At 42.7% G+C, this 122,435-nt stretch overlaps 2 protein-coding genes across 6 annotated transcripts; one reads left to right on the forward strand and one right to left on the reverse strand.

Moving 5' to 3' along the window:
• The first annotated feature begins 2,279 nt into the window (after positions 1-2,279).
• On the forward strand, positions 2,280-4,211 carry SIVA1 (SIVA1 apoptosis inducing factor). Of its 2 annotated transcripts, none has more exons than XM_076345569.1 (4): positions 2,280-2,425; positions 2,636-2,842; positions 3,314-3,473; positions 3,982-4,211. In XM_076345569.1, the coding sequence occupies exons 1-4, from the start codon at positions 2,308-2,310 to the stop codon at positions 4,037-4,039; spliced, it is 543 nt and encodes a 180-aa protein (XP_076201684.1). In that variant the 5' UTR covers positions 2,280-2,307; the 3' UTR covers positions 4,040-4,211. The 2 variants fall into 2 exon arrangements, with proteins under 2 accessions (XP_076201684.1, XP_076201685.1); XM_076345570.1 differs by having other exon boundaries at positions 3,317-3,473.
• Positions 4,212-22,405: 18,194 nt separating this feature from the next.
• Positions 22,406-98,161, reverse strand: AKT1 (AKT serine/threonine kinase 1). 4 transcript variants are annotated; one of them, XM_076345574.1, is made up of 14 exons: positions 98,122-98,161; positions 90,848-91,024; positions 58,458-58,586; positions 51,701-51,812; positions 48,747-48,894; positions 46,254-46,385; positions 46,021-46,086; positions 44,285-44,353; positions 43,437-43,562; positions 41,991-42,119; positions 37,520-37,734; positions 29,324-29,411; positions 24,401-24,503; positions 22,406-23,714 (listed from the first exon to the last, which is right to left on the reverse strand). In XM_076345574.1, exons 2-14 carry the CDS (start codon positions 90,891-90,893, stop codon positions 23,635-23,637), a joined length of 1,443 nt encoding a protein of 480 aa, XP_076201689.1. In that variant the 5' UTR covers positions 90,894-91,024; positions 98,122-98,161; the 3' UTR covers positions 22,406-23,634. The 4 variants fall into 4 exon arrangements, with proteins under 4 accessions (XP_076201689.1, XP_076201686.1, XP_076201688.1 ...); XM_076345571.1 differs by lacking the exon at positions 98,122-98,161 and adding an exon at positions 97,648-98,063; XM_076345573.1 differs by lacking the exon at positions 98,122-98,161 and adding an exon at positions 96,469-96,855.
• Positions 98,162-122,435: the final 24,274 nt, after the last annotated feature.

Here is a 122,435-nt window from a genome sequence, read left to right on the forward strand (position 1 = left end):
CAAAATCACCATATTTCACAATTACCATTAGTGGTTTGGGATTTTGTTTGGGTTGCTTTTTCATATTCAGAAGCTGCATAACGTAACATACAGTCTCATTAACTAACCTAGGAAATTGTCAGCATTAATTTTCATGAATGCTCAATGCCAGCAAGCTTTGCCAGATCAGATCTCAGCCTTTCTTCTGCTTCCAAATCACCAGTGGATCTTCCTCAAGGCTTACTGCTATGAAACTAAGAAAACACTCAGAACCATTCTGTCGGGTAACAAGTCAACAGACTGGCAGATGAACCCATTCCCTCCCTGTAGGATGCTAAGGTGCGTTGATACAGACCAAGCAGAATTACTTTGCCTTCGCAGCACCCAAAGAGGAAATAACTGATCAGTAACAGATGTTGTTAAGGTTGAGGCTTGCAAAGCAATTAAGAGATGTCACCACCTGAGGCTGACTCAGATAGCTGCAACAGAAGATTTCTACATCTGCCCTGCAGTGGGGTGGCGGTGGCATGTGTCAAATGTAATCAGCCCTCAGGGAAAGTGCCCTTAAATTCACCCTTTAGTGACAGCACCAGCAGCACTGCTGCAGCACACGCCGCTCGCTTTCAAATCTACTTCCCATTCTGAGGTCAGAGTTTCAGAGCACTCCTTCTTCACAAGCGGAACAGCACTTTTAACTGTTTTTCTTTGTATTTCGCCCAGTTCTCAGACAGCCGAGTTCCATTCACACTTGCCCTATGCCATCTTAATGAAACACGTGTGATCTGCTGCCCTCTATCCTGACGGGGCTCCATATTCCCCAGAGAGCTTCAGGGACATCAGAGTGTATATCTAATGAATATTTACAAAGAAGTTTCCTTAGAGAGAAAGAAAAGACCACGAGTTTTCGGTGTGTGGTGGAAAATTGTCTGCTGACCATCTTAGAGCACACAGAAAAAGCCAAAGTAGAAATCTTCACAGCTAAAGAAAGCATGGCAGGTTCCTTCCAGCTCAGAAGGGATTTTTGTGAATTACTGTGCATTACAACCGTAGCTTCCACTCCACAGACCGCAAGGCTGGGCTGATCAGCTCTACAGGAAAAAAAAAAAAAAATTGCATTAACCTGCATGAAATCAGTGTGGTTGTACCTGCAACCTAATAGCAGGTCAGCAGGCAGTGGAAGCATGGTTTTGGTGTTCACTGATGGAAAAACCACCCCTGTACTTGGTTGTGATTTTGTCCAGAATCCTAGCGCACACAGGTGAAGGTTTGAATTCAGAAACCTCTCTGGAAGAAATACAACTGTTGTGACTGATTAGGTTCTTCAAATGACACAAAACATCGTGCCAGGAACACCAACACCCGTTTTAAAGGTCTTGTTTGCCCTGAGGAAAACAATGTCTTTTCAAAATATACATAGTAACCAGACTGACCGCTGCTTGGAATTGAACGTGATGCTTTTAATCCATTAAATTATACCTAGACTGCTATAGGCAGCTTACCTATAAATAGGAAATTAATTGCAGTAATTCCCTGTCACACAATGACGGCAGAAAGTCTCAGGGAGCTCCGCGAGTTAAGTGACACCGAGGGTCAGTCCCTGAAACCCCACTGACTGCCACGGGGGGTGAATCCGCTCTTGCGGTTAGCGGGTGCTGGGGAGCACCCCGGCCAGCCGGCGGTCCTCCAGCCTCCTTCTTGGTTTCAGAAAGAGTCAATTCTTGCACTTGTGCACATTTTCGTTGGTTCTACAGCATTTAGCTAAAACTTTGGCAGGCGGTTTAAGTTTTAGGAAGAACGACTTGAGCCCGAACACAAACGTAGCCCGCAGGACTTGCAGAAAGGAAGACGAGTCCGAAAGCGCTAACGGGGAAAGAGGGTTTATTGACAGTCCCGAGTTTCAAAGCCTTGCTTTGCTTTGTCCTGCCGGGTCCTTTACACCAAGGACCGGAGGAGACGACTTCCAGCCGCCGAGAGGCGTGAGGAGCGGCGGCGGGTGGAGCGGCAGGGCCGGCCGGACGCCGCAGGCAAACCCCGGCCGGCGGCAGCGGGCCCTCGGGACGCGGCGGAAAGCGAGATTTTCCCGCAGGCGAAGCGATCGGTTCCCTGCGGCACGAACCGAGCGGTCCCGGCTGCGACAGGCCTCAGGCTGCGGAGGGGAGGGAGGGCCGGGTCCCCCGGGGCCGGGCCTGAGGCGACGCCGCCGCCACCGCCCGCCCCGCCCATCCCCTCGCGCTTCCCCCTGCCGCCCCGCCATTGGCCGGGCGCGGCGCCGAGGCCGCGGCGAAGGGGCCTCCGTCGGGGGCGGCGCCTGGCCTGGCCGGGCCCGCCATGCCGAAGCGCTCCTGCCCCTTCGGGGTGGGGGCCCCGCTCCAGCTGAAAACGCGCGTGGGGCTGCGCGAGCTGAGCCGCGGCGTGCGGGGCGAGGAGTACCGCCGGGAGGTCTTCGGTGAGGTGGGGGGCGGAGGGGAGGGGGAAGCGCCGGAGCCGCCGCCCGGCCTGTGCCCGCAGGCCTCCCCAGCCGCCTCTGCCTCCCAACGGCCGCTCCGGCGAGGCGGCGCCTCGGCTCCCCCCCCCCCCCCCCCGCCGCCCCAGGCCTGGCGGCGGGGGGCGAGGTGGGGAAGCTGTCCCTAACTCTCCTCTCCTCTCCCGCCGGCAGAGAGGACCCGGCGGCTGCTCTTCAGGGGCGCCCAGGCGTACATGGAGGGCGCCTGGCCCGCCAGCCCCGCCGCCACCTGCGCGGTCACCCGCTCGCCGGAGCCGGGCGGGGAGGCCCAGGACGGCAGCGCGGGGCGCCGCTGGAGCGGGCAGCTGCTCATCGGCCACGACGGGAAACTGCTGAGGCGCCCCGCCGCCACGGAGAAGGGTGAGCGGCCCCGCCGTGGGCAGGCGTCCGGCGCCGCCCCGCGCTGTTGCGTGAGCCGGGCTGCGGGCGCTGCTCTCCGTCCCCCGGGCCTCCTGGCACACGTGGAGGGGTGTGGGGGGCTCTGTGTGTGTGTGTGTGTGTGTGTGTGTGTGTGTGTCCCTCCGTAGTTCTTTTTATTTTATTTTTTTTAAAGGAAGGGTTAGATTTGTGCTTCCCTGGCGGATTTAGAAACGGTTGCATGTATGGCCTGCTTGACGGGCTCTTAGCGGTCTTGCCATTGAATAAAAAAGAACCAACAAAGCTGTAAGCAGTGGGCCCTGTGCTGGTGCCCGCAAGTGTGTTCTGCGAAGTGCCGCCACCTGTAGCTGTAATGCTGAGTGGAGACAGCACGCTCTGCAGTTCTCGGAACTTCCAGGTGCTTTCTCTGTTTTGTCGTAAAGTACATTTCTGCTTAATTGCATCTTTTCCTAGCAGTTCCACCCGTGGGAGTTTCCAAAGCCTGTTCATCGTGTGTAAGAACTGCTGATGTCAAGGAAGCATGTACGCAGTGTGACCAGTTCGTCTGCCAGAACTGCAGCAGGCTCTGCAGCTGCTGTAACACAGTTACCTGTTCTTTGTGCTCCACTATTGAGTAAGTGCCTTTTGAATTTTTAACCTTATTTTAATCATACATGCCCTGAAAATTGGCTGTAGCACATGAAGACCCAACAAGATATCTAGCTCATCCACATGATGGACTTGGAACTCTTCTCACGTTGCTTTAGCAGCAGTAAAACTTGTCTGAAACATGGAGAATAAAATGCCTGTGTGAAGTAGTCTGATCAGTCTTAGTGCAAGTCTAGTTTAGCTTCTCATTTAAATGTTCCAGGAGGCAAAAAATCCTCTTGCTTTCCTGGCAGCAATATAGTATGCTGGCCAGTGACGAATGAATACGCTCCCAAGGAGTAATCTTAAGTTTTTGCTATCATTGTTAACAGTTCTATGATACAAAGAAATGTTGAGTGTGCTGTGTGGGAGTCCCGTGGTTACAGTTGATAATAGAATAGGATGGCGTTCTTTGTTATGTTCCAGAAACAGTAGACACACTGACTTTGTTTCTTTTGGTTTTCTTTTTTTTTTTTTTTTTTTTTTCCCCCTAGTTATGGTGATGTGGGAGAGCAAGTTCTCTGCAATGGTTGTTCAATATTTCAAGTCTGAAACTTGATGAAATAGCCTTTATGGCTGAAACGTCCGTAAATTTCATGAAGTCTCCTTACGGCTGGTCAATTAATCCTTTTAGCATGTGAATTGATCATGGAATTTCTATGTTTTATATCTTTATATTGTACTTTTTAATATTGTAGCTAAATAAACTTTTATATTTTGAGAATTTCTAGATTATTTCGAGTCAACTTTCTCCTTTTCCCTAGCTGTGATATGCCTACCTGGAAGGGTCAACTTTGTGCTCTTAGCTGGTGTTCCTTATGTGATATAGAATTCAGAATATTCATTCAGTGTCTCTCCACTTGTTGCTCATGTTAGGACACACTTTTGTGGGATCAGAATAGAAATCAGTTGCTCCTTGTGTGCTTTCAGGTGAGTGTAAATCTATTCTGGACATGCAACATTTTCTTTGTGAGCTAACTAGAAAAATCAGCCAGGCCTGAAGGCTTTTCCAAATAGAGAATTTGCTGATTTCTGGTTAAATTTTTTTAAACTGTCACAAACATCTTATGATTACTCACAGCTTGAGTGGTTTTAATTGCTCTTTCCATGGTAACTTTGCTAGAAAGAACAATGGTACACCAGGCTTGGAGCAAAAAAACCTTTTCTCAATAGTTAAGTGTCAAAGACTAATTTTCCTGTACTGTCCTTGCAAGATCTTTCTTGGAAAGCGGCTTGTTTGTATAAATTGCCATCTACGCTGTAAACTTCATATTGCCCTGAATACCCACTCAAAAATAGCTCACGAAGTGGTCTGAAAAATGGTCGGCACTCAAGTGTACGTCTCCATAAACTAGTTCATTCCTCATTTTCCTTTCATATTGCTGCAGAGACTGATTTGATTAAGTATTGTTTGTGCTGTAGGAGTGAGACTCTCATTAAGTACTACTGGAAAGCCCCTCAAAATAATTTCCTTTTGCTATGTTTTCAAAAATAAAAACACCAGACTCTTCATCTTGCAAACCAACCATACGTAAGGCAAAACTACAGTGGTCTTTACTTCAGGAAAATGGTGACTTAAGTGTTTGATTTCAGACTGTAGGAAAAAAGGAACAGATTTGATAGGAAAAAAAGAAATTCTCATGGCACTCATAGCTAATGCTGTGTTTCCCAAATTATTTGCCCTGAATTCCCAAAGCAAAGTCTGCCACTCATGCTTCCTAGTCTTCTCAACCATGGTTAGTATATTTTGTGTGGAGTAACTTTTTTTTAACCTCTTCCCCCTCCTCTCTAGCCATTTCTATTTGAAGAAATTGAAAGGCCCTTGCAGTGCAAGTTGAGAGACTTACTTCTCTTGTGGGGACATCTTTATTTGACATGCTGTTGAAAGCCTACTGGGTATTATTACATTTCAGAATCCTGCAACTAACCAAACAGAACAGTAAATGCTTTAGCAAAGGGTGGGGTGATAGCTGTTGCTGAATATCACCACTGTTTCATAGCTGCACGTTGCATGGCTTTGGATATATCGGCCACAATGAGGTGCAAGATGACATTCTTTCTAGCCCCAGTCTAACACCCTGTGTAACTATGCAGAGACAGTTTAAAAGCATTTGTGCCCTTTAGGGTATCCTGAGGTGTGGGGGGGTGTCACTTCACTACTAGGTCGACCATCTGTGTGCTAGCATAGTCTGGCTGATGGCTCGCATTTGTTTCCCTGTTCTGCATGCTTTGTAGCTGGTTAAAATGGGAGAGTTTACTAGTTCTTACTCCAGTCTTGATTCTGAGCAACTGTAAAATATATCTTGTCCCCACCCCCAAAACAAACAAACAAACAAAAGTCTGTGTCAGTCAGGTGAGCTAGTAGTAAAAGTATTAGTCAGGGTGTGCAGTAATTCCACAGTATTATCTATCTTTTCAAAACTGTAATAGATTAAGTCAGGATGATGGCAGATCTCTGGTGCAGTTCCCAGCTGTCAGGTATCATAGGGCAGATAAAAATGTTGTTCCTGTGGTAAGCACCTTAAAACACAAAGCTGAGTTTTATGAATGGGAAGAATCTGTGGGTTAGTGCATTTAAATGTTAGTTTTAGGAATGAATTTTAAAACTTGGCTTTGTTTCATTTGAAGCTCTAAGCAGTGAACAAAGATGTTTTTCAGTCAAGCGTATTTTTCAAACCGAAACCTTTAAGTACGTATCTGCTTTTTCTCATTCTCTCCCGAGGGTGAGAGACTGAAAATACTGTTTTGCTTCTAGGCTCCCGGAGAGATGAGACATGTTGTTTACAAATTATTTATGTTTCAAAGTAGTTGATAGATACAGGTTTTTTGGCTCATTTAGTCACTGCTGTATTTCATAGAAAGCTGTCCTCTGTAAACAATGACATGGATTTCATAGCTTAAAGTTCTTATCTGTTATCCTCGAGCCTGCTCCTTGAAAGATGGTTGTTCATTAGGACAGATACCGATGCAGAGTGAAGACCTGGGAGAAGAAAAAAGCAGGAGGGCTGGAAGAGAACGGTTAGAGGCTGGGAGGAGCAGGGCAGGAGAAGCACAGAACAGTGTGGTCAACTCTTGCATCGGGGTGGTGCATCATACATGTAAGAATTTTTTTGGTTTTTTGGTGGTTACCAGCTCATTTGCTTCTCTGGCTTCAGAAGGTGTGAAAAACTGCTTCTCATGTGCTTGTATCTCCCAAAAGACTCAGATCTCGTTATTGAGGAAAGCTCCTGCTCTAGCCCTGCAGTTCTTAGATGAACAACGGGAGGTAAAACTGCGGACTGTTTTTAAATCTTTATATTGCCTACAGAGAAAACCCATGGGAAGGGAAGAATCATTGGGTGAGAGGTCCAAAGATTTTTCTCTTTGTCTAATTAACTCCTACGCACAAGGCCTTGTCTGTTGCCACTGATCACAGAGCTGTACGTTGGGTACTCCTAGGACTGCATAGGGAGAGTCAGAGAAATTGTCTGGTTTATTAATTGAGCAGGAGATTGTTTTTTATACTGTGCTTTATTGTTATCATATGTTCTTCCCTTCCTATTCAGTGCAAAGTGTCAAAAATCGAAGTTTGCCTGGTGTTCAGAGGGAAGGACATCCTCTGGGGAGCCAGCGTATTGACGGGTGAAATACCCTACGGTAATGATTTTGCAGAGGGATGGGAAACTTCTTCTGAGGCCTGTATATCATCACTGGTGAAATACATCTCAAAGAGCACAGTTTTATGTCTAAAAGGAAGTCAACTGATCTGATCAGGATAAAACAATTTCCTTAAGCCTAGTATGTGAGTAAATACTAGAAATGTATGGTTGCGAAGATACCAGATGTTTCTTTAGGGACAATCTAGGGTGGTAAATTACTTCAGTAGTCTTCAGTATCTACAATCTGCATTAGAACAAAACCACACAATATTATGAAGAACTTCAGTAAAAAGATCAAATACACTTGAGTTATCTCCTTCAATAGCATTTATCCATTACACGCATCCCTCATAGTAGTGTTGTGTTCTTGGCGGGTAGACCAGATTTGGTGGTTACACAAACGACCTTAGTCCTGTGTGCGCAGTGAGTAATTCCTGTATGTTGTGTAGATCAGGTCAGAAGCCTGTTTGCTTTCCAAGAGAAGAGTGAGCCATTACACAGATGATCCAGACACCCTAAAAAAAAATAAAATCTTCGCTCAGGACACAAACCTAACCAGTGCGATTGTGTGACTGGTACCTCTTGTTTAATACAGACAGCACCTAAGCCTCTTCCCCTCCTTTTGTTTTAGTGTCCTACCCATTTGGACCCTGACTTGTAGCCAATTCACAGCCTTCCTCCCCCCCCCGCTTCTTTCTGGGCAGGTGATAACTAGATGCAGCTGTATTTTTATCTCAGGACAGGGCACAAAACCCAAGTTATTTAGGTGTAAGTGAAAGATGATGTCCTTTTTTTCTTTATGAATATGGGTAAGACATTTATGCTTTGCTTCTGTGCTATATTTGCTACCATCAGCTGTGAGATACTAAAAAGTGGCAGCAATCCACAAATGGTTGAAATCTTCTGAATCTTTTCTGAAGAGGCACAACCAATAAGTAGAATGGAAACAGTATCTTTGTCCCTAGGTTTGTTAAGTCTGATTCTTTTGAGAACGCACAACTAGCCTCCAGGTGAATTGGTTAGACAACAGCAAATGCCAGCACTATGTGAATAATACATACTTCTCTCTTTCACCATGCAGGACCCTACTAGTAGCTGCATGATGTTTTTGTGTTTTGAGAAGATCAGACTGGATTAAAAAATTGAATCCTAGCAAAACTTAACCAATATTAAACTCCCACCTATGCTGTATCTGTACAAGCTTAGATATACTGCTCCCTTGTAACTTTTGGTTAGTTGTGATACTGTTTCATCATGGCAGGATGATGCAACTGTTAGCTATTTGTGCCGCCTTTACCTTCCAGCTAGATTCCTGCAGTGCTGACTACTTAGGCATGAAGTCCTCAGTGCTTGGGGAAACTACAGATAGTATAGAGTGTGGCAGTCTATCTCCACAGTTTATTCTGTACATGTCAAGCTTGTCCTCTGTTCTGTGCAGTCATTTACCATCAACTGTCAGACTAAGCTTAGATCCCAAGCTATTGTAGAAATGTGTGGGGTTGTCTGAGCAGAGGGAGGAAAACCTCAAACCATCCAACAGAAGCACTCTGCCAACGGGCAGAACAAAACTGCTACAGCAGCACAAAGATCATATAGCCAAAGTTTGTCGCATAACATTGGGTATTACAGCTTTGCAAATGTGAAATGAGAGGGTTGGTGGGAGGCTCTTCCAAGAGAGCATCTTTCTTCCAGCAGGCTTTTGCACGAGGACAGATAAGGCTAAGAAAGACCATGAATGTCGAGTTTCCTTGTGCCTTGTGTTTCTTCCACTCTTTAGGGTTTTTCATTACTGAATCTTACAGGGGAAGGTAGCAAAGCTTTGAACATTGTGTTTTGTTTGTATTGAAGCAAATTGGTTAACCTATTAAAAGTAGCCAAGAGGCTTCAGAAAATGTTAATGCTTCTTTAAAAAGCATTTTTTTAAAGCATTAAAAAGCTTTAAAAAGCAAAAAAATAAATAGGAGCTGTGTAATTCAAAGACCAACATTGCTTGTGGATAGCAAATTGGAAGAAAATTATTCTAAATCTTACTATTTTACATTAACAAAATTGCAATAGAGTGAAAGTGGACACCGTATATTTTACAATATTTTAATGAGTATCACAGTAATATACATAACTTCTATCTTTTTCTTTTGTATAGGTACTTTATTTCTAAAGAAATTGAAGTATCATACTTTTTACAGTAGATTGCATTTTGAGCTGCTACCATTGTAATACAAGTTTTAATGATATTTGCTAGTGTTGTGTATTCTGGGCTTTTGTTATTTTGTTTTTTCCTTAAGGAAATGCCTCAGCTGGAACCAAATTATTATAGCTTACACTTTTATGACAAGTTTTTTAGTTCTCGTGGTTGCGATTTCCATTAAAACCTAATGATAGATGTTATATTACTTATCTCTTGCAGAGGTTATTATTGCTTAAACATTTTGTGGTTGTAGGATTTACTTTAAACTTTAGGATTTGTTTAATTGTATTTTCTTACATTGTTTTACTCAAATGTAGTAGTTGAAATCATGATCCCCTTCTTGTTTGTTCTGTTGTCACTTACTCTGCAAGATACGGATGTTTTTCTGTTTCTTTCCCTGACAAATACAGTTGTAAGTAGTGGGTCCACTTGATAACCTGCACAGCGATGTCAAAATCAACATAGTTTCACCAGGTACTATCTTGATCTGTTCTACATACATATGCTCTTAAACTTGCACTGAAGTTCCGAAAACTGTCAGTGGCTCCTTGTGCAGAAGTCCACTTTAATCTGATTAGAGACTTAAGATCAAACGTAACCATTCATCCTACCTTTTCAGTAGAAGTTTCATGTTATAGCCACAGGGTGGCATCACTATGTTAGTTTTGTGTCGATTGTTACCCAAGTTCTTAGTTTTTTCTCAAGTCCTCACGGCTTGGTTGATACTGTTATAATTGGACTGCTAGGTTGGGGGGGGTGTGTGTTTTAAAATATCCCCCTCATAAATCTGTAGGTCCAAAACAAATGCTTCCAAAACAGAATTTTTTTTATCCAAAAATACTTTGTACCATTCATAAAATATAGCCTGAAATTCAAAATGGACCGTTTTGCTGTCTTCAAAGACAAAAGCAAAATGTAAATCATGTGCACAAACACAAATTGATCGCATTATTTTTTCTTTGAATTTTAAGGTATCAGTATCATAAACAAGGGTATTTATATGCCAGACAATATGTAATTATATCACTCTTTTCTTAAAAAAAACCCAAAAAACCCCAAAGAAACAAAAAACCACCCCAACTACCTTATGCCTCATTTCACATTTTGTTGCATTAAATTAACATATTGCATACATGTTGCTTCTCATAAAGACGTGAAAGAGTACAGTCATTGCTATGCTGGTAGTAGGACTGTAAAGCTGGATTTTGAAATGGATGGTGCTGAGCGAGCAGGCTAACATCACTAGAAGGCTGCTGCCCATCACCTTTGCATGGCAGTGGCAATGGGGGGATGGTCCTGATGATTGAGAAAGGGTGAGGGTTGTTATGCCATTCTTTGAGGAGAACAATTTGAGGAATTACGGGCTGGTCAGTCTCACCTCAGTCCACAGGAAGATTATAGTGTGAATCCTCACAAAAGCTGTGACCAGCACTACATCCAGGCACGTGAAGGGCAAGAACATAATTGGGAACGGTCAACGTGGATTTATCAAGGGCAAATGATGTCTGACCAAGCTAACTGAGCATCACCAGATGAAAGAAGTGGATGTCATTCACCTTGACGTTAGCAAGGGTTTCAACACAGTCCCCCAAAGTACTGCTGTAGAAGCCGCGCTGGAGAGGTATGGTTTGGACAGGTGAACCATAAGGTGGGTAGAAGCTTTGCTGGACTGTCAAAGGGCTGTGACAGGCAGGGCAAACCCAACCAGCAGCCGATGACCAGTAGCATTCCTCGGGGGTTGTTACTGGCACTGATGCTATTGGATGTCTTTGCTGATGACCTGAGCGATGGGACAGAGCAGACCCTTAGCCAGTCCCTGGATGATGCTGGGTTGGGGGCAGTGGGCCGTACCTGAAGGGGGGCAGCACAGGAGCCTCAGCAAGCCATGGAAGTGGGCTGGCAGGGGCCTCCTGGATTCGGTGAGGGTAGGTGCGAAGTCCTGCCCTGGGGACAGAGTCACGCCATCCATAGCCCAGGCTGGGTGCTGACTGACTAGAAAGCAGCTTTGCAGAAAAGGACCTGGGTGTGCTGGGGGGCGCGTTGCACCTGAGTGACAGCGTGTCCTTGCCATGGTAAAGGGAAGCCATGTCGGGCTGCATTAGCAAGAGTAGGGGCAGCATGGGTCCCCCTGTGCAGGAGATCCAGAGGTGTTACCGTTGCACACAGAGGCTTTAGTTGTCCTGAAGACCCTACAGTGCAGAGAGACACCCCTAACAGACAGGAAGCCTGGCTGCTTCCAGCTCACAGACAGGGCATGTCTGTGGCCTTCAGAGTCTATCAGAAGCACAGGTATTGCACGATTTTTCTTGGGATTCCAAGGCTGTGTATTCATGTATGGTGCTTTTGAATACACTTAGGAATTTACAGTACTGTTGAACCTCTTCAGCACTCTTAGACCTGCTGCATTCTTCCTCTCTTCTCCTAAGCATTGAATACTGGTAGCTGTCAGAAATGAGGAACTGGTAAAAAGATATGTGGTCTGACTATGTCCACTCTTACATCCTGTTTACTCTGCTAGAACTACTGATATGATGAAACTTACTCATATCCTTAAGTGCTTTGGTGGGCTGTGCTGTAGAGTGCAGCGCTTTGCAGAATATAGATTCCTGAGCCTAAAGAAATAATTAAATTTTCAACCAAGTAGCTTACATACAAAAATTAATGCACTTCTATGTATCTCAGTCCCAGCAAGTTTCATTTTAGGAGCTTGATTCTCCCACGCTTTCTTGCACTGAGTAATAACTCGCTAAATGAGTAATCTGATTGTTCTGATTTCTCTTTCCATGATAGCAAGATTATTTACTGCCCTAAACTAGATTTTAAAATATTTTTAAACCCAGTAAAAACAAGCTTAGAAACCTGGGACTGTAGTCATTTTGGATGAACAGTATAAGGAATTAAAGTGTAGTAAAATGTAAGGCTGAAAATACATAGTCAATGTGCAAATTTTCATGGTCTCCTCACAGAAATGTTAAAAGAAGCAAGCCAGCTCAAATACTTCCTTCATATTCTGCTGAGTGGCTTAACTCCATGTTGTTCTGGATGTCCTCACTTGTCTGAAAATGGGAGAACTTGGTCTCAGTTGGGTGTAGTCACATGTATTGCTACTTACAGAGCTGGTTTAAGATACCTGTGTATTCAGATGGGTCAGATTTTCACATGAATGCAAGAGCTTTCTTACTCAGCCATCGTGTGGAGTAAAGAAGTTCTATAGAAAACTGCTTCATTCATGTGAGCTCATATCAGCACTGTTCAACACAAGCATCTGTAAGTCCTGAAAATATCTTTTGTTCCTTACCTATCCAAAATTGGAATGCACTGTCTTAGTGAGACCAAGAACTAGAAGTTGTTGTAAACCCAGTTAGAGGGACTTTCCCTCTTCACTGGTACAAGTCTTCCGTTCTTCGTTTACTCCATGTGCTTCCATATATCCACGTGTTCGTGTTTAGGATCATTGCTATAACCTTTTCTTCTTACATCTTGTACCGACTTTGTCCCTTCTGTGCTGATGCTACCGATGGATACAGCAAGAGCTTGTGCACTTCTGTTCACCGTAACGCTAATAAGTTTTCCATTTGTGGAAGTGTAGTGCTGTCCCTGCTCTGCTGAAGAGATCGTCAAAGCTCGCGGTGCTGTCCCTTCATTGCTGCTGGTGCTTGTAATCTGCAAAATGATGTGATTTGGGGTTCTTCCATCTTTTCCTTAGTGCCAGATACTCTCTTCGGTTGTGTTTTACAGTGCAAGTATAGCTTAATACGCAAGAGTTGTGGCTCTGAAATGCCTGTAATATTAATTTCACAGGTAGTGTCTTCTGCCCAAGTTAAATGAAAACTTTCATAATAATGAGTGCTTCAGAAACACTGTCAGGAATGAGACTACCCTTTAATGTTTAGTGGCGTACATCACTTGGACATGAAAACTAGCTCAAACCTCAACACTTGTTCTCTATTTTCTCGAGAATTTCAGTTCTTGTGAGGCTTTTAACTTTATTTCTCCACTCAGAATATTTTCTCAGTTTGCTTAACTCATGCTACCATCTGTTGTTCAGTAACTACTCAGAGCCAAGACGGCTGATGGAGATCTGAGTCCTCTTAGATCAGCACTTGGCACCGTGAGCTTTTTCACAACCCAACAAGCAGTTCCAACAGCTGCATGCATGAATCACTTAAGTTATAGTACCCTGCAGCACCCTGTTAAGAATGGGTTTTGACAATCTGGTCAGATGCCACACAAGCAAAAGTGCTATGAACTGAGCTCCTTGGAAGGTGTGACGTAAATTTAAGATCATTATTGTGATACTCATTTTAATGTAATGTGCTCTAAAGTTTCATTGCTGTTCAGAAAGCTTTGGGAATACCTAGATTGTACGTAAGAATTTACCATTAATTACAAAAAAATTTCAGTAGGCTGGGGGGTGTGTGCATGTGTGTTTATTTGTTACAGCAAACTATTCTGACACATTCTCTATGGCATTTCATATTACTGAGAGACAGTTTGCCCCAGCAGTAGAACTGCTCTTCACATGCTTTTGAGTCAGTCTATATTTAAACCTGTCTCCAGCAGTATTTTATTTCAGTTGTTTTAGTCTGGTTTGCTTAGCTGTGGACACATTCTTGATTATGCTGTATGTTTATTGAAAGATTTGCTATCATGTACTGTTCTTCTGCAAACACTACAAAACATCGTTTCATTCAGAGTTTAGCAAGCTGCAAGAGCACTCCTTTAAGGTTTGCAAGAGGATAGCGTGGATTCCTTGTTGGTTTTGTAGCAGTTAGCTGATGGCACTAACATCAAGCCCAAAGGACTGGTGTGAATCAGCCTAGTGTCATTGGGCAAACTGAGCTACACAGCCGAGGATCTTGTCCTGCATATAATTTGTGTTACGCTCTAGTGTTGTCATTATTTGTTTAATGATAACCATTGCTTTGGCTGAGTATGTAACACAAGGCCATTCACAAAAGAATTTATGGAGTCTGTCTGTTTGTATTTCACTTAGCTGCCTAAATAAGGGGGGGAGGGAGCAATATGGAGGTTATATTGTCTTGATTTTATTTTGAAGCTGCATCTGCAGACTAGCTGGAGCCAAGCAGGGTTAACTATAGGATGGGACAGTATCATCCAGGAATAGGGTGTTGAAACTTCCTGGGCAACTTCCACAGAGCCGCCTGGCAGGACTTCCCCCCAGTTCCTCTTAGAAAATGAGACCAGTGGGTTCCCAGGGGATAATGAGGGATGGGTGCCAGAGGTGAGCCATGGAAAGCCTCAGTGGTTCTGCAGAAGTAGGATGGGAAAGGACATGATTAAGTCTTGTGTCTAAGAGTTTAACCAATTTTGTTGAGTCAGACTGCAAGCCTTTCACACCACTAGAAAGGTGGATTAAATAGGCCTCAGGATGTACAGGCTGCAGGCTGCGGCAGCGAACTTGAGGATGCTGAAGAAGGTTGGTGTTGGTTTCCCAGAGTTAGTTTCTAAGAGTTTTAAAGAGTTAAAGAAAATATGTAAATGTCTTCCATCAGCAATTTTCAGTAAATATCTTCCATCAGCAATTTTCAGTTAATGTCTTATCAGGGATTTAACTGTATTTTTACAGAGAACTCTGGATAGGTTAAACTTGATAGTTCATACCACAATGAAAAGATAAGTTAGATAAAGGGCAGAGAAATGGTTTGTTTTGCTTTCCCCAGGTTTCTTACATTTACCAGCTGGAAAATCATACAAATTTAGGGGTGCCCTGGAACAGAAATGGATGCCGGACAGTGAGGGATGACCAGATTTTTTTTGTTGAAAGCAACTGACTTCCTTCTAACTCTACTAAAGAAATAAGAGTGAATGATGAAAGGTGCTGGGTAGTTATCTCCTCTTCTTACCCTAGTGATTTCTAGTTGTGCTTCCGCAGCAGAAAGGATGTTAAAAATATCAACAGGAATAGGAAATCGCTTTAAAACTCAATGGGAGACATGCTCTTTTCTTTGATAAGCTCAGTATTTCATGCCATAACACATCAGTCAAGACTCTACAGGAAACCCGGAGGATGCAGGTTTATATAGACAATGTAAAGTGGTCCTATAGGTTTGGGTCAGGTGACAAAATTAACTCACCCAGCTTTGCTACATTAAAGAACTGTAGTATTCAAAATAAGGTTTCATTGATAGAGTACAGCTAATACGTCCATCCCTGAAGTCAAGTACTTGGTTGTCTTCAGCATTTTGTATCATCTTCTAGGAAAGCCACCACACGCAGACCAGCGGCAGGCACAGTCCTGACCCACGCTGGAGGCTATGGCCAGGACTTTCTCCCAGTTCGTGTGCCACACCAGATAGTGCTGGTGGGAGAAGGAAGGACTACACTATAACTATGCTTTAACTACCCTACCTCCTTTTGCTCATTAAATCTGCACTTGTCCGAGAGACCAGGGAAAGAGGGTCCTGCAGCTTCCTTTTACCATTTCAAAGGGAGCTTAGCTGTATATTGGCTCTCTGATGTCTCCACAGCAACCCAAGGAGCATCCAGCATCAGGACACTGCCCAAGAGAAAATAATTTAAAGAAATATTATGTCACTTCATAACACACCCTCTAGAAGGGACTGCAGAAGAAGATCTGAAATAGGCTAAGGAGACATAAAAAAGAATGAGAGAAGGTAGGGGAGGAGGAAGAAATCCATTGTTTCTTGTCTGCTGGGAAGAGACGGGGGAAGGAAAAAGGTGTCGTAAGGAAAAAGTCAAAAGGCAAAATAAAGAGAACTGGAGTTCAGACAAAACTGACTAAAAAAGGGGAGAGGGGGCAGAACAGAGCAGCCTGGTCTCTACAGGTAACACCGAGCAATCTGCATCCAACCTCCGTGCAGCAGGGAAGTGAAAGCGCACCTCCATGTGCCAGCTTTTTTCCTGCTCCCAGGAGAGGAGATCCGCTCTGCAGCAGACAGACAGATGGCGTTACCATTGCCTGTGCTCCTGTGGGGGATTTTTCCAGATGGGGAGTTGGAAGCGTCTTTGTGCTGCTACAGCCTTCCTCTCCAGCAGCCCTGAAGTGCTCGGGGCCTCCACCAGCCTGTGCACCCGTTATCGTATGCTACTTAGACATGTGCACACATGCAGCTCGGTGCTGTGAAAATTTCAGCTGAACCTGTTAGAAAAAGAGGTGTATTTATATCAAGGGTTTTCTCCATGTTTGAAAGTTTCTGTGTTGACTTTTCCTTTCTTGTAACATGGGCCTGTGTTTTTTCATTATCGAGAGATTGCTAATAAAAACTGGGCCCCCAGCACTGATCTGAAAAGAAAGTTGACACGACTGTTTTGCACAGAGGAACCCCAGACGACATTGCATCACTCACACGCTGACTTCATCAGTCAATCTCGGTGCTTTCCTACAGTGTTAGGATACCTCTCCTACCTCCAGCAAAGCACAGATGTGACAAGTAAGTTTCTCAGTTACCTGGAAAACTCTGGGCAGCCCAGGAAGCATCATCCTCATCACGACTCAGTTTGCTGCTTACTAGAATTAGAAAAAAAATCCATTTTAAGTAACAGGCAGGCAGTCACCTTTGATCTCCACTTCCGTAACAGCTGAGCAAATGAGCACAGAAAGTAAAACTTTGGAAAGGTAACGTGATTTCAAGTTTTACAATCATCAAGTAAAGGGAGATACTAAGTTTAATCCCTTTATCTTAGTTACACATTAAATTTATGACAACCTCACCTGTCTAAGTAAGTACATTTTGTTCTGCTTTCTTATACTTCCCTTCCCCTGCACCTTTCCAGTCTGCAGCTACACATGTGACCTTGCTCTTTCCACTTCATTTTTATTCAGTTTCACTTTATACTCATTCCTGGACTGTCAGCAGGTATTCCTGTCTTCCTGTTTAGTTTCATTTCCCTCAATAATATCAGAATAAGGAACAATTGCAGCAGCTGAACACACCGTATGGAAAGCTTACTATATATGCTGCAACCATCTTAAGAATAGTATCACTCCATTTGCATTATTAAAGTTCATTAAAGGGCTTACGTTTTGATCTTTCTGCACATCCATAAAGCCTTTAAAATCATTGGAGCAATTTATCAAATACATTAGAAAAGTTCATTACTATTAAAAAAAAAAAAAAATCACTCAAATGCTGTATTGTCCCCATGTGCCAGGCCTGTGCGTGGGAAAAGGTGTTGCAGTTGTTCTTGCATAGTCAGATTTGCACTTCACTGAATTAAAAATAAAAAGCCAATTATTTCAGGCTGAGGAGCCTCTACAGCGCAGACCTTGCCCTCAGCCATTCTGGGACACCTGACCGAGGCACTGCTGACATGTGGTGAGCTGCTGGATTCAATTCTGTCAGGAGACCTAAGTCAAACTGGCATTTTCAACAGCAGTCGGCAAACTGGAAGCATATGCAAATCCACGGGGTACAGCTGCAAAGCTCCAGGTGCCAGCCACCTTAAGGGAGCTGCAGCTCCAGCCTGCACTAGAAACAATTTCTGAGTGACCTGTGTCAGACAGGTGAAAAGACCATTAAGGAATCTATTTTGGGCACGACACTGTGGAAAGGGAAAGCTGCAACCACCAAAACCAAGCAGAGATGAAAGTGCCTGGTGGTGATGCTGTTTGTTTGTTAATGCAGCCTTTCAGAAGCGGCCAAAGGAGCCTGTTAGAGTGCAAATCCTAATGCAACGCAGACATCATCCTTCACCTGAAAAAGTAAATGCCGCTCAGGGTTTTCCCTCCTAGTCATGCCAGGAGTAGCGTATCCAGCCTGCCTGCACCCGTCGTAAGCGATGCAAGGGCAAGTGTCGGTGTTCCTGCTTTAGAGGAATGCGCTGACAACCTCCACTTCAGTAAGTGACAATACGCTAGAATACAATGTACTCTTCATATCCCTGAGAAAATTACTTACAAAACTATAATGCAATAAAACATGTACTAATTCAACAAAGATACACACTTTGCTTAAAACAGTAAGTGCAGTGAACTGGGGATGACCAGGGCCAATGACATGAAAGAAAATGAGAAAAATGCAGGATTTGTACTACTGGAAGCATCTCAAAGCAAGGCTGGTGCCAAGTCCCATAGATTGTATGAAAGTAGTAGACAGGTCGTGTCAGTCTGGAAGTATAAATACATACCAGAGGTGACTGATAGGAAAAAAAACCCATAAAGAACCTCCTTCACTAAAGCACACGCTCTCAAATCCAGGACCTAAATCATTAAATAGACTCACAGACTAGTTGAGGATTTCTGGAGATTGTCTGGCCCAGTGCCCCTGCTCCAAGCATGGTCAGCAAGACTGCCCTAAAGGAGTCCAATTTGTTCCAATCACTGTACTTTTCAGTAAGCTGAAGGAAGAACAGTATTACTGGTTTTGCTTTCCTTCCAAAAGAATATAATGTTTAAGCACGTATTTTCTGATCATTTTCATCCAATTTCGATGAATTCCCAGGCACTGTGCTGAAGATGACAGTCACTGTTTTTTGTTCTGATACAGGTTTTCTCAGTACTACACAACAGTTTTCTGGCTAACAGCATCAGTGCTGTAAGAACATAATAGTGCAAGGAAATAGCTATGGTAGAATTCACAGATAACTAAAGATCAAAACATTTGGGGTAGGGATTGTGTCTCCTCTGTTTCTGTGAAGAATTTTCACTCTTGTATTCAAAATAATTATAGTATCTTCTGTGGGGTGAAAGTTATGTATTATTTAAAAAATGTGCAGAACTTGAGAGACCCTCAGAATTCAAAAAACACAGCAACCACTGTCGGTGCGGTCATTATCTTCTCAAAACAAATGCAAAGACCTGATAAAGATGCAAAATACAAGCGGTTATGGTAGTATGACAGAAGACATGAAGAAACAGTGTGGAAAAATTCATAAAAATGGAATCTTAGCATAGACCGGGGTTACATTTAACACAGGAAGAAGTTCATAAAGTCCATCTCTAGAGAAACAGGTAGTGAGCAGTACCAGGCAGCCAGCCACGTGAAGCAGTGCGTCGGCGAAGGAGAAACTGAGAACCGAGCTACAAGCACACTGAAGAACCACAGAGGGAAGCAGCATTTTCACATACAAAGTCCTTGGTCTGGTCCTCAAGAAAGAAGCCACGATGCTCACAAAACCAGGATGGTGACCAGCAGTTACAGAAGTTAAAATTAAGGAGGAAAAAAAAAAAGGAAAAAAAAAAAGTGGCATGCAGGGACTACGGTAACAAAATGGTTTTGTTTAAAATGTTTTCAGACACAGAGCAAGTAGTCATCACCTGATTAGAATGCAACATATGTTCCATTAGACAGAGCTACTACACGTCTGTACACTCAGCTGCACTGGGGATAATAAGCTCCCATTTGCTATAGGCACTGTGTGTTCTTTTCGTTTTACTTCTGGTGGCAATTAACCTCCCTGTTATTAAGAAAATTGAGCTAAAAGTGGAAGACAAACACACTCATTTGCAACACTGAAGAAACAAGATCCTTTTACGTTCGCCCATTTCTTCAAATGTGTTTTTACCTCTGAAGCTTTTAGAAACAGTGAAATAAATCAAACCTTCCTCCTAAATTATCATTTCCCAAACTTCTCAGGCAGAAACCCCATGCAACTCTTACGGGCGCTTCACGTGTGTGGGCTTCTCTTCTGCAGCTCTGTCTCCTTGGAGTTTGCATTCCCACTATAGGTCGTGACCTCTAATTTGGGACCACCATCCTAAATCCTGCTACTGGAGATAAAAATCTGACTTAGCATATGCTCTCTAAAAAGCAAAGGGTATTTTCTCTGACAAAGATTTAAAAAAACCCACAAACACTTTAAGAGTATGAAGAATACAGTACTCTTGTACTGAGCATTTAAATGCACGTAAGCAATCCGAAGTAGCAGAGAAGAAAATTCACCCCCAGTTAAAGCAAAGATCATCCAATTCAAACAATCAAGGAAAGTTTTTACCCTCAAACCTCCAAAAACTATCGTAATTTGTTTCTCAGTTGGGAATGCTATAAACCACGGTGATCTTCGCCCAGTTTAAACGGAGAACAGCCTGCCATATCCTAATGGGATTGTACTGGATGTTTTAGTTACACAAGAGAATATAAAACAGAATTTGCAGAATTACCTGGCTTCTGCCAACGTCTCTTAACCCCAAATAGCACAAGCAGCGGTGCATCTCTCTTTCAACCAGTGCTCAGCTGACCTCGTCTTCCGACCGTAGTCAGTGGCACACAGAGAACTGCATTATTTGCTCTTGCATAGGTTTTTCTTTCCCTGTTTTTCTCCCAGCCTGAGTTTACAACCAAATTCCTGGGCTGTGACATACTGTGAGTGTTCTGCGCTTGGGATGCACCATCTTTGCTGCAATGTACACCACCAGAGCAAGATGACATTTGTCAATGCCAGAAGGAAGAATGAGGAGGTTCTGGCTGTACAGATAGTTAGAAAAGTTTTGGGTTTTCAAATAAAAGAGCTAAAGGAACGTGCAAGATTTACACGGTCTCTGCATTTACGGTACAAAAGCAATCCGAGGTGAACGGCACTCAGGTCACAGACTTTTGTGATAGGTAGGGAAGGACAACAGGATACTAACAGTGATGGCTATGCTACTCCTTATTTTCTGTGCTAAATCAAAATTTGAAGAACACACTTGACATTTGCAGGTAGACAGCTGTAATGCTGGTAATCATTCCATTATAGACGACAGGCAAGGCGTTTTGAATAATCACAGGCAAAATGAGGGAGGGTATCCAGAAGACCCTGCGTTCAGGTGTGGCCCTCAGAGCTCACAGTTGCCAACAATACAAAGATTCCCAGACTTTTTGGCAGCTTTTTTTTTTTTTTTTTTAAGTTCCATTTTATATATGGGAATTAAAACAAAAATCCATTAGCAACAACTGGCAGAAAAATACTGTTCTGAGACATAATCAGCCTCAACAGAACAACCCGATCCATGTCTGTTCCTGCATTTGGAAGACCAGATTTTCCTGGGGCAGACGACGGTAACCTTTGCTCATTCGTGCTGCCTATATTTGGATGCACGGAGTGTGTTAGTTCAGAACTTGTCGGGGCTTGTAGACTTGCAGAAGAGTTCTTTGGACTTCATCCCCGGGCTGGCTGCAAACTTAGATGAAGGCTTGGAATCGAAGGAAGGAGAGCAGTTAGGAGATCAGACTTGCAGAAGGGGACAGGCTGTCCAGCATCAGTGCAAGGTATCCTCTACAGAGACACAGATCCCTCCTTTCACCTTCCCTCCTTGCATAAAGTGTGCAGTAAATTCTCCTGGGAATTATACCCTATTCCTTGAACCAAAAAATGTTTTGGATGTTTAATGGCTTACAAGTTGCAACTTCTGTGCTTAGTTTGAAGCACACTGCAGTTGTCCTTGGACGTTCTTGTACTTTTCTCTGTATTCTTGTTTGAAAAAGGACATTCCAGCCTCATATAATTACCTCCTCGAAGCGATTAGTATTAGTCCCTAGAAAGGAAACGTGGTATTATATATTGTACACTGGCCCAAGTGACTGGAATAGAAACACCTTTGAAGATTAGGGCCTCAGTAACACAATCGCACTGGCATCAGGAGGACAGCAAAATGAGGCCTGTCCTTGTTCACCTCAAGACAAACTATTTCTGGCACTATTTCTTTTAACAAACATTTTCCAAAATTATCTTTGCGTAATGATCAGCACAGAGATGAAACAACTGAGGAGGGGCAGAAAAGCCTAAATCCCTCAGTGATGTGCACAGGAGACTCAAGAAACTGGAGCAGTTGTTGCATCTCTACAAATTCAGAAGGCTCCTACCACAAGAAATAAGAACCTAACTTGTTAAAGCAATTTTTATTTAAGTATTTGGAGGGAAACTTTCATATCATGAGTAAAAATACTAGAGTTGAACGCTGTTTAAAAAAAAAAAAAGTCAAGATGATGGGCTCTCTGTGCAAACACAGCAGTTTCTGACGGAAAGGGGAAGCGAGGGCTTTCATAACATACTCCCTTTCAAATAAAAAAATTAAATGCTAGTTAACTGCAGTACATGTCATCATTTTTTATACAGTCAAGAGAATAAAAAACAAAAAAAAGCAATTTAAGAGAACGCAACCTACAATGGAATAAATTCATTCGCAGCAGAGACAGAATAAGACTGCTTTTATGAAAATTACAAAGAAACATGATACAACAAAAATAGGGTGTGGGGAATTTTCCACTAAGATTAAAAATGTAAAACAAAACGTGAATTTTTAACACCATTATTATTCAAACACATATGAAGTTTCAACCTAGTTTTTTTTCTTACACATGGGAAACACTGTTAAAGTGAATCTTCAAGAGTGAGAAGGCACCATGAACTGTTGGCCGATACCTTTAATGCACACTCAAGAAAGAAGAAATGATCTGGCATGATGCAAAAAATCATTAAGTGTTTATATATATTCATATATCTTTTCATTAAAAAAAAGCGGCAACAAGTCATTACTTCAGTGCCAAAATGTACTTTTGTCTGGTTGACTCACTCATTAAGATGATTTCTCACTTAGACCTGTATGGTATTTTTACACAGTGGTGAAAGTGGGTGATTTTGTGTTGTTGCATTTCATATTAGATTGGTAAATCAAGCGTTTTCTAGGTTCTGAGAAGCCAATCCTATGAAGTATTCCTAAACTCTACGCAAATGGAATAATTAAATGCACTGTCTAGAATGGAATACTCATCTGTACGACGTGGCAATTCCACTGGATTCAGTTTGATACGTAATGTCTTGTAGCAGATGTTATAACAAAAATAACTTTTGCTTTTTGATTTACCTCACTGAGGCCATTAATGCTGTTCCTATAGTTGGTTTTCTGGAGTTGGATGACACTTCGCTGCTGTCCAAAATGAGTTTGAACCTGAACCCTCCAGAGTTTGTTCACTTTGTTGCTTATATTATTGCACTAGCTACTAAAGTCTTATATCTTCCTATATAAATCTAATTGTTCAGAGTGCAGATTCTATATTTAGATAATGAACTGTATGAAATAAATAAAATAAGGGGATTTTCTGGTCAGAGTTGCTGATATGTTGAATACCTTAATTATTTCTAAAGTAAACAGTTTTGGTGTATATTCTTAAAAACCTATGGTCATTCAGCATAAAAGCCTTGACGTAATACTTTAAGAATGGATTTGTTTTCCTTCTCAAAAATGCATCAAAGAATTGTTTTAAATACAGAATCTGTGAGGCTTCCTACAAATTCATCTAAATCGTAATACAAACACAGTTTGTAATTCAGATAATATAGAAAGTTCTCTAGTGTCCATTGAAGTAAGGTCCCCAAAATGCAGTCTGTTTTGTTGCTGAATGGGAAAATGTTGCAAAACATTAAGCGGTTCCACTGGCTGAATAGGAGAACTGAGGAAAATGAGGTCTTCTCTCGTTATCTACACAATCCATGCTGTCATCTGAAAAATGAAAAAAAAAAACAGTAGACCACATTTGCTACCTTTTAAGTAAACAAACAACAAAATAATGCATGGTAAAGTTATTTCAGAAAATTTCGCTGTCGCCTTTTTCTTCCACGACTTGAAAGGACAAAGAAACAGGAAGTCTTAAATGTCACCCCATTAAACGGGCATCACAGGAGATCCTGACTGTTGTATGTAAACAGTTGTTCGGATGTCCATTTAAAATTGCTAGGAGCTGCATTGCTAAAATCCATATTCAGTGTTCTGAATTTCTGGCAATTGCTATTTCAGAGCATCAAACATGCTCAGTTACCATGAAAATAAAATACAATTTGATTGAATACGGACGTTAGGCCATACTCAATTGACTGCTGGCATATACACAGTGTGTGTGCAGATGTACACATGCAAAACTCATGAGCAGAATTATTTTCCAGTGGGAATGTGCGGATTTGGAAAAGACAACAGTACAAATAATTTCACTATCTTCTAAAACAGGTTTTTCATTTCCCAAACTGGAAAGTTTCACGTCAGTTTACCAGCTTCTTGGTCAAATACGTATATGGAAAACCAGCAAGTTTAAACTGATGCTTTTTCAAATGGTCTAAAGAGACCAGGTAACGTTACAGCAAATTATTTCTGGTCGTCTGGAGAACAGAGGGCAACATTTGGGAAAACTTTACCTTGGTCAGGAGGAGTGATTGTTATCATCTGTGCTGTAAATTCTTCATCAAAGTATCTTGTATCTGTTTCAGATGTAACTTGTGGCTTAAACGGAGGCACGAGCTATGAAAACCAAAAAAATACTGTCCATTTACAGGTTCTTGCAGGTAGAATTTGAAACAGGTAGAATTTGAAATAGAGTTATAAGCTACAGTGCCTTTTCCTACATTCCTAAAGTAAGTTTAAAAACCATCAGTTCATAAAGAAGGTACCATAGACAGTAAAAAGCATTTATTTAGGTGTGCGCTTCCTATTTATGGGGCATTTAAGGCATTTTGTCTCTAGGATTTAATTGCACAAAGAAAAACCTAGAATCCTAACATTTCTTCAAGTAATAAATAACATGCTTACAAATTTTAAAAATAATAGCATATACTGGTTCCCCACCTAATTATATGGAAATTGTCAACTGCATCTAGTCAGATTTATGCTTGAGGAGGATGAAAATGAGTAAGAAAGATGCTCAGTGATACCAAACTGATCAGCTAGACTTGCATATCGCCACAAGGGTTGTAATGTTCACAAAAAAAATTTCAGCTACAGAGCTACTGTGCCCACGCAGCTCTGACTGCAACTGTGCTGTAGGTCGGACCAACCCGGGAGAATTTAGGACAAGGCAGCAGCACTTATACTCCCGGTCCCCAAAAGCAGTTTGGTATCAACTCTGAACTCAGAAAATCTGGAGCGCTTACAAAAAAATTGAGCATGCTTAGCGGTGAACATTCTCCTCTTGTTACACCATGAGTTGCACTATTTGGGTTTTATTCTTGACACTCGCTTGGGCAGGCAGGCTGGAAATCATTCATGTGTACCTAGGCAAGCTCTGGCAAGAGGAACTCCAGATGGAGCGGAGCTGCTTGACGGGGGCTGGAGGAGGAGCGCGCCTGGGAAGCGGGGTGGCGGGGCTGGTTGCATACAGATGCACAGAGTTGGAACACGTACAATTTCGGAGGGCAACGGAGCTGGGATTCAGACCTCACTCACCTCCCCGCTGCACGATGGGTAGAAACAGAATGTAAACACTGTTCTTAGCCCTCCCACAGAGGACATGTAATAGCTCTCAGTGCTGGGCTTCAGTTCGCCCACCACTGGGGTTAAGCATGGCCATCTTTTAATAGCACAGAGCTACAGCAGGCAACAATTTAGGAGCGTGATTGAGGAAGTATATGGCTTCCAATCTGAAACCGCAGGGAAAGGTTTATCAAGGCAAATGGTAAATTGCTCCAACTGGAACTAAGCAGTGACCCCGAGAGTTGCACTTCTGCTCTTACAGAAATAAGAACGCCGCCGACAGAAATCGCTACCTGGAAAACACTGGCAATCTTGAGTGTACAGAACACCTCTTCCCCACCCCCAACTTTTCCTCCAGCTTAGATCTGAAGAATCATTTGCTTGGCAAGTCAGTTAATAAGAAAAGCACTAGCTTCAAGCTCCCTATCGCCAGGATCATCTTTCTGATCTGTTTTGAAAGCACCTAAGAGTGTTGTCCTGTCTTACAAACAACAATCCAATGAAGCTCCTTCACTTTCCATGTAAAGACTTTAAGAAGTATAATCTATACATAAGGTGATACTTCCAAATACAAAGAAACATTCTGCAGTTTAAAACCAATCTTAAAAAATTAAGGGACCTAAAAATTCTGTTTATTGTAAGAGAGCACAATTACAGTATATATTCTTCATCATTTTTTTGAATTATTAATGATCCTCTGTGCCCAAGGATGGCTTACAGGAGCCTGGCAAATGTTCCTGTGAAAAAAATTAGGTCCTTAGAAGTGGTCTTTACATCCTGAATTTAAAAAGGAAAAGGAAACAGGATATCCCAAAGCCACAAGTCACTCTGAGCCTTACAGTCCTCCTGAAGCTATTGAAGAGGGAATGCTTCGCATTGTAATGTTAATAATGCTATTCTCAGTCAAGTCAAACCAGCATATTATGTATAAAAACCCTGTTGAGGATGAGCATTCTTTCTTTCACATTTTAACTCTATTCTCTTTCTCCTTATAGCAGTTGTCTGCCTATTCCTTAAAGCGAACCTTGGTTTGTTTTTGACAAGCTGTGCGTGCATGCGTGTGTGAAGTTCTGTCTGTCCTTTTAAGCTAATGGTGGTTTTGGCACTCGCAATGCTCCCAGTTGCTCTAGCTTGCTGTGCGCAGCACAGAGTGATTTAGGACTTGGGCACTGCAGCAGACACCTGAACTATGCACATCAGAATGACTCAGAGCAGCAATCCTAAGTCAGAACACACGTGTAACGGGCTAGCGCTGCCTGTGTCATTTTCCCTTTTATTTTAGTATCTGTTAAAAGTGATTTGAGACAGATTATGATGCACCCACAAGACAATTTTTTTTTTTTTCCCCCTAGCTGTCAAATTCAGAACATTAAGCTGGAAACAGAGGGGAAGCCGCAGAAAGCTCTAACACTGGCTTTACCAAGCAAATATGTTGCTTTACTGAGAAGCTGTGACTGCAATAGCTCTGCAGTTCAACTGGCAGAGATGCCACCTGTAGCTTCCCACTGCTGCAGACCAGCATGATACCCACAGGCTTATGTTGGTTTAAGAGATAAAAAAGACCAGAAAAAAAAAAGGTGATCAAAATCTCACTGCGTATGTTTCGCTAGTAGGTGGGCAAAATATTGCAAATTAAATCGCACCTTTCCTTGCACCAGAGACAAATAACAACACTCTTTCAGGAGAGTCTAATACTTTAGTATTTTAAATATTTCATTTAAAATTCTTGGGACAACCCCAGTTATTCAAAACTCCTTATAATTCAAAGCAAAGCTATGTTTCCAAAAAGCTTAATTACAAAGTAAGTGTTCTCGATTACCCCAAGCCTATATTCATAAACATATCCACCATTACCTGGAGATAGTGGGTAACCAAGCTTAGCACATAAACACCTCTAGGCAGCTGACAAAATTCAGCTTTTATCTGTGAGACTGCATTTCAGGTAAACGCTGCAAGATTCTCTTTGGACCACCCAGAACGTAGGTAGCAATTACTCACAGGCTTTTTGAAATCTCTTCATTTGCACAGCATGGCTATTTCTACAGCAGGTAATGGTTTACATCCAATTTCAGATGCACATGCTAATGGGACAGGAGTAAAACCAGAATCCAGCCTCTTTGGATATGCCAAGGTCAGAAATAGTCTCAATTAGCACACTGTCTTCTCCAAAATATGTAACATCTGGAATTTCCTGGTAGTTTCCACAATAATCTGAGTCAGTACTACTGTGGGACAATTTATGAAGGCCTTCTCAGTCCTATGGATAAATAAATTGCCTCCAGCTGGTGTGATTTCTCCTCCATTCAGGGAAGCAAGACTACCATCAAATAACAAATAACTTCACTGAAGACTTTTGAGCCCAGTTATCAACTTCTTACCTTAAACTGCAAACCCCAAGTATTCAGCTTGTCAGCTGGGTGAAAATGGGGATAACCTCCTGTTTAGAACAGTAATTCAGATATACTTTGTACATCATACTGAATAAACTCCATGCAACTCCCTCCTGTCCTCATGACTGCACACAGCTCTCTCTCAAGGGATGCTTTGAAAGGACAGAGGTCTAAACTCTAGCTACACTTTCAAGGCACAAAAACTTATTTTATGATTTTTCAGTTCCCTTTAGCCACACAAATCTGTGAGGAAGTGAAAGAAGAGAAGGAAACAGAGCACTCTGTAATTGTATACAGGCACTGGACAATTCTCCCGCTACGGTATGGAAACCAGCGGTATTATGCTCTATTTTTTTAAGAATACAAATGTTGCTAGTAGATCACTGTGTTAGTTTTACCGAAAGAATCCAAAGAATTACAACTCAGTTTCTGCTAAGTTTCTTACCTGCTCCCACCAACTGGAGGGACAACTAAACTGTATTTAGAGATCAAATGAGATCTGGTATCATGAGGGGCTGCAGGGGGAAGGCAGGAAATTGGGAAAGGCTGGGATTGAGTGAGATCATGTGGCGCCAGTAGATGGGAACCTTGAATGACCAGACCCATGTTTTAGTTAGCTGCATTTCACATGAGAGTTACGGAAAATGTAGCTGGTGAGAATCAAATGGGAGAGGACAACAGCAGATTGCCCCGAGAACACGAAGCAGAGTGGAGTAAGTTATCTGTGAACAAAGGGACAGTGAGGCATAGACAACTGATGAAACACACTCATACGGAAAGGGCTGGGCTCTTTGACTTCAGTGGCTCCCATTGGAAAGCCTACAAACTCAGTGGGTCTCAAGGAAAACCAATGAGACACACCATGAAGTGCAGACACTTCACATCAGACCTCTGTCACAAAAAAAAAAAAAAAAAAAAAAAAAAAAAAAAAAAAAAAAAAAAAAAAAAAAATTAGGCTTGGACTGATGTAAAAGCCTGCACTTCTCTGCACTTGCCTACTCAGTCTAATTTCATCATTCAAGACAGGAAAAATTCAAAGGGAACAAACAGCCCATCTTGCACTACTGCTTCTAGGAAGTTTTGCTTCCAGATGCTCAGGAACCAACAATAACTCCTGGGCTTGCAAGGGATACATCAGTTGACAGCAAGAAATGGCAACAAGAATTCACAGGAAAAGCCATTTTAAAAGTTTATATACTGTCTAAATTTGGAAGCAATTTTGGTTACATCCTATTTATTCAGTCACAGAAACATGTATCTCATTGAGAGATACTCCTCTCATTGCAAAAAAAAAAAAGCTTTGGTTCAGAAGTAATCTGATTACAGTATTTTAAGAAACATGAAGCAATTTAGCCTTGTTAAAAACAATTACAAACCTCTTCCGTGGAGGGCTTCTGTGTACCTTACAGAGGGCAACAAAATTTGAAACATTCAGTATATCTACAGCTACAATTCACCTTGGGAGAACAGTTGTGTAAGTACCTTTTTCTCGTATACATCTTGCCAAACAATACCAGCAAAGAATTTGTGCTGCATAATCTCCTTGGCATCATCAGGACCGCCACCTAACCTGTTTGGGGCAAAATAAGTAATTATATGTTTGAGTACAGTTATTTTTCTCATGCAATTTTTATTAAACAGTAGTAAAGAAATTCTGAGTTTATATAATACATTTGGGAGCAGTTCTAGCATTTGCTTCATATTTGTTTTTTGTGCAAGGGCTGCAGGATAGTCTTATTTTAGTCTTCAACACAGTTCCACTAAAAGATTTGAAAACATGCTAACAAATAGAATTAGAATAAAGGTCTCTCCTGAACAAACAAACAAAGGAAAAAAATAATAATCACAATTCAAAAGACCTGCCCTTCAGGAAAGATGCTGTCCTAGGGACCACAGCAGATCCTGCAAGTAAAAGGTCTGAGCCACACACCCTTCTCTCCTAAATTAATAAGTGCCTACCCCTTACAATTTTCTAGAGCAGCGTGATGCCAGCAGTTAAACTGAATTTGATTTTGAAGTGTAAGAGGCACAAGGATTTTTAAGACAAACTGATTTATGCAACCTGATTTAAATTTCCATTAAAGAAAACAGTTGACAACTGCAGTGATAATATCGCGTTGCATGCAAATCTTTCCTCCTCCTTGGCTTCATGAAAGCACAAAGGGTGTTTTATTGACTTAAGGTATATCAAAGATAAAGCACTTCTATTCCAAAATAAAACTGTCCACACAGCTTACAGATGCAATCAGTTTAGTCGCAGTCTTGAGCTAACATGCTTAAATTTTGCTGTGGAGGTTAAAATGTTCTCTAAAAGATTGAACCACATCTGCAAGCAAAGGCATGCACTGAGAAAACAAAACACATACTGAGTAATCAGCGGGAGACTTACTTTCAGGTAACAAGGTTAAGAAGACGCTCAGGATTTTAAGTACAAGAGGTGTCACCATGTTCATCCAGGCTGACCTCTAGTATCTGCCTGTTCTCCGATTCTTGGTGCCACTGGCAAACTGAGATATTATCCCTATTTTAAGAGCTTGGAACAACAGCTCTACATGACCAAGCGGTATAGCTAGAGCTATACCACTACAGAAAAATGTGCCAAGGACTGTTCTTTGAACCTGAAGCCACGCTGCCCACCCAGGCTTCATTCTTGCTGCACAGCAGTTGGCCCTGAATCTCCTCCAGGCCACGTGCGGTAACCCTGTGGCCCTAATACATGATTATTTGGGGGTGGAGGGAAGGGTTACGGTTCAGAATATCAGAGAGAATGTGAAGGCTGTGCTACAGCCCACTGAAGTGGTATTTTGACAGCTTGAGACTGTACTGCATGCTCTGGGACATAGTTTGAAGGCACAATGCTACTGGGACAGTGCTGGACAATTGTTTAGCGAGGAGGAGTCAAATATGGTGACACTTTGTCCATACTGCTGACTGGGAATGGATCTTGGTGCATGCAACCCTCTCAGCCATGCCCTAGCACTGTCTTAGAGCGCGCAAGCTGGCAGAGACAACAGCTGTACCAGAGACACCAAGCAGCAGAGGTGCCTGGCAGTTCATGCTTGCTTTCCCAGCCCTCTTTCACTTAGTGGCACAGCAACCTAAGGGGTTTGCTCCTTCATGTTCCTTCAGGAAACGTGCAGTGGAACAGGGAACGGATCCTCAGTCTTCGAGTCGCAAAGCGTTGGGTGATGCTCTTCTTCCCCATACCTGGGGAAGCTCTAAGACCAAGCCTAAGTTCACCCTAGAGCCCCACAGGCCAAATCAAGCCAGATGATGGCTCTCCCATCTGCCTGGCAGCACGTTATATAGCTGCAGAGCAGCCTGGGAACAGAGACAAACTCTGTGAGTAATCATCTCTCAGCTGGTTCCCCTCAGGTCTAGAGGCTTTGCCAAGTCTCTACCAGGCTCCTTGTTGCTTCTCCAGCGCAGATGACAATGACCAGTGAAGAAGAGGGTGGAGTCGATCCTCTTTATCCACAGATGTCAACAGACTGCACTTCTGCACAGAAGTTCAGGAGTGACTATGAGCTAAGAACCCAAATCGTGTTTTGCAGAAGCATGCAGGAAGGCTGGCTGGCTGCAGCCATGTACGAGTGCTTTGGAGAATACGTTATCTAATACGAGCTTTTGTTCCGTGAAGGGCAAATACATACTCAGGGAAATGCCAAGAAAAACCCCAGATGTTTTACTTACCTTTTAAAGATCTATACTATTAAACAAATCCATTCAAAGTGAATGGGGAAACGCTAGAAACCTCATATTTTGGATATGGAATTATTCCAAAATACACTCTTGTTTTTCAGAATTATTATGAAAGGACCCTCTCAAGGAGAACAAAATTAAATCAGCACCTAATGCAAAAATCATGGTGAAGCACCACTGAGAATGAAGAGCAGCAGGTTCATCTTTTGTAAGGACATGCAACAACTGAAGAAAAAATATAGCAGGAATAAAAGTCTTGAAAAGATTCTTGGACAATAAAGGTAAATTCTGTGCATTTAAGTCTTCAGACAGAACCAAAACCAGTATAAATAGGGCTTAAAAAGAAAAAGCTACTGAGATTTACAGTATACAAGGAAATATAACAGAAAGTGTAGAGGCCAAAAAGCAATTAAAAAACCCCCCAAAAACCGTCAAACCCCAAACTTCTGTCTAAATCGGTCTCCTTAAAAAAAAACAGAATTGTTTGGCAGGTAATCCATTTAACTTCCATCTATATTTGAGAGCCTTCATTTCTATGTTTCAGCTAAATCCCAAGGAGGAAATTATTAATAAAGTGCAACATCAATATTAAACCAAAACCATTTCCACATTTTTAATTTTTATGAAACTCTGTATTGCTTGCAAGTTCCTTTAATCATTTAATGACAAATATCTGTGCTCCACAAGTCAAGGGCAATCAGCTATCATTCCACAGAGAAATCATATGCAAATATTTTTAAAAAGGTGTACACCATAACTTTTTTTTATATATATATATATATATATATATATAAAAATACAGTGTATAAACACACAGTCAACAGTGAAAGTAGTATTATCACAGGCCAGAAGACTGCAATTAGTGGATCACGGGAAAAATACTGTTTCTCTACTTGTCCATGTAAAAGTAAACAGTGCTCAGCACGCAGGTGCATTCCCAGCTCTTTAAGAAGAAACCCACAAACTTCTAGTTTTATGTTAAAAAGTTTCTACAGTAAGGACAGCCAGGCTCCAACACAGGAAAGCGGGCAGCAACTGCCTTCACTCTGCTCTGTCAAATAATCCCATTCATGAGCTCGTGCTTCACCGTATTAAGAGCCACAATACAGATTCTGATTGTGGGCGAATCCTCATCTGAAGAGACTGTCATACTTTGAGGTGACAGATTTCTGTTGTTTACAGATTTGCACGTGCACCATCCTCATCTCAGAAGACGGCCACAGTTTTAGGCACCATTTCTGTTGCCGTTCTGTCTTCACATGATTTCTCTGACTCCCCCCCGCCCCCAAACCTGGTTCTACAACAATGCAAATATAGCCACCGGGCTCAAGAAAATCAGCTCAGCAAAAGCTACTGGTGTTCACCAGCTCAGAGCACACAGATGCGTATTTCTCCTTCTCTGATACAGTCAGGATGGAGACTAGTAACTTCTTCTACTACGGCCCGCACCTTTGTAGGTCTCTAACAGCCACAGGGAAGGATTTAGGAACTGCACCTACATTGCCTTCCTGTGACCGGCACCAGCAGCACGGAGAAGCTCTGGCTGGCTTTGGGAACAGCATGATTTGATGACTCCAGATTTGGAGGGAAAAAGCCATATTCTTCCCAAAGCCCTGTACACAGAGTCTTTGGGGGCTTTCCTGCTCAGAGATTAAGACTTTTGGAAAGCCTAATGCACCTCCCAGCTCAGTGCCGAGCTTTACTTCCCCACTTCTTCATTAACCACATGCATGCAACACAAACGTAGTGGATCCAGTAACACTGGAAAAGCTCCCACCCCCCAACATTAGTAACCACAAAGGAGTCGTGTTTGAAGATGCTGAAGCTTGGGAAGTCTCTAAACCACTGATTTCTAGAAAGCTGGGAAAAAAATCTCTTTAAATTTGCCTTTCATGTTTTCCTCAGCTTCAATTTAGATTTCTTATGGGTTAACTGTTTGAGTTTGTCCAAACTCGTTCTGAATAGCTTTGGACTGAACCAGTTTAGACTAAAATTATCATACACAACAGCTAAATCTCAGTCTACCTCAATGAACCTGGTGAAACATGTATGAAGACTTGATGAGCACTCTGCATTTCAAGTGGTACCCAGGACACAGTTGTTGTCTGGAGGTAGAAACACTTTTGTACTCAAGACACACACATTTCAGAAAAAACACAAGACACTTGTCACGCGTGGTTTCAAAACTCTGGATGCCCACAAGGCATGAAGTCTGCAGCCTAAGAGGACCAGCTATTCAAGGTTACCTCCTCCTGCCTGCCACCAGCTAGCTGGGACCACCTCTAGGCCACTGCAGTCCCCATGACTGTCACCTCTACCTTTCTACTCCAGCAGCGGCTGCACGGGCTGCAGACCTAGCTGTGTCTAAGAGCAAGTTTGCTCCAGCCATCTACCCTTCCCTTCCCTTAGCAGAGCACCACAAACAGAGGACACAGACATACACCTTAACTACAAATCGCCTCCTTTCACTCCAGGAAAAAACCAAGGAGTTTGGTTTTCATGCAGGTAAAGGCTTGATTGACCCTGATCTTCCTGAGCATCTGCAGCCAAAGTTGTACTCTGGATGTGGAAGGAACCACAATCACTATAAAGAATGAAGTGCCAGATCTCTGTGTGGCTGCAAGGACTGATCACCAGTTCCCAGCAACCAGCTTCAGCGCTCCAAAGCCACAACTACAACTCTGTGAAGTCACTAAATCTTTTAACAGGCGTTTGTGAAATGCTGCATCTTCTTCCTCTCATTCTGCCTGAATGGCAAGGTCCAACAGCACCAAAGAAGACAGAAGTAGATGAAGCAGATTGTGACAAACCTCACCTGAAAGGGGCTGAACAACTCTGACAGGGAGCACTAAGGCATGTAGTGAAAACACATGATCAAAATTCAGAGGAAACCATCCTGAAGTTCTCCCAAGTTTAAAACCTGCCAAAATTCAGAGCTTGTGAGACACTCTGCTGATTACAAATCCACCCACCCATCTAAACTCAGCCCGTTTACATGGAGCGCTCTGATCCATGCCCACTTTCACAGGGTGCAGTCTCCACAGCCAGAGAAAGAATAATAAAAGTTAAAAACTTTGCTGTTTTATGTGTGAAAAAAAAAATGCTCTGATTACCTCCTTCCACTTGATACATGTCACAAAGCAGCAAAGGAGAATTTCAGGTCGCATTAAAAGGAAACATTTACAGAATAGATTTTTTCCTTCTTAGGAAAATTAGGGCTCACATTACAAGATTAATAAACTTATATCAATCCCAAAAGAAGCTTCAAAATTCCTTTTCTCTTACGAAACGGATTTTATATGACCAAATTTAGAAAACAGCCATGATTAAAAGCAGAATGCAATTTATTGTTCTTCACATTTTCCCATATGCCTGTAAGTTTGAAACTGAAATGGTATTACTGAACGCAGAGTGCTAAGACTGCTTCTATATATCCAGCTCAGGTACAACAGGTAATTTTTAAGATTTAATTCACTGGCACAGGTCACAATTCCCTAGCTCCTTGATATTTAACTTAAAATACCCTCGTCACTGAGCTTCATTATATCAACCTTTTTTGTTGTTGGGGGTTTTTTTGAGGATTTTACGGGAAGGGACAACATCTCCCAGTTTCATTTTTCTCATGGTTTTGGCTGTCTCCTCCGTCTCACTCTGAAGTTCATCAGGAGTTACTAAATGCTGCCAATTCTAATGTTTTTTGCCACAGACAACATTACCATGACACCAACTTCTGTCCACCACTGGGCTTTGTGGAAGACGGGATTTCTGTTGAATTAAATAGTGGTTCCCCAAAGCATCATCAACGGGCTAATGTCAACCAGACTATCACATGTTATTTAACTTTTCACTGAATTTATTTTCGTAGTTATCTGGCTGTTTTTCTTCAATATGGCTCCATGAACTCAGTATGAGTCAACTACCAAGTATCCCAGGCACCCACGCCAGCACACAGACCACACAGTAAAAAGAAAATAAAACTACAAGGCCAGAACTCAGGACTTCTACCCCTACTGCTTCCAGCTCAGCTCTCTGTACTGCCCAAACCACCACCAAGCGCAGTGGATTTGCAGAATCACAACTTCAGTTAATAAGTTGGGTGAAGGGTGACTGGTGAGAAACTAGTATTTAAGAATGGTCCATGATCAAAAAGCTTGGGAAGCACCAGTGTAATTAGCAAGCTGTGGGCATGTGTGCAGGCTTGTCTAGTCTATAGTTATTTCTATCAGCAGCATGAAAATCATCTGTCCAACAGATCAGAGCATCATTGGTTCCAAGCCTGCAGAAGATACATGTGAAGAAGTGGCTATTTGTATAAAATGAGCATATTGTGGAGTAATTATTGGCATTGGGAAAACCTTGTAATTAGAAACAAGTAGGCGTTCTTTGTTTGTAAACAAATTGCATTTTGGTTCATCAGAGATGCTCCTTTAAGAACAAATTACAGCAGATGCTGCTTATGTTTCCAGTGATTGAAAGGCCCCACCTGAATAAGCTACAAAAGGGTCACAATTGTATTTAACCCAGCCCTTTCCTGGACAGGAATCCTGTTGGCAGGGGCTGCAACCATGCTCACAGAGCACAGTGCCTGGGGGCGCTGCTAATCAACTACAGAACCTTCTCCTGGAGGTCCCCTTGCAGGCACCAGGTTCAGGAGGGGTGTGCAGCTGTTGTCACCTAGTACAGGGCTGGCCATGTTCCTGACTACAACTGTTCCCGGTTCCCCATGTCACCGCTAAGTTGAATCCTCTGATAGTACAAATTGTGGATTTGCATTACAAGACCTCTCAACAGGATTTTCCATCAAAAATAGTGATGGAAATAGCCTACGGTGATGACAAAAATCCTTGCTGCAAGTATCCATGTACTGGCAAAAACCATTTTCCTGCTATGTGCATGCACACACACAGACTAAAGAAACACCAGAAAGCAAACCGGAATACTCTGCTTGCACCTCACATGAAAGATTTCCTATTTGGGGCCTGTTTAGGGTGGAAGGTTCATGACGGGAGATCAGGGGCAGAGTCACAATATTATTAGCTTTAAAAACGTCTGGGTTGACAAGATGGCAGGTTTTTAAACTGATGTTTATCTTTGTGTGAAGGTCAACATCCTTTTTGGCTCTTGTTCTATTTTCTGTTCGTTAGACATTAAGGGCTTGGGTTTTTTGTTTTGTTTTTTCTGCTTTTAAATCAAGGGTTACTTTTTAAATAACACAGCATGGCAAAAAAAACCAAAAGGAGGAAATAGGAAAAGTAGATTAAGCATGGTATAAACTCCACCACAAACATGGTACAAACACCACCACCTACTGTCCAAAGCAGGATGCTAAATCTCCGGCACAGATTTAACTGAAAATTCAGAAAACGGACAGCAGCCTGAACTGGGACAGAAGGTTGAAAGCATTCAGTGCAGAGCAGCTTATAACCCATTGGATTCATTACGACCGAAGGCAGGGTTAACTTGCTTTGTCCCAGGCTATAGTTTTGTGTTAATGGCAGCCATCGTATTCTGAAGTTCAGCCTTCTGATCACCAAAGCTGCTTCATGTCACGATTTGCAGTGATAGCTCATGCCAAAAGTTAAAACAAAAATGAGTAGGTCCACTTGCTGCATCTTGGTGGGTGATCATCTTGAATGGATTAGAAACAAAACTACAATTTCATCTTAAATACCTTCCTCAACTTTAAATAAACAAAAACAACTGGCATGCATGCATTCAGTAGCCCTTTGTGCAGTACCATTTTCAATTGTTTTTCAGTTATGGCAACATGGGCCTTTCAGACAGCGGCACAGGAACAGTCACTTTAAAGTCACTTGTCTTCTTGAAGATAGTTCCCTTTCATAGACATGCCTCTGCATAGCACAACTATTAACTTCTTTGTGAAGCCTTTAACAGAATTTTTTTCCTTTTTTTTTTCTTTTGGTATTTCTGAGGGCACGAGTGCATAAAAGTGCAACTATTAAGCAACAGTCTCACCTTTGCTTAGGATCTTTCTTCAGTAAACCTGACAAGAGAGATTTTGCTTCAGGTGACAAAGTGCGCGGAAATCTAATCTCCTCCATTAGGATGAGTTCAAAGAGCTTTTCATGGTCCTGATTGTAGAAGGGGAGCCGGCCACACATCATTTCATACATCACGACTCCTAAACCCCACCAGTCCACTGCACGACCATAGTCATTATCTTCCAGCACCTGCAGAAATGTAAGGAAGAGGCTTTAGAAGACATTCCCAAACCAGGCATGAACACAAAACTCAAGGCAAAATTTACCCCAGCAAGTTCATCTTTTCACATGTCACAGCTGTATCTACTAGTGGAGTATTTGCAGAAGATCCATTTGAATAGAACTGGCATTCACGTTCATCGCGCTAGGTGAGCAGGAGGGGGGAAAGGAGGCAGCGGGTACGTTATGGCAGCTTCCTTTTCTTCCTCCCACCCTCCCTCCCATACAGTCATGATAAGCACAACCTTCGAAAGCCCAAAGGCTGAGAACTGTTCTCATGTTACAGAGCCAGCTGTTAAATTCTCACTTATTCATCACAAACTGTTCCAAATGGGATCCAATTTTTTAGAAAAACCCCAAACCACCAAGGAGCCAGTATGGGGAGAAGAGAGAAGGCCGTCAACCTGTTACTTCACAAGCGACAAGCCAAACATCCCTATCATCTTCATATCAACCTGCACCGCCCAAAGGGTGGCTCTGCACATCCTGAAAGACCACCCGCAAATACTAAATGACTAATCTACATTAAACACTAAGAGCCAGAACACCACTCCTAACATTTGACTGGCTGTAAGGCCGTAAAATGGCAGCCAAATTGTTTGGAAATGTTTTCCCTCCAAAAGCACTTGCTCACTAGCTCTAACACTCCTGCCTCTGCTTAGAAGGCTGCAAACCCAGGAATTGTCAGTGGGGTGGACTTCTGCCAGGTCTCACGGCGGAAGGAGTTCAGCACAGTTCATTTTTCCCTTCCCCTGGGCACTTCTACCTAACAAAGCCCCGACTGGTGCAGGGACTCGGGACCCCAGCAGTGCCCTCCATCTCTCCTGCTTGCTCCGGAGAAGCCCTGTCATGGCGCATTTCTGATCTTCCGCACTGAAGGTTGCTGAAGGGAGTGGGGAGTGTTTTGTGGCTTGTGGAGTGGATGTTACGAGGTCTTCTCTAGACTTTGTGTCTCCTACGCAGTTGTCTGTAGCTGACACTAACAGTCTCATGTTCCAGACCCTGTCCTCAGATTTTAGTTGTCATCTTTACTCTTTCCACAGGTCTGCACTGAACTGCTTACTCTTGCTAAAAGCACAAACCACGACCGCACCACCATCGTGTTTTGTTGTCGCATGGTGCCTGTGTGAGCTTTACGTTGCTACAATTCAGAATACTTTTACACTCAAAATTAAAAGGGTGAAAGAGCCAAACAAAGTCGACGCAAGTCTAACAAAAGCAGGATCCAAACCTCTTACAAACCTTGATAAAGGTTTTGCACACAAAAAAGAAGCATCGAGACACTCCATGTAACAAATGTATGCACTCTGCCTCTCTTTATTCACTAATTATTCCCCTTAATTCTCTGAATGAGAGAAAGGGCCCGCAGTAAAAATCAAAAGGCTGCCAGGTATTAGATTACCCCACATTGGTCTATTTACAGCATCCCTTGCCATATGATTCACACCAAACGACAGCTGGCTCTGCAGCTGCCCTGTATATGTATACGGCCGACACAGCTGCCGGCCGGACAGGATTCCAGGAGCCGGCCCCGTCCTTCCCGAGGCATCACGGCCCTTCAGCTCACAGGAGATATTGTGTGACAACGCAGTTCCCGCTCTCTGAGTCACCCTGTTCAATAAGCGCTTCCTGTTCGTACTCCTTTACACTTGGGTTACCTAAAATAAAACAGTCATGGGGCCTCCGATTTTTGTTTTTTAAACTGCTGCAAGAGATGCAGTAGGAGAGGACTGAAAGAAAAACAAAACCAGAGGCCTTTGTTGTGTATATAATAAATGCTACAGGTGCTTTCAAAACGCAGCAAATACTTCAAATGTTACGTTAGTAAGCGTATTAATACTCTGTATTATAATCTAGATTACTAACTACAACTCTTTCCTTCATCTCCATTAATTCTAAACAGAATATAAAATGCTTATTTCTTCAAAGTTCCTTACCACAACGAGCATACGCTCATATTGGCGATTGCACAAAACAGAGCAATGGCGTGAGTATCAAAAATACACCATAACAAAAAAAGGTATTGCACGCATCCATGATTTATTGCAACGCACAGGATAGCTGGGGAACAGTAAAGTAACACGGTCATTTCACTTAAATTAAAGGATCATCATTTCCTAACAAGCAGCTCTAGACTGTCGTGAGATGGAATTTGAAAGAGAAGGCGAAACAGCTGTAAACATCACAGCAATCGATGCATCTGACACATCAAAGTTGACATGGTTCAGTCACTGTCATCCATGCACCGGATTCCAGTATGAACCTAAAAACAACGATGCAACAACTGTACAAACACGCCGCTATGCCGGATTCAAGTTACAAATGCAGACAAGAAGATTGAGACCCCTGCTTTTAAGGATGTATGACCTTAAATACACAGAATATCACTCGCGCACAATTTCCAGATTTTTTGCATGCTACTGACCAGATGACAAAAGCCTCCAGAATTTAACACTCCAACTCACAGATAGGATTTGCAAGTAAGGGAGAGAGCTGGGTTAATCAAAAGGATTTGTCCTTCAGGGTTTTGGATGAGCCAATTCATCATAAATTTTAAAAAGAAAAATAATAGCAAATAATATAACAGAAAGAACAACATAACACCTGCACAGGGAATCCCCACATTCAAAGTTAGGAAAAAACAAAACCGAAACAATAAATATTTTTAGTCTCCTCATAAAATCCTTGATGAGAAACTGAAGTTCAGCAATTGATTTTAAGAGGGAAGCTAAAATAAAAGCCGTATTTATGAATAATAAACACTCTGTCATGCTGCTAATTACTCCCTGCATCAGTAAATCTCAAATTGTTGTGCATGGACCCCAATTTAGATTCACTGAAGACTTCTGGTGATCCATGGAGAGCTGGCAGCTATCATGAGACTGGCTCCACCTCCTTGCTGCAAGCTACTTTGACAGGTGCCCACGTTCTTCATTATTATGAAGACACTGGAGGCCCCTGAAAGCAGCTGGGAGTTAAAAAAAAAACCAAAACAAACAAAAACCAAGAGTATGCTGCCATGGCTATGCTAGCAGAGAGCACAAAAGCGCTGATCAGCAAAGACATCAGCTCTCAGTAGAAATATTCCTCCTCCACTTTGGTTCTCCATACTTTGTACTTCTGCATACTTCAACTCAAGAAAGGTTTGCAATGCCCAAGTCTCCCACCTCAGAGAAAGGCTACATCCTGGCTGTGCCAACAATATATAATCTGCCGGCAGCCCAAGCCTTGCTTCTGCCTGTGCTCCAAGCTGGATGGAAGCCTGAACACCATGGGTAGCAAAGCTCCCACTGCAAGGCAGCGAGCCCTTCTGTGAAGCACACCGCGTTAGCTCAGGCTTGGTGCCCTACTAATACAGCGAGTCTGCTTCCAGACAGCTCAGAGCGTGGGCAGAGAAAACTAGCATCTGCCTGCAAAATACCATGTATACATATATCCTCTATCACGCAATTTCACTTTTGATCTGCCTGTAGCTAAGTCACGGCTATACCACCACCTGTGTTGCACAACTCTCAGAAGGAGTATTTCCAGGATGAAAGTTGCAAGCACACATTTGCGTTTTAAACTTTAAAAAAAAAAATTAGTACAAAAAAAATCCCTAAAACATACAGTTTGGGGACTGAGATCCCCTGCTTGGATTTACTTCCTCTGAAACCGAAAAGTTCAAATTAACATTGAGAAACATCTCGTGCTCTTACAGTCACAAAACAGTCGGCACTTTTAATGCATACCATGCTAAATATTGCAGAAAAAGCTTGGTCTGTCCTGTTTCTGAACACATGTTGCCTTATACTGTCTTCAAAGAGTAAAAGAAATGGACAATGCTTTTACTTCTTAAGCAAAGTCCTGTTGATAGCTTTCAAATACGCCAACGCACAGCAAACAAATTGCAAAACAGTCACCAATCCATCAAGTAGTATTTGCAGTGATTTAAAAGGGTTCTTTTTAAATTAGATTTCTGACACACGAAGCCAGCACTGTTCCAGTAAAATGTAAATATTCCCCAAAGTGGAAGGAAGATACTACCCTCCCCCAAAAGTATCACATTTCGTTATGCTAAAGATATGTCCCGGAACATCATGAATAAAAGATTCTCAGTATGTGTTGTTATATAACAGTAGTTACTGTATGAACACATTATGGCACAGGAATTATTCTGTATCGGTACTGCTATCACGGATGGCATTTAAGAAGATAATTTAGTACAACAGCAGACATAAACATACCTCTGGTGCAAGATACTCTGGAGTGCCACAGAAAGTCTTCATCGTTGCTCCATCCTTGATGCCTTCTTTACATAGTCCAAAGTCTGTTATTTTTATGTGTCCATCTTTATCCAGCATAAGATTTTCCAGCTGAGAAGAAAATCCAAATGAAAGACATTATTACGTATAACATTCACTGACTTGCTCAGGAGCAGTGCAAGACATGAATTTCTGCAGATCAGTTTTCAACCTCCTTCTCACTGGGGTCGGAACCATAGTAGCTGCCAAAGCACGCATGATGTAAATACACATTTATGTCGCTTTCCTTAGTTCTTTAGGGAATGTTAGGTAACTAATTTGCAGACTTTGGGTAACCGATCATATATACAGAAAGAACGCAGAATGCAGACATTGTATTTATGCTTCTACAATATTATTACCAACAGAACGCCAGTTCTTTTAAAAATATATTAAGTATTCCCCCTCACAAAACTTCATCCCTGCTTTTACTCTAAGTGATTTTATGAAATATTCTGTACCAGTAAAGGAGAGCAAATGAAACAAAAATCAAATGCAAGGCCACTTCCAAAGAGACCCTTTACATGAGAATCACTTTATACGTTTACTCAGCACGTGGTATTCATTCTAGCCTGTGCCACTAATTTTTGAGAAAGCCATCCAGATTTCAGGACAGAGTTTCCACTGTGTATGAAATAAAGTGCACTTTCAAAGGAATCATGGTGATATGGGAGACAAAATCCCAGCAGGAATCCCAAAACAACTTTGACATAGCCTGAAAACATTACATAGCATGCTTCATTTTAGACTGCTCCTAAATGAACTACCAGTATCGCCTCATCCTCTCCTGAAAACACTTCTCAGGAGGGGGGAAAAAAAAAAAAAAAAGCTATTGTTGCAATTTTCCTCAAGAATTTTGCAAGTTTGTTTGCCCTGAGATTTCTTGTTTGGTCGGGGTTTTTTTTCCCCTTCTCTGCTCACCAAACAAATAAGCAACTTCAAGCTTATCCAATTTTCTAACTGCAAGCAGGTACTATGAAGATAGTCCTGCGCAGCACACTGCAAGGAAGCACAACATCCACACAGCATGAATTTGCATCTATCTGATAAAACCTGGGATAAAGAGCCCAGGATTATGTTCCACCACGCAGAAGAGCCAGCAACGTTTCTCTTAGAACATAAGCAGGCAAGTGAAAATGCAACCCAAGTAGCTCAGTACCCCTTCATATTCTCTGAAATGCTGCCAGGGTCCTGATAAATGCATTATACAACCTCTTAGACTATAAAAGTGTTTAGACATCCTGTAAAGTCAAGTCCAACAGCTGTAGTAACTGTTATGTTAAAGTTCAGGCAGGAAAGGCTTTCTTATAGTTCAGGCTCATTTGCTTTTGTGACTAACAAACGAAAAGCTCAAAACCAAAAAGCCTATGAAATTATTTTTCTACGCACCTTCAAATCTCTATAAACCACATTCTTCTCTGAATGCAGGTAATCCAGTGCTGAAACAATCTCAGCTCCATAAAACCGAGCCCGGTCTTCAGAAAAGACACGCTCTCTTGACAGATGGAAAAACAACTACAAGAACAATAATTTGTTACCTTTAGATTGCACATGTTTCTGAGTTATGTCTCGCACTTCGCAGGCCATCCTGCTTGGAATGCGGTATTACCAAAGAGAAAACCCCTTCCCATCCTCACCCAGTTGTGTTCCCAAAGGTGTTAAAAAGCATCACAAATTAAATGACTAGACAATTACATCTCACATTCACAGATGCACACTGATAACCCGTTTGTGTGCTGCACATTCTTGTATGTACAGAAAATTATAAAAAACCATTGACTGAACTACAATTACATATTAAAACTACAGCTTAATGCACGATTTAGAGATATGTTAATATTCCAACTTTTCCTTCTTGACTGTCTAACAGTAGTTTGCTGTTTCTAGTTCGCCCTCCAAAGTAACACGTGCTCACAATATTCATTAAAAAGAGTTAAAAGTTGTCTGAAGAGCAACTAGAAAGCAACCTTGCCTTCTTGAATTACTAAATGTCAGATTACAACACGCTGCTGTCATGTAAAATATGAACCTACACCCAAAACCTCTATTCTCTAAAATTGAGTTAAGAAAATTAAGTCTTAATTCTTAATATTAGTTAAACCTGCAAACAGCTCTGTTTAACTGGGACAACTTGCATTAATTATAATTGCAAACATGGACCTTAGCTAAATGTCAAGCAGAATTAGTAGTAGTACAGAAAAATCCTAAAGTATTAAACATTATTACATTTCCCTTACCTCCCCTCCATTAGCATACTCCATAACAAAACACAAGCGATCGTGTGTCTGAAAGGAATACTTTAAAGCCTGAAACAGATTTAAACCAAAACTTAGAAGACAGATCACACTGACAGTTATAAAAGCATTTTAAATTCAGAAACACAGACGTGAAACTTTCTATTTTAGTGGACTTTTTGTCCTTGGATCTTACATAATACTTACACTTTCCTGTTGCAGCTGAGGACTGATCCACTGCCAACTTATTTCATTAAATAAATTTAATAAAACATTACAACAATCCCTTGCAGAAGCTATCGGTAACGCCTATAATGCTGTGAAACAAAGTCCTGGCCCATTAACAGTGATACAAAACGTACCGATAGTGGCTCTGAAGTTTCCTCCCCAGGCCACAAGCTCCCACAGTTTCATCTCACAGACAAGAGGCCACAACCAAACCCCAGAGCACAAGGTTTTACCGCACTGGCTACAAGCCCTCTTATATGAAACACATATATATTTACACACACCAGCCCCCCGGTCTCTGCCCTGCTGCCTGCAACTGCTCCCTGTTGACAGCCTGCCAGAGGATTGAGCAATGCTGTCAATATCAATTTGTGAGCAATTCACAAAAACAGACCGGATGGAGGGTGTAATGAAGCATCACAAGGTGCCTTTGTATAGTCCTGTCACGTGTATTCCTGTGGCAAGGGTAACATCAACTTGTTTGCCACAGTCTTAAGTTTCTTGGTCATAACCCAGTTTTGTAGCTGACTTCTCAAGACAGCCCTTGTTTTAGATATTTGGGTTTATGAAAGCATTAAGAAGAAAATACCACATATGATATCATCGTCTTCATTACCAGGGGTGGCATTTTTAAACCAGTCATATTTTTGCAGAGAGAGGGAGGATCGGATTTTAGACATGTCAACATTTACTGATTATACCCAATACAGCCAATATTTACTTCCAGAGGCCACACTTAAAAGTCTAAATTCCAGTTAAGCCTTTCTGTACCTGGACAAAAGAAACAACTGGGATCCTACACAGGTCTCTTAGAGGGCTTAAGCAGTTGGAAACAATTCAGACCCAACTTGTAATAAATACTAGAAACAAAATCTTGAGGCAGAACTTAGGTATCTGAACTTAACCCAGAGAGACTGCTGGCATTGGAGGTCTAAACAGAGTATGATTTGATTTTACAGCTAAGCCAATCCAAAAGGAAAGCAGCAGATAAAGCATGGTCCTGCTCTTCCCTGTCCCATCCCACATGCTCCCACCACTATCCTTTGGCTGGCATTACCAGTGCTCTGATTCCATAGAGAGCTGCTTCTGGGAGCTTAAAACAACAACAAAGGCAGGCAAAATTAAAGGGTTTTTCCCCCACCATATCTTCCTGAACTTGTTTGTCACAAGATCAGGGTCACCCTGATCTCTGCTACAAAGAGGAGACCAAGCATTTGGAAGACAAGGAAAGCAGATACTTCTCTCAGAGATAGCAAGCCATTAAATGGGTGAGCCATAAAGTCAAACCACACCCTGAAACAGTCTTCAAGAGGTACTGAGGACCTGCTCTGCAAGAATCAGAAGACTTAAAAAAGCATTTTAATTTATGCTTCCCAAAAATGGAAGGGTACAGAAGTACACAGCCACTCTGAAAACACAGATCTCAGATGTATTATATAAATAACAAAAAATAAGGAACGTCTTGGTTGTCATGATGTCAAGTTACACTCAGCAGAGGGAGAAATGCTTACTGTTAAGAATGGATGCCGCGAGTTCTGTAAAACACGGTTTTCTGTCAGCGTGTGTGCTACTTCATCCTGAAACACAAGCAGAAGGAAATCAGCAAAGTGATTCCCCAGATCAGGGGTCCATTTCAAACACTAAACAGAGCTATTATTTACAAGTACTCAGAGAATCCTTGGTATGACTTTCCCGAAGGCTGTATCAAGGGTGAACCACATTCCCAAGTTTCCCATCTACTCACCTTTGCTACAATAACTTCCTTCTTCAGAATTTTCATAGCATAATACCGTCCGGTTGCTTTTTCTTTAACTAAAATGACCTTTCCAAAAGTGCCTTTTCCCAGTAGTTTAAGGTATTCAAACTCATTCATGGTCTGTTAATGATACAGATAAACAAGAACTGAATTACATGAACTAACAACAAGTATATCATTCTCAGACTACAATTTCTCATTCACGTGAGAATACATTGCATAGGTTGCATATGTGGGTTTTTTAACCCTTTTGCTTAGTAGAACTCAGGAGCAGAAATGATTCTTCCATAAGAAATGAATACTAGTGCACTCCCAAAGATAATCAGTCAAACTTTTTAGGGAAAACCATAAGCTTTCAATTAACAGAACACCCTTTCACATGACTCAATACTCAACTGTGCAAATACCACTTGACATATTATTATTAATCCATAGACATTTTGACCACTTTGTCAGTGCAGGCATTTGCTAGAAGGTACATGTTGCTCTGATTCCAGGGACTAAACCCATACCTTTTTTCTGATGTTCCCCACCTCTCTGGGGGACCAGCTTTCTTCTGCTTCACTGAACAGCACCAAAACGCACAGACAAAACGACTGCCTCACAGATTAGCCATTCGCTCTTACTTGTTTCACCATTAGGAAAAATGTTGGGGAAAATCAGAATCTGTTGCAGGCTGAGGACAGTGTCTGTACTGTTGTATCAATGACCATTGCCAACATGGCAATAGTAAGACTTATACGCCAAAGGCTACTGCAGCCTAGGTTGGGGAAAAAATTTAATAGCAAACTTCCTCCATATTCTTCCCTAGAGCTGGCTGAGAAGACTTTCTGCTAATTGTTCAATACAGTCGATGCCAGGACCCCAATAATCATTTTGACTATCTTCACTAACATGCCCAGAGTCACTTTCTCAGAAGAACATGTATATTTGACCAACGAGGTGGTTCTTGCATTTCTATGAAGAGCTGCTCAGCAAGAGCAGTATCTGTTCAGTCAAGGACACACAAGGCTAATGGCAGCTACAATTCAGAGTGACATGTAAGTAGCCACCCACATCAGGCTAAAACCACTGACATGACACAAGGCTGCCACACATACTTAGTGATGTGCCCTGGTTTCGGCTGGGGTAGTTAATTTTCCTCCTAGTAGCTGGTACAGTGCTGTTTTGGATTTAGGATGAGAATAATGCTGATAACACACCGATGTTTTAGTTGTTGCTGAGCAGTGCTTACACTAGTCAAGGACTTTTCAGCTTCTCGTGCCCTGCCAGTGAGAAGCTGGGAGGGGGCACAGCCAGGACAGCTGACCCAAACTGGCCGAAGGGATATTCCATACCATGGGATGTCATGCTCAGTACATAAACTGGGGGGAGTTGGCCGGGGGGCGGTGACCGCTGCTCAGGGACTGGCTGGGCATCGGTCAGTGGTTGGTGAGCAATTGCATTGTGCATCACTTGTTTTATATATTCTTTTATCATCGTCATCATTATTTTCCCTTCCTTTTCTGTCCCATTAAACTGCCTTTATCTCAACCCACGAATTTTACTTTTTTTTTCCGATTCTCTCCCGCATCCCACTGGGGGAGTGGGGAGCAAGCAAATGGCTGTGTGGTGTTTAGCTGCCTGCCGGGTTAAACCACAACATGACGACACTGGTGGATGGCTGTCTTTTTTCTTTAAAAACTTCATCAGTTTTCCCAAAACTGAAACAAACTTACGAAAGTAAGTGGGGATGACAATGGTGAGATAAGGACACAAAGAAGTGCCTTGGTACAATCCACAGACATAGCATTCACATGGGAGAAGATTCTATCAATTCTTTCTTACAAGAGCAGATGGGAACACTTAGGAAAACGGAAACCCAAACAGGAGACCACGAGAGTGTAGAAAGAAGTGAAGGGAGTTGAAGACAGGTACCTAAAAGGGCTCCATGGGACAAAGATCTCCTCTGGCACATACTCCTTTCATGGAAGGCCATTGCTGAGCCAGCCCTGTGCATTCAAACAAAGCTGTGCCTGATGCAAAATCCTGAGCTCTAGGAACACTATGGATGGACACTGCAGTGGCTGTCTGGGGGTTAGCCTAAACCCTTAATCCAGAGCAATTAAATCCACTGGACCCACCCTAAGCCCTGCGAATCCACTGGAATATCTTTGCACAAACCTGCAAGGAGTTTACACAGTCACACGGTCCAGCAGGAGCTATGATTTCAGGCTCCATACCACAGGAAAATAGGCAAATCAATTACAGACCTGAACTGGCCTTGAAAGCCATACAATAAGGACATCTGAACTCAGAACTCTGGTGGACCCAGACAGGCTTTGCCTGGTACCTGCTCAGCTCAGACAATTGTGTCCTCCAGAAGCTGCATCTACAACCAACTGTGTAATTGTTATGGGAACAGATGTGTCTTGATGGCTCTCTCTTGTCTACATTCGAGAAGACCTAAAAAACATTGTTATTCCTGCTATGCTCACTTACCACTTTGTGTTTTGGCTTTGTCATAGAAACTTCCATTTCTTCAGCACCTGAATTATCACTGGGAGAGCCAGATCTAAAATCCATCATCTCTTCCTCTTGTTTCTTGAGGCTGTCTGCTACTGTTTGGATGGCTTTTGTCCATTCTTCCCTGGCAAAATATAAGCAAAGACATACGGTACATGTGACTTTAGATTACCGTCTGCCATGGCAAGGGTCACCAAGGAATACAGGGTAACTAATGCTCTCTGATGAATCAATGCAACATACACTGAATTATGTGAATTTTCAAGCACTGTAAAAATGCATTTTTAAGAGCGCTTTTGACATATATCTTTATTAATTGTATTAGAAACAAGAGACAACTGAAGTCCTCCCAGTCTGGACATAATGTAAGGCTTTTCAGACAACAGAATTTCTAATAGGCGTTCAGTTAGCAGCTCAAGATATGACCTGGTGATACAGAGATTTACATAACAAAAACAGACTTGCCAAAACCAAAAAGCAAAATGCTCCCATGCAGCACAAAGCAATTAAACACAGCTTCTCCATTCCTATGGTGCACTGAAACACCATATATCCCACTGCTGGGGGCACTATGCCACCTCTTCGTACACATATCCCGCATTTTAATGGCAAGGGGTGTTCTAGGAGAAGGTATTAAAGCCCAGGATACTTAGGTTATTCCTCTGTTGTAAAGACGATGAAAGAAGTACAGCAATTCCTGTGTAAATTTTAGCAGAATGTCAGCAAAAGCAGTTACATTTTATCTTAGGCACAGGTCTTGGTTACGATAAATTCTCCACAGCTGTTTCAGCAATGGGTGCTCTAAAACTGAACCCTTCGACTCCTGTGGAGACCACTTCCACTCCGGCGTCCTTTGGGAAATTTCACACCTTTGGAAACTACTGAAGTGAAAGTTCTTGGCCTTCACTTCATTTCACTGCAAATTTATTGAAAATAAAGCATACAACTTGTAAGGGCTTACAGGGTTTTGGGATGGGCTTTAAGGCATACAGGGGCTGAAGACATGTTCAGTGGACTATGTGAATTTACCATATTTTACTATCTTTTATATCTGTAAGGAATGGGATGTAATGGTTTAGTTGATATTTTTTGGGCACTGGCTAAACTCTTCTCCCAAGGACACACCAGGTAAAATACTTTGCTACTACAGCAGGAACAGAAGTAGCCAATGCTGAACAATTCCATGCACAATCTGCAGTGAAGCCATGCCATCCTAATCAATGTCAAATTTTTCACTGGTTCTATGAAATTATTAAAAAAAAAAAAAAAATTCCTATCTGAACATGTGGATTTCAGTTTGTGATAGATGGGAGAGGCAGATCATTCCCCAGAGGAAGCAAAGTCCATGGGAAAAAGTACCCAACACAGGATTCTAATAAAAACTGCACCAATTACACATAAGGTCTTTCCTGCCCTGTGCGTTTTTTATTTTGGATTTTGTCTGAACATGCACTATCCAGCCCTGTCTGGGGCAGCAAGGTAATGCTAAACATTCTGAACATTCTCCCTATACTCCCAGCACAGACTACTTCATTCACCTTCACAAACACATTCCCTGATTTACTAGTCATTTTTCATATTCAGAACTAATACAAGAAGAACTTTTTCTTCTGTATTTTTCTCTCTCCATCTCTCTCAAAAAAACAACGCTGATTTTTAAGACACAGAGAAAGCTAAAGGCATATCTACCTTCACATCTCTTTTAAGATTTGTTACTGACTTGGTTGAGATCTCGGCCCTCCTGAAGTGAGTATCTTTGATTTTTGGGAGACCAGAATTTCACCCTCGGCTTTTATGTCTCAAGCGTACACAACAGAGGTGACTAACACTCCGAGTCCTGAAGTGTCACAAAGCTGACTTAACTGGCTATGAGGGAACAAAACAAGACTGAAATACAATCTTCCCCCAAGTGGAAACTGTTATTCACTGCCTTTAGGGTCCCTGACCACAAAGCTACTAGAAGAAACAAGGACCAGTTTATTTTTCTTTACTTTTAATTTGATTTCACCTTCTTCTGATCATTGTAATAGAATCAAAAACAATAAACAGGAACCTTCTTTAAATCAGTGCATGCAAAGACTATGAAAGAAAAAAGCAAAGAATATTAGGTATAATTTGCTGATCTTAAAAATAAACATGTGCCAGTACCGTATCTATGGAGGACAAGGGTTTTAAAATACCCCTTTCCCCTAGGGCACCGGTACTGGAATAATTTAAGTTCAGTTCCTGAAGAGCAAGTAAATATTTAAATACTCTGTAGTTGTAGAATAGCTGTGCTGGAAAACCATTCTCTCGGGAGGTAAGAGATCAATTCTCCAATGACGGGAGCATAGGATGCATGCTCTTAGCTTTGTTTCCTAACAGCTGAAACAGAAATCTGCACCTGCAGCAGATAACTATCACCTTTATTATCTAATTTGCATAAAACATTAGCAATCAGCAATGACAGAACTAACTTTTTTTCTTTAAAAACAAGGTGTCTAAAAAGACTTTAAAAGGTCAGTATTTTGATACAACTCAACTTTGCCTGAATCTCTATTTCACTTGTGCTCATCCTTCCAGAAACTCCCAGGTCAGAAACCCTTCATTTCACATACCACAACATTTCCAGCGAGAAATGAACCCTGAGTTTCCAGAAATAACTACCTGTGTGCTGGTACACACCTGCACCTGTCCATTTTGGATATCCAACCTACCAACATGTCATTTACAAGTACTACTCAAATTTCACTCTCTGAAACCCCCTTTAAGGTATCTTTTATACTGGAACATGCACTAAAACTGAGGCGCTCAAAAATTACTTGTCGCTTTTGAGTCTAGACGTACATCATCTGATAAATAAGAGCTTCAGCAAAGGACTCACTATTAACGCTGAACACTTGCATCTGCTTTTGCAAGTAGTTTATGTATTAAATATGAATGAAACATACCGCTCCTCTGGAGTCTCCACATGAAATGTTCTTTCAATTACTGTGGTCCACTGGAGGCATCTAATGATAAATGTGTTTGGTTTAGGTCGTTCTGTCTTCATCAGCTGGCACTCTACCACAATCAAGGAAGAAAGAGTCATGGTACATAAGCAGGTTTAAATAATCATTTGTCTTTATTCTTATCTAGCAAACTGTTGCAATTAATCAGCCACAGAAATCTCTGTAAGTACTTCTTTAGGAGACTCAAGACAATTTACTGTGTTGATGAAACCAATAAATAGCTTGGGAGATAGTCATCTAAGCAGCACTGAAATCAAATTCTGCTTAGACAGGCTCCACGTTTGGTCTGCCCAGAGAGGTAAGTAGAAATGTGATGTGATGACACAGAAGCCATTCAGACTCAGGTCCTACACTCCAAAGGTCATCCAGAGCAGAGCACACGGACAAAGTCAGCTGATAATGCAGCAATTACATCCACTGAAACTAAAGCCAAGCCCCCACGTTCCCTCCCTTTGACTTTCCCAACATAAAACCCTGTCCTTGGTTTTCAAGGAGTTGCTAGAGAGCGTGTTTGGTCATTTCGCAGAGACCCGACGAAGATTAGACTCAGCATTTCCAGTCCTCAAACACTAGAGGGAACATCAAACTGCAGAGGCACCCCCAGAAAAAAACCCATTCAAAACGCCTTCGGGACAGCTGCCGCAGTCGGATGCTGTATGGACAAGCTGCTAACAGCTTCCATCACTGCCAACATTTAAGCACAACCTAAAAAGTCTACAGAAGTACAGCTACATGCAAAAACACCGCTTCCTTCATAAAAAAGCTCTCTCGAGAGCTGAGCATTTTTTTTTTTTTTTTTTTTTAAAATCACACCTACAATTTTAAGCTTCATAGGATGTTATGAGTGTTTATCCTTCAAATTTGGGCCTGACAATGCACCCGATTAAGGGTACGCTAGCTATATTAAAAGAGAGGATCTGAAAAACAAAAGAAAATCAATGAAATAACAACAGAAGCCAAAACACCACATTTTTTAGATTTATATTAATAGAAAATCTAATGCTAACTAAACAGCTCCTGTTAAAGTCAAATTAAGAAGCCAAGTGAGCGGCCAGGGGGGACAGAAAGATAATTGGGGCTTTTTTTCTTACATTAAACTCTCTTCCTTGCAGTTAATGAAACCACAAGCTTGCTATTATTTGGTCTTCAGGTTCTAAATCAACTTCCAAGTAAATAAAAAGGCACTATGAAGACAAGAAGAAATTTCTGCTTACTGCTAGAGCTATGAACATCCTCCACCACCAGCAATGTGCAAGTCGAGGACAATCCAGCCAGAGTAACAGTGCACGTTACTAAGGCTACACTGGTATCATTAGGGTAATTTTATTATTGTGAAAATTTAGAATGCTCAGTTTTAAATTCAAGCTCTTAATTAGCACCAAGATAAAATATTTACTGCCGGTGTTTTTGGACGCCGTATTTTTGGCAATATATTTCATGCCTCATTTGCCACTGGAATTATAAGCTTTTCAATGACTAACTTTGCATTTTTCATGACAAGAAAATCTAATTTTTTTTTAATAGCACACTGAGGTTATACTGCATCCTACTAAAGCACTGCAATTAGATAAGAGAAAGTTTATTAATGAGTCATGAAAAGGTTTTAGTGTGATAAACGGCACTCCTTCATTCACCGAGATTAAAGAACTTCCACACAGCGACGCAGCCGTGCTTGCAGAGTGCTGTATTTAGCCTTCCAGCTACCTCCATCCTCTTTCACAGAATGGCAGTTAAGGCCAAACACAACTGCATGAGCTGGTGCAGCCTGGTAAGCCCGGTTCTGATAAACTCAACTCAAGAGATCTCATTCCTGCTCCCAGATCGTCCACCTTAGCTTAGTTGCTCTTCTGTTTTTTGTTGTTTGTTCTGTCTCCCATTTTTGTCCGCCTAATGTGATTAGATGAAGGCTGGGGTTGTCCTCTGTGAGCCTGCACGATGCAGCCCTAAGATACTGAATTTGGCTGAAGACTCAAAGAAGAAAATCAGGCTGATTCTAACCTTGTGCAAATCCAGAGCTGTTCTCCTTTACTTATCCAAAAATGCAACATGATAAAGAAATACACTGGCAGGTTTTGCTTACTTTTTTAAAACAGCCTTTAAATTCACATTTAGTGCCTCAGATTAAGTATCCTGAAATAGCAGCACAGATATTTAAACTAGCCATGAACTCTAAACTTTAACCATTTAATTTCAGCAGAATAAACCACACAAGGCATTTTCTGTCATAGAAGGGGACCAATTAAACATCACCACTTTTCCCCTAAATCAGCACTGTCCATTGATATTTGTTAAGCTTGCTGATCCAGCAATCTTTAAGGCATACAGCAAGATGAATAATAGAGATTTGTCAGTTAATAACCACTATAATTCAAGTATGTCACATAGAAGTGTTTTGTTTAGTGAACAATATGCTGTCTAATTACCCTGCTCAATCATAACAGCACATATCAAGAAATAGAGAAGGCTTTATTTTTAAATTGCTTTACCAAAGTGCTGTACCACATAGGTTTCAGAAAGTTTGACCCTACTACTTAGTTCTCCCCATATATGACAATCGCATGGATTTTATCAACGCAACGATGAAGCAGTAGGTTTTTTCTTACTTTTAAAACCAACTCTGTACTCTTTACTGTAGTTGGCAGGCTAGAGAAGCACCAAACTTCCCTTCTATAATCATGTACCGCAACACGCACCACTACAGCAGAGAACAGATACAGATGCTGTATAATATTAGGTCTGATTCATGGCATGTTTGGGGGCTCTGCTATAAAAACATTCACATTTCAAATACGGGCCGAGGGTCGCTTACCCACTTTGAAGACAGCTTTTCCTGTCAAACAGACCCACAAAAGTATTGCCCATTTGCAACAAAGTAAGTACTATAAACAGCAGCCTGTTAAAAATGATTTAAATTGCTCTAAAGAACCTCTTGATTCTTTCCTGGCTTTTGGTCTTTTAAAGTAAGTAGGACAGAGAAATTGTTCCTAACAGGAATAGACACCAAGGCATTCAAATGTAAATTACCATTTTGTATTTGAAAGACACTTAGTATTATCCCAGTGACTTTCTAAAATGTCACAATATTTGCTTCCCCAGCACTTAAGCTAAAAGGCAGATTACTTGCGATGAAAGTGTCAAACTCTGCTCCCTATATAATGACATCACACTTTAAAACAATAAAGTGAAGGAAGAATCCTTCCCATTCCTGCTCTAGTTTCTTTAAGGAAGGGGATGGGGGGGAAAAAGAAAAAAAAAAAAGAAAAAAGGTAAATCAGGCAAGAAGAATGATAAATAAATAAACTTTGGAAAGGCAAACGGGAATATTATGTTGAAGTGCTTCTTTTCTGCTTGCACCACCAGATAGATTTGCCCCCAAACAGCTCAGCATGGCAAAAGCGCAGAGCTGGGAGCCCTGAGTTAGACCTGGACTAAGGTGGCCCCTCATAACAGCAGACACAGAAAATCTCTCCGCTATCTGGCCATCCCGTGCCCCGTGATAAATGCCTGACTGCAGACACGCAGTCCTGTCCCAAAAGGAGCACTCATATTGTTGAGCAATTACGTTTTCAGCTGTACAACAAAACCACCACAGTCCACACTCCTTTTTGACAGTCGGAGAAATAATCCCTTCTTTCTAACAGGAATAGCCTCTCTCTCCATGTGGTTTTTCACAATATACTGCTCTTCTCAGCTATATGGTTTTAAAGGCTTATAACCTAATAGGCAGACATACATGATAATCCAAGATTACAATCGGTATGAAGGCTACTTATCTCGCAGATTTACAACACAGGCTCTATTGGTTATTTATCTGCAGGGTCTCTGGAGCAGAACTATTTAGGTACAGGCTTTTTTATTCCTTCTATCTTACTAGTGATGAAATACAAAACATGAATACAAATATGGCTCAGAAATCACAGTTAAATGCTCATCCACCATCTTCCAGAAGTTTTGCTTTGTTTGTTGTTTTTGGTTATTTGAGGTTTTTTTTAAATAAATCACCAATAGGTAACTTCCAGGGAAAATAAACTCCTTAAACATATCATTAAATTACAAACACAGATACATGGCTATTTTAAATATAAAATTAGGTGGAGAAAAAGGTACTTAAAAAAAAAAGTGAGCCTTTCTTTACCCATGGGGGGGCCATATAAACAAGTTTTCAAAGATGTACGATCAAAACCCTCACAGACTGAAAGGAAAAGGCTAGTGTAGGAGAAAGAAGAGACTGCCGAGCAGATGGAAAGCACACTGTATTTTTGCTAGTACTTTCTTCATACCTGTTAAGGGAAAAGACAAATCATCATTAGATGTTATCTTCTTTCACTGTTTTCTCCTGAATTGAATATTTCCTACCTCTCATGGGTTGACAAAATCATTTAACATGAATTTGACACTACAAGGAAGAAGAGTCCCCTGGTCATGAAAAAAAACCTTTTACTTGCAAAGATAAAAAAGCCTACATTATTTTACAGAAGAAGAGGGTAAAGATTTTAATCAGAAACATGGGACCACTTCCAAAGAACAGACTGACAGAGACAGCCTGCCATCTCATTAAAAAAAAAAAAAAATCTAGTTCACTAATTAACAAAAAAGTCAGGGCTATCATGATCTCTTGGGGTGGGGGGGGTGGGGAAGGATGCATTAAGGATGCATTTTTACAAAACGTTTAAGCTAAATTCCCCCCCAGTTTCACTGGCAGGAGGCTTCTGCAGTCTGCCTCTGCAGCATGAGGCTGCGTTCTGGCCTGAGCCTTCCTCCAGATGCAGCTCGAGTTCACTCACGCTAACTGGACAAGTTAACCCAAACGAAAGTACCAGGCAAGCAGGTTCAAAGGGAAGACTTGTGGTGCAAAACACATCCAAATGATACAAGAGTAGAGGGTGCCCAGAAGGGAACCGCACATCAGGTGCTGGCAGCACTGCGTGCCAGTGCCTACGTGAGAAATTAAATCCTGGTGGGGCAACAGCTGCTTCTGTGAGCCCAAAACCACAATAATGGCTTCTAGCAAGGAGGCCCCCCCCAATCATCAAGGCCTTCCTGACTTGACACTGGGTCACCAGGCAAAAGCCACTTCTAGGAACATCCTTCCACCCACCACCCTCCCGCAACCCCTCTTACAGGGGCCACACCTTATTCTATAGGCACGTGTCACAGCTTTTTCGACAATGCTCTGATACCATGGTAACAAACTTGTTTATCTATAAATGCCAAGACTGATGGGCTCAATCTGCCAAAAAAAGCACCATATTCCTGTTGTGAAAACCAATTTAAGTTAACCCATTTTGAAGGCAACTAGGACAAAGAGAAGGCAACGGACGCATCTTTTTTTACTCCTTAGCACTGAGCTGCAGTAAATAATTATCGTAAGTAATGCAGTTAGCAGCAACAGGATGGAAGTGTCCTGCAAAAAGCGTATTTGTTAAAAGCCTCTGGCTACAGACCAAGTACTGAATTAATTTATGAATTAATGGCTTTCCGCTGCTTTTCTTTACCTTCTTGATCTATAAGGAGATACCAGTCTAAAGAGGAAAAGTACTGTGTCATTACCGAAATGAAAACACTACAACAATTCTCTCTCTAAAATGAGACAAAAAACCCCAAAGCACTCTTGGCATCCTGCACAGAGGCACCAGCACATCCATTATTTATTCCTATCATCAGTCAGAACAGGTATATGTTGCTACCAGCGGAAAAAACCCAAACATTTGCATTAATTCCTAGTGCTGCCCAGCCCTCTTCTGGGCCCAGGGTGTTCCAAAATAAATCTGTCTGCTTAAAGGTCAACTACAAAGATGAACCCCACATATTTCAAGCTACCCTGTAATGAAGGGGTAAAGCCCCTACCCTTCTCCCTGCAGAGCTTCGCTTCCCCTAGTCACCAGGAACACGGAACAGATCGTTGTTAATAACAGGTGCCACAATGATCTATTTTTAAGTGGTGGAACGAGACACAGGCAGATCATGAGACAGGAAAGATTAAGAACAGGAGAAAATAAAAGCTGGAAGTATACAGTGAAAAGTTAAAAACATGAGCAAGAAAAGGAAATTATCTTCAGATTCTTCTATCACATCCTGTGCTGCAGCACCTGAGCAAAGTTGGAAATGTTTGCATAGGACAGAGTGCAGAGGTTAGGAGATGTTACTATTTCCAAACCTTTTTGTTGGCTGTAATAAAAGAAATATGGTTTTATATTCAAAATTAAGAAAAACTGAGTGTCTTTCATTAAAAGCAGTGCTCACTCCATGTTCTCTTATGCTAACGATCAAACAACTCTGACCTATGTCAATGCCACTTGAATCCAGGTCTGGTGGCAGAACAGAGGCTGAAACTCTTCAGCTGTGCCTACCTGCCAAGTACTGAGACATGTGCCCGGGTTAATTTTCACTTTAAAGCACCTTGCTGAATTAACAGACATACAAAATATTAACAAATAAACCCGTTTTATTCTATAACCAGAAACGGTAAATTAGTAGAAAACTGAAGAAAAAAAAAAAAAAGCAGAGCATCAACCCTCCACATCACAGTCATTCCTGAGAAACACAGGGGGGTTTTATCATCTCAAAGAAACACATTTAGTGTTTAGATACATCGCTCTGGGCAGATGCGAATGTTACTGATGCAGCTTACGGACACTATGACTACAAGAAGACATCAACTCCCAAACTGGACGAGGGAGCATGTGTAAACACTTACGAGCTACTGAGAAGTTATTTAAAGGTGATTCCCGCTGGTCGACATCCTGCGGTCGTTCCTTGTAGCCAATGAACGTGCCATCGTTCTTTAAAAGAAAATACCGTGGCCTCCATGTTTTTATGTATTCTCCTGGAAAGAAAGGATGGGCAAAGGGAGAGATCATCAGAAAACACCCCGAAATACTGACTCGCCAACAATTATTTTTTTTAAATATTGAAACTATATGTCATCTTGACATAGCAGCAGTTTTAAGAACATTCAGTTCATTCTGATACAAATAGTGGAAAAATACAGGCACCGAGTCAGATATTGCTAGTGATGTTAATCATAAAAATGGGACTTCATAGAAGGTAAACAGCTACGTTTTGTTCTTCCATCTACTCCGATTTCCATTCAAATTCTGCAACATCTGCCTTAAATGCATTTTAAATTTAAAAAAAAATCAGAGCAGATGTCCTATGTATTATTTTTGCTATTGTCATTTTTCATACTGACAAGTGGAAAAATTTTTTTCATTTACATTTTGCAGCGCAAGTATTTTAAACAACAATGGGTAATTTACTAATTAGTCAACTGCTTTATCAAACCAACAGTCACTTTTAGAACATAAGAAGATAATTCTCTGCTTAAGTTACATAACATCACTCACTCCTCTCACAACATCTCAAGCGTGAAACACGAGATGATATATCACAATATGAAGGGGAAAACACTGGATTATGTATAGCCACCACAAAGAAGAAAACAAACACCTCTTCTGAGAGATATTCCACCTTTGTCAGAGAAAACATCCCTCGCTCACACCATGGTACTGCTCATCTGAGTAACCTGCGCAGGTAACAGTCGCGTGACTATGTTACAGCCACGTTCAAAATCTCCAGCCGTAGAATAAAAAGAAAAGAGTTGATCAAAACCTCAGCTATTTACTGGATTTACTCAGTTGGGTTTCAGGGAAGGAAGACAGGGGTTCCACCTGTGGCTCTTCTGGGTCACTTTGCCAATGTGCCTCAGTTTCCCCCTCTGCTCATTGTCCATGTTGTCATCTTCTCAGGCAGTCTCTCCAGAACCTCAAACAGCTTTACAGGGTGTCAAGCTGGGCCTCTACGTCCTACAAGGTCCTGCAGTAATGTTTCTATTCGGCTGAATCACAAAAGCCTCACTCAAGGTGCTATTCAAATCAGGGTACCAGCCACACTTTCCCAACTCTGCTCACCCCAACAACAACTGATTTTAAAAAATTTAAAAAAAAGAAGTGGTCACTACAAAGCACCCACAGCTGGGCAGCAGCTATTCCTTCCTCCCTCCAGTATGGTTTCTCATTTGTTTGTTCAGCATCAGGGAGGGGACGAGGGAACAGACCAAGAGCCAAACTTCTTTCAGGTCTGCCGCAGCAGGAGCACGCCTGCGCACCCCACGAGGCCGCCCCTGCAGCCGCTGGTACCCAGTGCCCACAGTTTCATCTGCTGGCGAGCTCTTCAAACAACCACCAAGAGCAGTGAGAAGAAAAGGCTGCCCAAGATTTATTGGCTCTGGCAACCTTCTGCTGCTCTCCTGTTCTCCCAGGCTCCGCTCACATCCTCTTCCTGCTGCTCAGCTCTCCTCCACTGGTAATTTCTCTCCCAGTGATGTGCACCCTGCCCCAGGAACTCCCCTGCAGCTGCTTTGCCTCCTTCCTCTCCCCACACACCTCCTCTCCTTCTGCGGTGCAGTTTCAACCTGCTTTGGGCACCAGCTGTGCCATTTCTTCTCTGTCCAGTCTCATACTTTTCTCTCCTGCACACAGAAGCACAGGCAACGCCAACGCCCATGCCACACGGCCATGGGCACTCACACCCCTAGCTGCTGCTTTCACCTGTTTAGCCCTTGTTAGGCTTTTAATTTTCTAATCTAAAGCAAAAAACTAAGAGTTACTGAACCAGAGGAGAGAGTTACACAGAGCTACCTTTCCAACAGCTGCCATATCTGCAGAAAACATCCATTTCCACTGATGAAACAGGGCACGAGGCAAGAAAGATGAGAGGAAAAGGAATGAGCACAAACCTTCTCAGTCTTTCTTTTAGAGACGTCTGTTACAGCTGCAGGTGTTATACTAACCTATAAGGGGTTTAAAAAAATGTCATCGTTGCTTTAGGAATTTCAGAAGAACTCACCTATAGCTGTCACGGCTTAACATTTATAAGCAGGGCAGTCAATGTAGAAGGTTTTGTTGTCGTCGTCTTTTTAATTCTGACCTTAATTAAAAGCTGAAAACTTTCTGGGATCAGTAGGAGATTATGAAGCCTTTCACATTTAAATTACCAGTCCAACTCAGCCCAGATCAGTGAGATTACTCCAATCTCATTACTGTTACACCACAGATGTGACTACAGGGACAAGAAGATACATGGCACGTTCAGCCTAGCTCTTGCCGAGAGGTTTGCCAGGTAAGCAGGTCGAGGAGGCGGCTGCCCAGACTATCATGATTTTGGAACACACTGTTACATACCTGACTCGCTGGTATTTTCTTCTCTTGCATAAAGCAGACCCAGGAGAGCTACGAACCATCTCATACCCCTTATCACACCTGCATTTAGGACTAAAGCCAGATTGGATGGGACGAAAAATATCTGAAGGGGGGCAAGACAGAGTTTCCATTTCCCTTACTCCCTAATCTATGCTACACGCCTTCCCCATCGGTATTTACAGAGGAGACATTTATTTTTTGCAGATTCTGAAATTATTATCTGGTTATTTTCAGTGAAGTATGCATAATTTTACACAAAATTACACTGTACTGTCACAAGAGACCCTTCCTCTTAGATTAGATGCTTATGTTTGGCTCTCATACTTTCTTACAGCTTTATTTCACCGATCTGTTTCTCTGTTGGAAACACATCATCTAACAGGATTAATCACATAGTCTTTAAAATGGTGTATTCCATACATATATAGCATCCTCCCCCATACTCACTCTTTCTTCACTCTTTCTGTGTGAAAAATCAAGGATTTCATTACTGCCAGGCATTTTGCAAGGACCGTTCTACTTGGACCTTCCCTTATCCATTGCTTTAGCTGGTTCTGGTTCCTGATCCACCTTTTTAATTTGCAAATAAGTAACATGATTTTAAACTTCTTTTTCCACATGTCTGGAGCTTAATGAACCCTGTAATACGGCAAGCATATATATTATTGATTATTGCTCTTGCCAAGGACAGTATGAGGCACACTGCAGCATCTGTGGTATAAATTTTACTATATAACACACTGAGGTTATACTTCTGCATCTTGCAGCAAAGCGGCAAGACATTGCCTGGTATGCGACTTCCCAATCAGATAATCTGTAAGTATAATTTTACATTCAAGCCTGAGCAAACTATCGTTCCTCTACAGAAGTTCTGAAACACAGATTCACAAAGACAGTCATCGAGAAAATGTACAAAGTGCATATTCTTAAGAAACAAGTTTGTATTTTTATGATTACCTAAACCATTATAAACTTCCTACAACCTGTGAGGACCACATTGATCACGACAGCAAATCTGAGTATTTTAGGCAGAAAAGGAGTTTGTCAATACAGACAAAAAATAATTACGTGGAACCGCTGGGACAAAGCTGACTGAAAAACATTAACACCTTTTCCTTCCTCTGATATACTCAGTAAGCTGTCATGCCCGAAGAGTGAACTGAGCTGTTTCAATTTTTGCCCTGTGTTTTTTGTTCCTGTTGCGGTTTTGTTTTTAAGAATCATAAGTAAGAAGTTACTTGAAGTCACTAATATTAGCAGTTATGTAGTCACACTAGAAGAATTGTACCAAGTACAGTAAATGTAAGCATGTGTGGCAAATTCTATCAAACAACACTAAAAAAAAAAAATAATAATAATGATCCACCATGGAAAAGTGAACAATTTACAAAGCAAAACATTTTTTCCTCTGTGATTCATTGCTTGTGTAATGCCCTGGCAGAGCCTTCTTTGTTTTCAGTAACAGAATGCTAACACTGCAGAGACAGGAAAGCAAAAGCATGGGTTATAAATCCTACATATAAAATCCTGGAACCAAATAGACTCCTCTGTAGCTTGCTAGCTTTATAATTTAAAATCTTTATGTACCATTCTGTTTACTCCAAGCAATTTCCAAATTGCAAAGATTCCCAAACTGTATATATCTGGAAATATACATGAAGACTGTTATAGCCTGATTTCTCTTTATTGCCTTGTGTCTGCCCCCACACACTGCACATTAAAATACTTAACACACACTTAGAATGTAAATCCATCTCATGCCAGAAAAGCTTTTTCACAGTAACACATACTGCAAAGCATGCTTACGCCTGAATATTTCAGAAAGTTAAACACAAAACTCTTTTGGTTCATGAAAAGTTAATTCTACTGAGGATTTACAATAATGCAGGGCTAGGTTATTTTCCTCTCCTCCCCACAACAGTATCTCACCGAATCTGGAGCTGTCTACCACTGATAGAGTGTCTAACATCAGAAACAGCTGCCACTCCCTGGGAAGCTCACGGGGTAAGTGGAGAATAATGAGCAGCAAGCACCAGCAGAACAAAAGAAAATCCATCTTTATTTACCAACTGCTGCATGCTTGTTGCTGCATCAAGCTCATTCAAAGCCAACACCACACCCTTTAATTCAGAACAGACTATATTTAAGAAGCCTCTGCTTTTTTTTTTTTAATCAACTCATACATACCAATGGTTTGAAAAAAAATCATCAGGTTAACCAAGTCAGCATCCAATGATACCCTTGATACTTACAAAAGCACTGGACCAACTATTAACTTTCTTATGCCCCAAAGTAACCAGAACAAGCCCAGCAGCACCGACTGAAAACAAGGTCTCGGTTATATTAAATGCACTCAAGTGGCTACCACAAATCTACAGATAAATAATGCATTAAACTTTCTGCTCTGAGCATCAGAAGTAGCACCATTAATTACAATTAAGGTTAACACTCAAAATATTAGAGCTTTTGAGTTACGCAAGCCTTCGCTACATTCCCACCCGCTCTGAAGATGTATGACATTCCTTGGTGTACAGCCCTGAACCGTCTGAGGGAAACACGAAAGCTATGCCAATCGCAGTGCTAATGTGCCACCGGTGAAAGGCGGAATGACTCATTTCTGAGTCTTCAATGGCTGCGAGAAGTGGTCTGCATCCTGTCGGCCTAATAAGGTTTCGGCGAACAGATGCCAGCTTCCTTAAAGACGTGAAGCTTTCAGGAGCTGCCATCTCGTGCGCGCTGAAGAGCGGGATGCGGATTTACAGTTAGTTTGTACTGCTCAAGTAAATAGGGTATGTGTCCACTTGCTTCAAAACCAGCTGAAATCAAAACACATTTGGAAAAAGAAAGCAGGGCTTGAAAACTCGCCTTTGCATTTCTAAAGCAAGCCCTTTGCAAACACAGCAAGCTAATTCTGGATCTTAACGACTTGACACCAAACAATTAAACAAGTCTAGGGTGACCTGAATGAAAACTCTCAGTTCAAATATGTTTTTTTTTTTTTTTTTTTTTTTTAATAGCTGCGCAGACACCCACCAGGCTGGTGCAGCACTCTTCCCTTCCCTCAACAAACTGTCAAAACAAGGTATTTAAATACAGTGCCAGGTTTTCAGTAGCTTGGGGAAAGGAAAAAGAAAGGAAAAAAAAAAAAAAAAAAGAGGTTATGCTAATGCCTTTCCCAACACGCTCGCGGAGAGAGGAGGACCTCTGGTTTGCCTGCCTATTCAGAGGCGCAGCGAAGGGGGCCGGTTCTTTGATGATTTTTTTTTCTTTTGGCCCCTCTCTGGATGCCTCCTCGGCCGCCGCCTCCAGCGTACAGCTGCGGAGGCACCGCTTGTGCCCGGAATCTCAATGAGGCGGCCGGGCCTGCTGCCGGGTCTGCTCCCCGGCAGGGAGGTCAGCCCGCAGCCCGCGGCCTGCCTGCGCCAGGCGGCCACTCCACAGCTCGCAGCCCGGCTCCTCCGCACCTTTCACGGCCCTAACGCGGGGTCCCACGGTCGCAACAGGCTAATTCGGGGCACAGCAAATCCGCTCCTCGCTTTATTCTCCCTCGGGCAGCTGGACGGTCGTGCGGTGCGCTGGCAGCCCGCATGGCCGTGACTGACGTGACTGCCAACAGGTTAAGAAGAAATGCCTCCTCCTCCTCCAGCTCGGCTCCGGCTTTTCTAAACCTACTGCTGTTTCTCACGCTCACACAAAGCTGCAATACAGGGCACCTGCTTCATTATCATATCTTGGGGGAATTTGGGGAGGGAGGGAAAGAAGAGGGGAGCTGGAGGTGGGGCGAAGGGGGACGGCTGAGTGGTCTGGCCTTCGAGCAACAAAGGGAGCCCCGTGAGGACTACTTCTGGTCACCTGGCACCCCTCATCTGTAAATTAACTTCAGAAAGCAACAAACAGCCTTGGCTTAGCGCTTCCCACAAAGCTCTATGGGCGCGCTGTGTAGAAAAATTGGCATACTGGAAGCTACCTCTGTCTTTAGTTACAGAACAGCGCAGATGGGAAAGACCTAACGAAGGCAAGGAACGGGTGCTCTGATTCACAAAGCTAGGCCATGGGAGAGATCAGAAGTCAGATTACGGAGAAAGAAAAACAGATTCTCACCCAATACTTTCTCCATGCAGGGGATGGACAACTACCATGTTCTCCGATTCCATCTCTGTTTGACATCACCAGCCAACACCATCACTACAGAAGATGACACCTCTGTATTTTTTATCACTATATTTCAACTGTATGGTTATATAAAACTGAAACATGGAGGTTTATCATCATCTTTTTCTTTTTTTTTTTTCTGCTGAATTTCAGTTTAGAAGGTCAAAAATGTTGCCATATTGCTTACAGCAATCAATTTAAGCAATACCACATATTCCCACAGGAGCGAAAGAGAATTAATCAGCATGTAAAAAACTCCTTACTCCTACCTTTGGCACAGCTTAGTCAGGCTAGTCCTAACCTACAGCTGTCTCCAGTGGGACAAGATGTAAATGAAGTTTCATTGAAAACAGCAGTTTTAAGGATAGCTACATAAATTACAGGAAAGTATAAAGCTATTTCTTAAGCTACACTGAAAACAATCTCAGAGTGAATTGCATCTCCACTACCTCATGGTGGGAGCAAAAGGACTTAGAACTACCATGAGGCGTCCAACACAATTAGAGGAATCTTTTCCTTAATATGCTCTCAAGCAGCTACAGCATTTTAACAAAATAAAACGTTCCTATAACAGAAAGTGCCATCACATATTCCTCTGCTTTTGACAGGTGCCCAACTCTCTCCCATTTTAATAAATAAATAAAAATGGCAGAGGAGGTGTCAAATTCACTGAACTGAATTAAGCACGCTTGGAACAATTATTTCTTCCCAAGTAATTTTTACCTTGACACTATGATGGAAAATAGCACAAGCAGCTAACAAGGCACTTAAGCTAATAAGCCTCTGCAACTTTTTAAATATCTTCCCTTAGAGGAGGGAGGTACCTACAACTATTCCTCGAGCTCAATCTGAAGTTAATACAATCAGTATTTCTGCAAATCAGGCTCTTAAATACACTGCATGCATTTATATAAAGGGTGTGACTTAATCCTCCAAAGATTTTATGATCTCTACTAAAAATACAAAGAAAAAGAAAAACAAACCAAAAACACCAAACACGCCACACCCTGGTGTATTTGAACAAGGAAGGGCTTTTCTAGACATCATCTAAAAGCTGATTTAATTATTTTACCTCTTAGCATAAGCATCCTTAGCCGTGACTCCTGCGCTTATCGGAACACATGCCTTATTTGAATATGACATACCCAGTTTTGTTCTTCAGTAAATCCTGTCTAGAGACTGACAGATAGTGTAAGAGGGGACAAAGCAAAGAAACACATGCAAACCAAAGCTTCTCCAGAGATTAAACAAAATAAGTCCGAAAGCACAGTTTTAGCTTGTATTCCTAGGGCTGCATACACATAGAGGATGTTCAGGAAAAGCATCACTAATTGATTAAAAATTGATTTTAGGTCCCTTCCCCCACTCCGCCCCATTAAAAAAAAGGATTAGGAGAACCAATGACTCAGGCAAGAGTGATTTTTGTGATGCATTTATTTGCTTTGAGAACATTAAACCCGAAAAGTACTCAGCAGAGCCTCCCCATTAAAATCCCAAAGTTGGTGACTCTGAGAGGTGAGCTGGTAACTTGGGGGGTGGGTGCACACGGGAAAGCAAGAGCAGGGGAGGGAAAAAGCAGGACGCAGCCGCACAGAAAACATCCGCGGCGAGGACTCATGAGTCCCTGGCTCGCTCTTCTAGGCTCCCATTACTAGATCATTGTGTCATTCTCAAAGCAAATCAAAACCTCGGGGAATTGTAAAGAAATGGTGAAAAAAAGGCTAAGGGACATTAGGAGAGATTTATGGAAACAGCAGCTTTTCTAAAACAGATGATATGGACCAACTTCAGAGGTGGTTTGAAATGGGAAAAAAAGTTCTATTTGTAAAAACTAAGCTGCAGAACATGGACTTTTATACATAAGCAACTTATAGAGGGTAAGAAATTAACGCATCGCACTGTTATCCTTTAGCTTCTGGGTTTGAGTCCTAATTTTCAACATAAATACAGAGAGCTGTTTTAGGCCACTTACAATAAAAGCTCTACCAGTAATCGTGTGATCATGCTGTACATTAGGAAATTTCTTAAAAGTGCCAAGAAAAAAAAAAATCAATGCAGAATTTTAAACATGTTTATACAAACAGTTACTGGGTAAATATTTCCTAGAAAGATGCATAAAAACCAAGTTAAGCAAATATTTCAATGGCAAAAATAAGAAGCAACATAAAAAAAGGGGTGTGCTGTTTATATGGCTGGGGCTAATTTGGATTTCACTTCTTCATTTCGTCACTAGCAAGTCTGCAAAACCCTGAAGGAGCACACGGAGACTACGTTAGTTCTAATAAAACGTTTCATTTATCTTGAGCCATTTAATCGCCATCAATGGAAAAATTACAAGCACTTCCCAGAAAGCAAGTTCTAGTATTTGTTATCATGGCAACCTCCTGGTTACGCCTCCAAATTTAGTATTCCACAGATAACTTCTACTGAGTCACTACCCCAAACTCAGCAATGGAAGTCTCCTCCAGATAACAGGAGTGCCTGCATCAGTTCAGAGGAATTTTGCAAAGTAACTTAATTGCATACTGAGAACTTATTAAAGCAACTTCACCACTGGGTAATGTGAGAGCAAACAGCCACCGTAGCTCTGGTGCTAAGCTTAGTCGAGTAACACAGGCCTAAGAAACTTTGCCAAGGACTTTTGTGCCTTGGACTGAGATGTGTCATCACCGTAACGCGGAGCAAAATCTACACTGCTGCCTCAACACAGTCACAGGCTCAGCTAGACATGCTTCTGTCACCTTAAACAGTATTATAAAATTCATTTATTTTTACAAGACACAGTAAAAATATTGCGTCACAATATAATCAAACAGCAAAATTCCTGCTTGATTTCAGTGGTACCACAATTTAGTCTTATAACACTGAAATATATGTATGTACTACTAAAAACACATACATAGAATCATGACTATTATTTTTTGAACTCCAAAGTCATGTATTATAGTAAGCTCATCATACCTCACCCTAACAGCTCTAAGCTCCAGGAGAGATGCATTCCAGTCTGTCACACAAAAATCTGTTTCTTACACAAGGAGGAATGAAATAAAGACCCACATGAATAAAGACTGAATAAAGATTCATCTACCTTGACATTGTTACCATGAATTAATTTTCATGTTGCAACAGCATCTTGGTACATTAAAGCCACTTTTCATTTTTAAAAAAGCATCAAAAATGAAAGGCATATACCACACAAGCAAAAAGCAGATGGGCACAGGAAGATGGGAGCTTGAATTACACTTTCCAGCCTGCAGTGCCCTATCCTGGCCCCGTTGTTTTGGTAAGACATGGCAAAAATTCCAGTCTCCTCTTTTAAAACTGCTCCTATTCCCTAGGGAAAAACAAACATCACCCCCACCACCACCCCCAGCCAGCCCTAAACTCAGACCAGTTTCTGTGGGCATCAAACCTGTGGGGCACTTGCCCCACTGGATTTTCAGAGGTCAGGGACTGCTGCATCAGCCCCACCTTTCCTCCGCACCTCATTTTCCAAGCACAGCACACCACACGACTGCTCCTCGCCACACACATCCCCTCTACCACCTGAATCCTAAAAGCCTCATCCCATGACTGAGCACCGTCCGCTCCCTGTAGTTCATCTTCCCACTATTACTAGCATGTCCCCAAAGGACAGAAGCAAAACAAACACCAAAACACATCCCTTGAACAGCCAGGTTATAGCTACCCTTCAGGTTTGTAGGAGAACTTGCAACAACTACAGCAACCACCCACAAGAGTTCGATTCCCATACTTGAAGTGCGAGAACATCAGAAAGCCATAAATAAAGCTTTAAACTCATGAGGGGGTTTTTTGCTTTGTTTATAATTTTTTTTTTTTTTTAAAAAGGGAGGGCAGAGAGAGAAAGAAAGAGAGAAAAAAAAATAACCTACAGGTCACCTGGGCTAATGTTCCTGAAGCAGGTCATCTGGGGCCATGTTCGTGCCTCAGGGACTTCTGCAAAGGAAGGTACATGTACACGTACAGAAAACGCTGCATGCAAACCCTGTTTTGTCGTCCAATGCTTAGCAGCATTTTCTTCCACTGGTCCCTGATCTGATGCTATCAGCTCAGGCGGCAGCTAGGGGCTCCTCTGCCACCCCAGGGGTCAAGCCAAGCAAGGCCACCCTGAAAACCCTGCTGCTGTTGCCAGCAAGGTGGAAGGGGAGCAGGAGGAGAAAGGGGGAGGACAGAGGCACCTTGTGGAGCGGGACGAGTGTGGTAGAGATGAGCCAAGATGTGGCTACCACAATTCTAGCTGGAGTCTGCTGCATCAGAGAGGAGGATGCTGACAAAGGGACAAGCCGGGGTGTTCCTGGCACTGGGTCTCTGCTGGGCAGAGGGGATGGCGCTGGGCTGCTGAGAGCACAGGCAGGGCAGGGAGAGGTGGCAGCCTGATCCTCACCCCAGGCCACGCCAGCTGTGCCTGTGACCATCACCAGTCCTGGTCCTGGTTCTGGTTCTGTCCCAGCAGCAACGAGGGCAGCTGGAAGGGCAGGTTGTGCCCACCCCATGGGGAGAGTATTGCTCCCCATTCAGGACCTCGTTCTTGAAACATGGCCAAATCCCAGCAAGTTTAAATAGCAAAACTACATCCTTTAAATACACACACATGTACATATGTTAAACAGAGCTAACGCAGAGCCTGGCTGTGAGCACACAACATCGCTGCACTGACCCTGCTCCTTCACAGGCAAGCACAGGCAGAGCCAATGCTCACAGTGAAATCTTCCAAAAGCCAGGCTGGCCACAAAGACTCAGCCCACCCTCTGGTCTGGGGAAGCTATAAAATTTAGATTATTCCCAAATTAATGTTTTTTTGCATCTATTTCCCCCCCTCCCTCCATACCGCAAGAGAACGTCAGGATTACAGTTTTAGTATCAAGCTGAGACACAAAAAAAAGTTTCAAAAAAGCAGTCACTGCACACTTGCAGTGGCTAATCTGCAATTTTCATTTATACATAGTACACTAAATGAATCTTTGTAGTGGGCAGACCTTCTTGCAAATTACGGTTTTCTAAACAAAGCCACACTTGGGTACAGAAATTGGAAGGTACAGGTAACACCCTCTCCTTTAAAAAAAAAAAAAAAAAAAGAGAGAGAACAAAGGACCCACATGAAAATTACCATCCTAATATTATATTTGGTGATAAAATTGCAGTTCGACTGCAATTAACTAAGCACAAGTCCACTACTGAGTCACTGTCATTGGTTTAAGAATATGTTTTCCTACATACTTATCTTCCTCTCACCAGAGAATCCAAATTTTCTAGTTTAATCGTGTTCCCTTTTCCAAAAGAAATGGGAGACTTTTTAAGCAATGAAGACATTTAGTTATTTAATCACAGGGGCAGTACAAGATTAAAACGGATTAGAAAAATTAATCCAAACTAAATGTCTCCATTATGATAAAGTTTCCTGAACCTTAAATCAACAAGTTCCCAATTTCAGGTATAAAAACTGATTGAAACTGCTGTGCTTTGCAAAGCTACTGCTTTCTCCTGCCCCTCCTTACTAAAAATGCGGTCCAAATTGCTATTTCCATAAAGAAATATGTCCGATATTGACAGGAGTTTATGAAAAATTCTTGATGGCCTGCAGGGATTCTTGTACTTAACCCAAAGGTAAAATCTACAGTAATTTATCATACAAAAATCAACTGCTCTGCAGATCAGGGCTCCCATTCCATGCTGCAGTTGGAATTGCTACCAAACAGGGGGGTGGGGGTAATTAGCTAGCTTCATTTGCAGTCCTCAATTCTTTGCACCTAATTCATAACAGCACACAGGATGGCGAGAAAGGTAGTTACGACACTCTATATACTTTGTATTTCACCAGGTATGCTTCCCTGTTTTAATCTTTAAAAAGGAAATTATAAACAACAAGCTGCAAAAAGGTTGATGATAAAACAGTAAAAGACAGACAGGGTGGAGGAAATAAAAATAATAATAAAAAAGATTTTCAGCATTACAAACGTTGATGCCTTTTAAAAAGAAGAGATCCAGCCATATTTCCCCCTTCCTTTGTACTGAAGTTTAATAAACATTTTCTCCAAGTTACCAATTTTGAGAAAATCGCTGGATAAACACTTGTGTTAACCCAGTTACATGGCTCGGTGCCAAATGTAATGCCAAACTTCCCAGTTGCAAAATGAGCTGTTTTTACACACCAAAGTAACCACACAGCAGGCCTGCCGAGCCTGAAGACAGCTGACAGAGATGACTGTTGCTGTCCCCCCATTGCACCGACATCCATCCAAATACCAACATCTGCTGTGCTACAATTTACTTTTTACACAACATTTAGCAAAACAGTGCCTCTGACTGCAACATCATTAAGGAAGTAACAACAAATAAATCGCAAAGTCCCATCAGACAATTGTAAAATTAAAGCATAGTTTGTCTTGCATACACTGAGCTTTAGTTCAGATGTATTGGACTTCAGAAATAATAAGCATTAGAATCTGTTTTCTTTTATTAAACACACAAGACAAAATTCTGCAAAACATGACAAGCGCAATCCATCATTACAGTTAAAATTACAGTTTTGAGGATATTGACTTGACTCAATAGGCAGAGAAGCAGATGCCTGCGAGGCAGCCTGGCCTGCCCGGTATGATCGCAGCAACCCAGACTACTAACAGGATTACACTATGCCTGGAAACGTAAGAAGTGCACTCTCAGTTCAGGGCCGGGTTCTTTTCAAACACCCAGAACGCATATTTGTACTTGTGAAGTAAGGAATTAACATTCCTAAAAACTAAAGCGTCCTTCATTTTAAAAGTGGGACAGAGCATGGGGGCCAAGGCAGTCGGATGCCACCCCACAGAGGTGAGGTGGCAAGGCAGGTTCCGGTAGTGAGTCCTGTTATAAATTCATAGCCTGGGGGTTCAAATGGGGAACTAGGCTCCTAAGTGAAAGCCAGGTTTGGTTAGCGGTTCCACTATACTGCCCAACACACTTCACGTCTCAGAAGTGTCTCAGAAGTCCCTACGTGATCTGGTGTCCTCCAGTTAGTTGTCCTCCACACCTGTGTCACCCAGGGTGCTGCAAGTCAAAACGGGGCAGCAATGCCACCCTGGCACTGCCACGAGGCTCGGGCTTTCATCGGCACACAGGCAAAAGGGAAGGAAGAAAGGAGAATTTTAATCTTTAAAATGGTGACCAGTTTTCAAAAACAATTCCTTCTTCCTCCTGTCCTACAGTAATTCTATGAATGTAAAAAGAGGAAAAAAAAAAAAAATTCCCACTTTCTTTTGAAAAGCAGATACCAAATGAAAAATTTCAACAAGAAACAACTCGAATTCTGTTAGGCATCAACTAAGGTTTTTTCTCCTCAATCTTTCTGTTCCTCATCACCACCTTTAATACCTTAATACAACCTAAAAAATCGCTGAAGTTACAAAAAGTGATTTTTTTTTGGTGGGAACAAACACTTCCCCCTACACCTCCAGACAATGTGTCTGTCAGGAACAACAACATACCCAACACTCAGCTCAAGATACAAGAACTTGGCAGGCTGTATCTCAAAGCAGTTTCACCAAAACAATACAGTTTCCCTCAAATCCCTATCAGCTTAATAGTGGAAGACAATAATATTTCAGATAACATAGGCACCAAACATTTTGGTAAGTTCAGTGGACATTCTTTATCCAATTCACAGATAAAAACAGCCAACATCCACAGCTAGATTAACAAAAGTGCTTAACTAATTTGGTGCTTAATTCAAGCTAAAGTCAGGGGGTTAGGCACTTAAATACTTCTGGGGGTTTGGGCCAGCATTGATTCATGTCAGACTTTATGACAATATATATCTATGTCCATCGTGGGACACAGGAGAAGCCATGCAAAGCACAGCCAATGCGTAGATCCTCTCTCGAGCAGGGATTTAGAGGACAGTCTCCTCTGTGCTAGCTACTACATGTTTGCACAACAGGAGTCAAGGTCCATCGGAAACTTATCTGAAGGGTTGCTCCTGAGCAAACTTTAGGTTCAACCTCAGAGTTCAGAACTGAAACAGTATTTGTTTGTCCATTTATCCCCTGGCACGGTTGGCTTTTTGTCAGACAGATGTATGCCACATGCAAGTCATTTCCCAACCTCTCTGCTCCACCTCCCTCCACGCACTCTGCACACACTCTGACCCCTCAGCAAATGTTATAAGAGAGGAGGAAGTGTTTCTGACAGTTTGCATACTCTTCACAACAATTTTATTGCAGGGTATAAATGTTTTCTCCTGCCCCCCAACCCTACTTGTAAGGAAACAAAGCAAAACAAACAAGAAATCCACCACTTCCCAAACAACTGAATGCCCTAAACCCAGCGGCAGGAAAGGGGAGGGAAGGGGTGGAGAGGAAAGGACAGAGAGGATGGATTACACTGAAGTTATTTTTGTCCTGTTCAAGTGGATGGGCAGAGACAACTAAATATAGAATTTATCAAAGCAGGTGAACAAGGAAGATGACATGAGCTACATGTTTCAAGGAGCAAGCAATAAACGAAGTACACTCCTACCTCTTAGCCCAAAAAGCTCCCCAAAAACACACTTCAATGTGCATGAGCAGGATTTGATTGAACAAATATTCAACTCACCACAGCCTTTCCTTTGGACACGTGACAATGTAAATGTTAAGCAGATAGGTTTCCTGTCTCTTACCTGCTTATACTATATATAAACAAGCACTACGAAGTCCACGTTAAAACGGAAAGAGGTTTGCACTCTTCTGTGGTATCTTTGGACAGAAATTCTTCTGAAGAAAGCATGTTTGCATGTACAGCTGGATAATAAAGCACCGCTTGAAATCAAACGTTAAGGAATGTTATGTTGTCAGTGGCAACACAAAGGATGTGGTTTCTATGAAATTTAACCAGTTATGTCAAGGACAATTGCTTTCCCCTGGTCAGACTGCAGTCCATGACTTGCTCAGAGTAACTGCTACAGTAGTTTGAATTTCACAAGTGAAAATCCATTCATACGTATTTTTAACTCCTTCCAGGATCTGAGTGAGTGTGTGAAATGCATTGGGTGGCTGTTGCCAGAAGCACAGACTCCATTCAGTCACTGTGAGCAGCTCACACCAGCAAACACACGAGCCCTTGGGCTCTCAGACCCTGCAGCCAAGGATGCAAACAATAGCATTTAGCAAGGACATTAGATGCTTTGCTGATATGCAGGCAGTAGCTAGCAAGGAAACATTTAGGGAAAAGACATGGCACCAGTCAAGCCATGACTTCAGTGGAAACTACGCTCACATCAGTGTTGTAACCTACTGCTGAGCTTAAAGAACAGAAAGCTTTTGTGCGGAACATTTCCCTTCTTCCACCTGTGCTCCCGGGTACCACAGTATCCAAGAGCCCCACAGCCTGAGCTGCGTTTGTCCTCACAACATCCCTGTGAAGTAGGGAAGTGCTGTTATCACCATTTTACAGATAGGGAACTGGGGCACAGAGAGACAAAAATAACCTTATCCGAGATGATCATATAGGAGGAAGTTTGTGGCAGAGCAGGGGAGGACTGGCTTCGATTCTCAGTTCCAGGACGGTACTCTAATACACCCGCCATCTCTTCAGCTTCTAGATGCTCTGCCTTCAGTTTGACGGACCTACCTATCTCCCCTGGGCAACAAGGAATGGGGAATGCCTACACCTTTTATTACAGCATTTCCAGCCCAGCAAAAATGGAAGAGGGTATCAGATGCAGGCATTGTTTGCATTCAGGAGTCCAAATCTGAACAAAGAAAACAATTTCCAAAATAGTCAGCACTATCCTGGTATTGTGGGAAAGGGAAGGAAGACATATCAAGTTTTCAAAGTAGAAAAATAAAAAAAAATCCATGGCAGGTCATAAGTACAATTTTAAAAAAATAGTGAAAGTTTTAATAGGAAGCTGGTATTAGACATGTATCCTTCAAGAAGCTCCCTATTCTGGACACTTCAGGTTATAAAGCAGTAAGAAATAAAAAAATCCCTTTGGGACTACAGCTATCTCATTTCAGGCACAGATCTAAATGCAGATCTGATGTAGTTTCATGTGGAGACCCTGACTCCAGGCTTCACACAACAATCTTGTCTCAGATAAAACAAATTCCACAGGCTGGAGACTGCTCAAGGTTTCCCATTTCTGGCTGAGCCAGACTTCAACCCTGCCCTCAAAGGATCTCTTTTCTGAGTGAAATGGCACCTCAGGTCCAAAATTTACTCTGTCCTTTGGGACTCCAGTTGCAGCCATCCAGATCACTAGTTGTGAAACAAGCTTCTACAACTTAAGGGCATTCATAAAGCAGCATTTAATGTCAACTGTTTGAGGTGACTCTTACCCTGGAACAAACAGCAGAGATCCACCACCCTATGGATCACCTGGTTTATCATCTGACTCCAAAAGGTGGCTGCTCATCATAGCCGCCAAAGGATGATGGACTGCTGTTATACCAACACGAACAGGCCTTGATGAAGGGCACGGTCACTATTCCGATTGGGACAAAGGAAGAAATTTGTGGGTTGGTGCTAGCTGAGGGCACCAGATCAGACATACTCAGCTTCCAGGTCACCTCTGCTATCAGTAGACTATCCTGTCAATCTCTGCTGGTAAGCTGGACCTTATGACCGAGGCCTCTACTTTTATAACAGGCTGTTGCTGTAAACTTCAACAACCAGCAACACAATGTGAATCTAAAGCACACCTCTTCTGCCATGGTCAAAGTCTCAAGGAGCTGCAGACAACCGGCTATTGCTGAAGGTGACCATCAAGGCAACTAATTTAGCTTCCATCAGTGACATAAAAATAACTGAAGCCTTGCTTAGAGGACCAGAAAGAACAGAGCTAGCCCCACCACACATCCTGCTACCCCTGTTTCACCCTAGGAGCACACCTCTCCCTCTTCTTTTACACCAGGACTACAAAGGGGTGAAGGAGAAAAGCTTCACCTTAGAAACATTTCTATTTTCTGACAGCAAACCTCACAGCAACAGCCAAACAAACAAACAAAAGAAAGCAAAACTCCCAGCAGCTTCACAGCTATGTAGCAATCTTAGTAAACCAGACATTCTAGTAATTAAAGCAAAAAGCAACTTTTGGTTCCAAAGCACAGTCCCAGAACACTAACAAATAGTAAATTAGCGAGGTTTGTTTATGTTTTGAACCTTTTCCTTGAAAAATCCCAACTTCTGTATTTGAACAGATCAGCCAACACTGATAATAAAAAGGCCTGTTGACAACAGAGGAACTGCTATTTATTTTCTGTTTGACGGCTATCACAAGGAATATTGAAACTAAAACCAAACACCTCTACAAACGGGGTTGTTATTCTCCTTAAAAATCAGGCTGGGCTTTGTATGAGATTCCCAATATCAAACCGGTCAAGAATCACAGAATCACAGAATACTTCGTGTTGAAAGGAGCCATTAGAGGTGATCTGGTTTAATCGTCCACTCGAAGCAGGGCCATTCAAAATGCTACAAAAGAAATCCTAACACTAACGGTACACTTAGGTAATTCAGGAGAATTATAAAAATACAAAGGCAAAAAATAGAATGAATGCAACTTTATCAAACTGCAACTTTCAAATCAAATTCAGGGAACAAAACCTCAAGTCTGCTTGGCCACGTGCCCTCATTTTAATCTCCTTGCCTCCAGTAACTGGTTTGAGGATTGTAAGAGTCAGCAGAAAGAGGAATATCAATAAATATTCTCTGTGTGTACTGGGCATAAAAAGGAGAAGTGAATTCTGTGTTCCTCCATGTTTTATTTCACCACATGAATCATGAGAGAAATAGCACAGGATTGTACATGGTCAAAAAGGTATGCATGGCTTCTGAAGCGTGAACATGTATCTACAACCACACATCCTGTTGTGTGTCATTCCACTTCTAAAATGGTGCCTGAAAAGAGCAAAGTCTCCAGAAACATGAGGTTTTGCCATAAGCACACCCAGTGTAGTCGCAGGAGTGAGTAAACCTCTCCAAGACACCAACAAGAACTGTTGTGAAGTAGCCCGTTCCCTAGCAGACAAGAGCTGCTACTGAGAAGAAAGCTTTCCTCTGGCTGTAGGGAGGAAGATTCCCTAAAGTGGGAAGAAAACTTCATATATACTGATTTTTGCACATTCCTGCCAGTAACCTGTTAGTCAGAAGATTAACACAAAAAACCCCAAACCAAACAAAAACAACACACAAAAAAGCTCCTTAAAAATGCACAAAACTAGTAACAGTAAATCTGATCTTATTTTTTCCTATTTTAGATACAGCTTTCTATACCATAATGATTTGTATTACTGCAGTACACTGCAACTTCAGATACACATCTGGAGCTGAGCCACTGGCTGTACAAATAAAACAATGAGACAGTCCCTCTTCTGCAGAGTTTACTGTCATAAGACAGGGTCAACAGAAGGCCAGACACACACACACACCCCCCAAAAAAAGGGGACCAATACTGGGCATCACAGTGAACGGCAGTCTCAGTACACATGCACTGCAAGTTTGTCAAGGCCTTTTATAAGCAACAGAAGGATCGAGAGCTTTTAAAGAGGATAATAAAGCAGTACCGCAGCTGTTTACAGGGACCATTTCCCAAGTGTGAAAGGGTAGCACAAGAGAAAGCACAGAAGTGGTTGCTTGCCCCCACGTTGTAGTCTCAGTATAGAGACATGCTAGGCTAACTGGAGGCAGAAGTTAACATCTTAATAGCAAATTAGAGATGGTAAAAATAGGTATGAAAAGCAAAAGCAGCTGGTTTTGCAGCTCAATGCAACAGAGGAACTAGTAGATAGGAACAAAGCAGCAGCCCAAAAAACGAGCTCTACCCTGTTCAAAGCAGCACTCTGAGGGGGACAAGGTTACAGGCCAAGCATACAAAGATGCAAGATGATGCAAACCTTAGAAAAGTATATTCCCCCCCTCCATGTTTTGCTTTTGTTTTCCATTTTCATGGATAACAGTATACTCCCAATAACTACAGCAACTTTGAAAACATCAACTTCTTTGAAGATCAAAAAATACAGTCTCTGCAGACGGTATGGTTATAGTTGCTGTAGAGCCGAGAGAAGTCCCTATTCCGGAAAGAAATTTGGCCACCTGCTGCTCTAAGCAGAGAAGGCAGTATACATGTAAAATCATGCTTCTCTCCAAAATTACAACTGGTATTACCCAGGAAGACAGACTAGACTGGGAACAAATGCATTAACCCCAAATAGCACAGTTACGTTGAACTGAATTGTATATGGCTGGCTAGTAGTCTTCACTCAGTTGTCACAGGTTTGCTCATCTTAAAATCATTTTATATTATTCCCAATGAACAAGCTACTACAGCCACTTTAGATCTCTGGCTTCCTTCCAAGTCAGGGGGTAGATATCAGTAAGGCTAGGACATCTCAAAACCTCAGGCATTAAAAAAAAAGTTATAGCAGTTACAGAAGGATGAAACACCTACAGTACAAAAGGTTCCTATTGCAGCAAGAACAGCACATTCCAACCCAATAAAAGCAATCACCAAGTCTAATCCTAGAGCTTACTCGGGACTAGATCAGTCTATGCCAACAACAAGGTGTAAGTTTTAAGCAACTGCTCTTAATTCAGCTGAGCCACCACGGCTAAAGAGAAGAAGCTGCTCCATTGCACCTGTCTTTAACAGGGCTGTCCACTATGTTCAGAACGTAAAGCCAGGATTTGGCTGCTACATCTTTGCAACCCCACTGCATAAAGGAGGAGAACTAACCCAGCTTGTAAAGCCAACAGTCCGGAGGAAAAATGCCCCGTTTTACCTGAACATGCTGAATCTGGCAAGAGCTGATGGTCAGGGAACACACAGAACCCTTTAAAAACACACAACGTCGTTTATTACACTGGGACAGTACTTCGTGTTGCACAATCCAAGCTTTTGTTCCACGCAAGAAAATGTTTTCTAAATATTTTGTCACCATGACAGTCTAGCCTTGGACTCAAATTCTACCCTTGGTTACTCCAGAAAACCCCTGTGAAGTCAACTGTGTTGTTGCACAGCTTGTTGCCGTGTCCAGGCCACCTGGAAGGCTCACCTGGCAGTGCAGCTACCAGCATCCTCTCGGCCCTCTGTGCTCTTGCAGGGCTCTCTCATCCCAAGCTATTTTGCCTACCCACAAACTAAAACATTCAACATAAGATCCGTGTCAAGAAACAACATCATACGTAAAAGGAAGACAGTTTTGCAACTAAGAAATACTAAACATCTCCCCGACAGGTTCAGCTTTATCTGAGGAATACAGGCAAAACAAAAACTATTCCCAAGATAGCAGAATGAAATATTTTAAACACACAGAAAAAAAGAGACATAGAAAAACATCCCGGCTGTGAGGGCCCTGTTCCAAGTAAAAACATTTCTTTCAGGGACATTAATTTGGCAAACTAAATCTGAGCAGATACATCCTAAGTCCACAGCACAGCCCTGAAAAGAGCAGCGGAGCATTTCTGTATGACTCAGCAAGCCCAACGAAGACTTCTGCAGAACAAGATCAACAGGGTGTTTATATACGGCCAGCAGCATCATGTGAATGGGCGGTTTAGTTTGTGACATGAATGTTTGCATTGTCATTTAAAAAAAAACAAAAAACAAAAAAACCCAGAAAACACCCTCTATTCCACACTTACAAGTTTCCAACGTTAAAAACGTAGCAGGGGAAGGAAGTACTCCAGCAGCCAAAATTTACAAATTCTTACCATAACTTTGGCGCAGTAAACTTCTCCAGTGCCACAAAGGCGTATTCTTCAGGGGGCTTGGTTGCCTTTTTTTTTTCTCAGAAGGACTAATCCACATGTGAAGGCTATTAAAGAACACACATATGTGTTCTTTGTGCCAACAGAAGCATAAACATGCACACTTTTTGTGTGTGTGTGTTTTCAAAGTTTTATCTGAATTTCCTTACACAGAAGGATACCTCGGAACAGCCTGGAGGCAGGTATTTCTGCTTTCTCTCTTTTTACTAGTGAAGCTCTGAAAGCTTTTTCCTTTCCTTGCCATAAAATGGCAATGGTATTTTATTTTAATTCATTCAAATTGGTGACAGAGATTCATCCTCATTAGTTACATTCAGCAGCCAGGTTTCAAGAATTTAACAAAAAAATGAAGATTTTAATACGGAGGGGTTTTCTTTTCGTTGGTTGGTTGTTTTTTTTACTAGAATGGAAACAGAAACCTTTTAATTGTTTGAGAGGCACCTTACTAGAACCTCAAAGAAAATGCTAATACTCTAAGTTACACTTGGCATTTCTGCACTGCAAAAACAAATCCAAGCTCTGAAAGTCAGCACTTTTTCCTCTTATTATCTGATGCTATATAAAAGCCCTAACATAGATTTGAAAGAAATACAACAGAAAATCCTGCCTGATCTAAATACATAGAGCTAAATTTATCTTTCAGTTTTCAAAACACTGCTTAGAGATTGGGCATTTAGAGTTCTATTCACTGGCTAGAAAAAAGCCAAATGGTACATTTTAAAAAACTGACTTTGAAATATTGTTATGAGAACAGGGACAAGCTATGTAAACCCTAAAGTTCTGTGGGTCTTTGTATTCACGATTATTGTCGCAAACTAAAAGGCTCATATTCCCTACTAAGCAAACATTTACAATTAAATCCATTCTGCACAAGGCATTTGCATTTTGAGATAGAACAGTCAGTCGTTCAGCTGCTGTGATTTAGATGGATTGGTTCATTATTGCTGCAGTTCGTTTTCAGCTACACTGTGTAACAAAGGGGTGCCAATGTAGTCTTGAATGGCTTTAAAGCTAAGTATGCTGGTATTCTTCCATGATGATGTAATTTAGCTATCTCCCCATCTCGTGGATCAAGATACCTTGACTTTACAGGCTAAACTTCAGCAAAAACGACAGAAACAAGCTGTCACAATAGTGTTCAATAGGCAGTATCTCTGCAAGTCAGCTGAAGGCTGTTGCTGGCAAGTTTGCACTGATTTTCCATGTATGAAAAAGTAATTTTTTCCCTAAGTCTTATTTAGAATAAATACTCTTCCTATCATGCAAGTAACAAGGCAACTTCGACTTCGACACCAGGAGATATATCAGTTATACACCTTCAAATGTTCATGCTATAGTAAACATGTATCTGTGCCAGAAAAGAAGACCTAGAACTACAGTGATCTCTGATGCAAAGAAAATTTCAAGTTGAAAAAGACAACTACTATCCTACTCCTTCACTGTCTGAAACATATCACCAAAGGCAGTATTAAAGCAGCGAAACCATTTTTCTATTAACAACCACGTAAAAAGGCAAGATTTCTTTCTAAAAAAGATTACTGAAGAAAAAGCCATGATGATTAGCAGCGTTTAACCTCCCAATCTAAAGCACAGTCTTCTCAAGACACTGCCAGAGCAACACAAAGAACACTTAATCAGAGTGACTTGATTACTTCATGTATAGTGGCAAAGGATTCATATCCTATGTCCAGAAATCAATTTCCACCTATAAAACTACTTCCAAGCCCCACAACCAGCACTGTCACCACAGATAATCACAACTGGATTCTAGCCTGCTCCATGCCTAAACCTAAAACTATACAACTACGTGTTTAAGTCAAGTCTTGAATTAAGAAAAAAATGCCTTTGTTTTTCTTGGTGTTCTCAAAGTTTCATTTCTCCTTAATGAGGACAGGAGGGGAAAGAGACTGCATAATCAAAAGTTAAAAATTAAAAAAAAAAAAACAAACCAACCAAAACAAACCCCCCAAAAATCTGCATTACAGAGAAAACACTTTCATTTAGTTAACTGACTGCTATTTATAGAAGGTTTACAGACCACAGGCAGGCACAGGGACATGCATGACCCACAAAAAAACCCCAATCCAGGCAATCCATGCCTGGAAGTCCTTGAAAAGCAAGTAGCAAATACAAGGTAGTATTCCTACTTTGCAGGGATGAAGAGGCCTGACAATGGATTTTTAACTGCTTAGAAGTTACACCCTTGAAGAAAACTGTTTACTGACACTTCAACTGTGAAGCTCCAACCCAGACATAATGGCAAGAATATATAAAATAGTGTGCATCCTTGCATTTCAGGGCATAAACCCTACTGTGTGTATTTTCCACACCGATAAAACTACATCATTCCAAACAAGGCAGCATTAATTTGGCAGATGAACTATGGCATGTACAAAGACTCATATGGAAACACATGGCAAAAATTTTAAATAAGTATTTTTTCTCTTAAATCTTGAGATTTAGTTTAACTGGAGTTTGATGGATAAAAAACCAGTTCAAATATAGTTTCATTTGTATGTTTCTATTAGCTATTAGACCAGTCAAGCCTCTTGCAGCAAATGCAAAATTTATTCTTTCACATCGCTTGCTGTCTGAAGTGTAATCAGGGTACATTTCTTGATCCCCAGATCCTTTGACAGAATTGCAGAAATAGCAGGGTACACTGCTAAGGCTGCATGTTCAGAAAAATAAAAACACATTATAAATTATTTTAAATCGCATACTTTTTGACACTTTTACTAAAAGTAATTAAACAGCCCTTTTTCTTCTCCTTAGTCTAAACTGTGAAGAAGGCACTCAGGTTATGTTTTCCAGTTTTTCCTCTACATCATGAGGATTAGCAAGCTCCTCTGCTTCAGAAAAAAAAGGGATGAAACCTTCAAAATCTTGCAACTTCTACAGGTGAGAACTGACCTATAAAGCCACAACAAACATCAGGGCTGCACTTAAAATTTGAGAATTAGCATCAATTGCTGTAAGCAGCCCTGACCCCCATCAGCACCCGAAGTCCACTAAAATAACATCAGCGTCAACTTCATGAGTTAGACTTTCCTATCAGCATAATGATGCTTGTCTTAAAAGACCTCTCCTATGAAGAAAGGCTGAGAGATCTGGGGTTGTTCAGCCTGGAGAAGAGAAGGCTCCAGGCAGGCCTTATTGCGGCCTTTCAACATATAAAGGGGGCTTATAAAAAAGACTCAGAGGCTTTTTACCAGGGCCTGTAGTGATAGGACAAGGGGTAATGGTTTTAAACTAGAAGAGGGTAGATTTTGATTACATATAAGGAAGGAATCCTTTACTGTGAGGGTGGTGAAACACTGGAAGAGGTTGCCCAGAAAAGCTGTGGATGCCCCATCATTGGAAGTGTTCAAGGTCAGGCTGGATGGGGCTTTGAGCAACCTGATCTAGTGGAGGATGTCCCTGCTCATTGCAGGGGGGTTGGAACTAGATGATCCTCAAGGTTGCTTCCAGGCCAAACCATTCTGGAGCTCCCTCGCAAAACAGCTCTCTCTCATGAAGGCGATGGTTCACGACCAACACAAAACTCACATTCCCTAGCATGCATGTTCTGTGGTCCTCATTAAGAGTACATTAGTAAAGCACAAGCAGAAGAAACTGATTTGTTAGCCCTGTAAATGGTTCAGATGCTGCACTCGGTCTCAATATTAACACAAAATACCACTACAGTCATGCACAGAACCACTGACTCCAAGGTGTATTTCTACATGCAGTTCACCAAAGGCCTGGGCTTTGGACAGCACTTCAAAACACGCTCTCCCAACTTACCCAAGAGACTCAGGAAAACAGTAACTGACTTGCCCGCAGTCTGTGATGATTGTTTACCTCTGCTGTCCTCACATATGACCATGCACTTTTGCATAAATTGACAAATTTCACAATATTGTTTGACCAGCTATCTTTTTCACATTTTTGGCTCAATTTGAAGAGGTGGGAGAATAATCCCAGAGTTCCATAACATGTTTTCCAACTGCACTCAAAGTCGGTCTTCATTATTTCCCCCTTTCAGTTGCAGTAAATATTTCTCACAGAAGCACACTACTTCACACCTAATATGGTGCTATTCTTTCTCCATTCTTTTTCTTCCTCTTTCCTCATATAGTTTCCTGGTTTTTGTTCCCCCTTTAAGAGGCACATTGTACCTGCAACATAATACATCTGAAAATAATAATCCCGCCTCTGTCTTCCCCCCATGAGAGATGACTTTTTAAGTAAGATTTAACTCATTTTTTTTTCTTAGTAAATCAGTTACTTCAATATGTAAAAGGGAAAAAACCACAAGGCTGACAGTTATTTTTTTTACAATGCCCTGTCTTTTAAAATGCATTCAAATTAAATGTTCAAATGTTAAGTAAACCCCTCTTTCCAACACATATTAAGGTTTGTTTCCTGAATGAGTCTGAGATCAACAACTACCCCACTTTTTAAGAGAATTTGCCAGTAACATAAACCGTGGCTAAAAGGACAAACACTACATGTCACCATGTACTGCTCTAAGAGCATCAAAGTCCTCACCAGCTTCTTCAGATGGTAAAGTCCAGGGCTAAGAGTGCTAACACAGAGCAAGTTTAGGCAGGGGAAGCCACGGGCACAGGCAAGGAGTGCAACTGATGGTGCTTAGGCAGGGGGAGCACCAGCAGGGAATTTTGGAAGGGAAGGAACCTTTTGGCATCCACACAGGGGCTGCAGGGGAAGACATTTTCAAGTGAGGACAAGGCGCCAAATTTAAAATGCATGGCACAGCACCTTGCCTAAAACTACTCCTGCAAGAACAACGAGCAAGCTTTACTCTCTTGCTCTCTCTTTACCTCAAAATAGCATACTCACTTAGTACTTCTTTCTTCCTAAATCCAAACCTGATGACTTCTCAATATGCCTACTGAGAGAAAAAAAGAACAGAAAACCACACGTGGACAACTTTTTTTTTTCTTTTTTTTTTGCACAGGCCTACCTTTTCCTTCTCGAAAATGAAGGAACCATGAAAGAGCGGATCAAAGCCAATGCAGGCAGTTTCTGCATGATCCACTGTATCAAGCATTCCCAGGCTCGCTTTAACAGGGCTTGCAACGTCCTAGATCCCTCATCCTCCAATCTCTTTTAACAACAAGTAACAATAATTTATGATGCTACCCCACTTTTAGAGATAAAATTGAGACCTAGTTTGTTTCGCTTCTGATGTACAATAAAACAGAATATGAAAGTAAACTTTCAGGACTGACATAAATAATGTGGGCATCTACATCTGAGCTCTTCCTCTTTGCCATTCAAAGTGAGAGTGCGTTTGGTGTCACCCGCATGTAAGTTCCAGTCAGTTTACATACACAGAGAAAAACATCTAACCTAGCATGACTTCTCTAAAGAACTGAAAGTATTTTGCAAAAAAGGTGGGGAAAATGTTGGAATAAAGATTTTTTGGGAATAATTTTTACTGAAAAAAGAAACTTTTGGACTTCACCCTTCAAAAATGTGAAGCTGTGGCTTAAAGAACAGGTTTTCCTAGATGAAAAAATGTTCTGGAAGAAAGGCTTTTCTAAAAGGACACTGGAAAGTAACAAAGATGGTCAAAAACTTAAGTAGTCTGCTCAGTGGAAGGAAGATGAGCAATCTCTAGGCTACGCTAGCTCTTTCAAAGATGTGGTACAGTATAGTTACACTGTACTAGGTAATTCTCAGCATCTGACTTCCCTGTCATCCAAAGCAGACTTTTTACAGTACACTGGATCCAGCCTGTTTCCTATGATGTCTCCACAAATAATTCCATCAGATGAGATTTACCCTCCAAAAGTCTAGCTGACTAGCCATTATCAGCTCATATTTCTCCAGATGTTTTGTGATCTCATCCTTTCTTAATGTCTCTAGCATCTTGCCTACCACCAAAGTCAGATTTATTGGTCGACGATTTCCTGGTTCCTCCCCAATCCCCTTTTCCCAGAACAGGACAAGCAAAATGAAAGCAACCAAGAGCTAGCATTGCAAAACTATTGCCCCTTGTGTTGAAAAAGAGACACACAAGAAAAACCACAAACTGACAGCAGCTTGTCTTTTGTTTCCAATAAGAAGAGCAACAGATTTCCCTATAAACCCAACCCTTCAGCTCTGGAAGTAGCATCGGCTTCTTTCCCTCTGTTACAAACTTCCCCCCTCTGTTCTTTGTTCAGCCCCTATCTTGTTTCTTACCTTTCCTCTTCCCCCCAGTTTTTCCTCTGAAGTAGCTGTGCCCTCTATAGCTGGCATCTTCACAGTTCACATGTGTCTTAGAATCCTTTGCATCAAGTACCACAGCCACTCCTTTGAAATACCATGGAAGCCAGACGATCCTTGAACTAATCTGAACCTCAAAGATTCTGGCTACACAGGTCATCAAGGAAGTGCACCGCTACATCCCAGGGACAGACAGAAGCAAAGGTAAAAAACACCCCAAAATAAACACGCACACACACACAAAAAGAGGTAGGGAACATGGTGAGAACAGAAAAGCGAAAAGAAAGAAGACGTGAAGAAAAACAGCAACACAAGGGACCCACTGGCTTAAAAAAAAAAGTTAACTTCTGATCATACCTCGTAAGATCCTGTTTTGATTCATACTAACAGAATACTGAAAGTATGAACCTGTGCTCCAAGTAACAAAGCTAAAGTTCACCATCTGCGCTATTCTGCTAGAGAAAGTTCAGAGCAACAATCAGCATTTAATTCCTGGCTTGCATTTTACATATGGATCCTGCATTCATTTTATGCAATGAAGCTATACGAAGACAAATGGTTATTTATTACGACGTCTGTATCATTCCATTGCATTACAGAAATAATTCTTTAACCAAAAAAAATTAATAGTATTTCCATAGTTGGAATAAGTATCTTTTGTATAATTTCTCATTTAAGGACCTCTAGTAATTTTGATCAGCTTGGAAGCCAGACTCCCACCCAGTCAAATAGTTTTACCTGCCTAAAGTCCACACAAATTGACATTTGGAGGACATGTTCTGGTTTTTACGGTTAAAATCATTGTGCGGTATTTATATACTATTTAAAAAAAAAAAGAAAAAAGTAGCTCCACATTTGCTGCTAAATATTAATGGCTGAATACACAGGTCTCTCCTGCTGCTTATAATTGCTTCAGAGTTCTCAGAGTGAGAAATCGAGATTTCTATTTCCTTTTTTAAATGTCAGCGTACATTTTTCCCTCCCCCTCATTCCCTGCCTCCAAAAGACTCCTTTTTCCATACGAGTTTATGCCCTAATAAGAAAACCGGACATAGTACGGAAGACAGAGATGACAGAGTATCAAAACGCACAATCCCCCTCTTTGTTAGCCTTGCAGAAAGACCTTAAAGAAAAAAAAAACACAAACAGGATGAAGACTGAAGACAATAGAAGGACCTTTATAAACAGAGCAGAAAGATGCAAGAAATCCAATGAGATCTTTGAAATGGATCAGTAAAGTAAATAAAATACATTCGGGCATACCTCTTTTAACCAAGAAGTTACACAACACACGACCAAAGTTAAGGACACTCATGACATACGTTCAGAAAACCTGTAGTCTCAGAACTCAACAAGCAGCAATCTGGGCAGATAATTTTCTCTTTCCCCCTCATATTCAATGACAATTACAGCACCTCCGCATCAACCCATTTCCCCCATCCTTTCCCACTAAACAACCTTCAACATAACACAACCAGGGACTACATATTCTGGACATACACATATAATACACCAACCCCAAGTCTGAGTTTCTTCACGTTTTCTATGTGTGTGCTGGAACACTGCAGCCACACAGTTATGCAAAGAGTGGTTAGTATTATAACTACTGTTTCTCCCTTCACACAAAAGTCTATCGCCTCATTGTGATTAGAGTAACAGCACCAAGTGCTGCCAACGGGGAAAAGGGGGGGGAAGAAAGTTCATTCATGAATTCTTCTATTTCTGCCTGGTTGAGGTTAGGCATGTCATGGAGATGACTCTGGCCCCTGCGCAAACAAACATCTGCACTACTGGAAGTAGAGCTTCCTTTAAGCAACTGATTTACTGAACTGCCAAGAGCTCTCGGCCAGGCAGCAATGTTTAATTTCATTTCTCCATTTGTATTTTTAATCTTGGAAACAAAAACAGAAATGTAAAGCATGCTGACAGAAGAAAACAACCCCACAATTCTAGAAAGCCCTGCTATTTCCCTGCCAGGCCAAAACACCTGCTCTTGCTAATGATGGCTTTATGCTTATATACACCTGCCATCCAGAAGGACTCCAGAGCACTTTGCAGCCTGATTTATACATACACAAATCATTAAAACCACCAATATTAAGCCACTGCTGGGGTGAGATGTTGCAACTGTTTAACTGCACACAGCCACGCTCTTCAACTGCTCAGGACGTAAACTAAGAGACACCATATCCAACCAAAGCTATGGGGGAACGTTAGGTAGAGAGAACATCATTGCCCAATCTGGATTTCAGCCAGCCACTACCTAAAATATTTGCATGCAGAAAGCCCTAGGATCTTTAAAGAACACACGCAGTGCAACCTTCGGTTTTATAAATGATCCAAAAGACAAACAATATACATTTCCTACATCTAAAATCCTCCTTTAGCAGTCCCTCCCTGCAGTAATTACTGTTTATGCCTTAACTTCAGAAGCTCACAGTATCAGACATCAGTTTTGGAAACATCCTGTGGCTGAAGCCCTTGATCTTGCAGAGCCAGCAAACCAATAGGGTCTGGCAATAAATGTAGACGATTTTAAAAAAAAAAAAAAAATCCTTTACAACACACACACAAGTGGATCAGTTCCCCCCACACGCACCCCCAGCCAAAAGAACTGAATTTGTCAACTGATCCCAAAACAGCTACAAAAACCAAGAGAGTAACGGAGCTGACACACTGGCAGGCTGAGGACAAGAGATAGCACTGCTTTCTAAAACCCTCCTTGCATGGACACCACCAAATTAACAGTTGCAAAATCAATGAAGTGGAATGAAATCGGTGTCACTGCACATACCGAGAAGGCAAAAAGGTATTGGGGAACAGGTTAAAAAGATTAGGAAACCTGGCATCCAAAAACCACCAAGATACGTTTAGCAGTTTGGGCACAAAACTGCAGTCTCAAAGCTGCAGAACATGCAGAGTAACATTTTGGAAATGGAAATGTGTTCAGCAGATAATCTCATCATAGTAGTATCAGCAAACCATCAGAGATAATAATCTGTTTCTCTAAGGTCATTTAAAAAAAAAAAAAAAATCGGATCAGGAGATCAAGGGCATCTTTTACTAAGACCTCCTCCAGAGGTCTCCTTACTTGAAAGTAGCTTTGTCATAATCCCAGAAACAATGAAAATTCAACTCTCAGGAGTAAATACAGACAAGCTTGAAATACAATATGACTGTTTTAAAGTTTCAGACACACCTGCCTCTGAATCATCCTGACAATACAATTCCATTTTCATACTTTTTAAAATAAATGTTTCACCCCCAGATTTTTGTACAGTGCTCCTCAAAACAACAACATAATTTTTTTTAAAGTTACAGGTAAGTGCAGAAAGAATTGTAACAATAGACAGTTAAAAAAACCCCTCAGCCTAAAAACATAATTTAAAACTAAAACCGTATGTCTGATTTGAAGAGTTTCTAGATTCATAAATGGGAATGGGAAGCATAATTCTGTGTTTCTTTCTCCTGTTTTATCCAAACACAGCATAATTCTCAAACACTTCATCAGAACAAGGTAGCCTGGGTTCACCAGAATTATCGAATTAGTTATTTAAGATAATGAGTGGAAAGGCATTTCTAACTGAAATAAACCAGAACAAAAAAAAGGGAAAAAACTATTATCAAAACATTTTTACATCAAGACAATTTGCTAAACTAAGCTGCATATCCAGCTGTTCGAAATATATGTTTCCACCCTTTTAAAACACGGATTATCAACGCGTTTTCTAAATTCTTAGAAATTTCTTATTGTTGCAGAAGAACCATCAGCCTTTATCAAGGTTACGATAACGTATTTTCATTTTCTTCCAGAAATAATTATGCTACACCTTTGCACCTTCAGGCAAGTTGTTGCAAACCCTCTAGAAAAATCCTGAGTCTGCAGAACCATGCGAGCTTCCCTACTGCTGGAGCATACAGATTCTGTTTTTGGTCCAAAAAAATGACGATATTATGGAAAGTACCTAACACCACTCTCTCCTTTCCAAGAAACAATAGTAGAATACAAAGAAACAGGTAAGTCAAGTACTTTATAGGAACAATGCTACAGTACTTGAAAACAAACACCCCCCTACCCCCCCCCCCCCCCCCCCAAAGAACAAACTCACTGTTTTGGGAATAAAACATTTAAGAATGCAAAAAGCGTAACGGTACACATGACTATGTTATTTCAGTTTTGCCACCCCGTCAAGAATAAAGACTTTTTATAAAAGATCAAATGCCATTAGTGGTACAACAGAAATGCACAGAGTGCACAAACTCAAGGCTATTCTTCCCATCTAGGACACTGGTACCAAGAGCAGTTAAGACAGAAACAAAACAGCACATTCTCTAGCAAGTCTCTGCGAGAGCACAGCACTGCTCACAAAATACAGGCGTATTTTTCACCGTTCAAATGAAGATTCACCTCAAGACAATTCTACCTTCTAACACAAAAAGAAAAGCTACAGACCTATATATAAAACAAAATGATTTGCTGCAGTTTAACCTTTAACACTCTAAAGTGGCATCTCCTTCAGTTGCTATCTTTATCATCATTATCGAAGCAGTTGACGCAGTTTTTGGTGAACACGCACACACGCACACCCAAAGAAAATCCCTTATATGTGCGTTTTCTCAAACTTGAGAGAAAGTCACGCACGTTCCTTATATGCTATTTCCCATTAGGGTGAAGAGGAAAATAATGGACTATTTGAAGACACGCTGCTAAAGGACAGATCACCGCGTGAGAGAAAACCAATCTACTGTCCTGGAGGGAAGAGACACTTACCTCGTTTGTGAAGCCATCCTTCCTTCACTATTGCTACTTCATTCATAATGGCAGGAATGTCTCTTGAAAAACCAGTTTATGCCAAAAGATCACTCTGTTGAAATTCCTGAACTCCCGCAGAAGGCTCCACAAAAGGGATGGGGGTATTTTTTCCGTTTTTCTCCTTCTCAGCTATTTCTAAAAGGATCAAAAGAAGAGTGCACCATCATTTTGAAGCATGTCACATATGTACAGTAAGGGATACAACAGGGAGTAGATTTTATTGCTGCATTGTTGATTTGGTTTTTTTTTAATTATTATTACAAATCCTAAATGAGGACTTTGCTCTTCACAAGGATTTTTATATCTTAGAGGGTGGAGGTGCCAAAATACATGCTTCCTAAAGTCCTGCTTCTTCACTGAGCAGATTGAGCGTGGGCAGACTTCACGTTACCAGACACTGTCTGGATTAGAGGTGGATGCAAGACCTTGCCCAGTAGACCTCCATACCTCCAACAACACCTCACTCTCCACAACAATAAAAATTCTGAGTTTTCACAAAGTCTAGGTTTAAATATTTCCTGGTAAGAAGACTTCCAGAACGTCTTCTGGAAGGTTTCTTTACAGCCCGATATATAGCAGTCTATCAAGTAACACACAGTGCATCTTAGAGAGATACACCTAACAGCAAAAATTCCTAATACTCTCCTTCAAATTTGCATAGCTTCAGCGCCACCCTGTTAATCCCATTCAGATCTCCTCAACTCCCCCAAAAAGTGTCTTCTCTATCTTTGATATTTATAACTCCTACCTCTCCTAGAGGTAGACAAAGAATCTCAGATAAGCTCACATACCTTTCTGCTATCCTGTAGCAGCCCTTATAGCACCCTGACCAATTATATTGCTCTTCCCTGAACGCACCGCAGTTTGCTGCTGTCTTTCTCGCAATGAATTACGCCTAAGCACAACTTAGGATTTCTACCCCTCTGCTTTATGAGATGAAGTCCCTATCTAAATAGCTCAAAATTGCCGTATCGTATTGAAAATGCCTAGCTCATGGCTGACTACCACAGAAACGTTCTTCGCATTTCTCTCCCTCAATGAAAATAATCTCTTCCCAAATGCATTAGCTTTTATTATTTTTCTAAATTGAATCCGATTATTTTTCTGCTTGCGGTACAAATGTTCTGTTTGTTTTTCTTTAATGACTTCTGTGCTCTCCGAAGTGTCCATACCACCATTCAATTTGGTATTACTTGGGTGATCAAAATATGTAATTGGTGACAAATTCCCAGCAATAACCAAGAAGTTTAATAAAACAGAACCCAGCAGCATTTGTAACTCACCGCCAAAGACCTGGCTTTTACTGGAGTCTCTCTCCAACCACAGAGACATCACATTCCCACCTAACAAATATATACGGTCTCTGCATGCATTTGGCACATGTGCATCAATTATCTGTGAGCATGCAGGTGATAGCCATCCATCAGAAACTAGATTAAAAAGCAACTAATTCCCCATAACTCACTAAGACACAACCCTGGCTGAAAGAAACAGGTGGTCAAAATTAATCCAACCTAGAACAGATACCCCAGCAGGACAGAGGGCTCTGTTGTACATCACCAGTGCTCTGAAACGGGCAGCCTTCAAAGCAAGGAGGTCAAATTTGAACAAGTTCCATCACTGCAAGCAGAAATGGACTGGGACAAAGGAGGTCACTCCCCTGATACTTTGCCTATGAACTTTCACTGTTTATCACTATTCCTCAGCTTTTCCAGTAACACTTTATTTTCTAGTTTTTCCCCAGAAACAAGCTGGGTTTTTTTTTTTTACCAAATTACAAATCTGCCATATCTCACTGGTTATAATTATCAACTCCAAGAAACAGATAAGTCGTTTGCCTGAGGGAGGGAAAACACATGAAAAATGGCATTGGAACAAGAGACATGTAAGAATTCCTTAATTTCATAAATAAATATGAGAACACCATATGCTGCAGAATAGAGACTAGTAACCCACAGCTGCCACAGTTACCTTGGAACAAACTCCTTTAGCTTCAGAGCAATTAGGATAGAACCTGACGAACGTGGCAGGCTTTCGTTCTCCTTTCAAAAATGCATGCATAATAGCCATCCGAGCTAGACTTATTTGTTGGATGTCAAGAGGAGACTAGACCTTGTTTAGAGGCTTCATTTAAGCATCAAGCAATTTGCAAAGTGTTGAACAAAACCCCTAAGATTATCACAGTTTACGTCTGGAAATGCAACACCCAAGTGTGAAAGTTAACGCTTCTAATGTTGTGCCATAACAGAACACAGGGACTGTGCAACCTAGCTTTACGTCTTGAATTCAACAATTTAGCTGCATTGAATGATCAATATCCTTTTCGATAACCGTATGTAAAAAAGGAAGCTACATGCCAAACTAGTCTGTAGAAAGGACAATCCTATTATTAAAAACAGAAAAAAGCACAAAGGTCCAAAATTCTGCAATCTGCAGCTAACTTACTCCAGGTTTTTCTGGGTTAACGCTTGCCAAGATTACCACTTGGCAGCCTCCTGCTTGTCATCGGCTAAACTGTCATGTCATAATCTGAACTTGAATGACAATACAGCCCAAAAAAGCGGATCAACAAAGAAATCCAAAGTTCAGAGGAACTACTTTTTCTACTCTCTGTGGTGTCCAAAAAGTTTGGACTGCCTTTTCCCCCCAAGAAACATTCTCCACCTGCTACTGCAGCCCTGCTATCAGGGATGTGTCTTTACCTGCCTTCAAGGGGAGAGGGGTGGTGAAGAGGGTAGGGTGTATCGTAAAGGAGCCATGCACAGAACATTGGGTAGCATGGCACAATGAAGTGGGAAAACACTAAACACTCCCTGACACCAACCTGCAGCATTGGCTCCACCTCAGTCCTTCAATCAGCTACGCCAGAGTGCATATTTTATAAGGGGGGACTTAAGTTAATTTTTCTTCACAGTGTGAAGAGCTGGGAATCCCTTCTCACTGTCCAACAAGATGCCCATAGACACAGCTCCAACAGAAGCAAACCCACTCTATCTGGTATATTTTAAAACACACATTCAAGCTGTGCCTAATATATCTATTTTAGTTAAAGATGCCATTGAAGACAGTGGCAGCAAGTAAGAGCAATTTCTTGGAACAGAAGAGCCAGTTAACTACAAGTCAACATACTACTGAAGATGCGCAAACCAGAGAAAGTTCCTTTTCCATAAAATCCTTAAGGGGGGGGGGGGAGAAAACAACAAAGGAATGATTACAGTCCTCATTTATGGCTACCTAGGAATGGTTCCCAGTGAACAGAAGGCATCTCAGCTAAGTATGACCTGGCTGCTCTAGCCTGTGTCTGCACATGACTGAATACTGTCAAAAGCTAAAGAACTCCATCTTTCTCTTAGCCTTCTGTTTGCTTGGTTTTCAATATGCATTTCTGTAATACCTTTTTCAATACTAAAGTATTCCTCACGTGGCTGAAGTGCAGTAAATCATGAATGGCATGACATCAGCATCGTATCACGGTGACGCTGGTTTTACGCATATATTAATTACTTAAGTGTATTAACTTCATAAATAATGAGATAACTCACTTCCCCAGGCACTGCAGCAGCGAAACCTGCTTTAAGGAGTCAGTCAAACCAACTGTCCAACAGAAGGTGGAGCAGAACCGTCTTTCCCGTATTTGGAAGAGTCGTGTTAGAGCTCCTTCTCTCATTCTCTTCCACTTATTATGCTCACCTTCTTTTGTCTCTACAAGATCAAGAGATGAATCTATCCTCCTTGCTCTCTTTCCAAAATGAAATTTTGTATTTGTTTCTACTCACACCCTAAAGCAGAGCAGGAAGAAAAGGAATTCTTCCGTAACGCTGAAGCTGAAACCTAAGCTTACGGGATGCAGGAGCATCTATGGTAATTACCTTGCCTATGAGGGAGAGTAAGCAAGAGAGTGAAGGAGGATCAGACCCACCAACCTCGGTCCTGCCGCTGCCTCAACTGGCATGTTAGACTGTGTCTAGGCAGCACTAGTTAACCCAGATCAGAAAGCAGGTCACAGCAAAGCATGCTCCTGGACTAACACTTTGCCCATCACGCCACCAGTTACCAATGCCCACTGCCCTGGTGTGGCACAGTCCTGACGCTCCCAGGACACCCTGAGGCCTAATGTGCTACACATCCTTACACGTTCTTGTAACAGACAACAGCAGGACCAGGCAAAAAAGGATCCAGCTGCCCCTGTTTGCCTACCTTGGCCACATGACACTATCACCAGAGTAGACGAGACACACAGGAACTGGAGGGGGGCAGAGGGGTGTGTGTTTGGGCCCATTACATGGGATACCACGAGCAACCTAAACTCTCTTCCCGCAGTAGATCCCAGATCCCAGCGTAAGCTCACAGCTGACAGCCAATTGCACCTGAACAGCACAGACACAACAAAGTTGGGCTCCAGCCAGCATTTCAAGTGGAGTGTACAGATAGGTGCCCCCACCAGGCTTTGACCAGCAAAGTACATCTCTTGCATTATGCAAATCCTGCCTTGGGTGTTTCGCGGGAGCGGCAGTGGTTTCAACGCGCTCAAGGCCCTCTAAGCACACGGCAGTAGCTTCACACCATGACCCAGTTACCAAATCTGGGCAGACAGCTTTCAAGAAAGCTTAGAGGGACCAGGTTGTTCCAGCATCTTAGCTTACATTACAAAAACGCATTGTGGGCCATGAGTTAGGTGTGGTCACGAGTATTTGCTACTGTGTGTTCTGTGTGGAATGATACCACGTCCAAACTGGTATTTCATGGCTGCACGTGCAGCTTATCACAAGGTCCAGAAAGGCTTCTCTGATACTAAGAGCTACAGGAAGAGTGCTAAGTGGAGAGTAAAAATCTCTAAAGCCGCATCCACTTTTCTTCAATCTGTTAGCCTAATCTAGGTTTACAAAACTGTAATTTGAAATGCTTGTGCTCTCATGTCTTTGCTGATCAATAGACAGGAGGTTAATGTTGTTCAGGTGAGGGGCCAGAGTTACAACATCCAGCTGTCCAAGCTGCAACCACAACTACAGTTTGATAGGACAAACTAAGCTGCCTGTTTCAAAACTGAGTGATGGCAGAAAAGAGACTTGTCGTACTCTCTCTGTCAAAGACACAGGCCAGACAAAATCCTCTTTATGTTCCCAAACAAGAACAAGTCCTTTTACAGTTTATGCTCATATAATTTAAGAACTGTGCTGCTCAGAACTTCTGTACCAACTTTAAATGCATTTAATCAAATTCCATTTTAAAGTATTTATAACAGAAGTATTGTTCTGTCCCCAAAGAAATCAAGTCAGTTGCGAACCTATTTAATTCTTAATGTAATCACTTACAGGACATTTTTATAAGCCGGCAAGTGAATGCTGGAGCTACAAGTTACTTGCGGACATTGGATCAATTCTTAAATTTGATTTACCACTGCTGCACACCAAAAACTGTTCTATAAACATCACACACAACAAAAACCCTCCTATTTAAAAAATCAAAGGTAGCTCCACAGTGTCTTTAAATCTGTTAACTCAAATGTTGTGGCTGTCATCAGGAAATTAACTACTACATAAAAGTAATTACTAGTCATGCAGTATGTCAAATTTATTTACCTGTAAACAAATATTCTTCTGAATTAAGTGTTAGTAATTCCCCTTTATAACTGTATTTTGAAATGTACATCCCTCCTGTGGTATAAATAAAACAAACAAGAGCAAATCAGAGATTTGCTTCTTATATGTTAGAGGTGGTAGGAAAACAAAGCAAAAAGAAAAACAGTTAAATACTTTCCCCAAGGGGGTGGGAGGAGAGGGGGGATACCGATAGGTGAAAGCTGCATTAGCATCAGTAGCATACTGTCAGTAAAATAAAAAAAAAAGCCTCAGCATGTTCATATACTCGATTATAATTATGTGTTTTACAAAGAAACAGAAGCAAAAGTCCTAGAAGTCTCCAAGAACATTTCGGCAACTGCAGAATTTCACCTGGGGGGGCGGGGGGGCATCTGCAGACAGCTCCCTACAGCTCTGCAAAACACGACTGCAAAAAAAAAAAAAAAAAAAAATAAAGTCCACAAACGCTGCACAACCACCTACACACGCCAAATGCCCACGGAGATAATCACACCCCCGTCGGCAAACACTTAGTGGTCCGCAAAGCGGAGCTGGGCTGCACAACGCGGCTACAGAAGACAAGGGGAGAAAATGGGGGCGGGTGAGGTGGGAGAACGGGGGGGCACTTGGCGACTTTACTTGCCACAGTTTTAGACATACCCCCCCCGCCACCCCCGTTTCCCTGGGGGATGCTCGGACAGGTCCCGGGCGGCCCCAGCCCCCGCCGGCGGGCCGCGGCTCCGATGGGGCCGGGGCAAGCCCGAGGGCCGCCGGGGAGCCCCCCGTCCCGCCGCCCCCTCATCCACCGCATCCCGGGGGAGCCAACAGCTTCCTGTCCGCCCCGGGCCCGCCGGCAGGACGCCGGCCGGGGGCCGCCCGCAGCCCGGCCCCCCTCACCCCCCCCCCCCGCCCCGTCCGGCCGCCCCGGGGCGCCGCAGCCCGGCCGTGCCCGGGGCGGGGGGGGGCGGCAGGGCAGCCCCCCGCTCGCCGCCGCGGCCTAGGCGGGTCAGCGGCCGCCGCCCGGGGAAGGCGGAGGGTGGCCGCCCCCCTTCCCTTCCCCTCCCGGCCCGGCACAATGCGGCGGGCACGGCACGGCGCGGCCGAGCGGAGCAGGCCCCGGCCCCGGCCCCGTCGCTTCCTTCCCCCAGCCCTTCCCAGCCGGGGGAGCGGGTCACTTACATGGCTGGAGCCCGGGGAGGAGGTGATGGGAGGGTGGCGGCGGCAGGGGAAGGGAGCCGGAGAGGGAGGCAAGGGAAAGGGAGGGAAGGGGGGAGCGAGCCAGCGAGCGAGCGGGGGGAAGGGGGAGGCTGGCGAGGCGGGCTCTCCGGCGGGTGCCGAGCGAAGGCCTCACTGGGCTCCCGGCAGCCGCCGCCTCCTCACCATCCCCGGGCGGCGGGCGGCGGGGCGGCTCCTCCTCCCCCTCTCGCAGGCTCTCGGCCCATGGGGCTCACACGCCCGCTCCGGCTGCCGGCCTGCCTTCCCTGCCGCTCCGCCTCGCCCCCGCCGCCGCCCTGCGTCCGGCCGGGAGGGGGAGGCCGCCCCTCGCCTCACTCAGCAGCCGCCGCCGCCGCCGCCTCCCCTCGCACCACCGGGCCGAGCTCCCGCAGCCGGGGCCGGGTTCGTCCCACACGCGTCTCCGCGGCGCTCGCTCACATCCTCCGGGGAGCGGCCGCCGGGTCCTACCGCCGCCGCGCCGCTTCCCGCCCGCCCCGCCGTGCCGAGGGGCCGCTCCGCTTCGCGCCGCTCCCCGCGGGGGGGGGGGAGTCCGCCGCCGCCGGGGCCTCGCCGCCCGGCCCCGCCTCGCCGCCCTCGGAGCTCCCCTCAGCGCGGCGGGGCAGCGCCCGCCGGCCCGGCCCTCCCGCCGCCCCCCTCCGCCCACCCGCCAGGCCGGCCCCAGGCCCCGAGGGCGGCGTTTCCGGGCCCCCGGCGCGGCCTGGCCCCGGGCGGCCCGGCGGCGGGGTCGCCCCCTCCGGGACCGTCCCGGCCCTTGACCCGGGCGTTTGGGACGCCGTGCCCCGCGAGGTGATGTGGCCTCTCCTAACTCGGCCCCGCGGGAAGCCACCAGCCCTAGGAGCCCGGTGCCCGGAGTGTGGACAATTTACCCCAAAATACAGAGGCCCGAGGCAGCCGTGGGGCAGAGGCCCAGTCAGCCCCCGGCATTTCAACCTCTGGGAAGGGTCAGGCCCCCACAAACCTTATGGGGTGCTGCAAGCAAGCTTCCCCGAAAGCATGGGGTGCCAGTCTGCTTACCCTGCGCTCGGAGCTTTCCCTTGCGCCTGCGAAATACTGATTGATTAAATAATTGGGTATCACGGTACCTTGGAGAATATTTCAATACCCCTTTCACAGCAGGCGGGCTGTGAGGCGTGGAAAGGTTAAGCGATTGCCCGGGGACTCACAGTGGCGGAGGGGCCGGGGCGGTGAGTCTGGATGCTGCTCTCCCCGCTGCCTTGCTGCGCTCGAGGCCGTCCTGCTCTCGCAGCAGGAATGGCTCAGAACATCACAAATTACTTGAACTATTGCTTACAGGGCAGCAATATTTTGTAAGATTTAAGAGCCGGTCTGCTCTGAAAAACGATGTTGTGGAAATGCCTTTGACAGATTTATTATTTCTCCGCACTTCCAGTATCAAAATTTGCCCTCTTTGGTCATTGAGGGATTTTGTTTATTTTCTAATTGACAGTGCCATAAATGCTAACTGGGCTGTAAGAATTGATTGGATTTGTATAGAAACGTACGATCACTGATGATCACATTTCTGCAATCAGAAGCTAGCTGGAATTTCGAAAACAACACATCTTCCCACAGCTTTGCACTGTTAACTACATAAAATGCATAAAATGCATTTACAGCAGTAAAGCTGCATTTACACTGGTGGCAAACCTATTCGATATGAGGCTTTTCTGCCACACCATTTGAATGATTGTACACATTTAGTGAAATTCACTTTCTTCTTCCATTTTGATCAACTAGGTCTGTCTAATCATATCTGTCACAAGCGTTCCTGAGTATCAAATGGATCGCTGGATTTTGGGTACACCAGTGTGCTAGAGGAGCCAACGATGAGACAAGAGGAGGAAAGGCTTCACTTTTCTTCATGGTGGAGGGAGACAGAGCAAGACCTCCTTTCCCACCAAGGAACAGACCAGTTCCTCCTGGCAGAGCTGCTACACCAGCGTGGTATTTTCTATGGCTCTCCTTTAAGTTTACGAGGGCATGTTTCAGCACAGTTTTAAAAATGTACCATTCAGGCAACCTGGCGGAATAAGCAGACCCCGTGGTACAGTCCCAGTTACCTAGTTTAGGGTCAGATCCTCATCTGCTGCAGTCAGTGGAAAGATCTCTGTTGATATCAGGGCAGAATGAAATGGCTGTGAGAACTTTCTAAGACGTAAAGGTAACGGAAAGGAAAAATCTGGGTTTGTGATCACATTTCGACTTACCGTGCCTTACGTTCAGAACATTTAGTGTAGATTGAAATGTAGGTAGGCATTAAAGATATATTTAAAATTAAATTAATCATCTGTGTGCAAAGCTTGCAGGCAGCTCAGAGAACATGTATAGAACTTAACAAAGACAAGAAAATTCATTTATGAACTAATTTTGAGTCTTCAGACTGCAGTTACACCTAACAATAAAAAGCGTGTGTAAGTACAGGAGTTCACTGGCTGTAGGACGCTTCTGTCCAGGCAGGGGGATCTCTGGTAATAGAGCTGATTGCAGGAGAGCTTTCTTGCCTTCCTGCCAACCCCTGTCCTGATTGATAAGCTCCCAGGCTGCGTGGTGAGCAAGGTCATTAGGACTTCCCCCTGCAAACGAAGCAGCAGTTTAAAAATAAGGTCATACAGTAAACACAGTTTTCTGTCCTGAAGAGAAGAAAATAAACCTCCGTTGTTTGCTAGAAAGGAAGTACAATTAAAAAAAAAAGAAATTTCAACACGAACAGATTGTTTAGATTTGCCGACTGTTGATTTACCATGATGAAAGACAGGCCCAAACTAGAAAGTTTGGATCCTGATCTGGATCTGACATTCCCGAAATTTGAGGGGGAAGTGCGATTCGGAATCTGGAGTAAGGGCTTATCTCTCGAACACAGCAAAGTACTGTGGATAAAAATACCCAGGTAAAGTAGGAAGTGCCTGGTCTGCGACAACAAGAGTGACTTTGTATCAACAATGAACAAAAGCAGGCTTTTTTTTTTTTTTTCTCTGAGAACAATGGAATCACTCAAGAATTGTTATAAATGCAAACAATGTGGGTTTTATCACTCAGTTATCATCAATGGGATTACAGTCTATAAACCCTAATTTTCAGGGAAGTCCCTAGATTTCCCTGAGCGCTTCCTCAAATTTCACATCTGTTGACTCTAGCTTATTAAGTGCTTCAGGATAAGGTGAATCAACTGTTCCTTGGTATTATATTACCCAAAAATACTGAACGTAGGGGATAGTGGCAAAGAATGGTTGATTGCCAGACAGTGTATCAATACCACAGCAGAAGAGCAGACACTCCTGTTCTCATCCATTTTTAACACATATATAGGTAACATAAAATTTGATGTAACTTTTTAAAGTTATTTTAAAATGTTGAAATTGTGCAGCTTTGGATAAAAATGTTTTTCATCCAGTCAGGCATAAGAAGAAAGACTAGCACGGTAAGATGAAGTGGAATTAGAATCATAGAATCATTAAGGTTGGAAAAGACCTCTAAGATCAAGTCCAACCATCAACCCAACACCACCATGCCCACTAAACCATGTCCCTAAGTGCCTCATCTACACGTCTTTTAAATACCTCCAGGGATGGGGACTCAACCACTTCCCTGGGCAGCCTGTTCCAATGTTTAACCACTCTTTCAATGAAGAAATTTTTCCTCATGTCCAATCTAAACCTCCCCTGGCGCAACTTGAGGCCATTTCCTCTCGTCCTATCACTTGTTACTTGGGAGAAGAGACTGACACCCACCTCGCTACAACCTCCTTTCAGGGAGTTGTAGAGAGCGATGAGGTCTCCCCTCAGCCTCCTTTTCTCCAGGCTAAACAACCCCAGTTCCCTCAGCCGCTCCTCATAAGACTTGTTCTCCAGACCCTTCACCAGCCTCGTTGTCCTTCTCTGGACACGCTCCAGCACCTCAACGTCCTTCTTGTAGTGAGGGGCCCAAAACTGAACACAGTATTCGAGGTGCGGCCTCACCAGGGCCGAGTACAGGGGCACGATCACTTCCCTACTCCTGCTGGCCACACTATTTCTGACACAGGCCAGGATGCCATTGGCCTTCTTGGCCGCCTGGGCACACTGCTGGCTCATGTTCAGCCGGCTGTCAACCAGCACCCCCAGGTCCTTTTCCGACAGGCAGCTTTCCAGCCACTCTTCCCCAAGCCTGTAGCGCTGCATGGGGTTGTTGTGGCCAAAGTGCAGGACCCGGCACTTGGCCTTGTTGAACCTCCTACAGTTGGCCTCAGCCCATCGATCCAGCCTGTCCAGGTCCCTCTGCAGAGCCTTCCTACCCTCGAGCAGATCAACACTCCCGCCCAACTTGGTGTCGTCTGCAAACTCACTGAGGGTGCACTCGATCCCCTCATCCAGATCATTGATAAAGATATTGAACAAGACCGGCCCCAAAACTGAGCCCTGGGGAACACCGCTCATGACCGGCTGCCAACTGGATGTAACTCCATTCACCACAACTCTCTGGGCCCGGCCGTCCAGCCAGTTTTTTACCCAGCGAAGAGAATTGTTGAGCTAACCCCCAGTGGAACAAGTTCTGTTCCATGATTGCAAGTAATGACAGCATCTTTGTGGACCAACAGTGAATTTGTTCCTCCCTTTTCGAAAGGTGGGCTGTACTCGGGGGTACTCAAAGGAAGAGACTATATGACATCCTATTAGAATTACAGAGCTAGTATCTCAGTCTAGGCATTAACAGCTTTTAAACAAACAATTCAGGTTTGGTCTCAGACAAAAATCTAGCTCAATAAAAATACAAATTAAAAGTGCATTTCGCGGTGCCAAATGTAATAAACATAGTCGTGCTTCTAAAACTGAACGAATCCAATGTTTGAAGGTGTGTTTCTCAATAGCAAAACAATAGCAGGCTATCTGGAAAAAACAATAAATATAGTCATACTGAAACATTGTCATTTTGCTTTTTAGAAATTCATCTTGTGAATAGATAAATGTATGATTTCGTTTGTACTTCGATGAATTTCCTACAAGACTAAGTGTCAGCTAAGGAGCAGCGAACTGAATGCTGCCTGTTTGCTGAAGCATTTTTGGGAGCTCTTCCCGATGGCTCACTAAAAACCCTGGGAGAGATCGGACAGGAGACCTAGGTTTGGTTTCCAGCTTCTGTTCCTGGTCGCCAGGGTGCTGAAGCTGGACAACCCTGGGATGGCAGTGTGCTTTCTCCAGCTGGAGCGGGAGGAAGAAGGCACGCTTCACAGTCCCGCAAAGAGCTTTTCTGGCTGAGTCATGAATGGTGTTGACAAACTCCAAAGCAAGAGCCGTACAGTCCTCCTCACCAGGAATGATGATAGCTGTGACACGGGGCAGCAAACACGCTATGGGGAATTTGGTATATAAACAGGAACCAAATTGGTTTGCATAGAAAATGTGCTAGTTAGATATAGAACGTACTAAAATAATAGCAAATATATCAGTTCTGTCCCATACACCACTGCAGTTGCTTTTGTTGTTACAGTAATAACCACAAATCCCAGTCTGGACTAGGCACCATTAGGCGCTGCAGAGACACATCAGAAGACACAGTCTTTGATCTGAAGGGACTAAAGTCTGCTTGAAACCACTGCTTTTCCCCCTTGCTTATAAAGTTACATTTCCCGAGTTCTTAGTTCTGGGAAGATACCTGAGAATGCTGATTCCAATGATCTGTGTGAGGAAACATCACTGTCTTAGCTATAGTCAGAAAGCCAAATCCTCTGAGGCTGAAATACCGAAGTTATATACACATATTAAAACAAAAGTAAAAATCTTTCAGGTTTCTGTTGCATTCCCAACTCTCACACACCCAACGCTGATTATGCTCTTCGCCTAAAATTGCAGAGTTAAGCACAATGTGGGCATATTAACTTGGGTGCAGTATCCGTGGTTGATTCCCCCTGCAGATCCCCACATGGAAACACGGAAGGAGCAGCAGCTGCACTGCTGGACATGGGCACGGGCACAGCAGCGGGTTCTTGGGGCACTGATTCTGGCTGCACTGAGCTCAAGATGAAAGCCAGCGTGGAGCAGGTCAGCCTTCCTCATGACGTCTGCAATTTCCTTGAGATCGAGAGCTGTTAAGGTTTTAGGCATTATGGTGACAGGGGCTTCCTAGATCCTTTAAAATGTATATACGTATGACATTTATCCAGTGGACTGGCAGGGGTTTTTATTATTTGTCTATTAACACTAAAAGAGAAGGGATTGCTTTTAATTTCTTCAGTGTGTTTTTAATGGCATCTGCATGCACATGAAAATCTGCTACCCTTTGAATCACCTCCTCAAAATTGTATAGTTTGGAAACTTTTAAGGGCAGAAGTGACCATTTCAGCATCAGTCTGGTCTGACCTTCTGGCTACTGCAGCCATAAAATTGCACTTAGTGATGTCTTCATCTGTATTCACACCTCATAGGTAAAAGAGATGACACTACCATGAATAAAAGCAGGAAAAGAGAGAAAGGATAAATTTATATCTTTGGTGCTCGCTTTACTTAGAGCCCTGCTGCATCCTCATTTCTGCAGCCATGCCAATCAGACACCAACCAAAAAGCAATGGCTTATGGAGCAACAAGAGAGGGGTTTCTGCTTTATTTGTAATACAAGAAGCAGTCCTATGAAAGGAGAGCCCCGGTAATAATTTATATATTACATAATTTTTTTTTTTTTTCCCCTCCTGTTAGAGCATCTCTCTCCTGTAGTTGTTTGATGTCTAATCAGGTTTGAGCTCATACAACCGCTTGCCCTCAGTGAAATCACGGAGGTCTCCTTTTCTGCCTGACTTCGTACTGTCAACAAAACTTTTGAGTGCTTTTACTAGCCTTTGGCCACATCTCCACTGGTTTTGTTAGCTGTGCCTACAGATAGGTTTGTGGCTGTTGCACCCTGTGGCCAGAGCAAGTTATGTCCATCCTGCTTTGAGGAGCAGGGCTCCTCTCCAAGCCTGAACCCTCTTCCTCTCCCCCTGGCCTGAAGTTTCCTGTGGGCAACAAGCCGAGATGTGCTCGGTCTGCGTGAGCAGTAGTGGCCCTGGAGGAGTGGTTTTCTGGAGTGATTCAGTTGGCGTTGAGGACCCCGTCTCCACACTGAAGGTGTTTCAGTGAAGTGGGGGTGCTTCGGGCTAGCTGTAACAGGGTCCTATGGACTGCATGCCCAGTGGTGGCCGGAGTTCACGTGAACTGGTCTGGAGGACGTCACTGCTTTAGGTTCACTGGAAGGGAGCCCAGTTCATGCGCTCCCAGACTGGTCCGTGATACAAACTGAAGCCCAGTAAATCAGCATGATCAGGAGATTTGCTTCAAAAGCACACTCCTGATTCAAACATGCTAATGTAGATGCAGGCATTGAAAACGTTGCTGCCACATGAGCTGATGGTATGGGAAGTTAAGAAGATATTAGGAAGAAGAAGTTTAAGAAAATATTAGGAATAAGAATCGGGCATATGCACAAACACTGCAAAATTCAGGCTAAAAAACCCTGCATGTCTGCTGATATAATAACTACCTGTTTGGTTGCCCTCCCCACCCCACCCCTCACCATACTCAGCATGTAACACTGGTTTTCTTGGACCTCGAGTCTGTGAACATTGCTCATCTGCTGCACTCCCCATCCCAGCCTTGAACAGAATGGCCCACGCATTAAGCTGGGTCCACTAAGAGCCTGTGCATAACAGGGCCGTGCCTTCGGGGCTGTGTGGGACAGGACCTACCTCTCGGCATGTCCGTGTCCAGTGCCGAGCACAGTCTCTGCAGGAGCTTCTTGGTGCTCGTTTAACATACATGCTAAATATTAAAATAATAAAGGCAACTGTGAAAGAAATCAACCTGTTGACCAGCCTTGCAGTCTACACTGCCCTCAGCCTTGTCATGTGCATTCGGCTGGAGAACTAGCTGCTCCTTGGCCGGATACTCGTTGCCAGCCTGGAGGGAATCAGGTCCACTGTATTTTTCTGCCGCATCCAGCCTGGCTCTCACACAGCGTTCTCACTGCAGCCCCTGAGCCTGCCAGGGCACGCTGGAAGTTGTAGAAAATGATGTCACCAAATGGGCAGGGCTTCTCCGCCACCGATAACATCTCAGCAGATGTCCTCCAAATGTGCTCATGGTTCTTCCCATTATAGCATCTTTATTTTCTGTTTACCTTTCACCATCCCACCTTTTAAGTTAGCAAAGAGGTTACTCTTTGCTAAAGACTATGTATGTGAAAAGATGGAAAAGAGCTTTGCTGCAGTTGTTTTAAGTGCTTTTGATTTATTCTTGGGCAGGAAAACATTGCAATTCAGTAAAACGCCAGTACTCAGATACTTCAAAGCACATAGGTACCAGACTTCCACTGAAAAAGTTTATGATTTTCCCTTGTTCATTTACCCTTTTCCAAAATAAAATAAGGGATCAATAAAATTGCTACACTGCATACCTTACGCAGGCACCCCTGTGATCCCATTACTTATAATCTCTTCCCCATAAATCCTGCAGGTTTTACTCCCACCTACTGCATCTCATCCCTATTTAGAAAATCAGATCTACCCCAGGGTACCTTTCTGGACGTGTAGAGTCCCACTGAAATCAGCAGGGATCTGTTTAAGGACATGCCTGCAGAGAGTATCTGTTATTCTATATTTACACAGTACCCAGCATAATAGGACATGAAACCTGATTAAAGCCTCCAAATGCTACTGCCATGGAAATCAGTCTTGTTATTGACTGATGACTCAACATGTCTGAATTTAGATGGAAGAGGGCTACTTTCAATTCCCAATTCCTTTATAGACTCTCTGCATAACCTAGCCAAATCATTTAATCTCCATACCTCAGACACTCCTGTATTTAATGCAGAGAAAGTCAATCATTGATTAATTCCCTTCCCCCAGCCCCTTCTCTGGTTTTTGATTATAGGTTCCTTGGGGCAGACATTGCCTCTTGTGGGGTGCCAGGACACCACACAGCACCAGGGAACTCCGGCAATCCTATAAATGATGAAATAATAATCACGTTCAGTAGCACAGAAGCAGCTGTTATTGCCCTAGTATTTGTCCTCACAGAGTCATTTTTAAATTGAAAGCACACCTGGGACAATTCAGTTCCAGAAGAGGCTCAACCTGATCCTGGGATGATGACAACCCCAGAGTAACCTGAGCTACAGCACTGGCTTTAACAAAGTAAGAAAAGGTAAAATGAAGAGAGTCACAGATTTTTTACAACATGTAAAGCGATATGGATGGATTCAAACCTTAAATAAAATACCATCAGCCACACAGCTTTCCCTCTTCATGAGAACAGATGTGGAAAGCTATTATTATAATTTGCAAATAATGTTACCCCCTTTATGTGTGTCACTGGAGCTTTTTAATGACATGTCTTCAGCTAGACAGTTCCTTACATAACACTGTTATTCTGGTTTTATTTCAGACGTAGTTGTTAGGTGATGGTTTTCCATGTATAGGTTGTATTAATAAATAGCCATCAGTTACACAGCTACTTATCTCTCAAAAAATTATTATTTTTGAAATCATGAAGATATTTCCTAGGTTAGAATATCTGGCAAAAGTTAAGCCCAGAAGCAAGTACAGATCCCTGCAGGTATGCCATACAACTTGCACAGACGACCATTATTAATACAAATCACGTCAATTAAAATTGACACGTGAGCTAATTAATAGTACGTTGATTGATAAACAAGACCTTGCTCATTTTATCCAGGCGTTTGTTAATTACCTGCCTGACGTTGCAGCTGACTGGTGAGGATGCACTCCTGACCTAGGAATGTCGTGGGTTTTGTGTGTGTTCCAGTTTACTGGTGATTGGCTGTACCTTGAAAATAACAGTATTTTTGAGCCATAGGATAGAAAGTTTTGCATCTACCTGCATCACAGCTGGGATACAGTATGTATCACTTCATGCACAATAGGGTAAATATTATCTGCCATGTGATGCTACAGTAAATTCTCACATTTGCTGACCGTATATTTTTTTCCTTCTCTCCCCTATTTCCCCCCCCACATCTGACAGCACTGGCAGCCTCCACAGCGCTCTGCAACAGCGAGCACACTGCGACACTGTTGCAGGGGTTCCCTACAGCAGAGCCTTCCCAGTGCCATTGATCAAGCCGCAAGCACTAGTTAAGTAATGCAAGGTTGCTCTAATTCCCTGACTCATCTCCTGTTCCCCCTGGAAATCCTAAACGTGGTGCTGGAAACCAAACTGCAGTCCTCTGACTGCAGCAGGACGAAGTAACTTTGATTGCTGAGTCACCACGTTCACCCGCACAGCTCAAATTTCTGTTTATAGTTAGCAATAGTCGAAAATGCTCATTGTAATCTTATCACGGTCGAGGCACTAACTGCACGTTCCCTGGAAATGCTTTCAGCCTGACTTTCGGCTCGGGGCTCAGATTCCCCAAATCACTATTTGCGTGATGTTTACAAAAACACATTTCATTTTAAGTAGCCTTGAATTATTATATTCTTGGGGTCCTTTTTTTTATGCATATGTCATCTTAGAGCTAATCAGCATTCTGCTCTTGCATTTGCAACTGCTGAGAAAGTCAGATCTTAAAAAGCCGTAAGTCCCCAACAATTTCTGCCCATCAATAGCTCGCACAAGCTGTTTGGGCATAGTAAGTAGTGTGGGAGAAAACGGAAGATCAAATTATTCTCAGGTATGAATTAAATCTATTGCCTTGCAGCCACCGACACGTCTCCTTGCTCTGCATGATGAAATTCTCCTCGTTATGTACTGCAAGCTTTTACAAACACTGCTATCCTTCTGAGCGTGATATATGTTTCTCTGATAGAAATCTGTGTTTTGCTACAGTGGCATCACTACGCAACACTTCTGATAACGTTAGCTATGAGTCCCACCATTTTAGAGGCAAACCTTTTGTTCTGGTCCACGACGTGACGTGGAATGTATCTATTTGACGTGTGCCTGACTGCAGAGACAAATGGAAGAGTAGAAGCACTTGCGTGCTACAGTTTGTTTCTAGAATTGATCTTGACCAGGCAGCGTAAAATGCATCATGTCAATGTGATTGCCATAACGCTCTTTCATTAGGAAAAATGATTCCTCGGAGGCACAGGGCAAACAGGAGTTGAGTGGGGATGCCTCTGCCACCCTTTCAAACTGGCTAATAGATAAAAGCCTGCTTGCAATTCAAAGTAAAATATGAAAACAGATCAATGTAAATAAAGATGAAGGAAGAGGAGACTCACGTCAGAGAAGACAAATGAAAAGGCTTGTGACCAGTTTAAAATACGAATGAACTTCTGTTAAAAGAGCTCTCTTCAGTGACCTTCTTCCCTGCCATGTGAGCAAATTCTTCAGTCAGGCACTGTAAAGTAAAGGAATGCTAAAATTGCCTTTATTTTCATTTCAGATCTGGCCATGTTAGCATATACTTGCTGTATTCATTTATTGCCCAAATAATCTCACTTTCTGCTGAAGTCAAAGAGAGTTTTTCTTGTAACCCCTCTCCTGGCTCTGCTCTCGGCTGCAGCGGTGGTGCCTGCAACCTTTTACAATCCCGAGGGCCTGAGGCCAGCCAGCTCCCTGCCGTTATCGGGCCCATCTGGGAAGGGAGCAAGTCATTTTAAAGCCAGCAAGTGGCTATTGAAGAAAGCAAGGGCTGGGGCTGAAGGGCAAATCTCTCTGAAAACAGCCAGCTCCAGGGTGAGCAGAGGGACCTTCTCTTTGGAGTCTATATTTAACCAAGCCAAATGTTCTAAAACAGGCGTGGAGGGGTACTGAGGTGGGTACCTGCATCTATGCAGCCTCTTTAATTTATCAAATCCTTGCGGAATCACAGATCCAGACCTGGAGGCAGCATTCACTCGGTTGCACCTGGTGCCAAATGCAGCAATATGGTAACTCCTTCTTCTCCATCCCCCCTCACTTAGACTTCCAAGGCTCCCAGAAGAATTTCTGACATGCTCCAACATTGAACAAAGCAATCTCTGATCTTAAGGGGGAAAAAAAATTGGGTTCAGTTTAATACAGGCAACTGGCAAAGATTCAAATTGCATCTTATTTTAGCCAAAGCAGTTCACCAATCCTGAGGAGAGAGGTGAATTTTCAGCTCCAGTCGGATGCCTAATTATTCATTTCTCCTTATCTTGCTTTTAAAATCTTGCCAAGGCTGCACCCATCCTATATCTCTAGGCATTTGAATACCACTCAAGAAGTATCTGAACTCTTTGACGGTAGGCCTGTTTTCAAGTCACCACGTAACCTCTCAGAAACCCTTGCAGATGATGGTGTGCTGACAAAGCGCACCTCGCCTTGGAACGATGCTGCCTTTTACCTGTAGAGGTACCACTCCATCCACCGTACCTGAAAGGATCTCTGGGACTGTCAGCCTGGTCTCACCAGACAGGAGCATGCCCTTTTCTAGGGGATGTTTAAGCAGAGCTACTGTGTGTGGCAAATAATATCATCTTTTTTGCTCTAGGCAGAGCCCAAGATTGAATCCTCAGTCAGTTACTGACTACACTGTAGGGGCTTCCTCAAACTACTGAGTCTAAAATGAAAGTGAATGGGAAAGAGGGTAAAACATGCAGGTTGTGCAGCATCAAACTAGACTTTTCAAAAATTTCAGTTTTGTTTTCCTCCCAGATATGTTCCCCACCCAACTTCCTCATCTTCCATTCCCTCCCCACCCATGTTTTCTGCAAGGATCCCTTTCAGAGATGCACCGTGCACTTGTTTTCTTCAGAGCTTGATTTCAGTCCCACTGAAGTCCATGTCAGTCCTGAAGAAGGACGTGAGAGGATCGCGTCTGAGCCCTGGAGGAAGGACACTTAGGCTTCTGGCAGGGCATCAATTATAAAGCCAGAATAGATTTTTTTTATGTGCCACTTGCAATTAAAGGAGCGACCTGAGTGATGGATAACTCTTGTGCAGACTTTCCACAGGGGCCGGCTTCACCCCAGGTAAGGGTTAGCCCCACTGGGAGAGACTTGTATGGCCTGGGAGAAGTGCTATACAAGCCACAGGATTAGTTTCTTAGCATATCATATAAGAGGATGCTATGGTTTCCTGTATCATCTCCCACTTTTAGATCTGCTTATACTGTATCACTTATAAAAGTGATTATTGTTCATTACCTTTGGCTTCAAAAATGGCCACCTGCAACTTTGGAGTACAGGACATGTTGAGAGTGAAGTTTATTTCAGTTCTCTCGCTTTTATTGGCAGCTTTGTGCATGGGCTTCAGGTTGGGGCGAAGAAAGTTTAAATGAAATTCAGATTGGCTAATGCAGAACCAAAGTGACTTTTTTAACCTTACAGACCTTTCTAAAACACAGCATTTTGTATGATCTTTGGAGAGCGTATGACACCAAAACCCCTCTCTGATGAGCCTGGGTGCGTTTCTCTTACACTTTAGACAGAGCAGGCATCAGTGACATTGATACATAATTTAGTCACCACCTTCAGGGTATGTTAAATTAGCAAGTTTTCTAATTTGCTAGGAATTCGCATAGATGAATTGATGATTAAATAGGTGACGAAACCAAATGGAGCAGTTTGTTGCTAATTTAAATGCTGTATATGCCTAGACCACTCTCCTTGTTACATTCTAATTGACCTAATTATTTTCAAAAACACTCTTTCTGTCATTTCTTTCGCATTTAGATCATTCTGTATGGGTGCTGGATGTGGGAGGAGGGCAGTCCTGGTGTATTCCAACAGCAGAGAGTATTTTAAGCAGTGACTTTGGATAGCAGCAGCAGTGACTGGTTACGAAGCTGCAGAGCTTCACGTAGACCTGGGGAGAAGATTGTGGGCTACCTGTTTGAACTTCTCAGCCGTACAACCACATCCACTTTTACCACGTCTTAAGAATGAACGCATCTCCAGAAAGGTCTTCTCATTTTCAGTGGAGTTTCAATATTAGTGCTCAGACATTTGATCGAGTTACTGCCATTTGACAAGCTAGCGCTTGTCAGCCCAACTGAGCTGGGTAACTGTTATAACCGTGTGCACGCTTTGTCTCTTGTAAAGGCAGTGGAATGGCACTTCTTGTGGTGGGGAAAGCAAAACTGAAATAGTGCACAGTTGCTGTAGGGAGCTGTTGTTACTGCTTGTAGGAGCAAGTACCCACAGAGTTACCACATCTCAGCTGACATGAGGTAGCTTGTTCACTCGCACTAACTGTATCATGCATCTGAGCCCTGCAGAGACCTGGGTTTCCCTCAAATAATAGTATTATCTTTAATTTATAGTAGTGAGAACATCAGGTGTTGGATGAAAGAAAACTGAATGTTAAACCACATTTCTAGTCCTCTAGAACCTCTATTTTTAACGTCAGAAAAACACCCAGACTGCCTGTATATATTCTGCGTGGAGAATCCACCGTGGTCACTGGTGAGCTGTCACAGTGGTTCATCATCTGCCCTAAAAACATGCTCTACACATTCAGGCTGAACTGAAAACATTTCACCTTCCAGCTCCTGGTCCTATTTTATCTTTGGCTGTTGGATGATCACCAAAAGTTATGTACAATTGTCAATGGAGGCAGAATGGCTGTAGTTACATTTAACCCTTCTAGACTGCACCGGCAGATATCAACATGCGTGACCAAAGCAGTCTCTCCTTTCCCTCATTTAGGGAGAGAAACTGAGGCGAGGGAAAGAAAAAAGACATGCCCAGGGTCACACACAAAATCAGCGATGGTGCGAGTAGGGGAACCTGGATGGCCTGGTTCAGGGATCGTCTCATCAGGCAGGAACATTTTAACCAAAGTCCACGCTATCTTTAGCCTGTCCTTCACTGACTTTAGCTGAATTACCCCTGGCTCAGCTCTGGTAGCTGAGAGAAGAGAATGAGGCTTAAGATGCATAAAACTGCATTTTATTATCCCTGGTGGCTGCTTTGATTTTTCTCAGCTTTCTGTAGCTGGAGACGTGTCAGTCAGATGCCGTGCCAGATGTTTCCCACAAACTGTCACATAAATGAAATAGCTGGAGCGAAGTAGGAACTTACCCGATTGCCAACCGGCTGCCAGAGCCCGCTGGCTGCGTTCGGCAAACCATGGCTCTGCTCTCCTTCCAGTCAACCGCAGACGACCTGCCCATCCAAGAGATGCAGAGCAGATGGTGATGGCCACAATGACTGGGAGAAGACAACTAAAGTGGCCCCCCTGGACCAGGCTGTCCCTTTCCCTCACTCCCAAATGTTTGGGACCCCTTGGCAAGAGCTGGTTGGTGTGGGGTTTGTTTAGTGGCAGCGCTGAAGACCTAGGCAGAAGGGCGGCTGCACAACCGTGGACAAGAAATAGCCCAAAGCTTGTTGGTGTGAATGGTCCTGCTCCAAAAAACCTTCCGACAATTCCCCTGGTAAAGTTTCTTTTCCAAATCCAGAGTGCCAGGCGGGTGTTTCCTTTAGATAGGACTACACCTGGATCTGGGGCTTCATAGCAGGTTTTCAGCTTACAGAGCAGTGGATGTTTTCTGTTGCGTCAGGCCATCAGAAATTTCTGTTGTGTACTCATTTCTCAAATTAAGTGCATAAAAAGATGGTGCAGGCAGCCAAGTCTCGCACAGATCCGGCCACGTACTGCCAAATCTTTACACGCTGCCACTGACCAATGCAACCGGCAGCCAAAAGCGGCTCGCTAAATCCAGCAACCTCCTCCGGAGCAGAATGTCCCACCTCCCCTGCGGACCACCGGCCAGACGCTCCCCAGCCTGGCCCCCGATCTCCTGATCCCACCGTGCTACACCGATAGCAGGGAAACGGGTCTTTTCCTTTCCTTGAGACAGTCTCTCCCTTCCCACCCTTGGATCCCCCAGTTCTTGTGGATTTCATCCAAGAAATAAACCCTTTTTTAGGGAAATTAGAGATAAAAATCGGTGTAACAGCAGCTCTGTCCTTCCAGTGCTTTGTGCATTATTATTCACTGCACCTTCAGATGTATCTTAGGAAGTTTGTGGTTTAGGAAATCAACCGTCACCTGGAACAATATCCTGCATAAACCCTCTAATGGCATCAGTGATCTCTCCTCTGCCCATCACAGACTCCCCTCCCTTTTCTGGTACTTCAAGGAGCTCTTCGGTCTTTTCCAGGTTTTCTATGTTAGTCCTCTGCTCATCTGCTATGATCAAATTGCAGATAAATTGGTGAAGGCATTTGCAGATAACGTTTTCTTTTTTTTTTTTTTTTTTACTTATAGCATGACTTTTCATTGATGATTTTCCCAAATCCTGGGAACTAAAATTCTTTTTATGTGTGCACAGTATTTTTCTCTGAACAATATTTCTGCATGCAATTAAAAAACCCTGATTCTGTACATTTTATAAATAAAGCTTCTAGACTTATATTTAGATTACAATGATCTCTTGGGCCTGAACTGTCTTTCCAGTCTCTATTTATGAAGCGCACAACACAATAGTAACAATAAAAACAATGTCATCTAGTTGCATTCAGACAGTAAAGATCTATTATCAGCTATATCTGGATATCCTCCTTGCATCAGTGGCATGTGAAAAAAAACTTCCATGAAAATTTCTTACTAAAAAAAAAAGTTAGATTTCCAACAAAGAGAAATATTCTTGGGAAATTTCAGTTTTACTCGTCTTGTCGTCGTTTTCGTTGGAAAACTGGGCACCTTAAATCCCTCGCAAAAAGTTCTGTTCAAATGAAACTTAGGGGTTTGGCATGTTGAGGTAAAAACCCGTAATTTTTGGTGTCAGCCCAAAGCTGCCAACAACAGAGGATGTTTTTTAATTAAAAATCAAAAATTCCTCTTGCTATTCTTTTGTTTTTCAGCAAAAACTGCTGAACAACATTTTCTTGCCAACTCTAGTGAAAATAACCTCTCTTCTGGTTTTGACAACTTCCTTGGGATTATGTTGCTCTATTTCAAGTTCTTCCTTGTTTTCTTTCCTCTACCTTAATGCCAGCGTTGGCACTGAAGCTTCCCTTAATGATGACATATGTTCCTCACTCATTCGGAATATGATCTAACTCTTTATATAGAGCATCTGTTTATTTATCTGTGGGACATGTGGCTAGAACATAAACTTGAATGAGCTGTGGGAAAGGCCAATTTTAAATATGAAAATAGACTAACATTGGTGTACTTACAGACACTCGCAACTCCCTAATTTGATTACTAGTCACAGAAAATGCTTAGACATTCTCATGACAATTAGTATAAACATTATTCTTTCCATTAGAAAAAAATATTATCGTAGCTGGACAAATAAACTGACCCACAACTTGAAAATGAATGTCATTTCAAAATTGCCTTTGAAGGCATAATTCAGTAGCGGTGCTTAATATTCTCAGCTGTCATTGACCATGCAGTAATTAGTTTCAGTTGTAATGAATATTTATTTATATGAACAAGGTATAAGCATTGCAAATATCATATGTATTTGACCACAGTTTATGATGATGGTATTGTATGATTGCATGTATGTATTCCTTATTATTACATGAATATTTCATGGATCAGTGTAAAATGTAATTACACCCTATTGTGTTTGCTTAATGTCAGTGTCAACTGACATAAGATCAAATCATTTTCTCAAAGCAGACCCAGGTTTCTCATCTCTGGTACCAGGATCAAGATTTTGGGGATCATAAATCACAGTAAGGTGCTCAGGGTACTTGACGTTTTCCATAGCTTGAATCGCTTGACAGAAAACTTTTCCTCAAGTCAAAGGCAAACACAGGAGGGAAAAGCATGTTTAGTTTTCTTGAATGTTTAATCCTAGAAGAATCAAAGAGACAAAGCATTTAGTTATTGAGTGTGACGCAAAGATCTGCAGTCCATTTAAAGACATTTATCCATCATTCTTGCTAGTTTCAGGAAGAGTCCCAAATACAAGAAACCTTTGTATCCTGCTGTCAGTAAGAATAAGATATTGTTTCATCGTATGCTAACACCTAAACTCTCTATTACATCAGTTGTTTAAAGATTTCCCATTTGCCTGAAATGTTGGAAGTTCTCCATAATCACAAATATCCCCTAAAAATGGAAGATCAGAGAGAAAATAAAGCACTGCTTTCTATTTTTGTCGGTGTTTACTTTGTTCTGTTGTTTGCCTGTCATACACGAAGCCATTTCAGCTTCCTCCGTTGAGACAGTTTCTCTTGCAGTTTCAGTGCCTTTCTCGCAAAGCAAGACGGCAGAGAAAATGTTTTAAAAATAGGAAAATGTGATTGTGAAACCACAAAGTTGTGTTTTGTACAGGAGAGAGGTGAAGATGGTCAGAGAGAGGTACTCCACAGAAATCCCTTTAATCTAAGTTTTGAGCTGACAAAGTCTTGCTAAAGATGAAACTCTTCACTTTTATACCCATACCAGCCTTGGCATCAGAACCTGTGTACATTCGCGCGTGGGAGATGATTTCTCAATATTATTCAGCTACATAATTTCCCTTTTTTCTTGTGATTCCCCATTTTCAGCACCTTTCATTTGCTGGTAATGCTGCCCCAAACTGTCGATCATTTCTGAAATACTTCTGCTGAGATCCTAAATCATGAAGATTTCACTTGATTAATCTGTCAGTGCTGCAATGCCAAGACAGCACAGTGATACTCGGCTCAGGTCCATTGCTGGCTTGGTCTGTTTTGATGTTGCTCAGGGTTTGGGGGTTTTTGTAATGATGACGGGATGGAGGGGAATGTGTGGTGGCAAAGAAATCCTCTCCATGGACAGGTTCACAGACAACTTGCCTTTCTGAGCCTCTTAATTGTGAAGTGTGTGCTGCCATTTTCTACTAGTTGCTCTTGACAATCTCTGAATGATGTCTACGGTTTTGCTTAGGACTTGACATTTACTTGCCTTCCCTGTGTATACGGCAGAATCTCATGTGTTCTGCAAGGGGCATATTCCCACCAGCGAAACCTGCCGGTGTTGCTCCTGGTCCCACTCCCCAGAGCATTATGGACCCAGACCACGCAGGGATTTCATGAGAGGTGGGTGGCAGAGGTGTGGGAAGGGCTTCTGAGGTTCAGAGTGCTGAGCAACCCCATGGAGGGAGTCATCTGATGGTCAGAGATCTCTTTTGAGGCCGTGAGTGGTGTGCTCTCTTGGAAGAACTGATGGATTTTTGTTGCTTTTAGGAAATTATTTGGTTTGGGAAAGTTCTGGAAAAGGAGGCAGGATTTGTCTTTGCCTAAAGGCCTTCTAAGTCATGTTGGCTCATGATTCTGAGATGGTTCCCAGGTGTTTGGACCAAAACCACCAGCCAAGGTGACTGCATGCACGCAGTTTGTGACAGCATAATGTGCACAGTGCCTGGCAGAGGCGCTGTAACACATTGAGTTATGCTGAGAGAGTGCCCAGACCCACTGTCTCTGATACTTACCTCTAAAAGGCCACCAGCCACCAAAGCCTTGAAAGGTGCTTGGCACAGAGGTGACAGGAGCCACAAGCTTTCCAGGCACTGCTGATTTTGGGGTTGCGTAGCACTCCGTGTTTCCTGTGACGTGGGCTGTTTTTCTTGGCATAACAGGTTGATTTCAGCACTTTGCTCCCTTGCTTCTATCAGCCATTCCCATAATCGCCGCATAGCCAGCACCGTTGTAACTTCAGCTGCTAAGCCTTCGGCTCTTCTTGGTTTTAATCTTCCTATGCTTTTCCATGTTTCAAATCACAAAGGTCTGTCCTCGCGAAGAACAGTCCTTTTCTCATTGTGCTACTGCTTGTTCTGCAGCTGAATCTTTCCCTGATGCTTCCCTGGTGCTTTGCATCTAAGGCACAAGACAAAGACATGCAATGCAGTGTGCTCCCTCCTTATTACTATAGATTGATGTTGAAAGGAGTGCTGCATGTAAGATTTTAATCAGGAAACTGCAGTAAGTTTATGAGCAATATATATCTCTCTTAATTTGGCCAGCAATGAAAATACGGTTGGCAGGGGGAAAAATGAAAACTCCTTCTCTCTCACCAATGTACTTTCCAACATGAAAAAAAGAATTTTGACTAAAGTGGCAATATGGATGCATTTGAAACTGTGAAATGTGATTCTTAATTGCTCATGATTGTCTCTCCAACAACTGGTAGGTTAACCACGGCAGGCTGACAGCCTGTACTAACTGACAATCAATATTGTTGAAGCGCAGAACCTTTGCCTGCGAGACACAAAAACATTTCATTTTCAAACACTACAGGACATCTGCTTCTGGAGAGAAAAAGTTGCTTCTTCTCGGCAATATGCACCGACTTGTAACATTTTTTCTCCTTGCTCGGAGGAAACAAAAGTCTTCTTTATACCATATCCTTTCCACTAATCTGGCAGCTATCCAGTGTGGGTTTAAACAGATGTTCTGGAAAAAAATATGGCATATACAAATGAGATGGAATCCAGCAACTCAGTCATGGATTATTACAGATATAAAATATGAAGGGCTAAATTCTTCCCAGATACACATTCTATAGAATATTTGGCACTAGATGTAAGAACAGCACACAAACAAATCATTAATACCCTCTGTATAATAATTATTATATATTTAGCACAAAGACCCCAGGCTGGCTGAAACCCTTTGCGTTAAATACTGTACAGATGCACGTTCAGGCTGAGGAGTTTACATTCAAATGGCTGCATGCACCAAAGACTTCGATATGTAAGTAACTTTACTTGTGCATGTTTACAGGATTAAGCCCCACATGTGATTATATTATTGGCAACAACGGGCATTTCTTACTTTCCATGCTGCAGCCTTTGAATAAATCACACAGTAATGAACGATTTGATGTTAAAAGGAAAGAATTTGAGTCTTGCTGCGTGCAAGTCTACTAAGCCTTAGGGCTGCCACAGGGTTAGAAGCTCAGTGGTAGAAATCATATGGACACACACTTCATAAATATATATTACACACAAGGCAATGAAACTGATAAAATTATCTTTTTAAATGCTGAAATGCATTATACGGTCTCCTGATGTGAAGGGCAAACACCTAAGCCCTGAGCTCTGGTAACAGTCCCGGGACGACCTATAAAAGCAGCTGGGAAGAAGAGCTGGTACCACGTGATGGGCCAACTGCGAGGTGGGAACGAGGGATGCTGCAACTTTGGGAAAGGCACAAACAAAGAAATTGCTTTCAGCTTTTACTGATATTGTAGAGAGAATATGGTCTGATGGACAGAATAGTATCTAACAGCAAGTGTACCTGCATGGCCGATGGAGACCCAGGTCTTCCTACGCTTCTGGGTGAATCCTTGTCTCCCGTATTCAGCCTGAGCTCCTGGTGTCAGAGGGCGTGCCTACCATAACCTGGTTTTCTCCAAAGCTTTTATTTTTAACTTTTCCTATTTTATCCCCTCCCTCACCTTATTTCATCTGAATTTGAAATGACTTTCCTTCAGGCAACTCTGGTGTCCTTTCCACAAAATGTTCTCTCCCAAAAAACAACCCCCCTTTTAAACAGTCCTGAGAATATATAGCAACGAAGCCCAATACTTATGGAAATAAATTAAAAAATAACTTTTTTGAGTATTCACAAATGATATTTGATTACTTGACAAATAATTCTGTTTCCTACTGTTGTTACTGCTGAACAAAATAAAATGAAAGATGTTGGGGAGATGCCAGGGTGAGGACTGGGAGGGATTAATTTGTCCCCATTTTCCTGACTGCTTTTCTTTTCAGTCTCCAACTTCTCATCATTTCATCAACTTCAGAAAACTTACAGGGAAATGAAAGTACAGCAAACTCCAGCTTTCCTACCCCCATACTTTTTGAAACGAGAGCTCACTTGATGGGTTGCAATGGAGAAATAACGACAAAATCTAAACGGGGAAGACAAAGAACCGGGCAGGTTTCTTTTTTCCCCTGGAGTCAAGGTGAAACACTAAACATCAGAAATTTGCTAAATCCAAGGATATCAGAAAATTGCCATCTAAGAAATATCCCAAACATTCCTGGAAAAGCTGCTGCATTTGAACCACCATGAAAGAAAAACAACCTGCACTTTTCTTTCCAGGAGTGTGACAAGTCTGTTCTTTCCTCTCCCCACTGCTGCCTGTTGCTGCTACGTGTATTTTTTGCCCGACTGCTGCAAAGGGCTGGGCTCACCCCGAGAGCAGCACTGCTCGCCGCCGGTGCCCTGTGCCAGGGGCAGATGTTCTGGCACTGGGCAAGTGGAGGTGCCGGCACTGCCCGTGCCAGCCCGCATCGCTGCACGCACCCTCCCGGATGCGCACAACCGCACAGACCTACCCAGCATCCACATGTACTTTATGCCTCTGCAGAAATGCTGGTGCACAGCCACACAGGCACAGGTTCATTACATACTCTTGAGCGATTTTAACAATTTTAACTACAGAAGAAGGAGCTGAATTGAACATGCGGGCTGACTGCTGCAAACTGCCTGGTTCTGGTTACAAGCTCAAGAAACCAAGTGAAATAAAGCGCAAAGCTTAGCGTATCCTCTCTAAGGCAGTAAGCAAGTCAGGCTTAGTGGGTTATTTGATGATATTTGACTCTCCTTCTGTATGAATAACATCTGCAAATACACTGAGTCTCTTTGGAATTGTTTTTGGTTTAAAAGAATTTGTTATTTAGAGGATTTCAATCAGTCACTCCCTGGCTTGCTGTTTTGGCTGGTCACAGTGTCACATTTGAGCCTTTGCATCCCCTGGCTCAAGAAAAATCTTTCTCATAATAATCAGGTGTTTGTTATAGAAGCCTCCAAAGACAACAGGAGAGAGCCCCGATACTATAAGCCTACTGCTGGGGGTTAGAAATGAGGACGATGCTAAAGCAGGGAAAGAAGACAAAATTAAATGAAGAGAAAGATCCAATTTCCGAAACTCCACTGGCTGCATTTAGATTTCTCAGCAGCAGCCAGCTCAGCGTTAGTCTGATTCACGCATGCGTCCTGCCCTGTGTCGGTGCATCCACCCGGCTGCTGTGGCAAGGCCAGTCATACTGTCAGTTTTAAACATCCCAGCCATCGCAAAGGCTCTTCCTGAACAACGATGTCTGGTCTTTTAGGAAAGAGCTCAGACAGAACTGTTTGCCTTTTTCACACCAGTCAAGTCACAGGAAGGAATTAGGAGGACGATGTTTCACACCAGTCAAGTCACAGGAAGGAATTAGGAGGACGATGCTAGAAAACCTGGTGGCCACCACACCTACCTCCATCATCTCCACCATACGTCTAGAGCGCTTTCTGCAACTGCTGCCAGTAGCAGAGTGAAAGCAAGCATTCTTCCCTCCCTCGATCTGGAGATAGTAAAAAGGCCATGCTGGGGCAGACCAAAGGTACACCTAGTCTAGTGTCTTCTCCCCAGCAAAGAACAGCAGTGATGTGGAGGGATGAATGTGAGAACAGGGTGAGCGATCAGCGATACTTCCCCAGAATATTCTTCACACTGTCAACACTGTGGCTTTCTAAGCCAAAACCAGTGCATTGCATTTAACACCTTTTGGTGAATTTATTGACCGTGAAATTTTCTCATGGTCCTCCAAACCTGTGCAGTCTTGGCACCCTGAAGGTGCTGTACCAAGGAGATCCACACTTTAACTACAGTCCCATAAAGAATTGCCTCCTTTAATTCATCCTGAGCCTGCCGTCTTGCCAAGTTTATCTGCTGTCCCTGGTTCTTACCCTGGAAGAAAGAGGGAAGGGCTGATCTCCCCATACTGCTCCGATCCTGCAGGCTCCTGCCATCCCTCCCTGAGCTGCCTCGCACAGAGGCTGCAAGAGCTGTCCCTCTGTGACCACTCTGAGGCTATGCAGGTGTGCAGGTTGACATCCCACTGGTCTGGACAGCAGGTTTGGGATCGGGAATGGTCTCGGACACAAGCTCAAAGACATTCTCCTGCCTGGGAAGGTCTTAAGCCTCACCCAGGCAGCGTGGCTTAATTCATCAGTGCCCGCAAGGAGCACAGACACACAAATGCGAGGCACTGCACAAGCACCAGCAGCATGGCAGCAGATGGATCAGCCTGTACGCCAGCCTCTGTATGTGTTCAGACAGACAGCAATGTTTTGCAATCATAGTTTTTCCACAGTTTGCCCAACCCTACCTCTTCTTTCCTTCCAGGCTTTAAGGTAAGCAACCTTAAAAGCAGCTCCAGAAGTGGGCAGAGGCTAAAGAAGAAAGTCCCAGAAAAGACATCTGGGCAGGGAGAGGTGGGAGGGAGGGAGGCACATGCCATACGCACCCTCACCAGCCTGCCTGAAAAGAGAACTAATATCATTTGTGTGGGATTTTCCTCCCCCTCCCACAGATCAAAAGGACAGCAGCAATGCAATCTGCTGTTTGTGTAGGAAATGTGTCAGAAGAGGGAAGGAGGGGATACACATGGGAACATCTGCTCTAAGAAGCCACTTGAAAATTAACCATTTCGGTCCTGATCCAGGGAACACCTGCCTAGCGCTAAGCCTCAATGACACTTAGGCTGTGCACGTTCATGGCGCCTTCTGCAAAGTCCTGGAGGAGGATGAGGATGATGAGCAAGTCTTCCTCTGGCTTCCTCAGACTGGGCTTATGTAGGCAGAGTGGAGCCCTTCCTGGTGCTGCTGGGCAGGTATGCGCAAGGGTCACTCCGCTGGCTGCGCTGAAGATGTGGAGAGACTCGTGCATGGCCAGAGTCACTCATCTCCATCCAGGCACACCTGGACAAGTGCAAGATTTGCAACTTGGCTCCCCGAGTCATTGCTGCCAAGAGCAGGGCACGGGGGAGACAGGACTTTTTATCTCATTTGTCTATCGGGCTTTAAGTACCTAAAACTTCCCTTCTCCTGCTCCGCTCGTTGTTCTCTCCCTCTTTCTGCATCAGCTGGACCT

Source organism: Aptenodytes patagonicus, chromosome 7, assembly GCF_965638725.1.
Source record: "Aptenodytes patagonicus chromosome 7, bAptPat1.pri.cur, whole genome shotgun sequence".
In the NCBI taxonomy this organism is placed as follows: domain Eukaryota; kingdom Metazoa; phylum Chordata; class Aves; order Sphenisciformes; family Spheniscidae; genus Aptenodytes; species Aptenodytes patagonicus.

What these genes read in the sequence shown, in the direction of transcription:
- AKT1 (XM_076345574.1), bottom strand. Translation starts at nt 90,893, where the DNA reads ATGAATGAAGTAGCAATAGTGAAGGAAGGATGGCTTCACAAACGAG. An exon ending in GTGGAGACTCCAGAGGAGCG is followed by an intron (nt 48,895 to 51,700) that starts GTATGTTTCATT and finishes ATATTTTGCCAG; the next exon opens with GGAAGAATGGACAAAAGCCA. An exon ending in CGCGGCATCCATTCTTAACA is followed by an intron (nt 44,354 to 46,020) that starts GTAAGCATTTCT and finishes AATCTGTTTCAG; the next exon opens with GCTTTAAAGTATTCCTTTCA.
- SIVA1 (XM_076345569.1), top strand. Translation starts at nt 2,308, where the DNA reads ATGCCGAAGCGCTCCTGCCCCTTCGGGGTGGGGGCCCCGCTCCAGCTG. An exon ending in GTACCGCCGGGAGGTCTTCG is followed by an intron (nt 2,426 to 2,635) that starts GTGAGGTGGGGG and finishes TCCCGCCGGCAG; the next exon opens with AGAGGACCCGGCGGCTGCTC. An exon ending in TCTTTGTGCTCCACTATTGA is followed by an intron (nt 3,474 to 3,981) that starts GTAAGTGCCTTT and finishes TTTTCCCCCTAG; the next exon opens with TTATGGTGATGTGGGAGAGC.